This window comes from Chenopodium album, chromosome 2, assembly GCF_948465745.1.
Source record: "Chenopodium album chromosome 2, dcCheAlbu1.1, whole genome shotgun sequence".
Classification (NCBI taxonomy): domain Eukaryota; kingdom Viridiplantae; phylum Streptophyta; class Magnoliopsida; order Caryophyllales; family Amaranthaceae; genus Chenopodium; species Chenopodium album.
In genome coordinates this window covers 74633852-74778030 of record NC_137835.1, presented here as the reverse complement: position 1 = coordinate 74778030, position 144179 = coordinate 74633852, and the positions used below count along the sequence as shown (strand labels likewise).

At 33.7% G+C, this 144179-nt stretch overlaps 5 protein-coding genes and 1 non-coding gene across 10 annotated transcripts; 4 read left to right on the top strand and 2 right to left on the bottom strand.

The window, feature by feature from the left end:
- Positions 1-43648: 43648 nt before the first annotated feature.
- Positions 43649-45077, bottom strand: LOC145575599 (uncharacterized). Its single transcript, XM_081633442.1, has 4 exons — positions 44984-45077; positions 44661-44855; positions 44039-44552; positions 43649-43934 (listed from the first exon to the last, which is right to left on the bottom strand). Exons 1-4 carry the CDS (start codon positions 45075-45077, stop codon positions 43649-43651), a joined length of 1089 nt encoding a protein of 362 aa, XP_081489568.1.
- A 6166-nt stretch (positions 45078-51243) lies between these two features.
- Positions 51244-60389, top strand: LOC145587609 (DNA mismatch repair protein MSH2-like). The gene is made up of 13 exons (XM_081644341.1): positions 51244-51368; positions 51532-51581; positions 51673-51705; positions 52682-53755; positions 54033-54584; positions 54661-54771; positions 54859-54948; positions 55031-55102; positions 55444-55554; positions 56462-56588; positions 57981-58183; positions 58429-58581; positions 59694-60389. Exons 1-13 carry the CDS (start codon positions 51314-51316, stop codon positions 59892-59894), a joined length of 2832 nt encoding a protein of 943 aa, XP_081500467.1. The 5' UTR covers positions 51244-51313; the 3' UTR covers positions 59895-60389.
- A 6597-nt stretch (positions 60390-66986) lies between these two features.
- On the top strand, positions 66987-78590 carry LOC145587591 (uncharacterized). 3 transcript variants are annotated; one of them, XM_081644323.1, is made up of 15 exons: positions 67043-67709; positions 69677-69767; positions 69887-69971; positions 70240-70324; positions 71692-71761; positions 72270-72339; positions 73872-73916; positions 74757-74802; positions 75397-75604; positions 75739-75944; positions 76051-76125; positions 77196-77265; positions 77400-77480; positions 78097-78176; positions 78291-78590. In XM_081644323.1, the coding sequence occupies exons 1-15, from the start codon at positions 67573-67575 to the stop codon at positions 78367-78369; spliced, it is 1428 nt and encodes a 475-aa protein (XP_081500449.1). In that variant the 5' UTR covers positions 67043-67572; the 3' UTR covers positions 78370-78590. The 3 variants fall into 3 exon arrangements, 2 of the variants coding, with proteins under 2 accessions (XP_081500449.1, XP_081500456.1); XR_014101322.1 differs by lacking the exons at positions 78097-78176; positions 78291-78590 and adding an exon at positions 76434-76542 and having other exon boundaries at positions 66987-67709; positions 77400-77481; XM_081644330.1 differs by lacking the exon at positions 73872-73916 and having other exon boundaries at positions 67047-67709.
- A 6356-nt stretch (positions 78591-84946) lies between these two features.
- On the bottom strand, positions 84947-89203 carry LOC145587581 (leucoanthocyanidin reductase-like). Its single transcript, XM_081644314.1, has 5 exons — positions 88753-89203; positions 88078-88218; positions 87502-87739; positions 85485-85688; positions 84947-85388 (listed from the first exon to the last, which is right to left on the bottom strand). The coding sequence occupies exons 1-5, from the start codon at positions 88966-88968 to the stop codon at positions 85111-85113; spliced, it is 1077 nt and encodes a 358-aa protein (XP_081500440.1). The 5' UTR covers positions 88969-89203; the 3' UTR covers positions 84947-85110.
- Positions 89204-93213: 4010 nt separating this feature from the next.
- Positions 93214-103199, top strand: LOC145600720 (uncharacterized). 3 transcript variants are annotated; one of them, XR_014104310.1, is made up of 5 exons: positions 93214-93629; positions 93725-95453; positions 95546-95738; positions 102594-102882; positions 102985-103199. XR_014104310.1 is itself a non-coding variant. In XM_081656600.1 (4 exons), the coding sequence occupies exons 2-4, from the start codon at positions 93838-93840 to the stop codon at positions 102738-102740; spliced, it is 1962 nt and encodes a 653-aa protein (XP_081512726.1). In that variant the 5' UTR covers positions 93214-93629; positions 93725-93837; the 3' UTR covers positions 102741-103199. The 3 variants fall into 3 exon arrangements, 1 of the variants encoding a protein (XP_081512726.1); XR_014104309.1 differs by having other exon boundaries at positions 102588-102882; XM_081656600.1 differs by having other exon boundaries at positions 102588-103199.
- Positions 103200-139479: 36280 nt separating this feature from the next.
- On the top strand, positions 139480-139586 carry LOC145608486 (small nucleolar RNA R71). Its single transcript, XR_014105816.1, has one exon. It is a non-coding gene; the product is annotated as a small nucleolar RNA R71 (small nucleolar RNA).
- Positions 139587-144179: the final 4593 nt, after the last annotated feature.

Here is a 144179-nt window from a genome sequence, read left to right as displayed (position 1 = left end):
ACATAGAAAATATGCACAACAAATAATGCACAATTAGTCAAGTAGGCACAATATGATGCAATGAGTTTGCAACCTAACCATGGCTCTAGTTCTCTAAAGTTCGGGATATGGTTTAGTCAATAGAGGGTCCATGGTTAATTGTCCGGATGCACTGCGCGGAAGCCTAACCGTGAAGGGTTGGCGCGAGTGGATGGGACAGCGCGAGCTTTAGAAAAAACTCGCTTCCATGGTTTGGTGAATTCAACATCTCGGATGTACCCTTTGTTGCACAGAGAGTTCAATCAGGTAGATGGAGCATGAATTCCCAGAGGGTTATGTCCATATGTAGAACACATATGGGTTTCGAAAAAGTGAGAAAAAATTCAATCAGGAAGTAGGATCGAGCAAACAATACGAAAAACCGGTCGAAATTAGAACGCATATTTCTGGCTCGGTATGGGGGGAAGTTGGCGCCAGCAATCAGAGACTGGCACCAGTTTATAACTGTAGCGCTTGGCGCCAATGCTGGCGTCTAGCGCTACGGCTAAAAGTCTGGCGCCAAGCTCTGGCCCCTGGCGCTACTTCCCACATGCCTCAGCAGCTTTCTGTGCTCGATAAAATTTTCCAGTTTCGCGCAGTGTTATTTCGGTCCTAGTTGTGAAAGATATTTCTCAGATTTCCTACGTGTAAAATCCTATGTTTTTAACTCATTACGGATGGTCTTTCCAATGAGATCTTTTTTATGCATATGACAATAATGTTAATCAAAATTACGCACATGAAATACTTAGAACGTTTCGAGTCTCATCCACTCATTCTAAATCATTGCCGAAATAAATTTCAGGAATTCAAATAGAAATCCTCCCCAGTGGAGTCGCCAAAAACTGTAGGGAATAAATTTCAAGCGTTAATCCCCTTGCTTGAACCCCACTGTGATCATACACTAAAGTACGGTGGCGTTCAAAAGGGAAGAAGATAGAGCAAAAGAGTCGCCAACAAGTTTTAGGAACTTGTAAACCATTCACAGGGTGAAGGTTAAACCCCTTAACGATCCAAGAGATCGTCAACTCCATAAGTCTAGAACCAAATAAGGGTTCGGGGATGAAGGTACAAATCCAACCTAAAAGAGATTGAACCTGCCCTAATAATAGGCTTCTACTTTATTCTGATCGTATTCATGTGCGCTTTTTGACTAACATACAATCAATAGGATTAACCCTAAACCTGTTTAATCTATGTTGGTTGAATATTAATGCACAAATAAATCTATTATTGGCGATCACTTGAAATTATAATCAAATTAACCCTAACAAGATTATTAAATATCTTATTAAGCGTGATTACAAGTACTAATTCCCTTTAAACATGAATAAAAGGTGTGATCAAGCAATAACAATAAATATCAAGCAACATAATAATAGTAAATATCATGACAATAAAATTATAATCATCATCAAGATAATAATAATCATAAAAATAATAATCATAATAATAATCGTCATAAATAAAATAATAATAATAATATTCATAATCATCATAAATTATAACAATTATAATCATAATCATGTTCATGTTAATATTAAAGCATAATAATAGCAAGATCCTAGGCATGATACTAACAAGATTAATAACAAATCCTAGCATGTCACTAAGCAATAAAAATCAAATCTTTAGCCCTAACATGATACTAACAACTATAAATATTAGGAAGAACATAGGAGGCATCATAGCAATCATATTTAATATTAAAATTACCCTAGACATGATACTAGGAATATCATATTAACAATCTAAACATGATTTCTACATCATAACATCAATAAAATCAATTAAAGTACTTACTTTGATGCCTCGTACCTCTTTCTAATAACAAAATACACACGTTAGTAACTTCAAGGAAAATAATAAACAAACAATCAAATTAAATAATTGAAAGAGAGATTTGGGACCAAACCCTCAGAAATTAAACCTTTCACGTCTAGGGCGAAGGCAACTTCGAATATGGCTAGGTGTTTCTAAATCTTGCGAATGCGGAATTTTGTATGTAAAAGCAAGTTTAAAGAAAGAAAGAGAAAGAGGAATGAATGAAATAGAAGAGAATGAGAATTAAAAACTGATTGTAGGTGAATATAATTGAAAACTGATTGTTGATGAGAATTGGTGAATGAAAACGGAGTTTTTAATACGTTATTTATAGAGAAAATCAGCCAAAAAGATAAAATTAACAAAACAGAGTCTGGCGCACGCAAAACAGAGCTGGCGCCAGGCGCCAACACTAGCGCTAGGCGCCAATGCCAGCGCCAGGTCCTAGTGCCAGGCGCCAATGCCTGGCGTCAGGCGCTAGTCCTGTTTTTGACGCGTTTTCGAAAATCAGATAAATTTGCCGTACTGGAGGATAAAATCGTATATTTTCCTCGAAAATGCTCTTTGATTTTAATTAAAACTCTAAAAAGTCAACAAAAGTCAATTTATCAATGCTAATTGAATTAGGAATGAAAAGAACCTTCTAGAAGAATCTAGAAGACTAAAATCATTCCTAATTGCATTAGGAATGACAAATCATATTAGGCCTTCCCCTAGATCATTGGGCCGTATATAAGGCTCAAACCGGGCCCAGTTTAGTAAATTGGTCATAACTTCCTCAATATTCATCGGAATTGGGCTTATAATATATCGTTGGAAAGCTCTTGTCAAGCCCCATCCAACTAGACCACTATTGGACCCATATCATGGACCAACCAAACTGGATTGGCTGTTTTCTTAAAATAAGTTTTCAAAAACAGAGAGAAGAGAAACGAAATTAAAACTATCCGCAACACTAAACTTTCCACACTTTCGCTTCATTCAATTATGATTCGACGTGAAAGGTACTAATCACTGGGTTTGGTTTTGGGGAGACACAAATGGGTGTCTACAGCCGTCATCTCTGATTCTGAGTCTGAAGAAATTTCTACGTCGCTAGAATCAGAGGGAGGGTCTCTTCGATTGTTGTCTTCCTCAGAACCCGCCAGAATTTGTCTATAAATTTTCCTTTGCCTATGGAACGAGCGCTCGATCTCAGGATCGAATGGAATGTAACCTGATCTGGAACACCTGGGCATAAACAAGGAACTAAAAGACAAATATGAGAATTGCCTCAAAGAACTAACGTTCTCTGAGACAAGAGGGGATAATCTAGACTATAAAAAATAATCAGGAAATAAAAATAAAACCGTTTCCCCGGCAACGGCGCCAAAATTTTGACAGGCTCAAGTCGTATTCACCTAATAAAAAATAAACCTAAATCCACTAACTATGTAGATAGGGAAGAAGGGTTGAACCACAGGGAAACAAGTCAATTTACTCCTAATTAATTAAATGCAATCTAAATTATCAAGTAACAATTTATTGTAAAAAGGTAATTAAATACTAAAAGTAAGAGTAGGGGAGGAATAAAAAGCGTATAAATCAACGAAGGAAAACCTAGGGCATAGGTTCACTAATAAACAATATTCCAGGGCAAATCATATTAAACAATCATCAAGCATCAATTAATCAGATTATAAAGGGCTTTCGCTACGTATTATAATCACAGAGTTAATTTACCGGTATTAAATCTCATCTGTCGAATCTCGACTTAACCATTTATAAATTAGTCCGCCTATTGAAACTAAGCCTAAACATCAATTCTCATCTGTTGAATCTCGAATTAATATTGCTAAACTCATACAATTAAATCTAGCCAAACCTAATTGCATAGCATTAAATCAATCAATAGGAAATTAATCAAGCATTGATAATCAACAATCACAAATTTACCCCTTCATATTATTTATTAGATCTCCATAAACCCTAGAAATAAAACTACTCAAGCATAATTAAATCTAAACTAATCAAATCAATAAAGCAAGACATAATGAAGGAATTTAATAAAATAACTAAAATTAAAAGAGAAGAAATTGTTACCAAAAGAAATCTGGATTAAGGAATGGAATTAAGAACAAAGTTGAGAGAATTTAATAGAGAGAAAATATTCTAAGTAGAGAGAGAAAATCTAAAAAAGAAGGTAATCCAAAATTACGTACAAAAATCGTACTTAAACATCCCTAAAACAAATCCTTAAACGAAAAATAATCAAGTCTCTAAAAAACACGCGCCCGATCGGGCGAAGGGCCGCCCGATCGGGCCCGCCTTTTTTTCTATGCCCTTGATGGTGCGCCGCGCCCGATCGATCCTAAGCTCACCCGATCGAGCGTGCCTTTCTTCTTGGTGCTGCTTTGTGCGCGCCCGCCCGATCGGGCGTATGCTTGCCCGATCGGGCCCGGCTTCTTCTTCGAGGCTTAAATTTCGATTGGGCTCGATTCTTCGGCCCAATCCGGATTTCCTCTTTGGGTCTTGAATATTCGATCCATATGCCCCGGTATAACATACCGAGCCCTTAGTCACCGGCTCTCACCGGTCCTGGCTTCAAAAACGGTCATGTCCTCCTAAAGCTCGTAGTTGCTTCGTGGAAAACCCGAAAAACGCTCCAAGTGTGCAATTTCCTATAAAACTCAAGAAAAACTACAAAAACACTAGAAAACACAAATTAGTAATAAAAGTGGCTCTAAAGAGCCAAAAACACCACTAATTATGACCATGGGACAAAGGTAAAACACTATATAAATTGGACATATCAGAAGGTGTTCTTAACTCTTTCAATTTAGAATCGTTTGAGAATTGTGAAGGATGTTTATTAGGCAAGATGATTAAACAACTATTCTCCAAGTTGGGAAAAAGGGCGGGAGACTTGTTGGCTCTAATACACACCGATGTATGTGGACCAATGAGCTCCGCCACAAGGAACGGACATCGATATTTTATCACCTTCAAAGATGACTATAGTAGATATGGCTATGTCTACCTCATGTCGCATAAATCTGAATCATTTGAAAAGTTCAAAGAATTTCAGAGTGAAGTTGAAAATCATAATCAAAGCCCTTCCATCGGATCGAGGTGGTGAATACTTGAGCCAAGAATTCGATGACCATCTGAAAGAAAAGGGTATACTTTCAAAATTGACACCTCCAAGAACTCCACAATGGAACGGAGTATCCAAAAGGAGAAATCGAACCTTGTTAGACATGGTACGATCTACAATGGGTCTTAGTGATCTTCCTATATTTTTCTGAGGACACGCACTTCTAACTACGGTACTAACACTGACCCGTGCTCCGTCAAAAGCTGTAGAAAAGACTTTATACAAGTTATGGACGAAGAAACCTCCTAGGTAGTCTTTTCTAAAGATATAGAGATGCAAAGCATATGTCAAGAAATTGATTTCTGACAAACTTCATCCCAAATCTGACAAGGTTTACTTTGTGGGCTACCTAAACGAAACCAAAGGGTATTACTTATGCAATAAATTCGAGAACAAAGTGTTTGTTGCTCGTAATGGTGTCTTTTTGGAGAAGGAGCACCTTTCCAAAATGACAAGTGGGAGGAAAATCAAACTCGACAAAGTTTGAGAGGACGAGAAAAAAAATCAAAATGGCAGTCAAAGTGCTCAAATAGCATCTGTTGACGCAAGTCAAAATGATGAAAATGTGCAAAGTCAAATCGAAAACGCAAATGCTCTTCCATTACCTTACGTAGGTCTCAAAGGCCGAGATCTCAACCTAACAGATATCTTGGTATAGTATTAACCGAGAATCAGGACATCCTGATTATGGATGGAGATAAACCGGCAACCTACAAGCAAGTGATGGCAAGCACCGACTCTGCTAAATGGCAAGAGGCCATGAGATTCGAAATGGATTCCATGTTTGAAAATCAATTCTAGGACTTGGTTGACTAACTCGAAGTTTACACACCTATCAAATGTAAGTGGATTTTCAAGTTGAAAACCGACAAAGATGGAAATGTATTCATTTACAAAGCTAGATTGGTAACAAAAGGTTACACGCAAGTTCATGGTATTGATTACGATGAAACCTTTTCTCCAATCGCAATGCTTAAATTTGTTCGGATCCTCCTAGTGATTGCTGCACATTACAATTATGAAATATGGCAGATGGACGTCAAAACCGTCTTCCTCAATGGTATTTTGGAAGAAATTGTGTATGACATAGCCTGAAGGTTTTGTCAACAAAACAATGCTGGGAAAGTTTGTAAGCTTAAAAAGTCCATTTATGGGTTAAAGCAAGCTAGCAGGAGTTGGAATCTGCGATTCAATAAATCCATCCGTAAGTTTAGTTTTATCAAAAATCCAGATGAATCTTATGTTTACAAGAAGGTCAGTGGGAGTGACATCGTGTAGGGAATATTTTAAGCATTACCCCAAACTTGAACCCCACTGTGATCATACACTAAAGCATGGTGGCGTCCAAAGGGAAAGAAGCTAGAGCAAAAGAGTCGCCAACAAGTTTTAGAAACTTGTAAACCGTTCACAAGGTGAAGGTTACACCCCTTAACTATTCAGGAGATCGTTAACTCCAATAGGTCTGGAACCAAGACTGGAAGTTAGGGGATGAAGGTACAAATCCAACCTAAAAGAGATTGAACCTGCCCTAATAATAGGCCTCTACTTTATTCTGATCGTATCCATGTGCGCTTTCTGACTAACATGCAATCAATAGGTTTACCCTAAACCTGTTTAATCTATGTCGGTTGAATATTAATGCACAAATAAAACTATTATTGGCGATCACTTGAATTATAATCATATTAACCCTAAACAAGATTATTAATTATCTTATTAAGCGTGATTACAAGTACCAATTCCCTTTAAACATGCATAAAAGGCGTGATCAAGCAATAACAATAAATATAATCAAGAAACATAGTAATCATCATAACATTAATAATAAATCATAATAACAATCATAAGCATAATCATGTTAAAGCATAATGTTAATCTCAAGATCCTAGGCATGATACCAACAAGATTAATAACTAACCCTAGCATGTCACTAAGCAACAAAAATTAAAACTTTAGCCATAACATGATACTAACATGATATTAGGAAAGAAAATAGGAAGCATACTTTTAATCATACTTGATATTAGGAATTTTTAGTTGTTACCCTAAACATGATACTAGCTTAGGAAGCAATAAAACATCCTAACATGATACTAGGAATCAAAATAACAATCTAAGCATGATTTCTATATCATAATATCAATAAAGCAATTAAAGCACTTACTTGGATGCCTCGTACCTCTTTCTAATAACAAAATACACACCTTTGTAACTTCAAGGAAAATAATAAAATCAAACAATTAAATTAAATAATTGAAAGAGAGATTTGGGACCAAACCCTCAGAATTATCAAACCTTTCAAGTCTAGGGCGAAGGCAACTTCGAATTTGGCTAGGTGTTTCTAGATCTTGTGAATGCAGAATTTTGTTTGCAAAAGGCTAGTTTAGAAAAGAGAGAGAGAGAGAATAAGCTTTAGCTTAGAGAGAGAAGAGAATTAGAGAATTGTTGATGATAATTCGTGATTGAAAACGGAGGTTTTAGGAGGCTATTTATAGAAAAAAAAAATCAGCCGGATATGACAAAAAACGAATCAGAGTTTCAAAAAGAATAAAACACGATCACAGCGCCAACCACGCGCCTGTCGCCAAACGCTGGAGTGCAGCGCCAAACGCCAGGTCTGTCGCCAGACGCTGGAAATAAATTTCCACGCGTTTTCTTATTTTGATTAAATTTAACCGTACGAGAGGGTAAAATCGTATTTTCCTTAAAAACACTTCTTTTATTCTGATTAAAACTCTTAAAAGTCAATTAAAGTCAATTTATCAATGCTAATTAAATTAGGATTCAAAAGAACCTTCTAGAAAAATCTAGAAGACTATAATCAATTCTAATTGCATTAGGAATGATAAATCAATATAGGCCCTCCTCTAGATCATTGGGCCGCACATAAAGATCAAACCGGGCCCAGTTTAGTAATTTGGCCATAACTTGCTCATTATTCATCGGAATTGGGCTTATAATATATCTTTGGAAAGCTCTTTTCGAACCCAACCCAACGACACCATTATTGGACCCTTTCCATGAACCAAACTAAACTGGATTTTCTGTTTTCTTAAAATAAGTTTCAAAACGAAAGTCAAAGTAGCGATAGGGACGGGGAATGATTCAGAACGTTCTGCGATCCTAAATCATCCTTGTAACGCCGATACCTGCAAACTAGCGTTAGTTAAACAGATAAGAGAGTTAAGAAACGCGTATCTTGCACCGTCGAGCACACGTCTCTGTAGTAACTGATTTGTTGTTGTTGCTTTGCTGTTGTTGACAACCTTCCACAAGCTAGGGAACGCCGTCGATCAATGTTGCTACATCTCGAGCCTTTTTCTTGAATCATAGTGACAACCTCCCAATCATAGCAAAAGTTGTCGAAGACCGCCTCATCACGAACCGCTCTTCTCACATCTCGGTGGCAACCTCCACAATCTTAGCGAATGCTGTCGAAGACCGCCCATCTCGTGCTATCTTCTCAAATCTTGGTCACAACCTCCACAATCTTGGCGAATGCTGTCGAAGACCGCCCATCTCGTGATATCTTCTCAAATCTTTGATGACAACCTCCACAATCTCAGTGAATGTCGTCGAAGACCGCCCATCTCGTGCTATCTTCTCAAACCTTGGGTGACAACCTCCACAATCTTAGCGAATGCTGTCGAAGAACGCCCATTGTAGGTGTCGCTCGAAGTGCGCCTACGTTAAATCATGTGTGAATATGATTGGCACTCATAGGAAGTGGGAATTGACATATACGATTAGGGACAAGGAAAGTAAGGAGCCGCCAACAAGTTTTTAAGGAACTTGTAAACCGTTCACGAATCATAAAAAGGCAACCACGATAAGGGACAACGATAGGCAACAACGATTGACCCGTGAAGGTTACACCCCATTCATAATCCATGAGATTACTAACTCCATATGGTTCGGAACCACAAAAGGAGGATCGGGGATGATGGTACGAAGTGAGTCATAGAGTCACATTTGCCCGTATTGGCCTCTACTCGATTCTTATAGTTAAAAGTGATTCCTGCGATCTCAAAGGCATACAAACAAAATATTCAGTTTGCTCCAAACTATTATTAATTTAAATTGGTTAAATATTAATGCAACACATAATTCTAAAATATTAGTGATCACTTGATTAAACAAAAAGATTAAAAAGGAACCTAAACCGGTTGTCCAAATTATCTTATTAGGCGTGATTTTCAATTACATATTCCCTTTAAACATGCAATATGGTGATCAATAATAACAATAGAATAAACATTAATATTTGAAGCAATTCAACAATAATAACGTTAGTCAAATCAAATAATAAACCTAATCATGATACTATCAACAAGAATAAAAATAAGAGTAATTAGGTGATTAATTACTCACTTTCCGCATTTCCTTGAATTGCTACATCATGAATAAACTGTTAGTAACTTTAATAAAAATATAAATAAAATGAAAATTAAATTAAATAAATGTAGATTTGATTTGGTCCAAACCCTCAGTTAATTATACCTTTCACGCCTTGGTTTAAATATAGAACTTTGGGTATTGTATGAACTCCTTGGAGTGCTTAATTAGGGGAAGTATTTTGAGAGAATAGGGTGGCTAGTATTTAGGCTAAAGAGAGAGAAGAGAATTATTTTGTGATCAATCTTTTTGATGATTGAAAAAGGGGTGATATGACCTCTATTTATAGGGAAAAAAAAGGGGTCGAAGAATTAATATAAGATCCGAATTAAATCGGAATAAAACTCGATAGACTGCAGTTTTTGAAGTTTTTGTTTTTATCATATCTTTTGATCCAGAAATCGGAATAAGATGAATAAGATATAGATGAAAAGATCTTCAAGTATACTTTCTAACCCAATTGTAATCAGATTAAAATATTTTATAGAATAAAAGATATGGCCGAAATAGTGAGACGGTGTCAGTTTTGGATAGAGTTTGATATTTTATTCATATCTTTTCCGTTATAGCTCGGAATTGATATTATAATATATCGTTGGAAAGATAATTTCAAGGGATATCCAAACATATAAAATTTGAATAAAAACTATGAGGCACGAAAAATAATATCTGTCTATCTTTGAATGTCTTTCAATTCGAATAGAAATAGGATTTTCAAAAAGAAAAGTTTTATTCAATTTCAAACTCTTTAATCTTATCTTTTCAAAAAGTATAATTAGGATCTTTTAGAAACTTATAGAAGTTTCTAATTAATCCTAATTGGTTTAGGAATGGGATTAAATAAGTTGGACCCTCCACATGATCATTGGGTCGTAGGTAAGGTGGGCTTAGGTTCGGTTTGGGCTCAATTTAACATTTTGGCCATAACTTATTCGTTATAACTCGGATTTGGGATTATAATATATCGTTGGAAATCTCTTTTAAAGCCCCATACAATTATTAAATCATTGGACCCAAATTATGGACCAAAATAAACTGGATTAAACGTTTTTATAAAAGGACACGAAATGAATGATTTTAAAGGACATGAAATGAATTATTTTGGGTTTAAAGGAACGAAAAGAGGAAAATAAGTTATGGTTTGTGGAAATGGAATAGGAATTGGGTTGGTTTATGAAATGGAAATATGGATTTAAGCACTCCAAGATTAAATACTCAACCCAACCAATAATGGCGGTGAAAGGTTGTTCATCATCGGGTTTGGTTTTGGAGAGACATTTTTAGATGTCTACACCCATCTCATGCTATCTTCTCAAATCTTGGTGACAACCTCCACAATATTAGCGAATGCCATTGAAAATAACTTTACTTGAAGTCATCCTCAGTTGTTGCGATAATATTCCGAAGAAAATTACCGAAGACCAAAGCTTGTCGATCTTTAAAGCTCGCTTGAACTTTGCTTTAGCCGGTGCGTCGGCACTTCTACTGCTTGTAAACCAGTATGTCGGTGCTTTGAATTGTGAAATCATATGTCAGTGCTTCTGAACCAGTATGTCGGTGCTTTGAATTGTGAACCTGTATGTCGGTGCTTTTGCAGTGAGCCAATGCTTAGGCGCTTTAAGCTAAGTGAGACGATCCTTCGTCGGGTTGATCACTTAATGTGATTGTAACCGAGCTGATTACTAAATCATGTCAAATTTCTTATATGGCTAATTGGCGTACCAAGGAATCCGAAATTGTTGCACTATGTCGAAATAACCATTCTGAGTGGCTTAGAGTTCTGTCGCCGCTGCAACGCCTCTGGCGCCGCGATTTTTCTCTGTGGCCAGGCGACAGATGTTGGCGCTAGGCGACAGCCTTGTCGTCTGGCGCTGGAGTCGGGTATTCCCTATTTTTCCCTTGCTGCTGCTGTTCGTCGCTCGGTTTCGCTTCGAACTTTGAACTTGGTCGTTTCCTTTCAACCAAATCCGCTCAAATCTTTTGTAAATTAAAGCTCTTCATCTCTAATTTACTGATCTATGTGATTTTGCTCAAACTCCTCTTATCTTGGAGGAATCTCATGAAATCCGGGAATGTTCTTGCTTGCTGGGATGCACCTGCATTTATATCTTTGACTATAGGACTTTGCTTATCTCTTTAATTATCTTAGGGTTGACCTAAGGCTTAGTGTTGCTTGACTCATTGACTTGTCGTGACTCAAGATATGAACTTGACTCACTGTGATTGACTGACTCGAGGTTGACTCGACTTAAAGTGTTTGACAAATGTGTTAGACTCAAATCAAGGTGATATGACATGACATGACTCAACGTGTACATGACTTGTGTGTGCATTATAATGTGATCGTGCGACTCGAAAATGCAAAAAATCAAAAATTTTCTGTCATTTTTGTGGAGGGTACCGACTTTCTCCCGAAAATAAGAAAGACGCGAAAAATAATCAAAGTGTTTGAGGGTGCATATTGAATGAGCTTAGTTAAAAGTTGTTTGATACTATCTCTCAAGGTGCAAGGATTAATCCATCCTAGGCTATCTCAATTGTTGACTCAATGATGAAAGTATTTGGGTAACTTAGGCACGGAGGCTAACCACTTCATACTTTGTGATGCAAAGATGATTATGATTGATATGACAATGCATGCTTCAACGTTGTGTTAAGATTTCATGACAAAAGGTTCCTAAGGGAAGTATATTTGGTCATGTATCTGTGATGTGTGTGAAAGTGACACTAAAGTTAGGCCGCAAGGGCTAAGTGTGTGGAAAATATTTTGAAAAGAGTCAGATGGTGGTGACTCTTAGGCTAGGTAAGCTAATGATGTAGGGATCTATCCCCCAACTCTAGCTCTAAATGAATATGGATGAGCACAGGGGATCCCTTGATATGATCATAGTGTGAGTGTGTGAATGTGAATATGAATGCATTTTTATTACGGCCGCACCTCGATGTGAGGTTTCCTACGTATCCGTTAGGAATCAGGCCGAACGTAGCTCTAGCCGAACCTCGCACAAGTGTGTGTATACCTCAAAAAGGTCTTTTTAAGGGTTGTAACGTTTTTAGGCTAAAGGTTGAAGAAGAAGGGGATAAAGGCTCAAGACCCTAGATAAGCCCCCAAGGTGTGCAACCTTGATTTTGAATATTTGTATTTTTATGCTTGAGTTTTCTCATGTTTGAGCTCTTTCTTTTTTTTTTTTTTTTGCTATTTCTTTTGTTTTAGCATTTATTTACTTTTATAAGTTTGGGCAATCCTGATCATGCGGACTATCACTCACTTGGCATTCATGTTTCTCAGGCACGATACCGAGCACTCGATAAGAGACGCAATCTGAGACGTGTTCATATCAAAGACATGTTCATGTCAAAGACATTGGAACACTTGCCCTTTTGTACACTTTTATTTATTATTTGCTTATTTTTAATATTTTGAAATCATTCAAGCTTTTTAAAAATTGCATAAGTTGCACACTTTCCCATCCCAAGGTTAGGTAGGTATGGGTTGAAAAAAGAAAGGTATATCGTTAGACGAGGCTCAAAGTGGTGTATCAAGAAAGGATTGTATATATACAAGGGTGAAAGGTATGATATGGCTACAAGAGGTGCCTCAAATCATTGGTATAACTTGTGCTTAATTCGACATGGATTTTTTTTTAAAATGCGATGTAATGAAATGATCATATGCAAGAAATAAATGCTCATTTTATTAAAAGGGAAAAAGAAAACATCTATAAAATTAATCTAAGGAGAATAAAAAGGTGCCTATGCTAGACTTATTGGGGAAAGGGTAAATAAAAGAAATAGAAAAGAGGAGGTCACGAAATCTCGTCGTTGAAGCTCGCCTCTTGTCTTGTTTCATTTGCTTTATCATTGCTCGCTTTTCTTACTAGCTGTAGGTATGGGAACTTGTTATCATCGATCAAATGTTGAATAGTCTCCTTTAGCTTCCAACAGCTCTCAGTAGTATGACCCCTACCTTAATGATATTTGCAATGTGCATATGGATTCCAACTAGGCAATTTCTTTTCAGGTGCGGGATCTTGAATAGGTCCAATGGGAGTAATGAGTCCCTTGGCATGGAGTCGATCGAAGGCAGTATCGTAACTCATCCCAATGGGGGTGAAGTCTTTCCTTAGTTACTTCTTAGGTCCTTGGTTATCCATGGCTAAAACTTCACTAAGATCAAAGGTACTAACATTGTTACTAGAGTGGGCGATTTCGGAAGAAGAAGGATTGTCGTTCTTCTTTCCTTTCCACCCACCGTGGTTACTATTGTTAGTAGCTTTTTGCTTTGCGAGTTCATCTTCTATTTTAATTCCAATATCATAGACGGCCTTGAAAGTATTCAAATTATGTTGATATTTTAAATGCTTTGAATATTTCTCTTGGAGATTCTTGATAAACATCCTTACAAATTCTCTTTCGGTGGGCACCTCAATCATCTTAGTGGAAGTTTCCCTCCACTTATTGAAGAAAGAAATAAAGCCTTCATTCTCTTTTTGTATTAGTATCTTGAGTTGTCTATAATCGGTTTCGACTTGAATATTGCATTTATATCTATCAATGAAAGCGTTTACTATCCATTCCCAGTTAGAGGTTTTCTCTTTGTCAAGGGAGAAGAACCATTGTTGGAAAACGGTTTCAAGAGATAAAGAAAACAAGGAATGAAAGACTTTCCTATCAATCCCCTTAATGTTCATTATAGTTTCAAATGCTCTTAAGTGAAGATGGGATTATCGGTTGCCTTGAACTTAGGGACGTCAGTGGCATTGAACTTCTGCGGAAGAAGCTCCTTGTCCACCGAGACCCCTTGCAAACTGATGCCCTGGAATTTATAGTCACTAGATAGCTTTCTCAAGCTTTCTTGCATATGATCCATTTGTTGTTGCTTCACAGGATCATTGATTTTGAGGGTTAAAGCCTTCAACACCTCAGTTACGTCAGTAAATTAATTCCTAAGTTCGATGACTTCTTCTTGAGTTGCCATTATCTTTTTAGCTTTCCTCTTTTGAAGAATCGGTTTATTAAAAAGTAAGACTTGAACAAAGGTGTTGTCTTTGATTAATCGCCCTTCTCTCCTTGATCAAGTACTATGGAAAGGGAAATTAGGGATATCGACTGTTAATTATTTGAATCAAAATCTATTCAACATGCAATAGATGGAAGGAGGTTAGAGAAATAAATATTGTGATATGGAGAAAGCATGTAGAGAATGAAAAGATGATGTAGATGGAGAGATAAAAAATTAGGAATAGAAAGTACCCCCAACTCAAATGACGAAAAAAAACTGACTCATGCATGAACCTAAGACATGGTCATGGTGACATATACACAGAGTGTATGCTAAGACTAGTGAGTGTAGGTGACATGTTAAGACTCTTGTTTAAGACCATGTGGCTAGACTATGTGACTAGACTCAATTAAGGACTTTAACGAAGGTATTGTTATTAATAAACTAATCGAATTGATCAGCAAACTATTTAATTAGACACATAGTGATAACTCGAGCAAAATACCGAACTTTCGCCAAAGCAACAGGACTGTCGCCGCACTTTTCAGTGTAGCGCCAGATGACAGAGCTGTCGCTAGGCTCTGCACAACACAGTGTGGCGCTGCAGTCCAAATCTTGGCGCCATTGCTGGAACGTTGATCTGGGACTGCTTTCAGTATTATTACTCTACAGGACATGCCTAAAGTCGTACTAAGTCAATTCTGATTAAATTATTAGACTTTAATTATTCTAATTAATTAATTAGGCAAAGTTTTTTTAGTCATTAATCAGTTTATTTAATCTTAAACACAAGTCAAACAAACGGTTAGGAAAAACACGTAGAATATGCACAAGGAAGAGATGCACAAGTAGTCACAATATGATGCAATGAGTTTGCAACCTAACCATGGCTCTAGTTTTCTAAAGTTCAAGAATATGGGTTAGTCAAAGAGGGTCCATGGTTATGAGTCCGGATGCACCGCGCGGAAGCCTTACTGTTGGAAGGGTTGGCGCGAGTGGATGGGACCTCGCGAGTTAAACTCGCTTCCATAGTTTGGTGAATTCAACATTCTCGGATGTACCCTTTGTTGCTCAGAGCGTTCAATCAGGTAGATGGAGCATGAATTCGCAAAGGGTTATGTCCATATGTAGAACACATATGGGTTTCAGAAAAGTGAGAAAAATTCAATCATATTTCTCAAATTTCCTACGTGTAAAAATCCTATGTTTTTTACTCATTACGGATGGTCTTTCCAATGAGATCCTTTTTTATGCATATGACAATAATGTTAATCAAAATTACGCACATGAAATACTTAGAACTTTTCGAGTCTCATCCACTCATTCTAAATCATTGCCGAAATAAATTTCAGGATTTAAAATAGAATCCTCCCCAATGGAGTCGCCAAAAACTGTAGGGAATATTTCAAGCATTACCCCAAACTTGAACCACACTGTGATCATACACTAAAGCATGGTGGCGTCCAAAGGGAAATAAGCTAGAGCAAAAGAGTCGCCAACAAGTTTTAGAAACTTGTAAACCGTTCACAGGGTGAAGGTTACACCCCTTAAAGATCCAGAAGATCGTTAACTCCAATAGGTCTGGAACCAAGACTGGAAGTTCGGGGATGAAGGTACAAATCCAACCTAAAAGAGATTGAACCTGCCCTAATAATAGGCCTCTAATTTATTCTGATCGTATCCATGTGCGCTTTCTGACTAACTTGCAATCAATAGGTTTACCCTAAACCTGTTTAATCTATGTCGGTTAAATATTAATGCACAAATAAAACTATTATTGGCGATCACTTGAATTATAATCATATTAACCCTAAACAAGATTATTAATTATCTTATTAAGCGTGATTACACGTACCAATTCCCTTTAAACATGCATAAAAGGCGTGATCAAGCAATAACAATAAATATAATCAAGCAACATAATAATCATCATAACAATAATAATGAATCATAATAACAATCATAAGCATAATCTTGTTAAAGCATAATGTTAATCTCAAGATCCTAGGCATGATATCAACAAGATTAATAACTAACCCAAGCATGTCACTAAGCAATAAAAATTAAAGCTTTATCCATAACATGATACTAACATGATATTAGGAAAGAAAATAGGAAGCATTCTTATAATCATACTTGATATTAGGAATTTTTAGTTGTTACCCTAAACATGATACTAGGAAGCAATAAAACATCCTAACATGATACTAGGAATCAAAATAACAATCTAAGCATGATTTCTATATCATAATATCAATAAAGCAATTAAAGCACTTACTTGGATGCCTCGTACCTCTTTCTAATAACAAAATACACACCTTTGTAACTTCAAGGAAAATAATAAAATCAAACAATTAAATTAAATAATTGAAAGAGAGATTTGGGACCAAACCCTCAGAAATATCAAACCTTTCAAGTCTAGGGCGAAGGCAACTTCGAATTTGGCTAGGTGTTTCTAGATCTTGTGAATGCAGAATTTTGTTTGCAAAAGGCTAGTTTAGAAAAGAGAGAGAGAGAGAATAAGCTTTAGCTTAGAGAGAGAAGATAATTAGAGAATTGTTGATGATAATACGTGATTGAAAACGGAGGTTTTAAGAGGCTATTTATAGAAAAAAAATCAGCCGGATATGATAAAAAACGAATCAGAGTTTCAAAAAGAATAAAACACGATCGCAGTGCCAACCACGCGCCTGTCGCCAAACGCTGGAGTGCAGCGCCAAACGCCAGGTCTGGCGTCGGACGCTGGTCCTGTCGCCAGACGCTGGAAATAAATTTCCACATGTTTTCTTATTTTGATAAAATTTAACCGTACGAGAGGGTAAAATCGTATTTTCCTTAAAAACACTTCTTTTATTCTGATTAAAACTCTTAAAAGTCAATTAAAGTTAATTTATCAATGCTAATCAAATTAGGATTCAAAAGAACCTTCTAGAAAAATCTAGAAGACTATAATCAATTCTAATTGCATTAGGAATGATAAATCAATATAGGCCCTCCTCTAGATCATTGGGCCGCACATAAAGATCAAACCGGGCCCAGTTTAGTAATTTGGCCATAACTTCCTCATTATTCATCGGAATTGGGCATATAATATATCGTTGGAAAGCTCTCTTTTCGAACCCGACCCAACTACACCATTATTGGACCCTTGCCATGGACCAAACTAAACTGGACTGGTTGTTTTCTTAAAATAGGTTTTCAAAAACAGAGAGAAAGAAAAGAAATAAAAACTATCCGCAACACTAGACTTTCCACACTCTCACTTTATTCGATTATGATTTGACGTGAAAGGTACTCATCACTGGGTTTGGTTTTGGGTAGACACACATGGGTGTCTACAAATCGCCTTCCTACTCTTATATGTCAATGACATATTGCTCATTGGAAACAGCATTCCATTGTTAGAGTATGTAAAGTCCTAGCTCGGAAATTGTTTTTCAATTAAAGACTTGGGAGAGGCTCAGTACATACTAGGCAACAAGATCTATAGGGATAGATCGAAAAGGATGATTGGATTGAGCCAAGGTACTTATATTGATAAGGTACTAGCTCGATTCGGCATGGAGGAGGCCAAGAGTGGTCACCTACCCATGTCACATGGCATAACCCTAAGCAAGAAGCAGTGTCCACAGACACCTGATGAGCGGGAAAGGATGAATCAGATTCCATATGCTTCTCTTATTGGATCGATCATGTATGCCATGATATGTACTAGGCTAGATGTATCGTATGCCTTGAGTGCTACGAGTCGTTACCAATCAGACCCAGGAGAGGCCCATTGGAGTATTGGACTGTGGCTAAGAATATCCTAAAGTATGTACCTGAAGAGGAACAAGGATAAATTCCTGGTGTATGGTGGTTTAGAGGAATTAGTTGTTGAAGGTTATATCGACGCGAGCTTCCACACAGAGAGAGACGATTTCAAATTGCAATATGGATATGTGTTTTGTCTAAATGAAGGAGCGTTTAGTTGGAAGAGTGTCAAGTAGAGCACAACTGCAGATTCTAAAACTGAAGTCGAATACTTGGCAGCTGCTGAAGCGGCTAAGGAGGCTATTTGGATTCGTAAGTTCGTTAGTGAACTTGATGTTGTACCCTCAATCAAGGGTCTAATAGCCCTCTATTGTGACAACTATGGAGCTATTTCTCAGACAAGAAAGCCAAGGGAACATCAGAAGGTCAAACATGTTAAACGGTGATTTCACATGATTCGAGAATGGAAATCAGAAGGTGAAATCAGAATTTGCAAAGTTGGAACGGATGATAATGTAGCTGATCCACTTACTAAACCTTTGCCTCAAGTGAAGCATAACAAGCACGTTGAGGCAATGGAAATCAGGCATGTTGGAGACTGACTTTGATTTCCTTTTTTAGTGTTTTAGTTAATTTTTGAACATTTAATGTAAGATACTAAGAAAAACCATTCAAGTTTTGGAGTAATTTAAATTTCATGCAATATTTTATCACTCCGTTTGCTATTTAATTGTGGTTTAGGATTAAATAACGAGTCAATTCGATTATGAGAATATTCGAAATAGGGTATCAAGACCAGTCTTAATAAGGAAACACCTATTAAGTGAACATTGAATATTATAATCGAGAATTATCCCTAATCAAGGTCATTTAAACGATAGACGATTAATGACCACTCCAGATTAGTGTGTAGTTTGATTTATAGCACCGTTTCTTGTGCTACAAGAACGTGATTGTTATAAATCATTTGTACAGGTATTGGTTTGGAACCATATAGGATCGACCTATGAGAATATCTTAAGAGATTAAAAATCGTCATAAGTATACTTCTCATTATGGCTATCGGAACCTATTTCCTCAACCATGGGAATTGTGAGTTCTCTTGTTTGAGTACTAGTCCGCTTTCATATTGACAAAAATTTGTCGTAAAAGGGGATTATAACGGCAACACTCGGGCGGCTAGGTCCTCTCAGTAAGAAAAGCTACATTACAAGACTGGGAATGTCCCCCTACTAAAAATAGGGAAGATGTCTTTGTTGTTTACAAGGCCTCTCGAAGAGGGAGACTGCAAAATGCATTGTCATGCTCGGATGGATTTTAGAAATCATCTGTTTATTGAAAATCGAACTCGGGATCGAGAAACACTTCAAGACGTAATAAGGATGACGATTAAATCTTACCTTATAGTTCATGAAGAGACAATAAGTGACATAGGAAAAAAGCTATACACTAAATGCACAAGTGTATTATTCCGATAGAGGGTTTGGAATTATTAAAAAGTTAATTATTCAGTGAGGTCAAGTGATCGGAATGCATGGGTGGAGGCCGCTTCCGATTAGTAATATCATGTATAATTAATATTACAGCTTAATCTTGACTGAACCCTTCGGGTCACACCAAAGCAACTAACGAACCGACGCGATGAATTAATTTGATTGGAAGGAATTAATGAGTCACCCAAGTAATTAATATTTAGACTTCAGAAATTCGATCTTGGAGCGTCAAAATCGAGCGTCAGAAGTCGAGTCGAAAATAATAAAAGACGAGATGAAAAAATTACTAATAAATCAACAAAATTACCAAAATACCCCTAGCATCGGAATGCCCCGAGCAAACCGAGTGCTAGGGGCATATGGCCTAGCACGGTGGCTAGAAATGCGTGATAGCACACCTTGGCTAGCAAGGCCAGCTAGCAGCCCGCACCATGTGCGAGGCATGCTAGCAGCTGGCCAAGGTTGGCAGCCCGCACCAAGTGCATGGCATGCCAGTAAGTCGAGGCTAGCAACCCGCACCAAGTGCGAGGCCTGCTAGCAAGCTACAGCTAGCAACCTGCACCAAGTGCGAGGCATGCTAGCAGGCTGCAGCTAGAAGCTCGCACAAGGTGTGTGGCATGCTAGTAGCAGGCCTTGGCCAAGCAGCTCGCACACTTGGTGCGTGGCCTGCTGAGCCAAAGGGCATAGCACCAGCTGGCAGCCCACAATTGGGTGCCTTGGTGCCTAAGTGTGGGGGTGCCACATGGCACGCTTTGATTGGCTTGAGGAAATATGTTGGCCTGCTATGGGAGAGGAGTAAAGAGCAAGTTTGTTCCCCCCCCCTCCTTCTCCAAATGGTCCTCACCAAACCTCTCTTATGAGCATGCCACTTGTTGATTTATTTGTAGCTTGATCATTAATTTTATTTTTGATTTAAAATAAAATGGAAAAATCAAATCTCCCACATTGATGGGAGAGCTTTTCTCACTCTTGCCTTTCCCTATAAATACCTAACTTGAGATATTGGGAAAAGCACTCGAGTAAGTGTTGAAAAAGGCATCACCGTTGTGAAAAACTTTTAACACAATTAATTACTCGAATTTAGGTCGAGCTTAGATAACTCCTGAGCAATAGACCATTTTTGGTGCTCGGGTCGCGGGTGGACTTCGTTGGAGGTCCTCGTGTGAGCGAGGCTTAGAGTTTTCGAATTAAGATCTCTATTAGTGAGCGAAGCACGTGCCAAAGGTATTAATCTCTTTCTTAATCTAGCTTGTTGTTGGTTATAATTATTATGAGTGTGGTCTTGGCTCAGGTTTCCTTCCGCGGCGAGTCGGATTCACAGAAATCCAACAAATGGTCCTAAACCTCAAATGACAAGGCTAACCAGTTACTGAAATGATGTGCCGCAATAATGTTGATTTTTTTTAATAAAAAAAGAGACAAAATCTTATCCCATATTGGCGGTTGGCGTGGCGAGAAAGAAAAAAATAAGAGAATGTGATTCTCGTGGTTGAGAAAGAAAGAAGGAAATAAAAGGCGGTGGTCATGGTAGCTTTACAAGCTAGGGTGGTGGATGGTTTAAGATCATGAGAGAAAAGGATAGAATGAGGTGATTTGATTGTGGTCAAGGGGTGTATGGGAGGCGATTGGAATTGAGGGTGGCTTAGTAGGCTTAGTGGTGACAAAGGGTGAAGGTGGGTAGACATAAGGTACGTACTCTTTTTAGAAAAGGGAAAATTCAGGATACTTTTCAACATTTCACCTTACTCGATAATCAATGACGTGAAAAGTACTCATCACTGCGTTTGGTTTTTGGGGAGACACAATTAGGTGTCTACAATCACCATTTCAGTGTTACAGAAGTTGTGGGTCACCGTTGAGAATTTCCCTTATTTAAAATACCAGTTTGCTTTAATTGACTCTATCATATGGTATTCTATATTTCATTTTCACAAATACGTGAAGTAACAAAAAAACATATTTCACTTCAATTGTCCACATTAAATTTAAACAATTTTTTTATTTTAATAATTAAATATAGATAAAAAATTTATATGGTGCGTGGTACAAAACTTAAACTACTTTTGAACAATGTTGATGATAGAAATACATGGCTAAGTCATGCTCATCAAGAGTATATCCGATTCTATATTCATCTCCCTCATTAGATTGTTACCAAATATATTCAAATTAAATTTTGCTCTAGCATATCCTAAGCAAACTAATTCCATTTTTGTAGATGAAATCCAAAAATGATAAAAGATCAGATAAATCCTTGTAGAGTAGTTAAACTGGAAAGCAATGCAACATTAACAACCTCATCCAAACTAAAAATTCACTTAGTGATAGCAAAGCTCATTATCGTTCCGTCGTTGTCAAGGAAGAAATTTTTTATAAATACACAACCGCGTCTATAAACAATAGAGATAGATTAGTCAAAGATGTGCCGGTGTCAAACACCATATATAGTCGTAGGGAGACTTTATTATGTACCACCAAAAGTCATTTATTTGACACATATATGTTAGTTAGGATACCTCGTAGTTTGTTGATCTCTTATTTTAGGTGAAGATAGGGAGGGTTTGAGAATATGACAAAGTAGCTCTAGAAAAGGTAAGGAAGATGAGGAAGGGGAGAGCGGGCGAAGTCATGGGTTACATTTGAGATTATTGTTATGTGTATATATATAATTTGGAGCAATAAATGTTTGGTATATAGATTACAAAGCTAAGTATACAATATTGCAAACAACATATAGGACCACACACACACACACACACACACACACACAAAACCCTCTTTCTGCATAGTATCATGTATCTTATTATACACACTAAGAGTCCTATATATATTTTTAATCATAAAATGTTAAACAAATTTATATTATATATTAAATTCATATGTCATATATTATATATTATATTACATATAAATATTAAGTGTAAATATATCTGACATATATAAGTATGTGTAATTTAAAGTGGTAGTTTTATTTTTTATTTTTAATTATGCAATGCAACAAGGTTCTACAACCGCGCTTGAAGCCTTCTACTCCGACGAAAATTCAAAGAAAGAGTTGGGGACGTACCTACATCAAGGGGTACTAACTCCATGAATTCTAACCCAAACAAAGACGATGATGAGTTAAAGAAAAAAAAAATTCATTGATCCTTATAAATATGACACCACTCTTGCTACATTGATCAAGATATTCTATATAATAGGAACAAGGAGGCCAATTTAACTCTTATAAAAACCATGACTTGGCACAACATCGAGTAGAAACATCACTTAGTGTTGTTCCAAATGTCACTTCTTTGGCAATAAACATGATTAAAGGATTGGGAAGCAAAGCGATTATAGTATGGGATGGAAGTCACCTAGATCAAATCAAGAGTTACAAGGAAGAGCTTTGGAGCCAAGGAAGGCTACTACTGGTGTCAACTAAGAGTTTAGTTGTGAGCATGTATGGGTGAAAATGTGTTGTTTCTACCTACTCCTACCACCATCTCTAGTGAGTGATGGGAGATTGGGTATACATCAAGATGGATTTTTGGGGGAAAATATGTTGAAATTTATACATATAATTTGGAACCATAAATGGTTGATACTTAGATTACAAAGCTAAGTATACAATATTTCAAAAAACATCTAGGACCACTTCACACGAAAAAAAAAAAAAAAAAAAAAAAGACTTTTGGTGTGGTGTGTATAATATCACGTAACTTATACACACCAGGAGTCTTGTATATTTTTAATCATAGAATAATTTATATTATATATTATATAACATGTAAATATTATGTCTATATATATTTGACACATATAGATGTGTGTAATTCAAACCGATACATTTTTTTGAATCATGCAGCGCAACGAGGTTACATAACCGCGCTTGAAGCCTGCTACTCTCGGAGGAGATCCAATGAAGGAGTTGGAGACATACCTACACCAAAGGGTATGAGCTCTATGAATTCTAACCCAAACAAAGACATTGACGAGTCAGAGAAATAAAACTTCATTAATTCTATATAGGAATTTTTTATTTTTAACACCATAAAAAAACGCAAAAATGATTTTTAACACTACAAAAAAAAAAATTTGTTTTAACACCACCAAAAACCTCCAAATTTTGTTTTTACCACCACTTAACAGATTTTAGGATGAAATCCGTTAAGTGGGGCCACAATGCCACGTGTCTCAATATAGTTGGCTAAAAAAGAAAAGAAAATAGAAAAAATAATAATTAAAAAAAAAAAGGCCCAGCCACCCCATCACCCCCATAGGAAGCCTTTCCCCCACCCAACCAGCGCAGCCCCCACCCCCGACCCTACCTCCGGCGAACCCCCTTCCTAGGCCGACCTCCGATAACCTTCCCCCGACCCTTTCCCACAACCCTAGCCTGACCGACACCCCTATAACCCACCCAAACGGCCGGCCTTCAACTCCCTAAAAGAGGCCACGAAATCAACCACTAATGACCGAAATCGGCCAGTTTAGGGTCGAAAACAACCACTCAACCCCCAAATTGGCTGATTTCGACCGTTAGTGGCCGATTTCATAGCCGGTTTGGGTAGTGCGACCATTTTGGGGATATAATGGGTGTCGGCCTGGTTGTGGGAGGTGGTTCACGGTACGCCGGAGGTAAGGTTGGGGGCGGGGCTGCGCAGATAGCGTGGGGAAGAGGGTGCCTGTGGTTGTGAGTGATGGTGGTGGTGGGGTGTCGGTGGTGGACTTGGTGGTGGTAGGGTGGTTGTATTAGTTTTAGGGTTTGTTTTATTTTTAAAAAAAAATTCTTTTTTTAGCTAACACAATTTTGACAAGTGATTTTTTTGTAGTGTTAAAATAAAAACTTTTTTTTGTAGTGTTAAAAATCATTTTTGTGTTTTTTTTTTTTTTTTTTTTATGGTGTTAAAAATCAAAATTTCCTTTGTATATATGATACCTCTCATGCTACATTGATCAAGATATTCAACATAATAGGAACAAGTAGGTGAGGTTAACTCTCATGAAAACCATGACTTGGAACCACAAGCATTAGCTATAAAATAACAAATATGCAAAGTAATAGAAAAATAATTTTATTTTAGTAAAAATAAAATGAAGAGAACAAGCACTAACTATAGTACTTCCTCTGTTTTTTTAGTTTCATCCCTTTACAAATTATAGACATTTAGGCCGTTTTTGGAAATGAGAGAGATTTTTTTTTTTTTTAATTATAGAGATAAAGAGAGTTTATCAATAACTATATACTAAAAGACACACCAGCAATGACATATGTCAATTTCTAGTGTGTCCTTAATATATTTTTTAATAATTAATTACTATGTTTTTTTAAGTAAGTTATGTAAAAAAAAGTTTTTTTTTATCAACTATATAAACAGTATAAAAATTTTATATTGTACACGCGTACCCTTCTCTTAGCTTGTGTAATATAAAGTGGGAGTAGAAAAATTATTTATACATATCGGTTTATTTTGAAGAACCATTTTCATCCATATTTTCCTTTATCATTTTTGGCAGGTTGAATATCATACAATCTAATCATTCTAAGATTTCTAACATTTGAAGCAGGATTTAAGTAATGGGAAGGAGCATGTGAATCTGACATTCTGCAATATAAAATAAATAATTTATATTGGTTTACATAAATTAGGAATGAGGTTTATCCTAAAACATTATCCTAATTGTAATCACAAAATATAATATCAGGCTTTTAGAAATTTAGAATCATCATTTTTTTAATTATCATCAAACAAACCATAAAACCCGTGGATTAATGTGAGATAAATTTATTTTTAAAATTAGAAGTAAAAAATGATTATTCACCTTTTTGAAGATAATGTCACTCGAAAAATAATCGAATGTTAGTGATTTTGTATTATTTGTTGAGTCTGATTTAGTCAACCAACCAAAAAGTCAATAATTCCTTAAAATTCAACTAATTTACCTTTTTGAAAATAATGTCACTCGAAAAAAAAGCAAATGTTCGTGATTTTGTGTTCTTGGTTGAGTCTGATGTAGTCAACCAATCAATAATTCCTACAAATTCAACTAATACCATCATCATCATAATCGAAATAGTAAAAATAATCAAATTAACCCAATATAAATGTATACTTGAAATAAAAGATGGTTTCTTGAAAGTGACAATTGACTTATATGGTTTATAATTAAACGAAATAATGAATTTTGGGGTTAACCTAAGGTTTTTCTAGAAACGTTAATGAGACCAATATAATTAAGAAGTACATATGATATTATAGATTTTGAGGATTGAAGCTTATGAGATTTGTTTAGAGGAAAAAAAAAAAAATTGGGTAACATGCATATTTTAGCAGTTAGCATATAAGCTTGATGAGATTTTTCCTTTTTTTTAAAAAAAAAAAAAAAGAATTGAAAAGAATAACGGATTGTTTAACGTAAAAGAATATATGATAGAGCAGTTTTTTTTTAATAGAGCAGTATTTTTCTGTTTGATGTGGAATAGAGCAGTTTTTTTTAAAAAAAAAAAAAAAAAAAACCAATGATAGAATAGTTTTTCTTATTTAAAATAAAATTTAATTTTTTATTTATAAATTGAAAAAATGAAAGGTAATTTTGTAAATTGAGAAGGGCAATTTGGGGATAGTGAAATTTATCACCTAAGATGCCATTTGTCTTTATATATATTATTACTATAGATGAGCAATAATATTTACCAATTTATTTAATGTAAATATGAAATTAATTATGGAATAATAAGGAAATATATAATCTTTTTCAAAAATATGTAATTTTGGTGGAATATTTTTTAAGAATTTGTTCTATCTTTATCAAATATTCCATGTTACTTCAATTTTGTTCAAGATATTTAACAATCTTTATAATTTACGCTATAAATAACTTAATTTATCAAATGAAAATATGGGTAATTAAAACAATCGTGCATAGCACGGGATCTAATGATCTAATATTCTAATCTAGTTAACTAAAAAGTAAAGTGATGCAAATAATTTAAAACTTCTGTTATATGAATGTAATATACTCCTTCTGTGTTTTAATAAGTGTTACATTTACTTTTTTTGGCAAAGAGCTATCTTTAAATAATACTTCGTACTTCATATATCCTTCTCCTCTCATGGTCCTCACCCAAACCCACTACTACTTTATTATTATTATTATTATTATTATTATTATTATTATTATTATTATTATTATTATTATTATTATTATTATTATTATTATTATTATTATTATTATTATTATTATTATTATTATTATTATTATTATTATTATTATTATTATTATTATTATTATTATTATTATAGGAAATTTTGATTTTTACCACCTTCAAATAACGACTTTATTGAATATACCACTTCAAAAAAAAAAAAGATTTACTTAATTACCACCTCATAAAAAAAATAAAACATCAGTTTTACCACCTAAGCCTAACTCCGGTGACGGAAACCGCCAGTGGGGCCCACCGTAACAGCTAGTTTTTGAAATTATCCCCAAATTCTCTCGATTTCCCTTTGATTTAAACCTAACTTCTTCATTTCTACATCTATTTTGTGAAGATTAAAGTTTTTTTTTGCCATTTTCTTTTCAAATTCTGATTTTGGGTGATCCTTAACTATCCCACATCCTCAAACTATCAAATTATTGAAGATTGTACTCGGCCCTGAATCAATCGACTATTCGACGACAAATAGCGAAAAGGTAAGCAATTTTCATGAATTCTGTTGTAATTTTTTGCAATTGTTTGCGTGATTATGTTGCAATTGCTAAGTATAATTAAAATTGCATGTTTTCTGTTATTAATTCAACCCCAATTTCATATTGTAAATAATTAGGGTTCATGTAAGTGTAAATTAATTTGGGGGTTTTTGATATTTCAATTAGGCAGTAAAATTAGGGTTAGATTATGGTAATTGTGTTCAAATACAATTAGTTTCAATGAAAAATTGGCAGTAGAAATGACAATACTACCTCTGAATTATGAGTACAAATTTTTTCTAGAAGTCGGATCTATTCTTCGACGCCGTCTGTTTTCTGAAACCTCTGTCATATAACAGTCAGGTTTAGGAAACAGAAATTGAAGCAGCTCAGGTATGAGTAATTGTTGTTGCTCATCCATTCGGTATTTATAAGATCAAGCATGTTTTTGTTTGCAATCCTTAAGCCATTAAGGATACAAATCAGACCAAAAACCAAGCTATAAGCAAATTATAACTTTATAAGATGAACTTTGGCTCATTTACTACCCAAATTAAGGATTTGTGAAGAAAATCGCAAAAAAAAAAAAACTTCAATCTTCAACAATTTTATGTAGAAATGAAGAAGGTTGGTTTAAATAGAAGGGAAATCGAGAGAATTTGGGGATAATTTCAAAGACTAGCTGTTATGGTGGTCCCACTGGCAGTTTCCGCCACCGGAGTTAGGCTTAGGTGGTAAAACTGATGTTTTATTTTTTTATGAGGTGGTAAAGTAAATCTTTTTTTTTTTGGAGGTGGTAAATTCAATGAAGTCGTTATTTGAAGGTGGTAAAAATCAAAATTTCCTTATTATTATTATTATTATTATTATTATTATTATTATTATTATTATTATTATTATTATTATTATTATTATTATTATTATTATTATTATTATTATTATTATTATTATTATTATATATTTCCTCTCATTCATTACTTTTCAGTAAACTATTAACCCCACTATCTTTCTTTTACAATTTTTAATACTCAAACTACTCCACTTACCTAAAACTATGTGCCGATCAAACTATAACACTTATTAAGGGCCTGTTCACTTTTAATTAACTAGTTGTTGGCGCGCGGTCCCCCAACGCTATTTTGCCGTCGTGATTAGTGTGTAATTAGTAGTAGTTTTTGTGTTAATGTAATTTAATTTTATTAATTGATAGGTTAGGTGTATGTTAAATTTTAAAAGGGTAGGAGTTAGTAATATTTTGTCAATGTCTATAAATATTTTTGTTGCTTAATACGAACGTCTTCTATAGTAGATTAATGGTATAATAAAAACTCTCGTAGTTTAGTGTTGTTAATTTGTTATAAGTGTCGTCTATCCTCTAATGTAATTTTCTATATTTTGATTGGTTATTGTGATATGTTTTGATTGATTATTTAAATTTGGTTATGCTATATGAGATGACTTTAGTTTTTTTTATACTAATGTAAATTGGAAGTAATCATTAAAATATCTTGATATTTAATATAATTTTTTATTGTAGGAGTTGAATTTTTATGGTATGACTAATATTTGATCTTTTGTGATAAGGCCAATATATTAGGTCTAAACTATTGGACTTAAACTTAGAAACTAAATTGCAACACATAGTTTGATTGCATGGGAATTCAATATCATAATTTATAGTATTTCTTAAATGGAAACTGATAACATAAAACTAAATTACAAGCATACAACAATACGGCTTAAGCATAAATTTATGTGCAAGTGGATGGAGGTAGTTGTGTTAGTACTAAATTATTTGTATAAAATTTCCACTACTAAATACTAAGTAGGTTGCTTTTGTACTGCAATAAGAATTAAGAATTGTCTACAAGTGTGTTTAGATGATCATTGATTAAGATACCAAATCAAAAAAAGCCTAGGAATATATATTTATTGGCTATTATTTGTTGATTATTGTTGTGCAGGTAATCCCAAATATGAGCATTTGAAACAGCTGGACAAAGCATCAGAGAAGTTGAAGCTTTTTAAGGCAGATTTACTTTATTATGATTCGGTTGCTGCTGAGAAGATCCCTTCAACTTTACTATAGTACTATGTAGTGATAAAATAGACAACATTACTCTTAAGCCGTATTCTTATTCTAGCAACCATTATAACCAACATATTTGTGCATATTGTATATCATTTAAAGAATCAATTAGAGTCTTTGTATGATCCTAGCATTAGAATCAATTTAAGTTCGGTAACTTGCAAAATACGATAATTGAATGTAAAGAATTGTCTTTGTAAAAAGAATTACAAGGTAATATTGTAATTTTACACTATTTAATCTTAAGATACAATTTCTTCTAATGATATGTAAAACTTTTTTCGCTATTAGCCATCCAACGTGCAAAATCCTCCAAAATTAAGTTGGTCGGTAGGAGATGATCTACTTTTATGGAATATTATTCCATTTCTTTGATGTAGACACCAACACCATTGGCTTTACCGGCCAATTTGGTTTTTATTTAGGTGTTTAGTTGTCAATTTTTAAGTTATTTTATTTATTGACAACCCACCTAAATAAATATATATGTGTGTACGTATTATGGAAAATCTCTAAAATTATAGATTTTCTCATATTCGCACACTTCTCCCAAGTTTATTTGTTGGAGTTGGATTCATCTGATGGAAATTAATTCCATTTCTTTCATATAAACACCCACTCCATTTGCTTCAATGCATAACTTGGGATTTATTTATACACTTTAATATTAATATGTTACTTCTGCAGTGAATTTAACCACCGGTAACATAATTATATTAAAGTGCATTTTAAGGGAATACATTACCACCAACTTTGGTGTTGATTCCCTGTTTTACCACGAACTTTGCTGCTGATTGTGTTTTTATGTATAGATGGAATGGTATTTTTATGAATGCTGAAATTGTTTTTTGGTTTATAATAGGAAGGTGAAGTTGATATTTTTTGTTAATTATTGTTTGAGGCATTTTGTAAGTTAGGATGATAAGGAATTTGTGTTTTTCTTTTTGTAGAGAAGTTTTGGTTTCTATTTGTTTTGCAATGTGTCGGAATGAAGTATTTTGCATTTGTTCATTCACATGTTGAGTCCTATTTATAGTAAGAAAATGCTTTTTTTTTTAAAAAAAAAATAAATTTTGTGATGATAATTTTGTTTTGTAGTGCTTTTATTTGTGCTTTTTCAAATGCTCTTTATTAGATTGTATTTATGGTGGTTAAGTAGTTTTGTCTATCTGATTTTGATATGAACTAAAGAAGACTTTTTATTCTAATTATTATTTTAATTTAAGCTATATTAGTTTAATTAGAATTATAATTAGAACTTCCTTTATTACTTGTTGATTTTTTAAACTAAATATTGTAACCTTTTTTATGATTTAGAAGGAAAAATAAATAAAACTATTTGTTAAGCATAATTAATATTTTTTAGACTAAATATTGTCCATATTCAACTTAAAGTTCCATGAGATATATATGTGTTATTAGGATTAGTTAGATTTAAGCTCGCTAATGATTAAGTGTATATTATGTTAAAATAATGTTTTATTATTGTCTTGCTTGGTAAATTAAGGTGCAAAAAATTATTAATCTGGCAGTAATGGCACTTGTTATCTAAATTAGTGATGGCGCTTGTTACTAAATTAGTAATGGCACTTGTTACTCTAACTATTAAAAGGTATTGGTTGTTTGAAATCAAATGCTTGGTATTGTTGCTTTGATTTTTTCTGTTTAAGGTGCACATGGCAACAGCTTTAAATGTATGGTGGAAGATAAATTGCAATGGCTGTCTTCTCTGAATAAGTTCCATGCATGCTTCTTTCTTGCGCTGCAGCATGTGTTTAAAGCAATGAAATGGAATCTTTGTTGTAGCTTTGTTGACAAAATTCTGTAAAGCTGAGCCTTATCAACAAACTAACAATAATAATTCATTCTCTATTGTAGCAGGACATTCATAATCGGATTAGATGATGTTCATTGCAATCATTCACCTAAGTAGGCTGTCCAGCATATGAAAACTAATTAGTGTTACAATAGATGATAATTAGTGCTACAATAGATGATAATTAGATGATGTAGCATTAACCTGTAGCACTAAATTTAGCTTATAATCTATAGTAGGTTAGTAGCTTGACAGACTACTGTTGAATTTATTTACAGTTACTGCTGAATTTGCTTGCTTTATTCTTATGCTGGAACGCTTTATATATTGCTGATGATGCTGCTTTGATATGTCAGCTACTTTTGTAGTGGCTGAATTTATATTGCTTGGCTTTATATAGAGTGGTGAGATCTATGTTATAGTAAAATTGGTTAAGTAACATCAATGTTTTAATTTGAGTATTTATCTTGTATTTATTTTTCAGTTTGTACTTTGACAAATTCCAAAGGACTTATTGTATTTGTGTTTTGATTAATAAGTATATAAGTTTGAAATTGACTGAGAAATTTTCATATATGTTACATGAATAGTCAAGTTTTCTATTATCTATCTTCAATGCATTCAATTTATAGTCAATATGAAAGTCTTATTCTTGATGTAGTTATACCTGTGTTTAATATATAGTTAATAAGCTATTATAAATGTGGTCAATATTTATCAATATTATATTTAATTGGAATTACTGTCAATGAGATGTTTTTCATACACAATTTACTAACTGATGTACTATATATGTTCAGAATTATTTAGTTCTGTATTAGTTTTTTATGCAGTTTCTATTGTAATGTGCAAGTAATTGAAGGAAAGTTTCGTGATAAGGTGTTTGAAAGGCTTGATTATTTTATATTTTTTGTATTTTACTATGTTTTTTTATGCAAATTTTTACAAAGTAATTCATTGAGATTGAAATTGGCTGAAATTTCTTAGATTTTGTTTCTGTAAATGTTAAATAACAACTTCATTCTATTTGATATATATGCTTGCATTCTAATTATGAATTAATTCTTTTGATTACAGGAATTATGAGTCTATACACAAATTTACCTTCTCATTTGATGTTTTTCAAAGATGAATATCGTAAAGAGTTGGTATGAAAAAAACGATTTGTTTAAAATGTTTTTGTTTCCTGTTCTTGGATATTTATCAACGATAATTTTGTTTTTCCTAGGTGTTTTTATTTCTTGGATTTAGATTTCAATAGAATTTTTAAAATTTATTTTGTAGGAGTTACCGGAGAGTTGGACATCTATGTTAACTGGTGTATCTAGTCCAGTGGAAGTCATTCGTGGCAGCAATAGTCGTGTATGGACTGTTCAGTTGTTGAAAGTGACAGAGCATAGTAAGGAATTTATGCTATTAGACTTTGGCTGGGAAGGGTTTGTCAATGATAATTGAATTTGTGAAGGTGAAATCCTTATCGTATATTATGGTGGGAATAGGAGATTTTATGTAAGAATATTTTCATCGTCGATGGTGGAAAGGTTTGGTTCTCTATAACCTTTACATAGGTCTATGTCAAGTGGTGGAATTGGTTCTTCTAATGTTGATTTTCTTGCTGCCCTAAGAATTGGGAATCAACCATGGTTCCCTTGGGTGATTAAACCAACATGCTATGAAGAAGATACTTTGGTTAGTATCTTTTTCTATTTATTTAAGTTATGAATATAAAATTTTAAATAAGTGATCTTATTGTACAGAATGCATTTTATGTGTTACATGTGCAGGAAATTCCAGTAGCCTTTGGTAATCAGGTGTTTGATCATGTCAATATGCGGACTGTAATTCAAATGCAATTTGGAGATAGAAGATGGGATTCTGTCGTCGAAATTTGTTCCCGATTGAATGGAAACATTCATAGTAGGATAATGAGTGGAATTTCGCAAGTGATTGCAGATGGTCAGTTAGAATATGGAAAATCGAAATTGTATTTTTGCAGAGCAATGATCCGATTGTGCTTGAGATTGTGTTTCTTTAGATGTTGATTTAGTGATAGGTTATTGTAACGCTTGAGAAATGGAGCTGTAATAATAAATGAAGATTCGAGATCTTCTACAATGTAATGTTTTTTATGATAATAATCTATGCAAAGGGTTATTTTGAGCTCCCTAATTAACTTAATCTGTGAAATCAGTTTTATTCAAATATCATTATTTATGTTCTACATTTGTTGAAGATTAGTGAATAATAATTTATACTACTGTTAAACAAATTTGTCCTCTTATTGCATTATGTTTGTTATTTCAGCTTTTATCATGCCATTGAAACTTTTACAGCATATCAGCTCTTTTTTTTTTTTTTTTTTTTTTTTAAACAATTTCACATGGCTACAGGTTTATAAGATGTTGACACTTTAATGACATACTGAATTTGGCAGAATTGGTAATTTGTGTAATTGAACCGTGTCGTAAGTTTTCACTTTAAAAATCAATCAATGTAAGAAAATCTGATTCAATTACAGTAGTTGCTAATTAGTAAAGGTAGAAGAAGTGGACTTTTTAATATAGCTTTATAAAATAGCTAATGGCATCTTATTTATTAGTTGAATGTAATTAAAATGTTACTTTTTTATTGTTTGCTTTTATATGTTATATGTATAGTACTCAAGGTACAAAGTTGGATTCTATAAGTAATCACTGGTTTTTACTTTTATTTTTGTGTTGCCTATAAGATGGTTATGTTTAGTTATTTATTTATTATATATAGAGGTGTAATATGCTTGTAAATTTTAGCCTAGTTGTTGTCGTAGAATTCCCGAGCTAGGAATAATGGTATTGGATCTAAAGGTTTCTATATCTTCTAAATTAGGTTTATATTTATTTCTGTTTGTTGTATTTAATTGGAATTTATTTTTGGTTTTAGGATTGCAATTATCCCTTAATGGAGTGGGTTTTAAAAGTGGAAGAAGAACATCTAGTAGTTGCGGTATAATTCTACTTTTTAAGAGATGAATGATAGAAGAATATTTATTTCTTAGACTTGTTTACAGCTGCTGATTGTTTGTTTTTGTATAGGAGATTCCCTCTTTGTTTTATCATATTTTAGCACATCGGTGTGGAGGCTTTCGAATTTATTGGGGCAATAATAGAGTCTCATGGAACATAGTTATTTATAAAACCTGCATTGACAATCAGATTACTGGTATGTATATTGATGCAGGGTGGAAGGAATTTATGTCAGATAATGATATCGTAGTAGGAGATATTTTGGTAATCTATTTTATGAGTGATTTTGTTTTTCACTCTAAAATTTATACTTGTGATGGAGTGGAGAAGACTCATGTAAACATCCCTACTGCTGTTACTATTCCTATTCGAAGAAGGCTTCCCCTTAGTATTGGGCAAATGGATGCACATTTAACTCAAATGCAGGCAGAATGTCCTGAACCATCGTTTAAGTATGTATTTGATCGTCAATCTATTCAGCAAGGCATAATTGTAAGTACTGTGTTGATTTTTAAGTTTGTTGAGAGTATTTTGTGCTTAAAAATTATGACATTCTTATTTATTTGTGCAGCTTGTTCCTGTGCCTTTTTCTAGGGTTCATTTTCATTATATGGATTCGTGTATTGTGGCTTTATTATGCCATAGAAAGAAACAGTGGCATGTTGAGCTTCAGTTAATGAAGGAGAACAATTTGATTACTTATAGTTTATTGAAGAACGGTGTAAATTGGTTCTATGAAGACCAGGCTATTGTTGATGGAGTTGGGGCCATAATTGTTTATCGACATGGGAACCCTATTTTGTTTGAGTTGATGCTTGGACCAGTTTAGGCATTGATGTATCTATTTTATATAGTATTTTACCCCCGTCCCTTGGTCATAATTAGTAGTGTTTTTGGCTCTTTAGAGCCACTTTTATTACTAATTGGTGTTTTCTAGTGTTTTCGTAGATTTGGTTGACTTTTGTAGGGATTTATATTTTTGGAGTACTTTCCCGAGATATTTTGGAGCAATCACGAACATTGGAGAAGCACGACCAGATTTTATAGCCCAGGGCCGGTTAGAGCCATCAAACCGGTGATTAAGGGCTCGGTATAGGTGATACCGGGGCATTTGGACCGATTATTCAAGACCGGAAGTGGAAACCCAGATTGGCCCGAAGAATTGGAGCCCAATCGTAGTCCAAATAGTGGCCCAAGTGAGCCGCCCGGCCAAAGAGGCTGGCGCCCGGAGGCGCGCCCGGCCGGGCGGGAGAAGCTAAGGCTGGCGCCCGGTGACGCGCCCGGCCGGGCGCGAGATTAGTATTAAGGATAAAAGGCGCGCCCTATCGGGCGGTGCCTCGCCCGATCGGGCGCGTGTATTTATTAGTTGACGATTAGCGTCGTTTTAGTTTGTTTTAGTTTAGGATTTGTACGGAGTATAAATACTCCTCCGTAATACGATTTTAGGGGATCTCTTTCCTCTCTCTCTTTTTACTCTTTCTTTTACTCTCTTAATTGTTCTCTTAGATTTCTTTCTCCTAAACCTTTGTTCTTAATTCTACTCTTAACTCCAGCTTTATTTTGGTAACGATTTCTCTTCTCTTAATCTTAGTTGTTTATTTTATTCCTTTAATCATGTTTTACTTTATTTCTTTGATTAGTTTAGTTTTTAATATGTGTGAGTAGTTTTAATTCTAGGGTTTAATGGGATCCATAAATAATATGAAGGGGTAATTTATTGTTGTTGATTGTCAATGCTAGATTAATTTCCTATCGATTGATTTAATGCTTTGTGAGTAGATTAGGCCTATCTTTTATGCATGAGTTTGACAACATTGATTCGAGATTCGAGAGATGAGAGTTGATGTTTAGGTCTAGTTTCAATAGGCAGATTAATTTATAAATGGTTAAGTCGAGATTCGAGAGATGAGATTTAATACCGGTAAATTAATTGTGTGATTGTAATACGTAGCGAAAGCCCTTTACAATCTGGTTAATTGATGCATTGATGATTGACTATTATTGGTTCTTGATATTGCATGATAATTTCTTATTGAATTGTTTTAACGCTTTACAATTACGGCTTGTAAAAGTATAGCAATATTGAATTGATGAATCGAGCAGATGTTAATTTGATATTAAAGGTTATTTTCAATAGGAACTTAGATCTAGTAAATTGCGAGAGCCTGTTAGATCTATGTTGATTAATAAATTGCGAGAGCCTGTTAATCATGTTATTTATGCAATGTCAATGATTGATTACTATGTTTTACCCTGGAGTATTATTTATTGGTGAACCTATGCCCTAGATCCTTTTATATATTGTTTTCTCCCTATTCTCAATCTTAGTAGTTTAGTTTCTTATTCAAATATAAATATTGGTTACTTCATAATCTAGATTATTTTAGTTAATTAGGAATAGAAAGACTTGTTTCCCTGTGGAGATCGACCCTACTTCCTTATCTGCTTTAGTTAGAGGACTTAGGAATTATTTTTGATTAGGGGATACAACTTTACCCTGTCAGGCATTTAGGTTTAATATGTTTATTTAGGATGTAAAATATCTAATAATTTTCTAATGTTAATGGCTTCTGTTTATGTGTGCTTTTAACTCTTGCCTTGTATCCGCTGTTTTGACTTATTATATAAAAAGTTCTTTGATTGAATGTGAAAGTTAAAAGTTTTAATATATTTTGAGATTCCTTTTGTGTTCTTTGTAGCTTTTGTATTTTATATCTTGAGCAGGATAATATCATGAAGCTAAAAAGTATATGAATAGCAATACATTTCTACATTTTCTAATAGATATATTATAAATATTTTCATATATATATATATATATATATATATATATATATATATATATATATATATATATATATATATATATATATATATATATATTTATATATATATATATATATATATATATATATATATATATATATATATATATATATATATATATATATATATATATATATATATATATATATATATATATATATATATATATATATATATATATATATATATATATATATATATATATATATATATATATATATATATATATATATATATATATATATGTACATATTAGCACAGCAGTACATAACAACATAATTTAAGTTGGGTGTTTGCCTGGAACACTTACTATTGTTAGTGTTCCTGGGAAACCCCTCAAAATATATTTGTCTGCAGCATCTAATTCCTATATACATGAGATTCTAGACATAAAGCAGAGATTTAATTTTATGTGATGCTGGAGTTCTACATAAGATATTTGGGCAACTATGTGCTGTACTGATAAATATTTTTATACGCAGTCTCAGCAGAAGCAAAATGTTAATAACTGCCCATATACTTATAGCCTAGCAAAAGGTTTAATATTCAAAAGAGGTGCAGATAGTGCACCTTATGTAGATGATGTTCAATGCTTCAGTAATTTACTACATATTTCTTTAGTCTTTGAACTACTAAGTCTCCTTGGTTGAAGTGTCTGATGGTGTTTTCTTCACCTTCTCTGTCTTCACTATCACAGGTGTGTCTAGCTTTTGTTGAGGCTACGGAATCTGAAGTACATCATCGATACCTTCTTTTCCTAGAGAAATTCCAGGGTTTTGACCTCTAGTGTGCTTTTTCTAGGTCATTCCCCCAAAGCAAAGTTTTTTCTTGGCACCGGTTTGTGATGTCTGCAGTTCCAAATCGGTTTCCTGATCTCCGGATTCCATAGGGCTTTTCCCCAATGACTTTTTGCGCTTAAGAGTTTCAGCACTTTCTTGAGGTGATGTAGCTATTTCAGTGTAAATGCTTCCCTCATTTTGTTCCTCTGAAGATTTCTTCATTTTTGGAGTTGGAATAAATGGCTCAGATGGTCCAGATACAATGGTATTTTCTGAATGCTTCTCCATTGAATCTTTTCCTTGATCAGTATTGGTTACAGTGTCTTGAATGTTCTGTTCTGTGTCAAGACTTTCTTTGAGCTCAATTGTTTTAAGAGTCCACTCTAGCACATTAATTTGACCTAAGTGTTGAGTAGGCCCTACTTTAATATAGAATGGAGTGCTGCTCAACATGTCTTGAATAGCTCTGAAAGCGTCTTGATCATCCTGTATTGATATTTTAGAATGGTTAGTAACAGAATGTACTCAAAATAGTATTCTTTTTCTTCTTTCTATTTTCTGTTCTTGTTTTTTTTCCCTTTTTATTCTGGTTCATCTATAAAGTTTTGATGCACAAATTTGTTTTGTATCAAAATCATTATAATCGATTAATGTATGGTTTAATTGGTTTAAGAATATGTTTATTTTGAATTATAATTAGTGTGAATCTTATGTTCTGGTGCAGTAGTTGTAAGTTATAGTGCATGTGTAAGTTTGACTAAAAGATTCAACTCACCGCTTCTTTTATGGCGTAGATTGTAGCTGCTGTTTTTCTGAACAATCTTTCTGTGTCATCATTGAATGTTGTGAAGGCCATTGTTCCTGTGTCATCTCTAGCTTCAAATTTGAAAGTTATCCTGATATAATTTTAAATAATATCTGTTAGTAGTAGCAGCTAGAAATGAAGCTCAATGTAAATGTTTGCTAATATTATACCTCTCAATACTGATGCATTCCTTATTTGAACATGCAGCACAAGAATAGCATTTCTGCAAAGGAAGGTTGGTGCGTTTCCAGCAGTTTGAACATCCAGTATAAGCATTCACCTTTTCTAGTTCTGCGTTTTCAATGGTTACTTCGATCCAGAGGACTTCTTCTTGTAAGGTGTTGCTAGGCTACATTTACAATATAATTGATGATGGTTTTGGTAGTGTCACAATATAGATTAACTGTGAAGTTATTGAAATAAATTATAGTGCATGACTTTTTACCTTTTTCTGCCTGAGTTCAGCAATGGATAGTATTTTCCTGTTTTCACTTGGATATCTGATTTCTAATACCCTTGCTTGTATATCCACTACCCTTTGATAGAAAAGGTTAGCCCTTACAAAATAGTAGTAGCAAAGAAGAAAAGATTAGGCTTGGTAAAATAGTAGTAGTAAAGAAGATTATTTATGTATAGAGCAGTTTTTTAATAGGTTTAGTTTAAGAAATTACCAGTCAGACAGAACAGTTGCTCGATTTCCCTTGGGTTCATATACTATTCGAGTGGACATACCAGAATTCATTGAAAAGCCTATTTGCAGCATACAGTAGTTAATTATTGATAGCAATGAATCATTTACGTAGCTAAACTATAATAATTATTGTCTTACCACGGCGAGTATTTGGCTTCAGAGCCCTGAAACCAATAACCTTAAATGTTTCTGCCCAATTTGATAGCTTATCAAAATATTTTGGAGCTGTAAGGTCATTCCACATTGAGATGGTAAGTGGTTGATCACAGCTGTTACAAAAACATGTATTTGATAAGGACTCTAATATACAGCTTTTATAAAGAAATGTATATGGTGTTTACTCCTGAACAATTAGTTTAATGAGAATGAACCTTTCATCAATGATTACTATTTCGCGGACCAAGCTCTCTCGCTTTCCCTCCCTGGGTTCAATTTTTCTTGGTTCTTCTTCTACAAATAATACGACACCCACTACATCTGCCATTTACAAAAAATTCTATTAGTGGTTCTATTTTTTATTTCTAAAAGCACATTGTTAATTTAGTATATTATACCGTATTTTTCATCAGGATCTATTGCACGAGGTATACTTGCTAGTGGCTTATAGTCAGGTAGAACTGGTCCAAGTTCTGGATGAATAGGCTGAATAACAGTTCTACTACCAAAAGTCATTTGGTAAGGAAACTGATCGATCTCAGTTCTCCATTTTTCATCTATGAACTTAATTGGTGCAGCAGAAATGTCGTATTCTCCTAGATATTGTAATGCATCTTCAAAAGCTTCAATTTGATCACCAAATAAAGTACCACGCATCCTATTACCCTACAATATGCATAACATTAAACAATTTCAATGTGCACATTTATGATAATACAGTGGTAGGTCGAAGGTGGTAAGTATATATACCCTAATTTTAAGTAAGGAGAATAAAATCTGTTATTTTTTCCGTCTAAGGTAGTGTTAATTTTGCGAGGCAATGTCTGTACTTGTAAACAATAAAGTGATAAAAAGATTGTTTGTAAAGATTCTAACACTATTAAGTCATATATATCATCATTGTAAGAAGAAGTCTTTAACAAGATGCTTATAATTAATTTCTGTTTTTTTTCTTGTATCATCAGTACCTATTTATTTTCTATTTAAAAAAACCTTGCTTGAAGATGTTTGAAATAAAGCATGAAATATATTATGGGCTGTAAAATTCTAATTATGCATGCAGATGTATTTTTGTTTTAATTATAATATTTCAACTATTTAAATGACTTAAACAGAATTAAGTTCCTTTACAGTATTTCTAAGTAATTTACTATACAGTTCATAATTTTGTTTGATATAGGTTAGATTACAGGTAGTCATGCTTTAAAATATAAATAATGTAACAATATGAATCTTTTTTACAGTATATTCTTTCAATTTCAATATGAAAATTGCAGATCTAGGATGCAATGATATCTAAAGCAATAAATATATACTTTTCATCTTTAAGAAGTAAAGTTTGGAATCAAACTGTTTTTTTGGAAGATAGTATGTCCCTTCCCTTCTCAGCAGCAACCACTCTTACTATATAAGCTTTGCTTGCTGCATTTAATTGATTCAAGTACACATATTCTGGCTTTTGTCTGACTGCTTTGTATTTGTCTGTTGAAATAAATGTTTCCAGAGAAATTTGTTTAGAACTATCAGGTAATGTAAGTGTATAATTTTATAACAAACAATAGTTAGTCTAAATAGGAAATCGTATTTCAAAGAATTTCAGTTAGAAAAAAAGGCAACAAGCTAATAAAAATATACAGCAGACAACAATTTGACAGAAAGAACTATACCTTCCATGGCTAATGTGCTTGCTGTAAGTTTGATCTTTTGAGTGAAAAAAACGAATGTTAGGATTGCATTTAGTTTGACATTACTTAGGACAGAATATAAGAATAAAAAATGCAAAACAGTGATGCAAATAATCAACAGACTAAGGAAAAGCTTTTTTTTCAACTTTACTGTTTACACTGTGCAACCCATACTTGTGAAAAAGAAGTGCAACCCATACCTGTAAGGTACTCTATGTACCTGAAATAATTTTTAAAACCTTGTAGAAAGTAATTTTTCATTTAAATAATACAGTAATGGTAGTTTTTTTTTATGCAGTACATATGAATTTATCACAGCCACAATCAGGCAAAAGAATGGGGAACAATATTGCTATTTTTAAGGAATTGGATTTTATACATTGGCAAAAGCTAAAATCGAATTACAGATATTGCATAGGTTTTAACAATTTCTTATCTTTTTTATATTTTAAAAAGAAAAAAAGTCATACAAGTCATTTTAATATTCTGATTTTTAAGTATAATACATATAACTTACAAAAATTTGAAAAAGCATACTGGTTTTTTTTTTTTTTTTTTTTTTTTTTTTTGTTTTAACATAAACCTAAACAATTTGTTGCTTTGGCCACATCTAATATTTGCCAAATACATGTTTTTGTCTTCATTAAATGCTACCTAAAATATTAATGAAATGAATTGTCAGCATAAAGACAATTTCAAATTCTACTTAGTGCATATAAGATATGTAATTTACCTTAATAAAGTCATGTCTTTGTATGTGCTTTTTATAGGTGGCTTCCTAATAAGGCAGAAACGTAACTTCATCTCCAAAAGTTGTTTTCTGCATCATAAAAACAATAAACTACTAATTAAATTATCAACTGACTACGAATAAGTAATGTAATGAAAACTGATATATAATAAGAGTTGAACTTACTTATTCTTGCTACTGCGTAGTAATCTAAAGTACTCCTGCCAATTTTAGCACGGTATAGAAGACAATGTTTTTAACATAGTTCTTTGGACATTGGCCAGTAGAAGCAACTGATATAACTTTCACTTTGCTGGCTGACCGTGCTCGTGATAGAGCAACATACAATTGACCATGTGAGAAACATGATCGAGGGAGATAAATTAACACTTGATCTAAGGTCTGCCCTTGTGACTTGTTAATGGTCATTGCAAAGCTTAGTTTGATTGGAAATTGGCTTCTTTAAAACTGAAAAGGATACTTCTGGGAACTTGATGGCCTGAGTTTAATTCTTGGTATAAAAACATGCTCTCCTTGATGTTGGCCAATGGAAATGACACACTCAATTAAATTAGGAAAAAAACGCTTGCATATAAGGCGTGTTCCATTGCATAGACCAGAAGAAGGCAAAAGGTTTCTGAGCAATATTACTGGGCAGTTTTCTTTTAACACAAGGTTGTGAGGACTGAGTCCTCTTGGGCACAATTTATTTAGAAATTCTGTAGGATATACACTGCCAGTATCATCCAAAATACTGTCATAGCTTGTATGAGTTACAGCTTGTCCCGGGAATCTTTCAATCATGAAAGAATTGATGTTATCAACATCTTCATTTATCGGTGTCAAAACAGCCCTTCTAGAAAAGATTTGATGATCTAAAGCACTTGAATCAAGCTCTGGAAAAGAATTCTCAAGCACCAGAAGCATTGGATTATCATCAGGCTCAAAAGTATACACTATCTGCGCTGGTAACTCAACAAAGTCACTTTCTTTACTTTGCAATTCACCATTTCCTAATGCAAGTAAAAACTGAGAAAATGAAGGATCTTCTCTAGCTCTTAAGTTTTCTGTTAACCTGAATCTTCTCAAGTGGTGCCATATATAGAACTGACAACGCTTGCTTCAACTGCTTCTTTCTAAGTCTTATTAGGAACAACGGGCAACACTTGTCGGAAGTCTCCACCAAAAACAATTACTTTCCCACCAAACAAAACATCATTATCACATATATCCCGTAAGAGAAGGTCTAGCGACTCTATATTCTGTTTGTTAGCCATTGATGCTTCATCCCATATTATAAGAGTTGTTTCTTGTATCAATGAAGCCAGGCTACTTTGCTTAGAAACACTACATGCCAATGAATCATCACTATCTACCGGAATTTTAAATCTCGAATGTGCTGTTCTGCCAGATGGAATATTTGCAGCCGCTATTCCAGATGTAGTTGTTGGCAAAACAATTTTATTCATAAGACGGATCTCAGCATACAACGCATTATATAGGAATGTTTTACCCGTTCCACCAGGACCATCTACAAAGAAAGCCCCTTGTTTTCCTTCGACAATATGTTGCATTATAGAAGTAAATATTTCCCTTTGTGCTGAATTTAATAAGCTGCAGCAGTCTATGCATGCCTGAGGAATTGGAGCATCCAATGCATCCTGAATATCTTTTGTTCTATCTATTTCTGTATCGTTGTTGTTTATTAAAAAAGCTAGACCACACTCACCTAACGATTTCCCCATGGCTTGCTCCACTGACCTGACTGTTAGTTTCTTAATTTTCTTTCAGCACCAGAATACTTTCTTGCAAAATCTTCTGACAATGCAGAATAGTACTTGTACCATAATTGTTCATCATTGCTCGGTTGACAGAATATGAGAACAGTTGCAAATAAACGACGCAGGGCCACCGGTAGCTGAATTTCAGTAGCTTCAGCTAAACAAATACTTGCAGCATCATCTTCTTCTAGAATACCCGCTGCAAGACAAGCTTCTTTGAAACTTGCATACACATAACCTTTAACTGTACGAAGATCTGTAAAAGACTTTAGACTGTTCACATGTAACAGGAGCAATCGAAGGTAAAAGCGCTCACCTTCAGAAGGGGCCACAAAGCTAATCGGCCAATCATTGGCTTTTTAGACTGACGCTTATACCATGCTTTTTTATAGGCATCCCACTTGTAGTGCTCTGGAAATTCCCCGTATAAGTATCCTAACCCATTCTCAGTAGCTGCATTCATACGAAAGAACTCTGTTAAAGGAGTCTTAGCATACGCACCACTTGCAATGCCAACATCTAAACGTTCATAGGGGCGTACACATACTGTGTTCACGTCTGGAATATGAACAGAAAGAGGCAAGACCGGTGGATACATCTCAAATAAATCAAACCCAAAAATTCTCCAGGCTGCTTCACAAGGTGAGACCCATCTTCCTGACTGAAATTGAGCAATTTCATCACCACAATTTGCATCCTCAGCTGACACGTTAAAGGCCACCCGATCATGTCCCTTGTAAACATATTTATAAAGATACTTTACTGCTTTTATAGTTGAACATACTTCGACATTTAGATGACAGTCAAAGAGAGCTGTGAGATAAGGATTATATGGCACAACCCATCGGTTATCTAATTGAGCATTTCTGACCTTCACTTTTTCTCCAGTATCTGTTCTTTGATAACAGGAATAACCATCCTTATTTGTCGTAGTCTATGCAGTGTATTGCTTCGAATACCCATTTTTACAAGAAATGACATTGTCTCTCTTTCGCATACAAGGGCACTCTGGATTTAGCTCGCCACATGGTCCATGCATCATATGCCTTAAAACAATTGCACGTAATTCAGGCAGAGTCACAGGAGGTATCTCTGCACAAACATACTTGTCATAATCAGCAGGACACTTCATCTTATATTGCTGCTGCAAAATCAACAGGAAATGAGCATGTGGCAATCCTCTCTTCTGAAACTCTACAACATATATCATTGCTGCCACTTCACCAAAGACCTTGTCTTTCTTGATTTTTTTTTTTTTAGAGCAATCAACTTTGCTCGAAAAATTCAAGCAACTAAATCTGGTCGATCTTGTGCAGTCTTACCAGGCTCTAATTCCGCTTTTATTTCTGCCCAATTAGCGTTACATGTCATGGTGACAAAGAGATCAGGCTTCCCATACTTCTGCACAAGGGCCATTGCATTTAAGTATCTCCTTTTCATATCACGAGGCCCCCAATAAAAGATGGTGGCAAAATGAACTTATGTCCAACATTGGCTGCACTTGTCTCTCCACTTTGTACAGTGTCAAGAATACCTTTGTAGAGATCATCTCTTATTGTATCCTGATTTTGTCGGAAAAAATCTAATCTTGTGTTTTCAACTTTGATGTACATATCTGTGATATATTGCAAAAATGCACGACCTGCTCTTAAAAGCATGTTTCCTACTCTAATCTGCAGCTTATAAGCATAATATTCTATAGCAGAGATATATCTATCAGCTTTTGTTTTTCTTCTACGAGCTCCTACAAACATTAACAGAGATAAATAACTAAGAGGCACCATATATATAAAAAAACAACGGATATAAAATAAATTGCACGATACATCAGAAAGTTGTAAGTATTTACGAGTTTCTTCTGCATCAAGAAAATCTTCCGTGCTGTGCACCGCGCATGATTGAATAGGATCAAGTTCCATTGCCATTTGTTTGTCTCCACCATGAGAGATTTTCTTTAAACCCTGATGCCATCCACATTCGCCTTTAGGAAAGAGCAAAGGGTATTGTAAAGGGTCATAGCACCCAAAATAATGGGCAATGCGATGCAACTTTGCAGATTTTGCCGTCACAAGAATGTGTGGCCATGAACTCTGACTTGATGAAACACTATCAGGCCAAATGACAGCAACTTCATCTGATGTAGGAGCGTTGTATACTCTCTGATCTGGAACAGTGTTTGAATTAATTATGATATTAGTACTTTCATTGACATTTACTTCTTTCAAAGATCGAAAAAATCTGGCATATGGATTATTCTCAGTTACTCGCATCAATATGTCAATAACATCTTGTCTTAACTCAGAGAAACAGTCTGTTCTATGTTTAAGTTCATTTTGACCATCATAAAAATAAAGTTGCAAATATTTCGGGCCATTTTCATCAGGTAATAAATCTGGCACAAAGTGATATATTTGGCCATGTAATTTAAAAACATATATGCCTTTGTAAGTTTCTCTATCAGTTTTACCACCAATTGAACTAAGTGCAAATAAGTTATTGTACAATCTAGCATATTTTCTAAAATGCACTGCATCTTCATCTTTTGCAGTAAAAAGTCTTACTAATTCAGGAGGATATTCATTAGCAACAATGCTAATATCACCATTATCGCAGCAAAAATGTAAAGATTCGAAGGAGAATTTCTTAGCCCCACATTCATTACAATAAGTAGGTGGAGATAATAGCAGGGGTTGTGTAGGCAGTGGCTTTCCTATAGTGGCTGCTGGTATTTCTGTCATATATTACAAAAGCATATCTAAGGAATTTCTAATTTGTAAAATCACATACATGTATATGACTTTTATGAACTGAAATTACACTGCGATTTACCTTTTGCTGCATTTCTAAGCTGTTTAGAAGTTTGTGCAGCTGCTGATGGAACTCTAGCAGTCTCTGTAACAGAGCATCCCAAAAATGAAGGCAGACTATAAATCACCTAAAAGCACATCTACAGATTGAATATAAACTTAAATCGAGAGAAAATATTTACTTGGAATCACAGTATATTTTGAAGGTCTTGATCTAGGCTTTTTAGATTTGGATTGTTCTCCTTTGCTGCGGGGAAAAATAAACAATTTACAGGCTTCTTTGACAAGGATAAAAAAGCACCATATAAAATTACTCATTCTACCTAATGCAATCACCCATAGATAATACACTTCTTGTTCTCTTTGATTTCCGTCCCTGAGTTGATGGTCTTTTAAAATTATCAGGAGGATCAGCTATAAAAAAACATATAGAACAATGGATCAGTAACTTGATTTTCATATAATATAATACATCATTATAGCAATTAGTATAAATACCAAAATCCATCTCTAATAACATATCATTTATATAGCTCACCCATATAATGTTGTTGCAGTCAAAGCTAGTTCAACAACCTGCAACACGTATCAACTATATCTCTTTGTACCTGATTAAAAAGAACTATGCATTACTAACAATACATGTAGTTTAATATGTAATAGAGTTATTAAAGCACTCATACTGTCGTACTACTATCTCCCGTGATTCTAATCGTATTCTGTAACACTCTGTTACCTTTTTTTGATTCATCACACTAATATATATTATAAATAACTGTATTTAGGTGCCCTAATTCTATTACCTAATCCCATAGTCACACCACATTTAAAAATTTTCACATTCCAGAATTCTTTTTAATTAAAGATTTCTCTTCCACACTACTAAGAAAGCAATACCCCAAGAAGAATCCAAGAACAGTAGGCTACTATAAGTATCTATCATTTCTCTAATTACAACACTAATACAAGCACCCCCAAAAATCTAAAAACATTGTTTAAATGAAAAAATTAACAATTAATGACCAAGTTATAAGATTTTCCTGAATAATTATATTCAAAATAGAATTACATTACATTATATTGAAAATACACATTACAATGTATTTCAGCTCAACATACAAGGATAGTTTGTTGCTGAAATACTTCAACAAGCACTACAAACAGACCTAACTTAAAAACCAAAATAAGAAATAACATCCTAGATAATAACAGGCATTTGTCCATAGTAAACCTAGATCGGGCAATTCAATAAAGGTCATGCCGTCCAAAATATTAGATGAAGACTACAAACAAGCTAAACAAACTTTGCACGCTTCCAAACAGTCTCTAATTCAGGTATCCCAGAAACCAAAGGCTCAGTGCGAGAAGAAAATGCAGCACTTAATGGTGTTGTTGAGCGTCTTCTAATTGGAGCAGCTGGAGGCAAACTAATCTTGGGTATCTGATTTCTTTCAGAATTAGGAGTCAAACATTCATCATCAGCAAACTTTTCTTCCCTCGCAGCTAAGCACCTCTTTAATTGATAAAATCTTTCTTTTAAAGCACTACAAGCAGCGCTCTTCTCCAAAGAAACACCGTAATTAGCATCAACAATTTCTAGGTTGTATCTAGTCACCAAGTAATGTATAGCTCTCTTAGCAGCCTTCTGCATAACACTATTTATTTCAGGACAAGCATCACTATATATGCACTCCAATCACCTCCACTATGGAGACAAGTCATTGTTAACCAAGCTACAAAGCCCAAGCCTTCCACCCAAATAGTCTCTAATGGACTTACATCTGCACCTGTTCGTGTAACAACAACACCTAAGAAACCTACAAAGTCAATCGTTACATGAACAACTTCATCAGAAGATTTCTTGCCTAAATTGCTTTGTGAAATAGGCACTTCTAATCCTTTCTCAAAACATAACTCAACAACCTTATGTTTATAAAGCTTGCTGCATAGCTGATACATTCTTGCTCTATCAGAGGTAAAATCACTCACTCGCACCCCAAAATGGCTCATCAATTTCTGCACAGCTCTTTAAGCTGCCCTTTCTTGTGACTCATGAACTGTATTGGCTTCCTCACCAAAGAACACAAATTCAGATTTGCCATTCTCAGTCTTAACACGAACACATGCATTGTTCCTAGCCTTGTCTATGAAATCATAAACAGGTTCAGAAAAATTTAAACAATCAACCATTTGACCTAAAAGAGGTCGAAATGGAATGGCAATTCTGTTGGACTGAATAGCCATAACCTGTAACCGACAAAAATAAAATTAAACAAACAAACATATCCTCTAAACTAAAACAACTATTAAACTATAACAGCTAGCATAGCATATTTAAAAAAACTCAAGCATTATATTAAATTCTAATCCAAATTTTACTAAATATACTTACCAATAATAGAAGTAAGTAATTGTAACAGCACATATAGCTCCAGTTGCAAAAACCTACAATTTTTGTATTATAATACATTTTTTTCCCCCACAACCCCAAAAAAACAAAAAAAAAAACAAAAAAACAAAACAAAACACAAACCCCCACCCAAAAAAAAAAAAAAAAAAAAAAAAAAAAAAAAAAAAAACACAGAAAATGAAGATGTTAGCTAGCTGACTAAATCCAAAATAGCACAAAGATATTAAGGTAAGGAAAAATAGAGCCATCAGTCCATCAATGAAAAACTGTAAACTATTTAAGTAATGTAGAACTGCAAGTTTAGTAATCTCAGATCTACTATAGTTCCGGTAAGTTTAAGCAATATTGTATTTCATAAATCATTAAGCCAATATTCATTTCTGTCTGTACAATTCCACCATTATTAAAAAAAATACATATTCATAGAACCAACCTTTATAGTCACAGGATAATAAGGAGAGGAAGAAACTAAAAATAAACCACACTAAAGGCAAGATACAATATATATATACATACATTATTTAATTATATATTATTATTATCAAAAAAGAAAAAAATAAATTAAAGGACATATCCAACATATCTTAACCATCTAAAAAATCTACACCACATAAAAGGACACATTCTACATATTTTATTTAGAGAAAAACATATACCATATAAATTATTCCAATTTGAAGATTGAATTTTAAAACTGACCAAATGAAAGGACAAAGAGTACACATTTCATCAATTTTAAAATTCATCCCACATTGTGCTTCAACAGTGTAAATTACTAACCCACTTTTGCATATTAACAATGAATTAATTGCCTAATTAATTTGTTAAATCAGACAATTCACACTGTTACTCATCAAACACAACAATAACTAAAATAATTTTCAATAACAAGCAAAGTAATAATTAGACAAACCTCACACTGCGAAACAACCAAATCCAAAGCTGCGACCAAAGAAACTCCATCAAACCACTCCATGAAAGTAACAGCCGCAAAAACCAAAGAAGCTATAAGGACAACAACAACAACAAAAAAAAGCAAAAAAAAAAAAGCCTAAAGCAAAGACAGTACCTAACAAAGAACGAAAGGAAGAAGATTAAAATGAAATGAAGAAGATGAAAGGCAAAGATGCTAATAGCAGGGGAGACAAGGACACGCGTCAGCCGACATATGACAGATAGCATGCTAATACACAAAGACTAAAATAGCCCTGGAAATTTAGGCAATCCAGTTCAGGGGCTAAGGGCAAGGGCGTCAATCCGCTGTTCCTAAGGAATAGTAAAACTCACTACAGTCCTGGTGCTTGGGACTTTTTAAGGGGTAAAGATTTCATTTCAGTTCAGCTCCAATCAGTTCAGTTCAACTCTTAATTTCCCCCTCTCATAAAATATTCATTTCAGCTCAGTTCAGTTCAGTTCAGCTCCAATCAGTTCAGTTCAGTTCAACTCAGTTCAGTAAATGTGAACAGAACCTAAAACACGGAGGGAGTAACTAAAAAATGTGATTTATAAAAAAAGAATCCATAAAGATAGAATCCATGAGGTGGTAGTGAGTACACTAGCCTCTCTTTACTCTCTTCTCAATCTAAAACCCTAGTCTTCATTGTTGAATTTTGGAGGGGCTTCCATCGATTTTTATTGGTGGAAAGCCCCAATTGTTTGTTTTTGTGTGCTTTTTCTATTGTTTTAGGTTTATAATAATTCTTCCTCTTCTAGGAGGAATATTTCTCCCTCGAAAGACAGGGTTTTTCTTTTTCTTTAGGAAGATTTAGGTTTATAATAATTCTTCCTTTTCAATTGTTTTAGGTTAATAATAATTCTTCCTTTTCTATGTTTTAGGAAGATTTGGCTCCTTTGAAAGACCGGGTTTTTCTTCTCTCTTTTGAGGGAGGATTTGCTTTTTTATTTTATGGATTGCTATAGAGTTGTTTCATGGATAAAATTTTGTGCGAGATCGAAAAAGAGGTAAATATTTCAATTACAATCTAGCGAATCAGACGGAAATTTTCTGCACGGCTACAACAGATCGATAGACCCTCTCGCCAATGAAAGGTGTAAATCATAGCGATATGAAAGAGGGTATGAAGAATGTACGATTTGCAACAACGATCGTAGCTTTGCTTACGGAATGTTTTTATTTGATTCGATTATTATTTATTAATTAGATCTGAATCTCTTTGTAGATGTCGTATGAATTTATTTATGAATCAATTTTATTTCAAAAAAAAAAAAAATCCATTTGGTAGTGTACTAGTGTGGTACGCTCCCGCCCGCGAAAACACACCGTTTCTTTTCCCGCCAATACGAAAAAAGACCCATTTCTCCATAAAAACTTTTGCTTCTTCCACTTAAATCAATTTCCAAAATTCAAACCTCCATTTTCAGACTTTTTTCGCCATTTTCTCCCTTCTGCTAAATTAACCTACTGAGAACCATCAATGGACGACGATCTGCATTTTCTCGATCATAATAAACTCCCTGAACTTAAGCTCGGTAAAACCCTAATTCTGTTTTTGTTCTTCCCCTTTTTTTAAAATTGTTTTACATTCTTAATTTTCTGGGTTTTGTACTGTGTAATATATGCTATTTTGATTTTTAATTGAATGATTTCTGAATGAATTATTTCACTTGATGTAATTTTTTATATCAATTTTAGATGCAAAGCAGGCTCAAGGGTTTCTATCATTTTTCAAAACCCTACCTCAGGTGAGCCTTATTTTGTCTAATTATTTCGATTTCTTCTAAATTATGTATTTTTTTTAGTGTTTTTATGAAGGTTAATCTGTTTTGCTTCCAGGATTCTCGAGCTGTTCGGTTTTTCGATCGTCGGGTTAGTTCTATGTTTTTACTATCTCCAGAATTGTTAGGGTTTTACACTGATTGTCACTAGTTTGTGCTATTTTAGGTTTTCCATAAAGAATATAGGTGTTATTATTATTCATTTGATTATTTTTACTCCTTGTATATTATTTTTTTTTTAGTAAGATGATCCTTATGACTTTTGAACACAATCAAACTCATTATAACCCAATTGCAAAAATTCCCAATTTCACTTAAATGGCCGTTATAGAAATGCCGATTAAGTATTGTTTTTTCGTTGATTGTTGGTGACTTAGTTATCTAACAACAGATTTGAGTGCAAACTAACGACATTCTCAATTATCATCTTTTGTATAATTGGTCCTTCACTTAATGGTTTCGATTTTAGTTATAATAAGTGGGGTTTCTAATTATCAGTTAGTCATTGAATCTATTCTTTATAAATTATCAAGGGATACTGTCTAATTTTTTTTTTTATTTTTTTTTTTAATGTAAAAATGAAGGAGGAAGAGATACAAGTTCAAAATTTAGTCGAAGTGCTTTGTGTTCTACAAAATTTAGACGGATACTTATTTCAAGTGCTGATTTTTCCAAAACTTCTATCTAAAGCTGTGAAGGAAAAATATTCAAGCTGTATTTCCTGTATACTCTTGCAAAGTCTGGGATCATAATTAGAGCCAAATCCATCCTTACACACCATTATGCTTTTAACAGTGCTTGCATTTTGGATGTAGGAACTTGTAGATGCATTTACCTTTACCTTGCTTGGTCATGCATGTAAAGTAAATAGTATTAAATGATAAGCATGTTAAATTTGTAATCCGTGAACATTAAAAGCATGACCCTCTCATCTTTGCTTCATACACCAATACTCCTGAAGTTGATTTTCATTCTTAAAGTCTTTTTTTTTTCTTGGTACATTGTAAATGACTGTTAGGATTGGTCTATTATCAACCTTGGACTAAGAAATTCTGCACTTGAAACAGGATTATTTTACTGCCCATGGAGAAAATGCAGCTTTTGTCGCAAAAACTTATTACCACACTACCACTGCCCTTAGACAATTAGGTAATGGTTCTGATAGCTTATCCAGCGTAACTGTAAGTAAAAGCATGTTCGAAACAATTGCTCGTGATTTACTCTTAGAAAGGACAGACCGCACAATTGAGCTTTATGAGGGTAGTGGCTCTAACTGTAGGCTTGTGAAGAGTGGGAGTCCAGGAAACTTAGGAAGTTTTGAAGACATTCTATTTGCAAATAATGAAATGCAAGATTCTCCTGCAACTGTTGCATTGTTACCGAACTTCAGGGAAAATGGTTGTACTATTGGATTGGGTTACATTGACCTTACCAAGAGAGTGGTTGGTTTGGCTGAATTTCTTGATGATAGCCAATTCACAAATGTGGAATCAGCTCTGGTAGGGCTTGGTTGCAGAGAATGCCTTCTCCCAGTGGATGTTGCGAAGTCTACTGAAGGAAGGGGGTTGCTTGATGCATTATCAAGATGTGGTGTGATGGTAACTGAAAGGAAAAAAAATGAGTTCAAGGCAAGGGATTTGGTGCCAGATCTTGGAAGGCTTGTAAAAGGTTCGATTGAGCCTGTTCGTGATCTAGTTTCAGGACTTGAAATTGCTCCTGCTGCTTTGGGAGCCTTATTATCTTATGCAGAAATGCTTTCAGATGAAACCAATTATGGAAATTTTACTATTAAGCCGTATAATCTTGACAGTTGCATGAGGTTAGACTCTGCTGCTATGAGAGCATTAAATGTTATGGAGAGCAAAAATGATGCTAACAAAAATTTTAGCTTATTTGGTCTGATGAATAGAACCTGTACTGCCGGAATGGGAAAACGATTGCTTCACATGTGGCTGAAACAGCCTTTATTGGATGTTAATGAAATAAATGATCGGCTGAACTTGGTACAAGCTTTTGTGGAGGATATAGAACTTTGTCAGGAGCTTAGACAACATCTAAAAAGAATATCTGATATAGATAGATTAACACGCAATCTTCAGAAGAAAAAAGCTGGTTTACATCATGTTGTAAAACTTTATCAGGTTGGCAAATTCTTATTTTATTTTCATTGTCTTGCAATATTTGTTGGCACAGTTCATTGCTTTTATTTGAACATTTTAACTTTTGCTTGTTTTGTATTTAAATTATTAAAATTTAACATCATTGTATTGAAAGAGCCTAAAATTTGTTTAGATTAGATTACTGCTATTTGTAATTTATGAGGGCCTTTTTCATTTAAATTTATACTTGCAATTCCTATAATTGCTTTCTTGCATATAGATCTTTGTATTTATATGTCTTTTTGTTTGTGCTTTCCAGTCAAGCATAAGACTTCCATACATAAAAAGTGCTCTTGAGAAATATGAAGGGCAATTCTCCCCACTGATCAAGGAAAGGTTTTTCGAGCCCCTTGGAATATGTAGTGATGATGATCACCTAAACAAGTTTGTGGCCCTTGTTGAGACTTCTGTTGACCTTGATCAACTTGAGAATGGTGAATATATGATCTCATCTGGTTATGATTCAAGGCTTCTTGAACTGAAAGAGGAACAAGAGTCACTTGAGAGCAATATAGATAGTCTTCATAAAAAAACTGCTGATGATCTTGATCTCACTGATAAAGTTCTAAAGCTAGAAAAGGGTACACAATTTGGACATGTATTTAGGATAACAAAGAAGGAGGAACCAAAAATTAGAAAAAAGCTTACTACACAGTTTATTGTACTAGAAACACGAAAGGATGGTGTCAAATTTACAAATTCAAAACTCAAAAAATTAGGGGATCAGTATCAAAGGATACTTGAAGAGTACAAAAATTGCCAAAAGGAACTAGTACAGCGAGTGGTTCAGACTGCCGCTACATTTTCTGAGGTATGGCATGATCTATTTATCTGTTTTCCTCTTTCTTAGGATAGATCTATGCATTAAAGATGTTTTGAATATGCAGGTATTTGAGTCTTTAGCCGCATTGCTAGCTGAACTCGATGTTTTGCTTGGTTTTGCTGACTTGGCTACAAGCTGTCCTACTCCCTATACTAGACCAGACATAACTCCATCAGTAAGCGTGCATTCATTTTTTTTTTTTTGTGAAGTTTAGAAAGTGTAGGAGCAATTCATTATGCTTTTTTCATGTTGGCTACCACAGGATGTTGGAGATATTATATTAGAAGGAAGTAGACACCCCTGTGTTGAGGCACAAGATTGGGTGAATTTCATACCAAATGACTGTAAACTTGTGAGTGTTGTTCTTGCCAGTCTGCTAGTTTAAGTTATGAAGCATATGTTTAGCTAATGTATTAAATTTCCTTATGTAACAGGTCAGAGGACAAAGCTGGTTCCAAATCATCACTGGGCCGAATATGGGTGGAAAGTCCACTTTCATTAGACAGGTGATCATAATTTTGCAGGCTGATTGATTCTTACAACTTTATTACTTCCTATATAGTGTCCACCTGTACAATACAGCTTTGAAAAAGTAAATTGATACTCTTGTTTTTTAAGGCAAGTAAATTGGTACTTCTACAAAAGTTTAGATCCTGTCAATTCCCAAGTTTTCATGAATTTCATTTTTTTTTTCTTTTTTTTTTTCCTTTTTTTTTTCCCTTTCCTGTATTGCCTAATGAATGTCACTTGGTTTCTCTTGGAATTTGAAACTTTTTCAGTTGATTGTGATATTATGTCTCTGAGCTCAGGTGTTGATCTTTTATTTTATTATATATATTTGCTTCAGGTTGGTGTAAATATTTTAATGGCACAAGTGGGATCATTTGTTCCTTGTGACAGAGCCACCATTTCTGTTCGTGATTGCATATTTGCTCGTGTTGGTGCTGGCGATTGTCAAGTGAGTTTTATATGAGTTTAAATTATATGCATTTTATCATCCAGAATGTTGGGAGTACTTAAATTATATAGTTTATAGTTTATTGTACTTGAAACACGAAAGGATGAGTTTAAATTATATGAAACAAAGGATAGCACTTAAAGTTTACTTGCTCACATTAGTCCCATGACTGAATGTCTTTGTGTTCTGAAATGTCAAAGTTAATACTTTCTCCCTTCACTCCATGTTATTTACCACTAAACTAATTTCTTTTATATCTCAGCTTTTAGTTATTTTATATATCAGTGGAGTATGAATTGTCTGTTCCAAATACAAACTTTCTAACTAACAGCACCTTAATCTGACTAACTGGCGTATAGACTAATGTTGTATAATAGGTTCATCCCTTTCCCCACCTACCCTCGCTGCCTTCTCTTCCAAACCACCATTTGGAACATGTGAATTGGTAACATGGTGTATTATACACTGGTAAACTAGTGGACTTGTCTAACAAAGCTAGATTGTGAACAATGTCCTAAACATGTTCCATGTACTAGAACATAGCGCACTATTGGTAATTCTGGCATAACCTTTTAAGACACTTAATTTTGAATGAACAATCATAAATATTAAAATTTCCTTTTTGTCATAATTGTTTCAGTTTGACAAGAATAAATGAAATACTTTGTCAGAAAGAACAAAAATACAAAATCAATCAATATTGTGGAAGAAATAAATCTCGATGTAAAGACATCTTGTGGGAATGAGTCTAAGTGAAACTGGAACATTCATGTGTTTGGAAAGAGGAAAAACAATGCAATGCACGCCAATATGTAGTGTTGGACCATTAATTTAGGGCAAATAGCAGAAGATAAAGTGTTTTAATGCCATGCCGAACATCGTAATCTTATTCTCTTCTTTCTTTTAGTTGCGAGGAGTGTCCACTTTTATGCAAGAAATGCTTGAGACAGCATCAATTTTGAAGGGAGCCACTGACAAGTCCCTGATAATTATTGATGAGCTGGGCCGAGGGACATCTACTTATGATGGATTTGGTTAGTCTTATCTATTTGTGATTCATTTTATCATGATAAAGTTTATATTGCATATTGTTGATAGATTTGCTTGATCTTATTTTGTGCATTTTGATCTCACCAACCATATCACTAAGCCAATGTTTTGTAACTTGATAGGTTTGTATCTGTGGAATGCTTCTTTCACAGCTTGCACACCTGTAAACTAGTAATTGTTAATTTTGTCATAAAAACTGGTGTAGTTAATTTTCACAGTACTTGCTTGCAGAAAAAAATTGGCTGTAAATTGCTGCGGTTCTAGATCTGCTGAATTTCAGCATGATGTTGCTGTGAAATTATGTGAGGGGGAGGGGCATGTTAAGTAGACTAATATACTTTAGTTAGTAGTGTCTTGAAGAGGAAGATAAGTGAGTTTGATAGAGTGTTACTATAAAAAAGAGAAGGATTGACATGTTGACTATAGTGATGAGTGATTAATTGTGATGAGTTATTAGTTTGTAGCTTTGGGAGAGTGCCATTCCTCTCGAAAGATTGGCAAGGCTGCATCTAGCTTATTCACAGTCATCTTTTTTCCCTCGATGCATCACTTTTATTCAAAAGTCCTCTGTTTTGATGCTTAAGTCAATGAATTCATTACAAGACTACAGATGTTAGTGAATAGGTTGCGGATTGGGAGTTCCCTATGAGGCCATGATGTTGCATGGATGACTTTGAATGATAGAGATACATGATTGCTGTAGTATGATTTTCTCTTTTTAACCAGTTCACTTTTTGCCTTTGTAATATGATAGAATGTTGTTTGCAATCTTTTTTGTTTTTTTTGTTTTTTTTTTTTTTTTTTTTGAGGCCTGGGGGGTTACACTTTTGTGTAATGTTCCCTCCTGCCAGTTGTAATTCTAGACTCTAGACCAGGCTCTTGGCAGTTTGCATAATTGATTCTTCATCCTGGCAGGAAAATTGGAGAAGAGTAAAGAAAATTGAATTCTTAATTTATGATTCTTTGTTTATGAGCTTGGTAGGCCATAATTTGTACTCCCTTCGTCCCTTAATACAATGCTTCTTTCTCTTTATTATGTGAGGAATAAATGCTCAAAAGAGGCATTGTATTAAGGGACGGAGGGAGTAGTTATGAAGTATTCCTGAGTTATTTTGTTTTTCCTCTGTATCTTCTAAAATATTATACGAATTATGTGTGTTGTAAATACAATTATAATTGATTGTTAAACAGCAATCAGATATTCTAGCTTTTAAACCAATGCTCGTGGTTGTTTTCTTATCTTTTGGATCTTTACCCAGTCACAGTCACATATCATTCTCAATCGCTGAACTCTACACTTATCTTGCTCTATGAGCCAAGTCATCTTGAGCAGATATATGCTGTGTCATTTGAACATAATTATTTTGCTTGTGCAGGCCTAGCTTGGGCAATTTGTGAGCACATTGTTGATGTCATCAAGGCACCTACTTTGTTTGCTACCCACTTCCATGAACTCACAGCATTAGCACATGATAACAGAGAGGGTGAACCTTCAAATAAAAAGATTATTGGTGTAGCAAATTACCATGTTAGTGCACACATAGATTCTTCAAGTCGTAAGCTGACCATGCTCTACAAGGTATTGCTCTATTGTTTTGCCTTTGTTCATTGTTCTATTTTGATTTCCCGTGTGTTGTTATTTTCACTAACACTGTAAATATATTGACTCAAATTGTGTTTGAATTGGTATTAATAAAATTAAAATGCCTATTTTTTTGTAGTTCATTTCAAATTTTCAACTATAAGTTTGTCATTAGTCTATTACTTATTTATTTTAAATGACATGAACTCAGAGCCATATATTTCATCTTTTGCTATCATCAGGTTGAACCAGGGGCTTGTGATCAAAGTTTTGGCATTCATGTTGCTGAATTTGCCAATTTTCCTGAATCGGTTGTATCCCTAGCAAGAGAAAAGGCTGCTGAGCTGGAAGACTTCTCCCCTGCCACAATAAATGCTGTTGATCTTTCGAAACAGGTTGAGTACAAAAATTTCTCAGTTTTCTTCACAATTAAAATTATTGTCTTAATCAACAAATGAGTCAATCTCCTTCGTTATTCCTTACATGAAAATCATTTGTTTCTTTATGACGATATACAGAACATTTAGTTAATCTTCCTATTCTTTTGACTAGTAACGACCATGCACGAATTCAGTCATCTTTGAAAACACTAAATTATGAAGAATGTGTATTGTTCACATGGAAAATAAAAGTTGTTCATTCTCCAACAATGAAGTATTTGAACATGAGAATATTCAAGTAATTCTATGATATAGAGAGATATAGATCATAAAGACAATGTACAAATTGAAAATTTGGAGATACAAGGGAGAAGACGTGGAAAATCAAAAGTTTGAGATGCCGAAGACATAAAGAGTGTTTGACATTCTGGGTTTGTGGATTGAAATAATTTGTAGTTAGAGGAAGGTTTACGAGGTTCTATATTATATTAATTGGGTAGAATATGTAGAAGTGAGAATTTGGAAATAATAGGCAGAAATTGCGAAATATCTAAAGTTTGAGATGCCAAAGAGAAATAAAGTGTTAAAGATTCTGGATTAAAATAATTTACTAGTTAGAGGAAGATTCATGAGGTTTTCTCTATTAAAGTAATTGTGCAAGATATGTCGAAGTTGAGTAGATTGAGTAGATAACTTTGGTCTGATGAGATTTTGGAATGTGTGGGAGATTTATGAATTTGAGGTGTATGCATCAACCAAACACGACCAAGGCACCAAGATATGGTGAAGAAGTGGAGGGAGGAGGTTTGTTAGGATTATATGTGCAGTTTGCAAGTAAAGATTTTGTAATGTTTTTTTGATTTGTAATGTTGAGTTGGTGGAGCATACAACTAAATAAGTAAATATTAGAAATAGGCAATATTTGAGCATGTACCTTTAATATATATATTTCAATTATCATTGGATTATTTCTGTGGCGTAGTCTTATGATTTATGTACCACGTGTCTTGAAGTTTACTCGGACATACCAGATAGTGGTCACTTCAAGTATTTCTGTGATGATGTTTGACATTACCCAGTATCTGTTAAAAAAGTATGTTATTCAACTTGTTTGATGCACATTTCAGGCGGGACAAAAACGGAAAAGGGAATTTGATCCCGATGCTGTCTCTCAGGGTGCAGCAAGGGCTCACCAGTTTTTGAAAGAGTTTGCTGAGCTTCCATTAGAACAGATGGATATGAAGCAAGCATTGGATCATGTCAACAAAATGAAGAGTGACTTAGAGAAGGATTCAGAGAACTGTCATTGGTTGAAGCAGTTTCTTTAGTTTTCTCAACTCAGACAGTCACAGCATCTCCAGAATTTTGTTCATATCTGGAAGCTGCATATTAGGATTAGTTGGTGATCTTGGATTAGGAAGCCTAGGTGAACCTATCACACTTTTCCCATCTTTGGAGCATTAAATTCAGCCCAGTCAAGCTAGAAAATGCTTGTTCTTCGAGATGCTCCTATTTTCCTGTTAATAGAGGTGGGTGGGAATATGAGGTGTAATGAGGATAATGAAATGGATATATGTTTCATGATCTTTTGCCTTTGTAGATGATAAGGGTGGCGTAATGAATCTTTAAGTTCCGAAGATGTAAATGATGCAATTACTGTTATGTTGTAAGAAAGGAGTTCATTGATCTACAAGAGTTCCTTGTTTTGTATGTGCATGAAATGAGTACTTATATTATTTTGGTTGAAGTTGTTGAAATGTGGATCCTCAGATAGCGGAACTGGAAGAACTGCTGATTAGTGCTTCCATAGTCTTTACTTTGAAACTCTGTAAATACTTAGGTTGCAACAATTAAAAGTAGGGTTTCTAACTCACATAATCTTAACAAAAAGTAATATCAGATTGATATTTTCTGCAATCAACCTTCTAACTGAGGAATTCTTGGACTCTAATTGTTAGAGTCATGGTTGACTCTAAGGGCATAATCGTCCTTTTATTGTGTACCCACTTGTAAAAAAAAAAAAAACAAAACACTAAGGTTGGGAAAAGGACAACTCATGGTATTAAAGAAATCAAAAAGGGGGAAATGACAGCAGTAAAAAAAAATTTAATAACTCATTTTTCTCTCTAAAATTATACCCTCCTCTCTAAGTTTTTGCAAGCTCTATCTCTAAATTGGTTAATTATATCCAACTACTTTCCTATTAAAGACAATCGTTTTCCGGCCAAAATTAAAGCTCAATTCCATACATTACAGCCTACAGGTAACAACTCGTCAAGCTTTGATATCTTTGCAAATTCGGTCCAAATTTCGAACAACCATAGAAGGAAATGGCGAAATGGACTTGGTAATTTAAAAATACAACAAAATACCAACTTCATCATCATTTCATCAAATACTATTGAATTTAACTGTTAATGGCGGCGTTGTTGGATTTGAACATCGCGATTCCGGACTGCAATGATGGTGAAATCTCAATTCTACACTTGATGGTATTTTTTATGGTGTTCTTTCAAATACCAACAGTCCTTGATGGTATTTGGTGTTGTTCTTGTTCTATCTTTTGCTGTTGATGGTACTTTTTACGATACCAACAACTTCTTGATGATATTTTTTTATTTACCAACAATCCTTGTTGGTATTCTCCAACAATTTTTGATGGCATTCTTTTAGATACTAACAACCCTTGATGGTATTCCTTTTTTCAATTTGCCATTGATGGTATTCTTTAGATATTAAGTATAATAACCTTTGATTTTGATTTGTTGGATATATAAATTAGGGAACCTCTGTTTATTCGTCAATACTCAATAGCAATGTTGTAATTAATGTGGTAATTTGCTATGTTCTTCAATTACCCATAAAATTCTTACACTTGCATGGAGAAGAAAGACTTGTCCTTTTCAACTCATTTCCCCGGCCTTACTTTACGTCCTATTCTACTTTACTGTCTTTTTCCTTTTCATTTTTTTTTTCTAAGTGGATACACAGTAGAAGGATGATTATGCCCTTATTAGAGTCCAAGAGTTCCTCCTTCTGACTATTAAACTTTGGTTGCAATCTCTGAGATTACTATCTTTTACATGATAACATTGGATTTAATAACACTAATTGAGTTTGTACTATAAGTTGGATATGCTTTGCGTCATTGTTAATTTTACTGAATTTCGGTTCATAGAGCAACATAGGATTGTGGACTTGTGGTGGTGCAGCCATGCAGGTGGTCTGTTGGCTGAGTTTAGGCCCCTATTTTCTAAGAAGAAAAAATTGAAGCAAGCTAATAACGACTAAGAACTAAGAAATGAAAAGGGTTGCTTTCAGCCAATATTAGTCCACTTTACAAAAGTCATATCAATTGGTTTTGATTTAGTTAAAAAAAAAAAAAAAAAAAAAAAAGGCTTCAATCCGTAAAATTAAATTGGCAAAAGTTAGTATCTCCATATTGTAAAAAGTACAATTGAATTACTAAAAATCACTCTAGATCATGTAAAAGTATGTCAATTTGTAAAAATAGATCAATTATGATTGTACAACCAAGCCAAATTTTTAATGTTACTTGTTTTTTTGGAAGAGGTTTAGGGCATGTTCTCATTGACTGAACTGGATTGAAAGTGAAATGAACTGAATTGAACTGAACTGAACTTAACTTATTAGATCTGAATTGAACTGAACTTATTAGATCTGAACTGAACGGAATTGAATATCTTATGAGAGAAGGAAATTAGGAGATGAATTGAACATAAATGAAAATAACCTGATGAGAACAAGGCCTTAAGCACGGCAAATGAGTAAAGAAAACGAGTGAGGTTATATCATGTACATTGTACAACATAGAACTAATTATATAATGAATATCATAAAGTTAGCAAAATTCGTTTTTATAATTTTTTTTATTTGACAAATTCTTTAATATTTTTAAGACGTTTATTGAATAGGTTGGTGAAATATTTAGGTTTGGGTGCTGATAAAATGTACTTTAAATCTTGCATTTATATGTTTTTCTATTTTGAGCTTTACAATTGTTAGGCCTACCGTCTATCCGAAATAAAAATTGTAAAACAATAACATTATATTACAAGATTTGATTCCTTGGACAAGATTTGCATAAAAGTATAATACCAAAAACAAAACAAAAAATCAAATAATTCATCCTACCCACTACTCAAAATTGTTAGGCCAAATTCACAAACGAAAAGATTAAAAAATATATATATGAAGTATGTCAACTTCCATGTATTAACAACATACATATAGGAGTAATAGGACTAAACCAACATTATACTTTTTCATTGAGATTCGTTAATCAAGTTAAAGTGTTACGCATCTATCAAATAATATTTAATAAGATTCCTATACAGTTGAAATTCTCTGGCGGGTTTTGATAATTAGTCGAGTTATGTTTTTAAATCATATTTTTTCATAATAAAAAATAAAGAAATTTTTAGTTTAGAATCAATTTTTACTTATTGAAATTATCTTTTACTATATTCAAGTAATAATTTTAGGTTTCCTTCTGTTTTTTTCTATTAGTGGTGTGTGCGGTCTTTGGGTCTTTTTTTTCTTTGTTTGTGTGTGTGGTTTATTCGGGTTTGTTATTTTTTCTTTTTGTGTGGTGCGTTTGTGCGCTATGGGGAGTGCAGATCGGTGTGCCGATCTTCTGGTGCAGGATTTGAGCCGGGTTTTTTTGGCTTTGGGGCTTTGGTTTGATCTTCTTTTGGTTTGGGCTGAAGGGTTATGCTTCCAAGCCGATATCCGTGTTTGATCAGAAATAGTTTTGTCAATGATAAATTGTACAACACCAAATTTGAATTCAGGTCGAGGAGTACAGGCTTCTGAGTCAATTAAAGTTCACGTCAGAAACTACAACTTATTGCCAGACCCCCTTGCAAGAGGCTGCATAGGACATCGTTATATGAGACAAGGGTATTTCAGGAAGTCGATTTGCGCGTGCAATTGTAGTTTATTTTATTTCGAACTTGTAATTGGTTCAATTGTCTTAGTAATGTTCGATTACGATTTCTTATGTAAGTGCCGTATGGCTTATTATTAATGAATTTTAATCTTCCTCCTCAAAAAAAAAAAAAAATATTCAAGTAATAATTTTGTATTTTAATGATTTCCTAGTGCCCTTAGTAGTTGTTTTATAAGGTTACTTTCGTTGATTAAAACTTATTTTCATTACATAAAATAATTTCACTATATTATACTTCCTTCGTTTCTTTTTAGTTGACATGCTTCTTTAGTCACTATTGTCAATGCGCAATTTTTAGGCATGTTCTGATTTACCAAACTGAGTTGAACTGAATTGTTTATGAGAAAAGGAAATTAGGAACTGAAGTAGTCTAAACTAAACTGATTGGAACTAAACTGAACTGAAATTAAGCTGAAGAGAACATGCCCTTAACCATTATATCTGTAATTACCCATAAGCAAAAATTATTAAAATTTGATATATTAAAAATATATATCGTGACGAATCTAATAAGATCTCACATAGTCACATGAATATATTTTTCACTGCGTATAAAGTATAAAACACAGTTAAAGGAGATGTATAAATAGTGCTAAAATCAAAACGTGTCAATAGGGATGTCAGTGGGGCGGGTCAAGTAGGAGACCCGCCACATCCCCGCCCCAGTAGGGCGGGGATGGTCGGATGGGTCTTGGTTTGGTGGATGGTGGGACGGGGATGGGGATAAAAATCATACCCACCGTGGGTGATGGGGCGAGGGTGGATTTTACATTGTACCCAAAAATCATACCCACCATGGGTGATGGGCGGGGGTGGATTTTACATTGTACCCGTCCCATCCCCGCCCCGCTCCACCCGCCCCACTTCGTACCCGCCTTATCCCCACCTCACACCCACTTCTATATATTTTATAAAACAAAATTATATACTTTTATACTATTTTATATATAAAAAAAATATGTAAAGTAAAATAGTAGATATAATAATTTGTAATACACTAATTTTATAACTAAAAAAAGTGCGTAATAATAATAATAATAATTTTATTTGTTGTAATTTATACGTAGTATTAAATATGTTGGATTGTGTATTGGGAGGTGGAGATTAGGCGGGTCTTAGGTCGGTAGGGATTAAGTGGGGATGGATATCCAAGTGGGGGTGGGGTGAGGATGGTTTTGGAATTGTACTCGCCGGAGCGGGGATGGGGATGAATTTTGGACCCACCGTGGGGGTGGGAACAAGGATGGGGATGAAAATTTTAGATGGGGATGGGAAGGCCAACATCCGCCCCGACCCGCCCCATTGACATCTCTACGTGTCAACTAAAAAATAAAAAACGGAGGTAGTAACCTTTTTTTTCGAGAAAAGGTAGTAACTTCCTTTCAATGAAAAATGTGAATATTATTTTTGTAAGGTGAATATGGCCTAATAAGTATTCTCCTTAATTTTTTTTATTTTTTTTTATTTTTTTTTGAGAATTTGCCTTTTTCTTATTGCAAAGAAACTTATTATTGCTAAAAAAATCAAATATGTTAACTTAATTCTGCTTAAATCTTATTCTCTACACCTTCAAACAATATTCAAGAAAAATTATTTAAGCTTAGAAAATATAACTATATTTTAGAGAAAATATGTTAAGTTTAACAAAAATAAGCTAAATTTAGTAAATAAAGTTATCATCTTATAAAAATCAATAGATTCAAAGAAAAACATATGATACTATGTAGTGAATAAAAAAAAAAAACAAAAATAAGTTATATTCAGCGAATTTAGTTTTAGCAAAAATCTAAATAAAGTATATATAAAACACATTTAAAGGGGAGTAAGATATATGGATTTTTAACGAATGAAATTATTTCTTGCAATGGTCAATTATTTTATCTTCTCTTTCTCATATATTTAAGTTGAATAAAAATATTTGATTATTCATTAAAATTAAAGGAAGGTAGAAGCTTTAAAATTATGGTATATAATATGAAATGTATATTTAAATTCTAACTAAGAAGTGGTGGAACATGAATAATGGATTTTCTGGCCGTTTTTAATACGCGTCGCTTTTGCCGGGGAGTATAAAATCGTAACTAGTCTTGAGACCATCTAATATTAATTGATTTTTAGGCCGAACCAAAATAATACTCCACTAAAAAGGAAATTTTAGATTGCCTAAAATGAAAAAATAGAATCGGACCAGGACGAATCGACCTTGGATTTTGGGCTCAAAATTTTTGCCTTGCCCCAAACAATTTTCAGATTGGGTTAGCTAGCAGGTCAGTTTTGATAAACTCTTTGTTAACTTACATATCATATCTAAATTTATTTACAATTTGGAAAAAGGCGCATGATGAATTTTAATGTAAATGATTATTGCGTAAGTTATTCATTTTTATTTTTCCCTTTCTCTTATGTAAGCTCAAGAAATAATTGTCATTTGTCAATGAGAAGGGTAAGAACTCTGTAATTAGGTTATGTAAAATAGTTAAATATCAACTAAAGAAATTGTTGAAAAATGAATGGATGTTATGGAGCTGCCGTAAATTTTCACCTTTTTAGACAAAAAATAATTCAAATAAAAGGAGATAATTTTGTTTGGTTAGTATATTGAAAATAAAGTAATAAGTTATACGTAGTGTATAAATTCTCAATTTACGTGCTAAGTGACATGCCAAATTAAAGTATTTAAGCTACGGCTTGTTGATAGCTCTGAAATTAAAGTATGAATAAAACTAAAAATCCATACGTTTTATTAATTGCAATGGTCATTTTTTAATCTTTCTTTCTCACGTAAAAGAGGGTAAATGCAATAATAACCTTGCCATGCCACATTAACTTTTAAGCTGATTGTCATTTTAGCTAGTTTAAACTTCAATGGCTAGCTAATTAACTCAGAGTTGATAAAAACTAGCATGGCCCGTTGGCCCGACCTGATTTTGGGCAGGTTTGAGAAGCATTTCTCTGTCCAAAATCAGGTCGGGCCCAGCTCGGCCCGATTTTAAATTTTTTTAGACGGCCTTTGGAATACATTTTTACGCTATTTTAGTTCCTTTTTTGGTCCATCCAGAAAAGCCCACACGACCCGGCCATTTTGGGCAGGTTTTGGCATGGAAAATTTGGCCCAAAGCTAGGCCTGACTCAAGAAATGGACAAATTTTTTATGCCATGGTACGGCCTGCCCATTGATTAGGTTGAAAAAGTGAGAAGATTATTTTGAAACAAAAGGAGTTTATTTATCTGCTCAGTTTTTTGTTTGTTCTAGTTGCTTTTTGCACATTTACCAACAATGCAATATGTATTATAAAATATGAAAACTACTCATCTAAAAGTCATTGAAAAATCTAAAAAGAACCTATATGATCAATTTTTAAACAGAAAAACATTTAAAACCGAGGAGCTAATAATGATATTTTATATAAATTTAACATTGTCCATGTCCAAATATTATCTTGATAAGCAAGTAGGCCAAGATTCAATTGATGACCCTATTTTATAAACATTAAAAAAATATCATTTGATGATGTTACATTTACTGTACTCATTCAATATAGAATTGGATGTCATAATCATAAAATATCAACTAGTACTAATTATTATATTTTCACAAGAGATTTCCATCAATTGGTACTCAATTTTCCTTTTCTTTTTTACCAGATTTTTATTTTTTTCTAAATTAAAAAATATTGTTTTTTTCCCATGAAATTATTGGGTCACTTTTTAATGAAAGAAGCAACAAACTTTTCAAGATACTTTCAAAATTAAAAATAAAATAAATAAATAAATTTTTACAAGAAGGCACAAAATTCGTCTGGTTTAATTTATGGCAATCAATTTTCTCAAACATCTGCTCACTCATCAATGGCGCCTACTGTAACTCCCCTCATTCTCTCTCTAAAAACTCTCGATTTCTCTCTCTAAAACCCACAAATTCCCTTTCTCCCCTAAAAAAATCCATGCAAAATTCTCAAAAATAAAAACCCCAACTTTTTTTAAGTGAATTTCCTGAATTTTCAGTGAAATTTCTGAAATTAAAATAGTGAAAAATGAGAGGAAGAAGGCATGCGATGAGCTGGAGAAAAGTGGCGCAGTCTTCACAAGGGTTGGCTGCGCATGGCTTGCTTTTCACTTTCACCCTTTTGCTTGTTCTCAAGCTTGATCACCCTTCCTCTTTTTCTTGGTGGTTCGTTTTTTTTTTTTTTTTTTTTTTTTTTTTTGTTTGTTTAATTTTATGTTTTTACCACTTTTATGATATGATAATTGGGAAAGTTTGTATTTTTTTTGGTTTAATTGTTTGCAATAGTATTTTTTTTAGACTATAAGATGTCAATTTGCAATCATGCTTTGATTTTTGTGGGGTTTTCTTGTTCAATATGTAATTGAACCAATCATTTTTGTTTGAATTTTGCTGTTTTTTCCCTGAATTGGGTATTTTCTGTTGTTTAGAATGCTTTATAGTATGATGAATCCAAATGGGATTTTTGAATTTCCATTTAAAGGGTTTGAATTTTTGGTATAAGTTTTATTCAGGTAGCTTTATTTATGATGTCATACTTGTCAAGTTGTCAAAGAATTTTGTGGGTCTGCAGAAAGTTGGCAACTTGAAACAAAATAATGTTTGAATTTTGCCAAATTTAGAGAATCCTTCATTATGAGACAAGGAATTGATTTCTATTGTTGTGGAGTGTGGACAGAAGTCTTAGAGTTGACCACAGTTTCTACATTTGTTTTCCTTCGCTTATAATTGCACTAGGTTGGGAGGGTGAAAAGGGGTTGGTGCTGGTGGCGGCCAAGTTTTTCTTTAGTTGATGTTAAAAATTTCTTGGCATCACTTATTTTGTGTGGTCGATTGGTCGAACATTGAAGACGGGTACATACTCGATAGTAATATGAAAAAATTGTTTGAGGAATGAGTATTAATTGTTTTTTGACTGAATTCCTTGCATGTATGAATGTATTGCTTATACTTTTTTAAGTTGACTTGAAGGAAAGATGGGAACTTGTCCAAGTGATTTTTCTAGTAATTGAAATAGGGGAATCAAATGGTTGTGAATTTCTAGATAGGCTACAAACAAGTAGCTCAATGTCCTCAGATATAACATTTTTTCATCATTGAAGTATTCTACTGGTTTGCACTTTTGAATCGTGTGTTTGGGTTCAAAAGCAGGATAGAGATATCATGGATTCATGAGGTACATACCAGAAAAATCTAAAGTTGAAGCCTTGAAGGTTTGGTCTTCATTGTTATAACTAAATTAGGAGAACAGCCAAAAGAAATCAGATCTCTTTTCAGAGGATAGGTAGATTACAGAAACCTCTTTAGGTGGTGCTATATAAGTTTTGAGACCGTCATGCTCCTCTTTAAAGAAATTAGATCTCAGTTGCATTAACACATTGCAACTGCATTGTAAAGGTTTAGAGTGTACTGTAATTGTGATTATATTAGGCCGCGACAGCTGCAAATCATCTGTAATTTCAAAAGCAGTTCCGCAACATCTGAACTATATAACCTTGTAGTAAAGATTTTGCATTATCAGAGTATGGTAAGCAATCAATGATAAAGACAAAAAAATAGAAGAGAAATGGGCTTTTGGCCTACCTCCCTAGTATAAGGAAATAACTGAAGTTATACTCATTGCTCAAAATTGCAATGCATGCTGCATGTAAGAGTGCTACTTTGCTTTTGTTGATTTTAAGAATGATGAGATTCTAGTTCTCATGATCTTAGGTCTTATAGAGGCCAAATTACTTTGTTTGGATATGAAAGGCATTGTAATAGTGTAGATAGTAAAGGCAGAAGACATCAGTGGTAGTGGAGTCACATAAGGTAGGCTAACAACATGTCATATCATTTGAGCTGAAAATTATTTATACATGATTTTCTTCTATTTATGATGAGGTATTAGGATTTTGTAAGAATGTCATATGGTTTGTATCAAGGGCACCCTTTCTCCTATGACTCTTGTGGGGTAGGGTTTTATTCCTCGCAAATTTCCTGTGAACTTGCCCTTTTGTGAGTACAATGATTTAGGATTTACTAGGAGAGGAAAGTGATGTCAATTTTATCTTTGTTCTTTAAGTTGTTTCATTCATAGGCTTAGCTGCATTTACGTATTTTTGAATTCTAAATATGTGAGCACTATGTTGCAGGACTGTCTTTTTGCCCATATGGCTGTTCCATGCTGTTGTTGCCCGTGGAAGGTTCTCTTTACCTGCCCCTTCAGTTCCACATGATCGTCATGTATATAATAACTCCCAATTCTCAAGATTCAAATACTTTGAAAAGCTGCTGGTGCTTTCATTTTCTATGAAATTGATGCTTATGTTAACATATAGCTAATGTATGCCTTTCAATAACAGTGGGCACCTTGTCATGCTGTTGTGGCCGCACCATTGATCATTGCATTTGAATTGCTCCTATGCGTATATCTTGAGAGCCTTTCTGGTATGTTTGTTAGCATCAATTTTGCTGTGTCTTTGCATTATTTTGATTATTTTCTTTCAAAGGAAGGAGGTTTATAGCACGACATGTCATACGTAGGTGTTATTGTGTAGGCAGTTAGTTTGATCTATTTTTTTTTTTATTTTTGTTTTTATTTTTTCTATTAGATTGCAGTTATCACCAATGGTTGGTAATGTAGTATTTACACTATTTAGTACCTCAACTAATTTAGGGATTTTGCTTGTAACTCTTTATATTGACTCCGTGACAGTTAATGGTGCTGCTGCTGTGAGCCTGAAGATTGTTTTCTTTCCTTTGTTGGCTTTTGAAACAATTATTCTAATTGACAATTTCAGGTATTTACTCTAATAATCCCTACCTTTTAAATGTATGAGAAAACACTTATGAATAGTTTGAGGACAATTATATCCTTAATATGTTTGTTTATCTATGTGCCCCTATTATGTTAATTGTATCTAAGTTTTTCCTTGTGTGATTAACTCTTATAAATAGTGTTTAGACAATTATACCCTCTAAAATGTTTATGTACTTATTTGCTCTCATTAAATGTTTCTTACCTTTTTTTGGAACTCATAAGAACAGTATGCGAACATTTATACCCCTAAAAATATTTGTTTACATATTTTTTTCCCTCATTAATGTTGTCAACGAAAGGGCTCTCTAAGCATGGCTAGCTATGACGAAAGCATCGCGTGCGTTAGCCACCCTAGTATTAGAAGTTTTACATGTCACCACTTCTGGCATCTAAAAACTTTAAGGTCTAAATCACTTATTATTCTAGGTCATGTGTTTTTCAACAATATTAAGCCCATCTAAGCAAAATCTATGCTGGCAAAAACAGTTATCATGTTTGAAAATAATTTGCTTATTGCTGATGAGGGGGTATGACTATGTAAGGATCTGTTTTGAGGGACTTGTCAACTGTAAGGAGCAGCTTTTATGGAAGAGTTGAGAAGAATTCTTTATAGCAGTTTAATATATCTTCTACATAGATCTCGATGTGAAAATGGTATTTGAATTGTTTATGTATAGGTGTCTATGATACATCTTTGGAGAAAGGAGTATTGGATAAAGATTCTGAATTCTGAAATGTCTGCTCCTTATTTCAACTGATGTATGTTGATGGCTGAGATACCACTCAACATTGTAGTAAATCTGTCTGTTGTCTTTAACAATATTATGTGCCAGTTGTCTTCAACCTGAACACTGATTACCTTGAGTTGATTCATGGTGCCTCATACCTAGTTTTGATATTGTATTTACTTTGAACATAGTACATATTAATATTGCTCCTGTCACATAATAAGAGACAAGGAGGGCTTTACTACCATTCATGGAAAAAGATGAAAAATAACTTAATGATTATGATGTCATAATGATTCAGTTGTTTCTGGAGCTGAATTTTTCTTACCTTGGTCTCTAAGAAGTCGTTCTAACTTCCCTAAGATGCACCTAGTTGATTTATTTCTGTACTTGTGATAAAAAAGCAAAATAATTACTTGCCTTTATTGGATTGTAGTGTATTTTCTTTTCTTTTTATTGATCTTTTACATCTTGAATAAGAATCACTTAATACCACTTAAATATTTGGCTAATGTGTATAGACAGTCTGATTGCTCCTTATGCTTATGTACTTTTGTTGTTGACTATTCCACATTTCCACCTGATGCATTATATCTGAGGTGTGAAAGGGTTTTTACAGAATGTGCAGGGCTTTAATGCCAGTAGATGACGAAAGCTTAAATGACGACGCAATATGGGAGACACTTCCAGTAAGTTTTGTTCTCTCTGTACCAAATTTTCAACATCTCCTTGGGCAATGGACATATAATCTTTTAATGTAGCTATTTTGGTTATATTCGACAAGCTTTCTGACTTGCCCTTTATGCCAAGGAAACTAATTATGGGACATCCTGAACAAAGTATTTGAACAATATCTAGGAATGGCAAAAGCATAATTGTTACTAGAACATTAGTAAGCAGGATTTTGGGAAATCTTTCGACGAAAATCCTAACTTATTTAGAACAAAGGTAGTAATAAACATCAGTTTTAAATTTTAAAACAATTTGTTATCACCTGTATAGCCCAACATTAGTTGATCTAAGTTGAATTGGTGGTCTTACAGTTGATTCAATTTCTCCTAACCATGAGATAGGATTTGCTGTATATAGATTTAGTTCTAATGATTTTTCAAGTGATATTGATTATCGAAAAATATTAGATCCTTTTTCTTTGCTTCTTAGTTGCTTAACGGTTCGACCTTAATATTTTGTGTGCAGCATTTCTGGGTTGCTATCTCCATGGTTTTCTTTCTTGCTGCAACATTTTTCACCGCCTTAAAAATATCTGGTACAATCTTTCTCCCTGCCCTTTTCTAATATTCTCTAACTGATATTCATATGAACTAAAAACATTGTAGTTACTACTTTGCCTAGGCTATATTTTAGTTTGTGCATCTAAGCTTTTCTGAAAATTTCAGTAGCCTTCAAAAGCAATAAGTTATGAGATGAACTCTCCTAGTTTGGGGAATGCAGTTATATATATGACAATAGGTCTATATGTGAGAACTCAACGTATATGAGAACTGATCTAAAATTTTAAACATATGAGTAAAAATTTAGAACATTTGAGTAAATATTTAGAACATATGATTTTAAATTTAGTACGTGTGAGTAAAAATTTTAAAAACCTGATTAAATTTAGAACGTATGAATAAAACTTAGAATATCTGATTTAGGACTCAAAACAATAGAGTAAAAATTAAGAACACTTGATTTAAAGTTTAGAACATAGATTGTTCTCACATATGAAAGAGTTCTCACATAAAGAAGGGGTTCTCATGAGAGCCTTCCCCTATTTATATATATTTTTTTGAAGGAAATCATTCAATGGGTGATAAACTAATAGCCAATAGGGTCTTCATTGATGAGGTGGTGCTTGATAGACAATAAAGTAATGGGGGTAAATCAATTACCCTAGGGTAGGGGTTGGTAATTATTGCCCTCATTTGTCGGTAATATATACTACCTTGCCTCTCTCCTAATTTTTCTTTCACGAAATACTTGCAACCATCACCTTCTACACCCTTCCACAATGTAATACTCAATTCTTATTACCCCATTGATTGATTTCCTCCATTCCAATCATACGGTTTATGAAGAAGGGAAGAATCAAGTTGGTGTACTTGATTCTGTCTTTGACTTGATAGTTGCTGTTCAATTGATATCAAAGTCAATTTTATTTTTGACTCTGATGATATTCAATTTTTATCAATTTAGTGCACTTGGTTTTTGGTTCTAATACAAGCTCAAAGCCAAAGCCAAAGCCAAGTCTTTTCAAAAACATTTGACGTAGCATGCAATTTAAGCACCTTCTTTGTTACTTTTATCTTTTCTAGTGTATAAGTTGGCTTGAATATGCCTAGTAGGTAGTTAACGAGCTGAACCAAGACTGAACCTAGAAAATTGAGCACTATTCGAGGTTTATGAGGCTGACCTTGCCTCGAAGCTGGGTTTGAAGCTCATATACTCGATTTGGTGCTCGAAGCCTAACTGCTATTGGTTATAAAATTTGCTGGTTTATTGTAGCACTCAAGGCCTAACTGTATATAGTTAATTTTATGGTAATTTTTTAAAAAAAAAAATAAAAAAATGAGTTTGCTCACAAGGTTTGAAGCCGAGTATAGATCAAGCTTGTCTCATTAAGATCCCGAGTCGAGCCAGCTCAAACTGAAATTTTACCAAAGCCAAACCTCGTGTAGTTCACGAACAGGCTGGACTCCTTGATATCTTATAGAACTGTGTTACCTTGTACTACTTTACCATTGTTTTTGGACAAGCCATTCAGCCTATTTTGTTATTAACAGTATGTCTGGTTGACAGGATTTGATGAGAAAGGAAATCAAGTAAAAGATAAAAAGAGCCCAGGTTTGCTTTTAATCTATGTATAGAATTTGAATATAAAGGAGATAAGGCAAATCAACAATTCTTGAACAGAAAGAAGCTAATCAGTATATTTCCCTTTCATTTCTTTAATATTAGCTTAAAGACAAATAATGTCTCTCAATTCTACATTTCTGTTCAATGGACTAAATGACGATATTGCTAGTTTCCTCCTTTATACTAGTACATTTTTTTTACTTCACCTCTCATCCCATTCGTATTTTCTGCCTTCCTCTCCAATTACCTAAGACAATTAATATCTTGTATTTATCCATGTCAATTGTATATAAAGAATGACAAAAAATTATCTTGGACTGAACAATAATATGCTAGGTTGTGTTGCTTGGCAGACTTGCCGTGACTATTAGGTAATTTTTACAGGGTTGGAAAAGAATATAATCATTTGGACAAAACGCATTTGAAATTTTCTTTGGTAAACCGTAATTAACCGCAAGGTGTTATTTTTTATCTAGTTTGTGGTGGAGTTTAATTATCTTTGTTGTCTAGATAGTAACTGTCTGACAGATTGCAGATTTTTATGGCATGCCTTTCTCACTCTTTCTAGTTCTCATAACGGTATTTTCTTCCATGTTACAAATGTTTTTGCTTGCTCACCACTTGCCTAGGTTATTGATTTGCATGGGGACATTTATGTGCAATTACTGTATGAATTCAAATGTTGTCCTGCTTGAAAATATGTACTCAATTTGCTTTTAGTTTCCATCATGTTTTGAATCTTTTGATTTCCGTCTGCAGTATGAATTACTTAGTTCTTCATATTTATGTCTTAATATCTCTTAATTCTTTCAAATTAAATTCTTGCAGGTGACATTGGTTCACTGGGATGGTGGGACTTATTTATCAATTTTGGGTAAAGTTTTTCTGCTCTCACGGTCGATCTTTTTGAATGAGCCAAACCCTTCCCCCCCCTTTTCACCGAAAGCTCTAACAAGAGGTTATTGAAGTTGGCCCTGTCCACTTTTGGGTCAGGTTCTTGCCAAGGGTTTCCTGTCTGACCTGATGCTGTTATTATTGAGCATTCTAACCCAGTGTATAAGAAAGTGTGCCTAGGTGCTGAGGTGCAAGCGCAAGGCGACCTGGGCCATTGGCTAGGTGGGGCGCTTTGATGAGGTTCACTGAGGTGCAGCTGGAAGCAAATTTTTTTTTTTTTTTTTTTTTTTTTTTTTTTTTTTTTTGTGATTTTTTTTCAAGTGCGCCTCAGTGAGATGTACTGAAAATCCTTATCACCTTGGCGCGCCTTGAGCCTTATACATTGTTCTAGCCTTTGAAACCATGGGGGGCTGATCTTGGCCCATCCTGATGCATCAGGTCGTTTATTAGATTGGTGGCCCAGCCTGTATTTAACATTTTAATTACTTCTATTTTTCTTTCTACAAAAATTTTCCTATGATGATTAATTTTGGTTTCTCATTTTGTTATTTATGTTGCTACTTTTTTTGCGCAGTATTGCCGAGTGTTTTGCCTTTCTTGTTTGTACAAAATGGTCCAATCCTATGATACATACGAATTCATGCCCCATGGAGAATACTGCATCTGTATGTCCAGATCAGGATCAAAATCAGGAGAGCCTGTGTGGTTTGCCCGATATTGGTGGCCATTTTATGAAAATACCAATTATTGCTTTCCAAGTCCTCCTTTGCATGCGCTTAGAGGTAAACTTCTTTATGATTTGTTGTCTTTCTTGCTTGTGTAATTAAATAAACAACCTACTAATTTTTGGCACCTTGGCTTACGTATTAAACAATGTAATTTAGTTATTTTAAATTTTTAATTTTTAATTTTGCAGGGAACTCCTAGTGGTGCTAAAAATATCCCTTTTCCAGTTCTTTTTTCTCCGTTGTTCCTTTTACAAGGTGTTGGGGTTTTATTTGCTATGTCAAGACTGGTAGAGAAAATCTATCTCTTGCTGCGTAGTGATGCTGGGCAAGGGCCATATCTTAATTTGTCTGCAAAACTTGGTGATTGTCTTGCATTTATGCATCATGGCTCAAGGTGATGATAATTCTAATATAGTGCTCATTGTATCTGGTTACTGAACAATCATGCATATCTGGAAAATGAATTTTAATCTCTTTCTGCCATTTTGGTTGTAAAATAGGCTAATTGGCTGGTGGTCCATTGATGAGGGAAGTCATGAAGAACGGGCAAAACTTTTGCTTGAAGGGGCCTCTGGGTTAGTACCTTTCCTCCAATATATTGATGCAATGTGCTATTATTTTCCACTTGTTTGTTTTGTACACTTCATTTATCCTAACATATTAGACAGTTACACAGTCCTACTACTTCAGGATGTCTGGGAAAAAAAAATATCATTTTTTTAGAAGGCAATGCATAATGTATCATGCTTGTAATTTCAATAGTACCCCAATTAGTAGATCTTGATTTACCTTATTCGAAGCTTCAAATTGGCTTGACTGAGTGTACTGGATGTGGCGCATAAGACCTAAAACAGATTTTTTGCATTAATGTGTTGATTGGAAGGTGGCAATGTGGCATTCTGCTAGTAGAATCCAGGCTTTGGGCTAATTGTGGGATGCTTGAGCCACCTGGAAGATCTCAAAGCAGGAAGTTGAAGGCCTAGGTCCAAGCGGTGTGCGTTCTAGGCTTTTTTATGTGATAATGAAGGGAAATGGATAGTTCTACGGGTATTGTTTAATTTAATTGGATGGTACGATGTAACTATTGTTTCCATATGGTGTTCAATGAACAGATTGCCATATGAGATCATGTCATTTTATTTGAACATAAACTCGAAAGGAGCATCTGGGACTTGATTGTAGCTACTTCCAAAAATTTATGTTGATGCTTTACCTTGATTGGAGTACCCAAGTCTCACATTGCTCCTGTATCTAAATAACTTTCGCATCCAATCTTTAGGCTAAAATTTTGAAGTGTCTTACGTTCCATTTAAGTTGATTTTTAGTCGCTTCTCTTTTTGTGAAGAATATTTCCAAGGCTGCTGCCGCCGCTGTCCACAGGCATCAGAGGTTTGCTAGTTGCTACATTAATACATATAAATTCTGTATCAAATCCTCCATTCCATAGTGGATGTATTGGTGTATTGCCTTTTATTTGGGAGAGGGGTGGGGGTGCAAACAGTACCCATAGACTTGCGGATAGAGTCAAAAGGCCATTATCAATAAACTATAGCAGAAAATATAAAGATCAATTATTATGAGAATTTATTTTTTAAATAGTTTATTAGCTCTTCAATCAATCTTCTGTTTGTGTTGTTGTATTCAGGTACAATACCTTCTGCCAATTTCCACCTGAGATTGTGAAAAAAATGCCAAAGAAGGACTTGGCTGAGGAGGTGAGTTTTCTTTTAGGAAATGGACTGGCCATTTGACTTCAAAACTTTTGAGGAAACTGATGTGGATATATGACTTGATTTTATTTCTTCTGTTGAACTCGGTTATAATCTGGAATTCTGTTGTCTGTATTCAGGTTTGGAAATTGCAGGCAGCTCTGGTTCAGCAGACTGAAATAACCAAAAATAGCCAACAAGAGTATGAAAGATTACAAAATGTATGATTCTCAAGCTTATATGAGCTGTCTTTGTACATGCATGATACGTTTGTGTTTTTATGTTTGTTTCGTAGAAAATCAAATAATGGGTCGTGTTTGTTCCTATTATTGATGCTTGTTTGCTTACATATTAAGTGCTTTGGTTTGAATGCTTGAAATAGATGCCTTTGGTACTTGTAGCTGTCATTTGACATTATTTGGTTGATGATTATATCCTGGCCTGTGGACCAGGATGCGTGTGATATAATTAATGAGTCATGGCTTAATTGACTTGTATCCCATTTGAATAACCTGACCCATACTCGGAATTTAAAATGACCCAAATTTGACCCGACCCTGCTTGAAAAATAACGCTACTGAATATATGGTTAAATTGATATACTAAGCTAATTGACTGAAAGCCTGAATTTTACCCAACTTTAATGATCCCAAAATAAATCCAATCCAAGCAACCCATATGCCACCTTTCTAAGAGATTGTCTACTCTATCATGTTTACTGATGTTCAAATTAGGTTAAACAATGTTGATTTTGCATTTTGTTCAACCATTATATACTTATCTTGTGAATCTAATTTCTTTCTCAGCATTGATAGCATTGTTTTCTGTTTGAATCAGGACAAAGTTCTCTGCCGAATATGCTTTGAGGGAGATATTAGTATTGTTCTGCTCCCCTGTAGGCATCGGATCCTCTGCAGGTGTATATTCTTTGCTTATGCCATGTTCTTGCTCTCTATTTTTTTGCTCAAATCTTTCATTCATTTAATTGATTTCTTTTCCTTCCCTTCTCCCCCCTCTTTTTCCTGGTGCAGTGTCTGCAGCGACAAGTGCAAAAGATGTCCAGTTTGCCGAGTCATTGTTGATGACCGATTAGTTGTATATGATGTATAGTTGCAGCTTGCTATCGATGCTTTATCTATGACAAATTTGACATGTTTTAGGCAAAGAACAAGATAGTCTTTTTCTATTCTATTTTCATTTTTCAATCTTTCATACTAGTGACTGTAAAAATATGTCACTGATTAAGTTAAATTAGAGCAGCCTGTTGTAAGTGTTTTATACTCGGTGTTTTGCTTTCATTGATGTAAATATAACGGTAGCGAGGATCACAAGTTATTCACTGATCTTAAAGCTCTTTAAGGTGTTAATGTTAATACAACTAGGAGGATGTAATTCATCAAATGCTATTTGTTGTACGATGATTGATGATTCAAAAGAGGCGCAGTCAAAAATTATGGAGTACATAAGTAAGCACCTCATTAGGTACTTCAATCTTTATTAAAAAAAAAGGTACTGGGCTCACTGATCAAAAATCAGAACTAAATCTGAAACCCATAATTAAAAACCAAATCTGAAACCCATAACTAAAAACTAAATCTGAAACCCATAACTAAATTCCACCATTGAAACAAAATCCAAGATAAGGATTTTCACCTGAAGATAATGAGTCCGTTTGATGATATTTGACAAAAGAACTAATATGTATTTATGGAGGCGTGGATCCTGCAGGCAGATGCACTATCGAAACGACGCTTTAAAAAAAAAGGCGGAATGTACATCATGTTGTATCCTATAATCATAATGTACATTACTATAGAAAAGAACACAGTGTTTACTTCTAAAGTACGCGAGTTTTTTGTGCATCAGTTTTGTTAAAAAAGGAATACATAAGTAGTAATTATTCTTTTACCATTCATTAATTACAACACATTAAAAGTTCAGTTTCTCTCTATAAAAATTTCAAAGCCATTTAAGTTCCTCAAATCCTAAGCAAAACTTCAAAATTTTTGAAATGTTGAGTTTAAATTTGTTCAAGATGACGGACAAAAAATGAAAGGTAAGATAAGATTCGACATTCATACTTGTTTATTGTGAGTTGAAGTGTTTGTTTTTTTTTATAAATTTGGTTGAAAATTGTAATATTTGGTTATATATGTAACACCCCGACCCCAAACAAATTAAGGAGGGGCTTATTGCCATGAAATGCACATTAAGGGCCAACAACTGTCCTCACAAACCATCCCAAGACTACTCCCAGCCAAGCACGCTTAACTGTGGAGTATCTTAGCAAATGAGCTCCTTAAAAGGAAGATGCATCTTGTTGATATGAGTAGTATATCAAATCCTTTTAAAGCAATCATGAGGGGTATTACAAATATATATATATATATATATATATATATATATACATATATATATATATATACATATATATATATATACATATATATATATATACATATATATATATATACATATATATATATATACATATATATATATATACATATATATATATATACATATATATATATATACATATATATATATATATACATATATATATATATATATATATATATAATTTTTAAGAATTAATTTGTGATTTATGTGGTTTTGGTGTTGCAATGAGAAACAATATAAAGTTTTTGAAGAAGACTGACCTATTATTACATTTTGTAGAAAGCAAGCAAATAAACAAATTCAGAAAAAGTTGTAGATCAAAATAATACAATGTACATTAAAACATTATTTTTCATATTCTACAAAGCGGAATGAACATATTATAGAAATGTAATGAACATATATATAGTTACAATGAAAAGAACATCCTATTATAATGTAATGAACAAATATCTAGAGTGAAAAGAACATACTATTAAAATATAATAAACATATACCTAGAGTAAAAAGAACATGCTTATAAATAATGTTCTTTATCTCCATGTTGTTTGATTGTCAAAATGTCGTATTTATAATATTTACTCCGTAATACATTATATTATCATGTTCTTTATTAATATTACGGATGTTATTTAGATACATATATAAAGAACATAAACTGGATGGTTTTTTTTTGTTTTGTTTAGTGTTTTTTTTTTTAAAAAAAAATAGCTATATGTTCTTTACAAAACAACTACATGTGATGTTCTTTATAAAATAGCTATATGTACTTTACAAAACAACTATATGTTCATTACATTATAACTATATGTTCATTCCGCCTTTTTTAAAGAAAAATTCGGATGCACGGAGCATCATGCATCCGCCTTCAGGGCTAATAATGGAAAATAAAGATTTTTTTTAGGAACGGAAAATAAAGATTTGTGGGACCTGTATTTTAATAAATGTTGTTGACTTATTTACGAAAATGTCTTACTGGGATGTTTTGTTGATTTGTTTACGAAAATGCCACTAGATAAACGATTTTTATTTATCACGAAGATAAACTTGTATTTTCTCAAATAATCCCTGAAGATCAATAATTTGAAATCTAAAAGAATCACACAAACAAACACTAAAATTTATGGCTAAATGCAGAAAGATTTAATAACAAAATTGAAGCACAGAACAAACTAAGAATGAAACATGAGCATAAAAATGTATTGAAGGCCCAAATTCCATAGCCCAAATTATTACATCTCACGGTTTCTAGAAAACTCTATATTTAGAAATTCATGGAGAATTATGGAAGAATCTACAAATGGTAATAAATGGTGAAGATTCTAGATTTACGTGGAGAATTTAAAGAGCACTTGTGTTAAATTTTCCACACACTTTTTCCACCTCCATACATCACTTATAAATAGTGGTGTTGTGCATTATTTGAGAGCATTTATCTACCTACATATCCTCCAATACTCCGATACGTTACACTTTATGAGTATCACTCCATACATTATGCTTAGAGAGAATTTATCTACAAGTGTCCGCTCTCATACATATTATGATCGGAGTTTCCACCTACACACAATCTCCCTAATCCATCACTATCCTTATATTATTAAATTTCTGACGTTTGTTAGCTTTTTTTTTTTTTTTTTTTTTTTTTTATAATTTTTCCCACATTTAATTTTAAGTGTCCATTTTTTACAACTTATTTGAAGAATTTAAACGGATGCTAATGGTAAGAATTGCAAATTAAGAGTTAAATGCAACAAATCATAATCTAATTAAACAACGCGTCGAGAATCTCAACGAGGTGTAGATTATGCAAAACACCTGTCCAAACACAATATTTTACAAACAAAATGTTCAGTTGATGAAAAATCCCAATAACAAAATTAATCATTCCCAAGCTTTCTTAAACAATTGAACAATATAAATCGCACCAAAACTTAGAACACTTGCATCAATTTACGCATTGAAGAAGTGAGCCCAGTTCTCCCTAATTTAAACCCCCAAAGACTCGCCTCAATCACATTAAAGACTTGGTGGTACACTCGGAAAAAGTTAGAAAATCTGTTATGATTGCCGAGCTCCATGGTTGAACAAGAATCAACGAGAACTTTGGTGGACCGGTAACACTTAGTGTAAACCTCCATTGACAAGCAATTCCTTAATTACCCATTTGTTTGAAATATCACTAACTTTCTTTTTATAATAAAAGAGTTTGACCTTTATTATTATTATTGCCAAGTTGGATTAGTTCGTCATTGACATTAATCTTTATGTTTTTAAATAAAGGTGATAATTTTAATTTTATCTTCTTGGTACATGAAACAATAAAACAAATTTGGATCGTGCAAATAAACGAATAAATCCAGTTATTTAGGTTATTGACCCACTTATTACTAAACACAAAACAATATGATACAAAAATCGAATAGTTTTATGGATCGAACCAAGGATTTGTGATGGAAAAAAGTTGTCTTCTTTAATTCAATTTTCCCGGCATAATCCATCATTATACCTATTGGCTAACTTTAATTATAGGTCAACAATCACGGATTTATCTTCATTTTTATCAATCTAAGAATTCATATATATACTTGTTGTGAAATCGAATTGAAACCCTTATTGCAAAAAAATTTCGAAAAACCAAAGAACCATTAGATCTATGGTGAGCAGCAATTAATACTACCTCAGTTTTTTATTAGTTGGCACGTTTTGACTTTAGCACTATTCACATACCTCCTTTTGACCATGTTTTGTGATTTATATGTAAGGAAGGGGAATCTTGTTAGATTCGTCACAATGTATATTTTTAAAATATCAAATTTTTATAATGTTTGCTTATCGATAATTAAAGATATTAATGATTTAATTTGTGTATTGGAAAACGTGACTAAAGAAACGTGTCAACTAAAAAGAAACGGAGGAAGTATAATAGAAGAAATACCTTGTAAATGTACTAAACGAGTTAATGTGTATTATTGATTATTGATCGGTTGAACAATAATGAAGAACTAACTTGATGGACAAGTTTTTAATTTTGATTTTGGTTTAATGTTTATTTTGATTATTAATTAATACAAAGTAGTATTTAAATTAGAAAAAAAAAACCGAAATTATTAAGAAAATACATTCTGGAAATTACAAATATTTCAAAAATAATGAAAAATTTTCCTAAAAAAAAAATGAAAAATATATTTTTAATTAAAATTACTAATCTATTAACTATTACTAAAATAGAAAATTGTTGACATCATCCTATCTCCCAAACTGTATATATGTCGCTTTCTCATAAAAACTTTTCCCGCCAAATGCAATTAATGATGTCATATATATTTATTTTTTTCTTGAGGAATTTGTTATTTTTTATTTTTAATAATTTTCATTTCAATTTTTTAACCGTGTCAATAAATAAATAAATAAATATTTTCTTTTGGTTGGAATAAATAAATTGATATCGAGCTTAAACCTTTTAGGAAACTACGAAGTTTTTTTTAAAAGATTTTATTATAATAATAATAATAATAATAATAATAATAATAATAATAATAATAATAATAATAATAATTGGCTATGGTTTTCTTCCTTTCTCCTTTTCTTCGTTGGGGGAATTAGAGAAGGATGTTATTGCGTTGCTGAAGCGGGTTCAGGCGTTCGCTAAGACTCAGGATATTGGTGCTCGTGCAGATGCTCACATCTTCAGCAGGATCGGGTTCGCTATAGCTAGAAGGGTGGGGGCCCAGATTGTATCTCGGCTCCCTACCAATTTCTTGTAAATTGATTGACTCTGTACGTTTTGTTTTTTATAATAATAATAATAATAATAATAATAATAATAATAATAATAATATTATTATTATTATTATTATTATTATTATTATTATTATTATTATTATTATTATTATTATTATTATTATTATTATTATTATTATTATTATTATTATTATTATTATTATTATTATTTTAAGAATGCTATAAAGTAAATGTTAACAATGTTTTGTTTTTTCAAGGTGCTTCTATTTATTTAAATTAGGATCTTTAAATTAAAAGTATTTTTATTTTGTATTTTGAACTCTTAGGTATGGAGTATATAAATTGGTATGCATATAGTTTGATTAGATCATATTGACTTTCATTTTTATATTTTGTTACTCTTGTAATTTATTCTGATAGCTATGATCTAATTTATAAGTATATACGGGAAAATAAATGATAGAAATAAGCTATTTCATTTCAATAATTTTTTTAATTCGTGCATTGCACGAGTCTAATCTACTTAAAAAATAAATGAAAAACAAATAATCTCAGCCGTCCATTTTTTTGTGGTAGTTAAAAATTAAAAGTCATATGACTACATTACAATCCCCCACCAACTGCACCTAGCTAATAAGGACGATTGTGTTTGTTATAGTAACGACACCCATACAGCCTAAGGATGTCAGTGGGGCGGGTCAAGTAGGAGACCCGCCCCATCCCCGCCCCAGTTGGATGGGCATGGGTCTTGGTTTGGCGGGTGGTGGGGCGGGGATGGGGATAAAAATCATAACCGCCATGGGTGATGGGGCGGGAGTGGATTTTACATTGTACCCGCCCCATCCCCGGCTCCCCGCCTTGCCCTACCCGCCCCACTTCGTACTCGTCTCACCCCCATCTTACACGCACATTTATATATTTTTAAAAACAAAATTATTTATTTTTGTACTATTTTATATATAATAAAATGTAACTAATATTATGACTAAAAGAGTGTAATACTTCTTCAAAAAGAAAAAAATGTGTAATATTAACGATAATTTTTTTTCTTGTAATCTATACTCTATTAATTATGTTGGATTGTGTATTAGGAGGTGGGGATTAGGCGAGTCTTAGGTGGGGATAAAGTGGGGATGGATACCAAGTGGGGGGGTGGGGCAGGGATGGTTTTGAAATTGTAACTGCAAGACGGGGACAAAGATGAATTTTGGACTTGCTGCGGGGTTGGGGATGGGGATGAAAATTTTTAGTGGGGATGGGATGGAAAGGCCAATATCCTCCCTGCCCCGTCCCGCTCCATTGACATCCCTAATACAACAATATCAGGCCAAAATCATCAAACGCCCTAACAATCAGCATAATTCAGCATCAATAATGAACCGAGATTTACCATCAATTGGATGAGCCTTGAATATTGCTTCCATGGTTTAGTTCAGAAAACAACGAAATCTTACAGTTTAGTTTTATCATAATTACTACAACCAAATGTTCAATAAAATGTTTTCAAACTTCCAACAGAATCATACAATCTCTTGAACTTTAGTAGGCAATAATAACATCCCTCATTCTAACTTCCCTTTATTCTAATCCATTGTTCTGAAGAATCAAAACTTCACTAATAATAGACTTACTCAACTTAAATCAACTCCTGATTATCTTATCGTGTTACACATACAATCATGCTTAGCTAGCTTAACTACGCGATTATGCAACAGACAAGGTGATAGCATACGCCTCAGACACAGGCAGTTTTATGCCTTCAGAACTTCCACTTGCTGGTTTTTCAGCCGCCATTACATGCCCATCAATAACAGCTGATACAAAATCATCGAAACACTCATCAATGGACCGAAAGGGTGTATCAGGATACAGCGAAGTTGCTTCCAAATCTGTAGCTTTATCCAATGCAAAATTTATCTGACAGCCTTGGATGAAAATGTCATGAGTAAATGCTGCCACAATACTCTCAGGGATCCTCATTTCTAGCATTACAAACAATAAATCGCGGTATGAAATTAGTCACGGTCATATATGTTGTCCATGCCAAGTACTTAAGATAATAAGTCGCGTTATCTTACCATTAGCAGCATTGAGTAGATCGTCTTCTGTAATGGTGACTCGAGGAAGGTTACGATTAATCTTCTTCTCCCATAAGGAAGCAAGCTCGTTAATGCTTAAGAGATTGTTAGGAGGTCGAAAATGAACAGCTTTGTTGATAGTCCGGTTATCGTTGATCACTTTCATTGTTAGTCTTCCTATATCAGTACCAGCCACAAAGTATGCTGAACACAACAACCAAAACAAAGATTATGTATGTTAACATAGATTTTGTAAACTACAAAATATATGAACCTAGAAAAAAATAATATATTTCATCATTAAGTAAAGATTAAATCAATGTAGGAAGTGTTATGATAAAGTTGGATTATATTGGTGTTTCAAAAAAAAAAAAAGTTGGATTATATTGGTCAGACCTTATTCTCTTCACCTGAAAATAGGGATGTCCATTATTCGGATAAAAATCAAAATTTAATCCAATCCAAACCGAATTATTAATTTGGATCGGATTGAAATTTTTTGAAAATTCGGATTTTCGTATCAGATTGGATTGACCTTGTTTGTATATAAAAAAAACCGAATTAACCGAAATATGAAACCATGTTTTTACCAATAAGGATTGTTTATATTAATCATATAAAATTATGTTGATAATTATATTAATATAAATTATGTAAAACAATGTTTTCAATACTTGTATTAATCATGTACAACTATGTTTTCAAGACTAAAGTTTTTATAATTGCATTTTTATTTTTATATAACTTTAGGCCCTAAAAATTTGTAGTGTATTTTAATTCGGATTTTTGAATTGGATCCAAATAACCGAATTTTAATTCGGATTGGATTGATGAGAAATTCGAATCGAATTGGATTTGAAAATTAAAAATCGAATTTTATTTCGGATCGAATTAGATTTGGCTTAAATCCAAACCGAAAACCGAATATATGCCCTACCTGAAAAGCTAGATGAATTACTTGTGCAGATTTTCAATTGAATTTTGATTATTTTTACAAACTTATTTATGTAACTTTTTTTTAAATTAAAGAGACTATTATTTTAATTAAAAAAAAGTAGAAAAGTATTCACTAATTAGGAGGTAGTTGTAGTAATTTTTTTTGTCACATGTTGGCTACCTACCAGCTACCTATACCTCCAACAAAATCATCCTAGGGAACATTTTAATATTATATGATTAAATTCCTAGAAAACATTGGTTCTTAGCGTAGGAACCAAAGTAAGACTACTTACCAACAAAATTATAAATGCAGCTTAATTTTGACGCTTTGCAAAAATAGAATAAAAATAATACAAGAAGTTAAACCAGAGAATGCAAAATAATGTTATCCTTATTGCATTTATAGAAGGAAATTTTGTGAAAAACTATCTATTATAATCCAGAATTTGCGAGAAACTACCTATTAAAAAGAATGTTGTAATTAACTACCTAATATTTTTAAAATGTTGTAATTTACTACCTTTACGCCGGATTATGAAGAAGTTTGACCAAAATTCTCCGGCATTGACTTGGTCACGTGACACTTGGTGAAAGAAAAGGGTCATTAAGTGTCACGTGATGGTCACGTGACCAAGTCAACACCGGAGAGCTTTGGTCAAACTCCTTCATAATCCGGCGTAAGGTAGTAAATTACAACATTTTTCGAAAATTAGGTAGTCAATTACAACATTTTTTTTAATAGGTAGTTTCTCGCAAATTCTAGACTATAATAGGTAGTTTTTTCATAAAATTTCCTTTATAGAAACATAGTCTATAATTATTGGCCAAAATTTCTTTTATCTAGCTTCATTATATTTTGTGTAACTATAAGACTATTTACATGTCTTCCATATATATATATAAAAAAAAAAGAGACTATTTACATGTCTTTAATTACTTGAATTGAAATCCCGAAAACCAATAATGTATATTATGTACTCATTCTATTTTTAAAAGTTCTTATTTTGACTTTTTTTTGTGAGGCAATTACCAAAAGTAGGCAATTACTAATTTATCTCATATGAATGATCGAGATTACCTTTGACATTGCCGTCGCCATAAATATGGAAGCGATCCAAAGGAGGAAGAACATCAGCAGGGTGAGTATTGTCATGATAAGGCCAAGCAGCAATGGAGTTGCAACAAATGTAGGTGTAGGAAATCCCAGCCTCTTCAATTGCTCTTCTTACTTGTCTTTTTTCATTGTACATTTGTAGTCCTGGTTCTACTGGATATGCTCTTTCTATGTCATGCCCAAATTCTGATGGCAAGAACCTCTACAACATAATTTTTTTACACTTTTAATTACCTTTTGTTTTATACATATACAATAATAAATAACAATATAATAAAGATTCGTGATAAGAATAATATACGAACTAGTTTTTTTTTTTTTTTTTTTTGTTGACAATATATAGTATGTTATGATGGTATAAAAAAGACCTACATATATACCTACCAAAGAAACTAATCGTTGAAAAAATATTATTATCTTTATTAAACTTGATATGGAGTATTGTAATTAATTTTTAACCAAATTAGTAAACTAACCAAAATCATTCCTTTATTAAAAAAAAGTAAGATTGGCACAAAAAAAAGTATAGTAAATTATAACCTTGACAGTGCCAACAGCTTTGATGGCAGTAATAAGTTGGAGTTGGTCTAAAATGCTTTCTCCACCAACGGCTGAAATCACAACTTCAATCTTATATTCCTCCAATATCTTTTCCATCAACTTCTTGTCCGTTATAGTCCCCTGCATTTTTTATTTACTATTACAAATAATAATAATAATAATAATAATAATAATAATAATAATAATAATAATAATAATAATCTACTTTTTTTTTTTTTTTTTTTTTTTTTTTTTTTTTTTTTTGTTAAAAAAAAGACACCATAAAAGACAGTGATGTAGACGAGATTTAATTTGAAGTTTTGACCCTCAAAACTTTAATCAATTAAACTAGTTAGAAATCCTATACTAATAATTGTTGTTTTGATTTACATAAATAACATACGGAGTAGTTTTTAAATTTTTTATCAATTAAGGGGTATTTTTTTGGGGGTCAAAATTGCAAAATTCATTTAATTGTTCAATAGATTATTCTTGTATCAAATTTATAATTTTTAATCATACTCTTAATTGTATTAAGATCAGGCATGTTTAATTTGTTTATAATAAATATACTACAAGTACGTGTTAATTAGCAAACTAGTACGTATTTATATATATAACTATATAGATAAATGTAATTAAATAAGTTGAGCTTGCATTAGAGTGAGAACATACGATAATAATGGTGGCACCCTTATTTTGAAGGGAATGAATGGTTTGAGCCTTGCTTGTGAAGGCCGATGAACCGGACCGAACAAGTAAATAAGTAGGGCGACCAGAGTCTAGACAAGCTTCGGCTATGAACCTACCGATGAACCCGGTTGAACCAACTATGAGGGTTCGACCCCCCATTTTACCGTTAGCCAAAACCGGACCGGTAGAAGCCGTCATCTAGCTAGGTTTTCCTACGTCGCTTTCAAAGAGGAGAGAGTAGAGAAAGAGATAGATGTTGGAAGTTAGTATGAAATATTGTTGGAGGGGAGAATGATAATATATATATAGAGAATGGAATATACTCCGTATTCGTTTGTGCATGTAGGATTTTAGGGCAAGGGGACGTAAAGGAAAAGGATTATGACTGTTGATACCAATTAATAGTAGTAATTAATTATTACGGTGTCAAACAAAAAAAAAACAAAAAAAAAAAAAAAAAAAAAAATTATGTACACTATAATATTTTTAGAATATGATACAATAATACTTGAGGAATTGAAACAAAGACATGATAATTGATTAACATCAAATAGGTAAAAGGTAATAGTTTTACTTATATTTTGATGATCATTTTGATAAATGGTTATTATAAATTACGAGAATTTGTAAGGAAAATTTTATCTTATAACAATGGTAATTCGATGAGCTCACCTAATTAAGTGTAATTTTGACGATTAAGGTTGATATAGTTTTGTATCCTTGATGGTTAGATTAGAAGAGTTAGATTGCTTAGTAAATAAAGAGGGGTAGGTTGAGCTATAGAATTATAAGCATGCATGGAAGGGTAGATATGGGGCTAAGCTTTATTGGTCATTCGCAATACTAGTACGTCCGTCAATATGGGAATCTATATGGGTCCACTTTAGATTCATTTTTTTTTTTGTTTGTTTATTTAATTAGTGTCCAATTATATATACATCAATTAATCAAATTGCGTACTAGGCAAGTTAAGAGCCAAATTAATAACTAATCTATGTCATTACTCATTAACTTTGTCCAACTATGAGGAAATGAGGTTTCATAAATGGTATTTCCCTCTAACAAAGGTTTCATATGTTATTTATGCGTCTTTACCAGGTCCACTTCAATGTAAGAGAAGGTGAATATGGTAAAGTTCAATAATAGGCCATGTCTTAAAAAGTTTAAGATTATATATTTATATAAAATATAATAATAAAAAAAAAACGTTTATTGTAGACTTTCAACAATATGACGAAGATAAAACAGTGGCAAGGAAAATGGAAATGTCACGACACATGCCAACAAACTAAGAAATTATAGAGAGAGAAGGAGACCTCTCCTTAGGACCTGTTCTAATTGACTGAATTGAACTTATTAGAGCTGAACTGAACTGAACTGAACTAAAAATAATCGTATCAGAACATGCCTTTAGTCTACCTTGCTTACACTCTTACTTCACATGTTAAGGGAAGGAAATACATATTCAGGTAGCTTAGCTCGAATTCAATAAGTAAAGGTGCTTCATAGAGTAGACTACTTTACGATAACAAATGATCGTCGGTAGGAGTACAAGATTTAAAGACCCATTCTTAGGGGGACTGGGTGCCATGCATTCTACTGCTATATGGGTTCATTTATACAGGGGATTTAAGACAAAATTGAGCTCAAAAGCAACTTACCAATCCAAAAACTTTGCTTTTAACGACTAGCTATGCCCTTAAGCTTTAATTATTGTTGTAAAGCAATCCTTATACTAGAATAAAAAATAAAGACTCTAAAGAGAACTCACTAAGTCTAGCTTATTGCAATTTATCAATGTAATTTAGGATCAAATAAATTATAATTTCTCAACAAGAGATCGAATTTAAATTTTTTAGTTAGGGTTCAAGATTTTGGGTGATCTAGTTTGCATGTGAATTTGGGTGAACTGCTTATCTCAAAGCCACATGCACCCTATCCACTTGAAAACTCCTAAAGATTGGTCGATCTGCTCCAAAAAATTGGGCTTTTAGAAAATCCTCAAAATTAGTCTCACCATCTTAAATGGCCACTCTTATCCACCTAGAAACCCAAAATCTTAAAAATTTGAAAACAAATGTGAGTATAATGAAAATATACATTTTCATATCATCAAATATGACTTTAGGTGGTTAAATTTAATCATTAAGATTCTAAATAAACTTGAATTTTTAGGGCGTGTTCGACACTAGTTTTTGAGTAGCTTTTATGTAGCTTTTAGTGGTTTGACCAAATCAAATCACTACTTAATAAAAAAATGTGAGTGTTTGGCAAAGTAATGGTTTAAGTAGCTTTTAGCGGTGGATGTAGCTTTTATGAAAAGTTAGGATTATTAGCTTTTAAAGTTAGAGGTAGCTTTTGAGGTGGCTGTTGAAAATTTAATGTATAGTTTTAAAAATAAAATATTGAATCTTATATGTAACAGCTAGTCAACCACTACTTTACCGAATACTCATACCTAAATTATCTATTTTCACAGCTAACAGCTACGCACACAACTAACCTCTACATTCACAGCTAACAGCTACCTACACAGCTATATTTTACCGAAACGACTTTTTTTGGTGATGGAAAAAATAATGGTAATAGATGGGAAAAATTTGACTTTTTTTGGTGATGGAAAAATAATGGTAATAGCTGGAAGAGAGAAAGTGTGGTTGCAAGACATCAAGCAGAAGGTGATAAAGGCAACATAAAGAGGGCAACAACAAACCACAAAAGTGAATATAAGGTGAATATGATGAAGTGAGGTTGAATAATCGAAACACACTTTATGTCAAAGATTACTATGAATAACTTTCTTTTTCCCTCCCCTTTTTTTTTTTCAAGATTTCATGAAAAATTCTAAGGATCTCTCACGAGCACTACTTGGGATACAAACATCTTTTACATTTTTTTTTGGCTTGGAAGACGACATTAGCCGGACGTTATCTCTCTTTTCAAAAATGGTGCTTGAATTTTTCAATTGAGGTCGAGCAAATCAATATAGAGGCAGGCCGACAAACACCTATCATTTGGGGGTTAACCATGTCCTTGTTTTATAGTTCCTCTGTTTTTTTTTTTTTTTTTTTTTTTTTTTTTTTTTTTTTTTTTTCTTTTCTTTTTAGTTGCAACACTTCTCTTTTCACGCTTGCCGATGCATGTTTTCAATCGTTAATTAATATATTTAATTACCAATATGTAAAACTTATAAAGATTATTGCATAAATCAAGACGAATCTAACAGGATGTCACATTACTATATTTTTAATTATAAGTACTAGTATAAACCGTCAAATATAGTCAAACAAAGTGAAACGCATGAATAGTGTAAAAGTTAAACTGTTGCAACTATAAAAAATGGAGGAAGTATTTTTTTTATATACTAAAAACGCAACGATGGTGTTGGGGTTGGGGTTTGTTGTGGTGTTGGTGGTGTTAGGCATGTTGTTTGTTGTGGCTGTTTGTGTTCGTTTGTCATTGATGATGAGAAAGGAAGAAGGGAGGTTAAAGAAGATGGAAGGAAACAGAAATTTATAATGAATTATCAGCTTGTAAAAACATTAAAAATTGAAAAATTGGTTAAAAAGGTCCTTTAATGTAGACCTTTTTGTTTGAAAGATCAATTTAAATTATTAAAAAGGTGGCACAAAAGGTCCTTTTATCACGTTTGGGTTGTGAGTTTGTGGCAAGGATCCTTTGACCATTTTCTAGCATTAGCTTTTTTCCCGGTCATATACAGCCACATGCAATTCACGTGACCAGTTAATTTCCTTTTTCCCCCCTTATTAAACCTTAATTTCTCAATACAATTAAACCCAAAACTTCAATTGCAATCCCTGAAATTAAATTGAAGGCAATTCAAGGCTAATCGAAGAAGTTAAGGTGAAAACCCTTTGTTAATTTGCATTTGAATATTGCAACTTGAATTTTCTCCCTTTTATCATAGATTTTAGCAATGCAAAATGATAAATAGGTATAATTGCAGACTTTCCAGTTGCCCAGAGAACCTTTGTGGACCCATGAAAACCTAGGAAGGATATTTTGGTCACCTTATAAACTAGAGAAATTAGGGTTTAATAGGAGGAAAAGGAAGGAAAAAAAAAAAAAAAGAGGAACTTGAGTGGTCATGTGCGTTGCCACTAATTTAGAGCTTAAGATTTCATTCCCTCTATCATGTACAAATTAAAATACCACTAATTTAGAGCTTATATATAGACTTGGGTCAAATTCTACTCGATCAAAACGATTGGCGAATCAGGTCAATCTTTGTTCTGATACAAGTAGTTTTTAAAAATGAAAAGTCAGATTTTATCATCTTGCTATTAATCAAATGACAAACTTTTAAATAATTGGAGTTATTGGACTAAATTTCCGCCAATAGCGATTACTGTTGTAAGCGGTTTAACCTTTTTGTTCCCCCTCAAATATGTCGATTTTATCCTTGTTTAACTCTTAACCGGGACCTTTTTATTATAATATCCGTTAAAAATCGTTATAAATTTCATTTGATTGGCTAATTATTTAATTTTTTTTTTTTTAGAAAGATTGGCTTAAGAAACAAAATCACATCGTATACCACTAGCCTTTGCTCTACTCACTTCCGGCACCGGCATCTGCAACAACAAAACCATTATTCTGATCGACTGTTTCGGCAATTCGAAACCCTAACCTCCATTTTTCTTCTCACTGATTCAAAAGTTCGATATTGTAATTTAGGGTTTTCTATTGATCCCATTGTTAGATCTGAAAAAAGCAAATTGATTTCTTCACATCAAAGTGAATTTGCTGGGATGTTGTTTAATTGAATTCAGAGAAAACGACTGGAAAATTTGGATTTTTGCTGGGTATTCTAAGGATTGGAGTTGAGTGAAGTTAAGGTAAGCTCTGTTTTTTATATTAAGTCGAATTATTGAGAAATTTTTCTATATGAACTAGATAAAGTGTTGATTTGCTGTATGTTTTGTTGCTGTAGATCAATTTTGAGATTCATTGAACTGTTGAGTGTGATCAAGTAGTTTTGTTTTTGGTGAAATGTTGCCATTATGATGTTTTGTTGGATGATAATTTGTCTAAAGTTTGTGGGAAATGAGCCGTTCCCCATCGTTTTCATTAAAGTCGGAACCGAGTCCGAAAGTCGATAATGAGTCGTTACACCGATGGATTGTGGCGTTTTATGTGATTAGGTTTGATCTTGAGCAAGGTCAAGTAGTAGAGGAATGTTATCCGGCAGGTTGTTTATCTGAGGATGAGGAGCTTGGGACGGCTTTTAGTTCGTTCCCGGATTCTGTGTCCCAAAACCAAAATCGTTCGAGTATCCATGATTGCATATTCTTCTTTAGGATAAGAAGGCGGGGAAATGTTGATGCAGCAAATGTACTTACTTCTGAGATAGTTGAGATAGAGAGAGATACTCCTCAGAAGTCTGCCACAAATGGGAAGGTGTTGCAGGTATTGAGTAACCATAAGAGTGGTGATGATTCTCGGTTCTTGTATGGCTTTGTCTTTAATAGGCAAAGGCATGATGAGAGGCTTAAGCGAGGTGGGGAACAGAAGTCGGTGGTGATCTTGTCTCATAGTCCATTTTCTAGTGTGTTCAGGCCTTTGTTGCAAATTATGGGTCCATTGTTCTTTGACATAGGAAAGAAAGCTCTTGAGCATATTGCCGCTTATGTGTCATTGTGGCCTCCTCCAGTTCCGGGGAAGTTGATGGAACTTCCCATTGGTAATGCTACCTTGAAAGTGAACCTGCCTCCCGTCCAAAGTTTGCCTTTAGATGAGAAAAAGATGCTTGAAGAGTCTGCCTCTCTTATGGTTCCATTGCTTGCTACTAATCAGTCGATCCCCCTTGGCCTTTTCCATGAAGCAAACCTTTTTGGTATATTTCGTGGAATTCTCTTGCAGCTTTGGGTTCTGTGGGAGTTAGTACTTGTTGGTGAGCCTGTTCTTATCATTGCCCCAACTCCTCCTCAGTGTTGCGAGGCTGTTGCAGGTCTTGTGAGTTTGGTTGCTCCACTGCTTTGTAGTATTGACTTCAGGCCTTACTTCACCATTCATGATCCTGAATTTGCCCATTTGAACTCACTACAAGATGGTGGCACCTTTCCTCCTATGATACTCGGTGTAACAAACCTCTTTTTCCTGAAAGCATTACGCAATTTTCCACACATTGTGTCCGTTGGAAGTCCTGTTGCTAATTCAAGCCGTGCTAACGTTGTTTCCGGGTCCTCTTCTGGTAGACCAACTGGTCGCTTAGAAGGATTGGGTGTTCAACAGCTCTCTTTGAGAAAATTTTCTCCATCGAGCTTGTTAAATGCAGTCAAGTTGAGGAGGGATGGTCCTCTTGGTCTGATGACAGAACACAAAGAAGCTGTTTGGACCACTTACGGTGCAACTACCAAGCCAGATACATCTATCTTGAACAGGCTTGTTGATGCGGGAACGTTAGCAAGGGTTGAGGAATCTATGTCTGTTGTGAACAATGAGATTCTACGTCGGCATTTTCTGGAGCTTACCACCAATTTTTTGTCTCCTTTTGGCCCTTATTTCAAGATCAATACTCCTCCTGAAGGGTCTTCACCATTTGTTGATCCACCACCTCTTCCTCCGTTTAAGGCAGAGGAATTCCTTCATACTTTAGCTGCAAGAGGTCCAGGAAAATTTCTATCAAAGAGGATGAGATCAAACTGGCTTGATTTATACAGGTGAGGAGTGCAAGTGTATATTAGAGATAATATTTTACTTGACTGTTTAGTTACAACTAAGGCTGACACTAACTTTGTGGTTCTATTGATAGGCGTTTTCTTAAAGGGAAAAATTTTATGCCATGGTTTTCTAGAAGGCGTGCAGTGGCTGAGCAAGAGCAGCACAGATTATGGAAACAAGCAAGATTGAAAACCGATATCCATCAATTCTTATCAAAAATGTCTGAATTAGAAGTTGTGGACTCCTTCAATGCTATTGAAAGGCACCTTCTTGGGGAGTTGCAGGTGACCTTCAGAAATTCTTTATTTAGATCTAATTCTTGAAGCAAGAACTAGTTTGGCGTTGAATGATTTGGTTCAGTCATTTCAGTGATCTTATTTAAGCTATACTATTTTACTTATACAATAGTGATTCACTAAACCTTTTGTTAGAATTGCCCATATGCAAATATGAGAGCTAATGTTTAAAGTTAAAATTACTATATGTTCTTAGTACCTCTTAGGAGAATTAAGATAATGAAAAAGAATTATTATTATTTTTTAATATATCGACATACTACCTTAGATTGAAAGTTCATAACGCTTCCCATATTCATCCATTCGAATAGTTCCTTTACACTCACTTTTTGGCAAACCCCTTTTAGTACCTTATCCCTCTTTCCTAACTATGTTTATACCTTTCCACTCTCTTACTTACTCTTATCCTTACACTCACTCACCTTTTTACATTCTTTCTTACTTTATACCCTTTATTCTCGCACTCATAGCATTTAACACTCTCTCCTATTTCCTTAATTGGTGAGTAAATACTTTCTCCTTATTTTTTTTTGTAAAAAACTACATCACTTTTGAATTCATGAACTCCTAGGCAATTTTGAGAGTTGAGAGAGATAGAATAAATAAAGAGGGCCCATGTGATATGTGTGTGTGTGTGTGGAAATAGTAAATTTTAAGAACTTGTGGAAATGGAGTAAGTATTTTAATAAATTCTAATGGAATAGTGGAATTTAATATAATATCCCATTAACCGTGTCCATTCTTAAAAATTCCAAATGGAAAGTTTGATGTATGTTTAGCCATGGGTATGAACTATGTTATCACAACCTGTTCATTTTTAGGTAAAAGTTAATATTCTCGATAATTTGATATGTCAAAAGGTTTTGTGTGAGACCGGACTCACGTGAGTCCAGTTTATAACCTTCAAACACACTAACTCCATTTTCTCTTTCCTCCATTTTTACAATCTTTCATTCGTCACCATTTTTTTTCACATTTTCTCTCTCCTCCTTATTCTGATCCTTACCTCATCGTACACAATACTTCTTCGACGATGGCTGCCACCGCCGCCCCTGATGAAGAGGAGGAGACGAACACCGCTCTCAATCTAAAGAGTTACCAGTGAGAAGGTTGGAGTTGTTGGAATTAGGGATGGCAATGGATCTGGATCCGGTCCGGATCCGTGGATCCAGATCCGTTTTCCACAGATATGGGTCTTCAAATTTTGGACCCGACGGATCCGGGGCGGATCCGGGTCCCTTGGAAAAAAACGGATCTGGGTCCATTAGACCCGGACCCAGATCCGTTTACCCGTTTATAATTCCTTTGAAAGAAAATTCCTAAATTTACTAATTAAATGGCCCAACAGCTGAGCCCAGTAGAAAATTAAAACACTCAAGTTATAATACTCTCTCTCCATATTCCCTAGTACAGCAGTACCCAAAGTCTCAAACCCTAAATTTCTCTCTCTCCATAATACCCATACCCTCCATTGAAGTCGGCGACTCAAGCAAATCTCCGTTCAGTAAGCACTAAGCATCGAGGAGCTTCTCTGACGAATGCATCCCTTCAATTTCTCTAAATCTAATTTGGGTTTTTGATAATTAAAATTGAAATGATGAATTCGATGTCATTTTTGTTGTTGTTGTTCGATGTCGCTTGTGTTTGACAGCAGAAAGAGACTATGCTAAATTGCTAATCCTCTTGGAGTCTTGGGTATAGGAATATGGTAAAAGGGGAATGAATGGCGGCAATGAAAAGAAAATGGGTGATGGTGAATTGGTTATGTTGTTGGTAGCAATGAGAAATTTGTTGCTAAAGTTTCTACTGACATTTTGTTATTTCAATTTAATTTGTTTTTATTCAATTTAATTATATGTTCTAGAAGTAGTCCAGAACCTTATATAAAATCAAACTTCTAATTTTTTACTAATAATTGCCTATTGTTATTATTTTTGTTTTTTTTTTCCTATTATTATATAAGATCTGTTTTGGACCCGTTTTAGACCCGGATCCGGTGGACCCGTCGGATCTGGATATGGGTCTCCATTTTCTAGACCCGACGGATCTGGGGCGGATCTGGAACTACAGTAGAGAAACGGATCTGGATCCGGGTCCTAAAGGACCCGGTCCAGATCCGACCCGTTGCCATCTCTAGTTGGAACCAGCGTGGTGGCATATGAGCTTCTACATGGAGTGTAATGTAGAGGATTACAAAGAGGAGAGAGAATATTGAGAGGAGTTTTGAGGAAGATGACGACATTTTTGGGGTTTCTATTTGGTGGGTTTGTAGGAGAGAGAGTAAGAGTGAAAGTGAGGTTGGGAGGGAGAGTCACATGAGAAGAGACGAATAATGAATGCCCAGTTGTGGACCCTCTCTTGCGTGACGATTAGTATGTAATAACTGACCAATATTATATAATGCCTGACCAATTTCTTATCTGACCAATTTTGTCTAATACCTTACCAATATTATCTAATTTCTGATACTATTATCTAATACCTTGTCAATATTATCTAATTTCTGACATTTATTATCTAAGATACTTATTATCTAATATCTGACCAACTTTATCTGAATTCTGATACTTATTATTTAATATCTGACCAATATTATCTAATTTCTGACCCTTATTATCTAATTTCTGATACTTATTTCTTAAATATCTGACCATTATTATAAAATTTCTAACAATTAAATTTTTTTTTTTGTATGATTGAACTCACGTGAGTCCGTTCTACACAATACTTTTCCTTGATATGTAGCATTAACGGCTCCTAAGATTCCTGTTTGAAAATAACAGTATTGATTATTATAAAAATTAAAAAGGACACAAAATGTAGATATCTATAGCATAAGATGATTAGTTGATCACCAAGACAGATTGAAACACTAATGATGGATATAATTAATAAAAGTATATTCTAGCTTTTATAAAATTTCGTCATTTTTATTTTGGTGATTACAACTCAGTATTACCAATTCAGCAACTCATTTCTTGAAGCAGATCTCTTAGCACGAGTTTCCATTCGTCTGAAGTCTTGTTGTCTCCTTCATTTTCATCAAATTACAGCCATAACTCTTTGAAGCTTCACTTTTCTCTTCTTTCTGATAAGCTTCTTTTGACTTTGCCTGCGTCTAGTATAACACAGTACTGACCTAACTTCTGAGCAGGAGATTCTGAATCTGTTTCAATCCTAAACTTCATCATCAACATCAACATAGGCATTGCAGTTTTAATGTCTGTAGATAGGCTGGTTACCCTGAGTGCAAAATGTTACCCATTAGACTTGCGCGAGGAACAAAGGTTGTTTGTGATGGATCAATCAAAATAAACTCACCAAGAAAATCTATTAGCTATGAGCTTAGTGAGGCACTTATTAATGGTGTTACAACATGAAATGAGTCTGTCATTACTTGGCTTTGTGGCATTAGGCAGCTTGGGAACTTTAGCAATAACGGTATATAAAACCTCCCTAAGCAAACTGCCAGAGTTTAAGCAGGAAAGGATAGCATTAAATACAGCTTCTCCTACTGCTGCTCTATTCTTTAAGAAAATCAATAGAGCATTAAAGGCATCAAGCCCAGGAGCTTTCCCCTCGTTGGGAGAGAATAACCCCTCTTTTCTTTCTTCCCTAAACACCTGTCTCCCCAAAATTACCTTTTGGTCTTGTCTTCAGAGATAGACTTGAAGACAATGTTGTTTAGAACCTGAATTCCCGGATAACTAGAATGGGCATGAGAGCCACGAAGACCCTCAGGAGATCTTATTAATGGCAAGGAGGCAATAATACAGGAGATTACAACTATCTATTTGAGAACTCTTTCTATGAGATTTGTGATTAATTTTTCTTGAGAGAATAGAGTTTGTGATTTTTGATGGAGTTGATTAGGCCATATCTCTATTCAGCATTGAGAGTGTTTGAACCTTGAAGTGACCTTTTGAGGAGAGTTCTTATTAAAGGGTTCACTATGTTTTTCTTGTAGGATTTATGCGAGCTCATTAGAGAAGATTTTGGACTCTCATCTTTTTCCTTTTTTTTTTCCTCCCCCTTTTCCTTTTTGAGCTTTTATAGAATTTGAATAAGTGGGAGGAGCATGAATTCTTTGTTCCCTGTGTCCCAATAATACATCATTGTGCTGATGTTGGAGATATTTGCTCCTTAACCTGATAACCTACCCCACCAACAATTGAATGTTTTGGTTTTTAGTAAAGGGTTTATCAGAATAAAGAAGCTGAATTACAGGTTTTTGTTTTCTTCTGTTTGTTAATTGCTTCTCTTTCTGTTCTTGTTGACAGCTCTTCTAAAGAGTGGTTTTTAGCCTAAGGTTTTGATGCTAGGAATCATGTTTCTTCATTTTTGTAAGCTCTGGAGAGCATTGTTGTCTCAAGTAGGATTCTTGGGCTAAACTTACTCATTGGGTCTGATATCTAAATTGCTGTATTAGTTATCTTATGCTTTCCTAACATGATCTCTGTTAATTCCAATGGCCCTAAAATACAGTCTCCCCCTCATCCTCCTTTCTAGTTAGTATGAGTAGGCTTGAGAATTACTTGGTTTCCGTTACTCCAAAATTAAAGAAGAATGGACTTGTTTGTGTCTAAAATTTCACTCTGGTCTTCTTTACTAATAAAATTTAGAAGACAAAGAGCTTCTCCCTTCCATCAAAAAAAAAAAGAGCTTCTCCTCTGGCATTATACAAAGGCCATAGAGGATGCTCTTAAGAAAAGAAATTTTTTTCCCCATGAGCTGTTGTAGTTTGTCATGGGGAGAAAGATTTGCTAACCGTTTGCACTCTTGTTTTTCAGTTCTCTTTGACATTTATCATTAGCCTTGTGATGCAAAGTAGTGCCAATGATGTCCGTGTAGATTGGGAAACTAGAAAGAAGAATGGTTTACCTTGATGTATCGTTCATTGGGGCTGTCAAATGTCTTTTCTTTCAAATGTATTCTGACAGAATAACCATCACTGTTAATAACTCGTAGTTTCAGCATTTGTTGGTTGTTTAGAACACAAGTTTAGCTTGGTTTGTAGGTTCTGTACTGAATCACACAGAAAACTGTCAGTTTCAGAATATTACTTTTTTCAATTATTTTATCTAACCTGTACACATGAATTGTGGTAGTCATCAATTGTCAACTTGATGCAACCCTTCTCATATATCCATGAACTCCATCTCCCTGGAGTTCACTGGGAACTGATCATTGATTAAGAAATTCTAAATAGGCTTTACTATATTTTGCCTACTCTGCCTCAGCCCTTAGATCAGTAACTGTGCTTATCACAAATATAATGTAAAGCACAGAGAATGGAAGCTTGCTGTCTTAGCATCAGTCCTTTAGTGTAATAATCCTGTCAGCCTTATAGTCAGCTCCTTGGTAAGACTAAAATGTAGAGATGTCCTGCAGAGATGTTTAGACTAGGAGGAAATGGAGCAAATTGATCAAGGGACATCATTTTATTAACTTCCTGTGTTCCTATTTACTTTTCCCATAGATGTTTATACAGTTTTATGCAAGCGAAATAGTGGAGTAAAAATTGGGTGGCTGAGTGAGAGAGGAGTAGGTAGTTTACTAGGATGATGGAGCAAGTACATTGGGACCCTTGAAAAGGAAAACAGGGCAAGTAAAATGCGGCAGTCTCTCTCTCTCTCTTTATTTATTTATTTATTTATTTATTTATTTTTTTAATAAGGTAGACGCCGAATTTTTTTTGTTAACTTGGGCAGTTTATGTGATGTTGATACCAAAGGGTTGGCTTTTGTGATGTGATTGAGGGAAATCGTAGTCAAGAATACCTGACTCTTCCATTTAGGCTACTAGTGTTTGGTGTGAAGAGCTTGTTAAACTTACTGCCTAATGTTTTTTTTTTTGAAAGATTAGGCAGTAAGTTTAACAAGCTCCTATGTGTTGGACAAGGTTTTGTACAAGGGGACCTTAAGTGGAGGCCGCAGTTGAAGTTGAATCAATTTTATGTCATTTTATTTTATTAATGGCTACTTCATTAACACTGTGTTTGGATAAAAAAGGAGGAAGGAAAAGAAGGGGAGGGAGGAGAAGAGGAGGGGAGGGGAGGGAAAGGGAGGGGAGGGAAGAATGTTGAATTTTCCTTCCAAATCTCTCCATTGTTGGAGGGATCAATTTCCAACAATTTAATCCCTTCATTTCTCTCCCCTCCAATTCCCTTCCTTCCTCATTTGTTATCCAAATAAAAGATATTCCATCTCTCCATTTCCCTTCCCACCCTAAATACAGTTGATAGGTAAAAGATTATATAATTATGATCCAATTAACATAATTTTTTGTGATTAAGTTAAACATAATTAAAGCCATATCTGCTTATCTAAAAAATACGAGTTTTTGGACGGCATTTTGCTTCAAATGTTAAGTTATTTTTGAAGAGGTGTATGTAGTGAAAAAGAAATGATTCTATCGACTACCATTTTTTTGTGCAAGGAAGAGGATTGTAGTTAACCAAGAAGAGAGGACATTGTTTCTAACTGTCTACTGTGTAGTGGATCAATGTTATTTAGTGGATCCCAAAATGTGGAAACATGACCTGGCTTCCTCTGGGCTTAATTGTGTAGGTGTTTAAAAAAAACATGGGTTATCCTCTTACCATGCCCCAGTAACAAGTGATTAGGATTTAATTACTTTTCACTAATTGTCTGTACAATTGTTGTGGTGATGTCTGATATTGTACCTGGTACATGTGCAATTTGTCTTGTTCTTTACAAGTCTCCATAACATTGAAACTGTCAAGTTCCATTGCTTTACATTCAACAGAAGTTCAAGCATTTAAAAATTCTATAGCTCTGTGTTGTGTGAATTCTATAACTGAGACTTTTGAATCAGCTGCAGAAGTCTGGAACAAGTGGACAAGACTCTATGAAAAGTTGCCAGAAGCTGCAGGAAGATCTACAGGCAGTGTTTAGTGTTCTGCCGAAGGACATGCAGCAGTTGCTCCTTCTGAATCCTGAGCGAGCAGCTCTTGTACAGGAAACTTAGGGTGGCTTTTTTCCTTTCAATTTGGGTAGATTTTTACTTGAGCTAAAACTGGAGGTGCTCTCGTCGGCTCTTCTATAGATACATGTTTATTAATTTTATCCTACTTTCACTGAAGTGGCTAGCTTATGGCTGAATCTTTAAGGTGGGGCTTAATTATCTTTTGGGCTTTTAAGTAATAATTTCATTAGATTCTTAGAAAACAAGTTACTCCTGTACTGACTAATTTTTATCTCCATTCCTCCAGCTTGCATGTATCTTAATTGAGAAGATCGATGTTTGAATACAATTAAGGATTCTGGGATGAATATACTGGCATTACCGCACCTCTAAAAGGGTGCAGGAAGGTTACATGACTTCAGGTTAATGGAAAATTTATTGGCCATTTTTCGTCGCATATTTTAAGGAGCGACTGGTCGTGTTTATAGTCAATGTGTTATAATACATCTTGTTTTTGTTTCATTACCCTTTCTATCCAACATAATCATTAAACATGGAGGGCCTAATTCAGAAAAATTAAACGTCTGTGGTTGTATGCCCTTAAAGCCGGCATCAAAAGAAATTAAAATTGTTGGAGTATTGTGAAAAATGGTTACTCATTTATGTTCATTTTGGAATTTATGAGAAGATATACTCCATCAGTCAAATGACAACATCAGTTATGTACCAAGTTCTTATTAAAAACCACTTAACTAAGTTAATATCATCCCGAGTTAAAATTAGCATTTGAGTACAAGTCCAACACATAATAGAGGAAGAAATGTGAGCGTCTTAAAGTCGAGAAGAACCACAAAACTACCTAAATATATTCCCATAGAATGTATCCGATCAGCTTCTTAACCTTCATTCTTTGCACATACTTGTATGCTAGTTCTTCTGTTATGGTCACCACAGCTTAGAGAACATGATTATACATGACATTGACTAGAAACTAAGAAAAATTGGAAGCAAGATTGTACTGTGAATCAATTAGAGAATTACGACATCTCATTTCTGCATCATATGATTCATATCCGGACTAACCTTGGGTTTGTTTCTACACTTTACTAATGCTATTGGAATGCTGCAGAGATGCTGAGATTCAAAGATTTTAACTTTGAGTTTTAGAATTTTTACATTTAGGTTACCAAAAAACAAACAAGGCAGAATTTATTGGTTGGGTAACATCAAATAAATGTAGGACAACATTGAAATTTTGGGTACTACTACAGTACTACCTTCGTTTTCCTAATATTGCAACAATTACCATTTTAGTTAATTTCACAATTATTGAAACATTAACATATATATACACATGATTTCTCTCTATCTCACATGAGTCTATTCTTTATTTCTCTCATTCTTCTGCAATTACTAGAGTAATCTAGGAGTATTATTACCAAAGGGTCAAAACGCTGACGTTTAAATTGTATATACAATACTCTAGGAGTACTCTAGGAGTTATATATATTAAATGTTGTCATTTTATAATGATAAATTAGTTGGCTGAATTGGTTCTTAATTGATATTAATTAATACCCCGTTTTATACTTTCGAAATAAAGTTGTAATTATGTTAATACTCTCATTATATATCAATAAAAATAAAGTTGTAATTTTTCCCCAAAATATTCCAAAATAAATTATATTTAAATTATTCTTAAATTAACAAATTACATAAAATTACATCTATATTGAAATAAATTGACATTTAAAATTATGTGTAGTAATAAATTAATTATATTTTTTTATATTACCTTTCTCATAATGAAAATATAATAAAAGTTGTGTTTGAGAAATATATTTTTTTTCTTTGAGAAACGCAAAAATTTTGAATCTACTTGATGATGACATCTCATATTGCAAGCAGCTCAGCCACGTCAGACAAGAAAAATAACAGAATGTAAAGTTTGTTATTATATTTTGTTAGAGTTGGCAGCTCATTTGTAACAAACTCATTTATGTCTGATTATTGTAATTAAGCTATATATATAGTGTTAGCTGTTGTAATTCATTACAATTCACAATAATAAAATTCCTCAATTTCCATCTCTACTTTCTCTCTCTAGAATTCTTCCTCTTCTCATAATTCTAATATGGTATCAGAGCTACGAAACTCATTCATGGAGTTTTTCGATCGTTTCTGATTGTTGTTTCGTCTTGATTTTGTAAGTTTGTTCTTCGATTTTCTTTAGCAAAGTTGATTCAAATACTTCTTGATTTGATCTGTGAATTCTGGAGTTACAAAATTGATTCCACTAGTTCTTGATTTGGTTTGAGTATTCTGGAGATTGTTGCTTGATTTTTCTTGATATTAAAGCTTATTTGGAGATTATTGATTGTTCTTTGCTGAAAAATCTGTTACAATCAATCGATTATCTTGATTTGAAGGGATTTGATTCTTGAAGTAGTTTGTTGATTTTTGTTAATAATTGATTTGAGAAATGGTTGGAGAAACTAATAAATCGCAAGATCCTACTCAAAATCCCGTTTCACCTTATTATATTCATCCAAATGATAGTCTCAAAATGACATCTGTTACTGTTAAATTTGATGAAACTAGTTATGGTGATTGGAAGTGTGCAATGATGATAGGATTAACTGCTAAAAACAAATTAGCTTTTGTTGATGGTTCGATTACAGTACCTATTCCAGAAGATGTTTGTTATAATGCTTGGAGAAGGTGTAATGATTTAGTGATCAGTTGGATTCTAAGTTCTTTAGATCCTGTTCTAGCTAGAAGTGTCCTCTATTTTACTACTGCTAGAGAGATATGGAAGAACTTAGAGGAGAGATATGCTCAATCTTCTGGATCTCAGTTGTTTGCTATACAACAACAGTTATCTGATTTACCACAAGCAAATCAGTCAATAGCAGAATATTTCACAAAAATGAAGATGTTATGGGATGAATTGGATGGTATGAGTCCACTGCCAGTTTGTAGTTGTGCAGGGTGGACTTGCAATATCACTCAAAAGTTGGTAAAACAAAGGGAAGATCAGAGGTTAATTCAATTCTTGATGAAGTTAAATGAACAGTTCACAATGGCCAGAGGAAATATTTTGATGATGCAGCCCTTGGTTCCTGTTAATCATGCTTCCAGGCTTCTCATACAAGAAGAAAGACATAAATCAATTGTTCACTCTTTGCAACCTGGAGTAGAAACACATGCTCTCATGGCTGATACAACAAGTTCAATTGAATCCTGTGCTTTTACAGCATATAGAAGAAATTTTGATAACAGAAACTACAAGAATCTGAACTATGGAAAGATGGATTTTCAGTTCCAAGATAAGAATAAGGGAAAGTTTGATAACGTGAGACAATCACAGTTTTTCTGTGAACGTTGCAAAATTCCTGGACATGCAATTGACAGATGCTTCAAGATACATGGTTATCCAAGAGATTTCAAGCAGAATACTAAGAGATTTGCTAATTTTGCTCAAGGAGGTGACAACAATACTGATGCTGAAGATGTTGTAACAGCTTCCTTTACTCTGGATCAATACAGTAAATTCAAAGAATTCATGGAAGGACAGACTGTATGTGGTATTTAGAATTCCAATGAGAACCCTAAAGAGGACAGTGCAGCTTTCTTGGCAGGTAAACTCTGCTTATTTTCTTCATTTAGTTCTGATTGGATTCTGGATAGTGGTGCAACAGATCATATGTGTTATGATCTTAAATATTTTGCAACTTTTGATGTTGTGACTGCTGGTAATCATAGTATTACTATTCTAGATGGAAGTGAAGTTAAAGTAGCTCACATAGGAACAGTATTGTTAAAAGCATTAACTCTTCAAAATGTCCTATATGTTCCTAGTTTTAAGTTCAATCTAGAATCTATTCCAAAGTTGTGTTTAAATTTGGATTGTGAAGTGATTTTTACAGCTAATAAGTGTTTTGTTCAGGATTATTCAATGAGAATGCATCTTGGTAGCTTGAAGAAAGGTCTTTATTGCACTCCAGCCTCAGCAGCTCAAATATCTTCAATCCCTTTCTCTTTAGATGATCAGCCAGACAGTTCTCTGCAGATTGCAACAGTTGCTTCTGCTAATACTCAGGGAGACACAGATAATCAGGCCAAGCTTCTTCATCTCAGACTAGGCCATTTACCTTTTACTCAGCTTAGATTAGTTGATCCTATGACCAGTTCTAAGTCTTCTGTAGACACTATATGTCATATTTGTCCTGCTGCTAGACAATATAGGCTTTCTTTTCCTAATAGCTTAATAAAGTCTACAAGACCTTTTCATCTTTTACATATTGACCTATGGGGTCCTCATAGAGTTGTAACTCATAACAATTGTTCAATATTTCTGACTATTGTTGATGATTTCTCAAGATGTACTTGGATTCATTTGATGAAATATAAGTCTGAGACTGTTTCAATTCTTAAATCTTTCATTTCTTTCATTGAAAGTCAGTATAAGTTGAATGTTGAGTGCATTAGATCTGATAATGCTTTGGAGTTATATGAAGGGGAAGCCAGGATTTTTTATCCTAGTAAAGGGATAGTTCATCAAACTAGTTGTGTTGATACACCCCAACAAAATGGAGTTGTAGAAAGGAAACATAAGCATTTATTGGAGATAGCCAGGGCACTGTTCTTTCAATCGATATAATGTGCCAGCCAAGTTTTGGGGAGAATGTGTCTTGTGTGCAGCTTATATAATCAACAGAACTCCTTTGAAGTGTTTGGGGTTTTGTTTCACCATATGAGAAAATTTACAATAACCCCCCCCCCCCCCCCCCCATATTTCACAGTTGAGAGTGTTTGGTTGTTTGTGTTAGGTTTCAACCCTCAAACAAGGGAGAAGTAAGTTTGATCTTAGGGCAGAACCTCACATTTTCTTGGGTTATTCATCTACTCAAAAGGGTTATAAAGTAATGAATTTGAGTACTAAGTATATACATGTGTCTAGAGATGTCATTTTTCATGAAAGCAAGGCACTTTCTTTTTCATCTTTAACCTTCTGATTCTTCTTCCAGATCTTCACTTTTTCCCATCTTCCTTCCTTCTAACACCCTTCCTGATATAGTCATACACAATAATGTTCCTGATATATTCAACTTCTCTTCATACAGCTCCACATAATTCTTCTACTACTACTATTTCTACTCAACCTAATTCTGTTCCCATTTCCATTCCTATTTCTGTTCCAAGCAACCAGACTGAAACCACTATCAGAAAATCCTCTAGACTAGTTAAAAATCCATCTTGGATTGACAAATACATTTGTAATTTGTCCACTACTCACATCACTTCTCACTAGTGTAATCTTGTGTATTATAAAGATCTTTCTTCTGCTCATAAAGGTTTAATTGCTCAGCATACTGAGATAGTTGAACCTACCACTTATAAAAAAGATGCAAAATCACCTAAGTGGGTTGAAGCCATGGTAAAAGAGTTAAAAGCTCTCAAGGATAATAATACATGGGAGATTGTTACATTACCTCATGGTAAGAAAGCAATAGGCAGTAAATGGGTATTCAGGTTAAAAAGGAATGTAGATGGGAGTATTGAAAGGTATAAAGCAAGGCTTGTGGCTAAAGGTTTCACTCAAAAGTATGGCATATACTATTTGGAAACCATTTCCCCTGTTATGAAGATGTCAACTATAAGGTGTTTGCTTTCAATTGTTGCTTCAAAGAACCGGAAAGTCTACCAGTTAGATTTAAATAATGCATTTCTGCATGAAGATCTTCATGAGGAGGTGTATATGAAGATTCCTGAAGGTTTTCAAGCTGCTCCTACTCAGGTTTGCAAGTTAAAGAAGTATTTATATGGACTGAAACAAGCATCCAGACAATGGTTTGCTAAACTGGTTCATGAGCTGTTGTTTCTTAGCTTCAAACAGTCTAAAAATGATTACTCTATGTTCATCAAGCACAACAAAGATGAGATGATTGTTGTCACAGTCTATGTCAATGATATTCTGGTAACAGGAAGTAACTCAGACAACATTACAGAGTTAAAAAGACATTTGCATTATAGTTTCAGTATAAAAGATTTCGGTGAAGTATACTATTTTCTTGGCATAGAAGTCTCCAGAACTGATGTTAGGTTTGTTATGACTCAAAAGAAGTTTACAAAAGAGTTGCTGAAGGATTCTGGTATGGATTTGTCTAAACACATTGTTACACCCTTGCCTATAAATTTGAAGTTGTCTGCTTATAGATGTTTGGTGGGAAAGCTAAACTTCTTAACAAGTACTAGACCTGATTTATCTTACACAGTTCAGGCTTTGAGTCAGTTTATGAGTGAGCCTAGGACTTCTCATCTAGCTGCTTTACAACATACCTTGAGGTATGCTGCTGGTACTGAAGGACAAGGGATATTGCTAAAGGCTTCTGATCAACTCAAACTTGAAGCTTTTTCAGACTCTAATTGGGGGGCATGTGTGGACACTAGAAGATCAATTACAGGATATTTGTTACTGCTTGGAAATTCTCCAATTTCTTGGAAATCTAAGAAATAGTCTACAATCTCTAAGAGCTCCTCAGAAGCAGAATACAGGGCTATGTCTAATGCAGCCTCTGAGATCACTTGGTTAGTTAGACTGCTTGAAGAATTGGGTGTGCAAAATCTGAAGCCAGTGACTTTGAACTGTGACAATCAGTATGCATCTACATTGCTAAAAATCCTGTCTTTCATGACAGGACCAAGCATATAGAAATAGATTGCCACTTTACAAGGGATAAAGTGATGGAAGGTCTAATTTCTTTGAGCTATTTGCCAAGTCAAGTTCAGCTTGCTGATATTTTTACTGCCATCAGTAAAGTTTAATGAGCTGTTATTCAAGCTTGGAATGCTCCTTACTTTCAGCTTGCGGGGGGGGGGGGGGGGGGTGTGAAGCTACTTGATTATGACAGGTCAGATTGCAAGTAGCTCAGCCACGTTACACAAGAAAAATAACAAAATGTGAAGTTTGTTATTATAGTTTGTTAGAGTTGTCAGCTCATTTGTAACAAACTCTTTTATTTCTAATTAATGTAATTAAGCTATATATATATAGTCTTAGCTGCCGTAATTCATTACAATTCATAATAATAAAATTCTCTCAATTTCCCTCTCTAAAATTCTTCCTCTTCTCATAATTCTGATAAGAATGAAATGGTTGATTTTATGTTGAAGGCAAATGAGCTAGTGAGTGGGTTTGCGAAGGCTCATAAAAGCGTGGCGTTATGGGAAACTCTAATCAAAGTATCCAAAGATGGTCTCCTCCTATACATGGTTTCTACAAAGTTAATGCTGATGTACACTGATTTTGGTTTTTCCTATTTATAAATTTTGCAGCGTTTGTCAAAAAAAAAAAAAAAAAGTGTAGTAATAAATTAATTATATTTTTTACATTATCTTTCTCATAATGAAAATATAATAAAATTATATCAATATAATTACATCTTTATTTTATTGAAATACTCTTACATGGACCTGGTCCACAATAATTTTATTGTGCACCCGAGGTTTATGCACCCGCAACTGACATTATATAGAATATAGTGACCCTTATTTTTAACATAGTAACCTTATTTTTAACATAGTAACCTTTATCAAAACTTGTATAACGTTTAATATTATTGTGAACTTGAATATGACGTTATGACTCTAATTTTAACATAGTGACCTTTATTATTTATGTTGACCAATATATAAAATATTTCATTAAAAAAATTAATCTCTTATATCCTATATATTTCCAAAATGACTTTTATTTTAACATAGTGGCCTTATTTTTAATATAGTGACCTTTTTTTTTTTATTATTATTAATAAAACAACTATAGTTTCTCTTATATTAGTGGTCCACAATAAATTAGTGTGAACCAGGTTCATTTAAGAATTTATGATAAAAATAAAGTTGTAATTATGTGAATCAATAAATTAATTAACTTTATATTATATGCATTGTAATTATACTTTCACTATATATAGCAATAAAAATGGTGTATAATTTATGCTGATAAGTTTCTAAGTTTCTAACTGATAAAAAAAACTAAAGTTTCTTGAAGGTATGCACTGTCGAAAAATTCTGCTTCTTATAAAATTATTAATTTCATTACATGATCTGAGTATGGACATATTTTTGATATATTCAATCAAATCATTTACTGAGCCATAAAAAAAAAAAAAAAAATTCAATTTTAAGAATTTATTTTAAAAAAAATAAACGGGTTAAGTCTATGCCTTGAATTTAGATCCACTTCTTTCTAATCCATTCACGTTGATTCTAACAGATCTCCTATTACTTCTAAATAATCTGTTTGAAGTAAATTTCATTAGATTCAATCAAACGACCATATTTCCTTACATCTATTACGACCGATATTTTACAATTTTCTTTTTTGTCAAAATCTCAAAGTTATATGTTCCCGATTATCTATTCACTTCAGAATAGGGATTACCCGTATTCCAACTCCGTAAAAATCTCCAACCTCTTTAACCCATTTTTACACTATGGGCTCGTTTGGTTGAATGTAGGAATTGCAAATTCTTTGGAAAATTGATTTCCCATGAAATTGAACTTCCTAGGAAATTCTAAAAAGTGTTTGGTTAACTAAGGGAAGTGGAAATTCCCATGGGAAGTTCCACTTACCTAGGTCCCCCTAGGTAATTAACTTCCCCCATTTTGTGGGAAGTGGAGATTCATGGGAATTTCCACTTCCCATGAATTTGTCAACCAAACAACTTCAAAGAATTAAAATTCCTAGGATTTCCAACTTATTTGTCAACCAAACAACCCCTATATTTGTTTTTTGTCCTCACTTTTAAAAAAAATAATACTCCCTCCGTCCCTTTATTACATGTCTATTTCTCATTTTGCACGGGAATTAAGAAAGTTAAAAATATTTAACACTAATAATTGGGAGTATAAATATGCATGTAGGGTTAGAGAGAGATAGAGAGAAAGAAAAAGTGGTTGGGAATTAGGAGAGACAAAGTATTGGGAATTGATGTTAAAGTACAAAAAAGAAAAAGAAAATGATGACAAATCATCAAAAAGAGAATAATATTGTAGAAAAATACAACCTATAAATAGAAACAGACACTTAATTTTAGTCACCCAAAAAGATCACATCTCTTTGGACATTGTTGTTAATGACTTGCAAAGCATAAACCATAGTATTATAATTATTCGTCTTCTGACCGTAATTTAAAATCTATACATATTTAAAAGGCGTTACTAAGAATGTTCATATACAAAAATGATGATAAGGGGATTCGAACACCCAATCTTTTGTAAGAAAGATGGTTCCTTATCCATCTAAGCCACTCATAAACTTTGTTATAACCATTAAAATAAATGTATATAATTGATAATCACAAGGACTAAATTAGCAACCGGTGTAACGCCGGACTACACACTAGTATTTAATTTAAACATTAGAGTTTTAGGAAAGAAGAATTTAATGAAAAATTAGTTTAGATAGCTATAAAATCCCATTCTATAGTTAGTATAAAAAGAATATTACGGATGCTTATAATTATTCGAATGATTAACCTTACTTTAAAATTATATAATAGACATATGTTTGATTACAAAAACTTAGGTACCTTTTTAAAAAAAAATAAAATTATCTTTTTAAATTATATTTTGATTTTTTTCATTTAAACCCATGAACATAACCCGTTGGTAGATTCTTAACGACTAACAATTTTTTTCAAGTATTTCAATAGAAAAATTAGAAAATTGAGAAGTCAACTTATTTTTATGGTGTTGTCATTAGATTAACATATTAATGCATATTATCAATAACCCTATAAAAGCTTATTACCAATAACACTTCTTCAAAATTTCCTACTATCTTAGGTCAACATTTGAATTATAAATAAGTTCTCACTTCTGCTCATATGCTTCGCCCTTATTAGCCCAATATGAACACAAGTGAAAATTGAAACTAGTTAACACAACTTTTAAAATGAATTATTGAGAATATGAAGATTATTCTAGATGAATTATGAAGTATAGAGCACTCACCTCTATCTTTGTTTATATAATAAATATTCATACAAATATACATTTCTTAAACATCAGACCACGCTACCGCTTGGAGAGATTAATTTCACAAGATTGGGGGAGCATGCGCACATCATGCTCCCATGCGTAGTAAGATTATCTATATAATAAACATGATTATTAATAATTTTAACAAAAACTCTCTGGTTTAAGTGTTGTTGATGGTGCTTGTAGTGGGTGTGCTTGGCTTATGTGTGGAGACTTCAATCATGTGCTTTGAGAGATGCAAACAACAAATTCTTTTTTTGATTCCGTTAAGCAATGAAGACATATTAACCGAACTACATCTTTGTACAATGATGCCGGTATTTTGCTTTCTGACCCTGTTAGCATTTCAGATGAAATGTAGAAAATGACCGAATTATAAGTCATTTCGGTCATATTTGGGCCATTTTAAGTAAAATGGGTTTTAAAACTCAATAAAATGCACTTTTAATGTGATTTCAATCTTTAGACACCTAAAACTAGGTAACATAGAAACGTTATGAGAAAGAAATAGGTCATTTGATAAGAAATGTTGAAAATGACCGAATTAGAAGTCATTTAGGCCATATTTGGGTCATTTTGAGTAAAATGGGTCTTAAAACTCAATAAAATGCACTTTTAATGTGATTTCAAGCCATAAACACCTAAAACTAGATAACATAGAAATGTTATGAGAAAGAAATAGGTCATTTGATAAGAAATGTATAAAATGACCGAATTAGAAGTCATTTAGGCCATTTTGAGTAAAAATGGGTCTTAAAACTAAATAAAATACACTTTTAATGTGATTTCAAGCCTTAAACACCTAAAAATAGGTAGCATAAAAATGTTATGAGAAAGAAATAGGCCATTTGATAAGAAATGTAGAAAATGGGCTAAGTAGAAGTCATTTAGGCCATATTTGGGCCATTTTGAGTAAAATAGATCTTAAAACTCAATAAAATACAATTTTAATGTGATTTAAATCCTTAGACACCTAAAATTAGGTAACATATAAATATTATGAGAAAAAAAATATAGGCCATTTGATAAGAAATGTAGAAAATGGGCAAAGTAGAAGTCATATAGGCCACATTTGGGCCATTTTGAGTAAAATGCGTCTTAAAACTTTGTCAAATGATCTTTTAATGTGATTTCAAGCCTTAAACACCTATAACTAGGTAACATTGACATGTTATGAGAAATAAATAGGTCAGTTGATAAGGAATGTAGAAAATGGGCAAAGTAGAAGTTATATGAGCCTTATTTAGGCCATTTAGGATGAAAATGCTATTTTGATGTAATTTCAATCCTTAGCCACCTTAAACTAAGTATAATTGACATGTTATGAGAAAAAACTAGTTAATTAGTTAAGAAATGTAGAAAATGGACAAAGTAGTAGTCAAATAGGCCTTCTTTTAGGCTATTTTGACCTGAGTGAACTTGTAAATGCATGACTATATGACTTGCTTGTTTATATATACTTACATGTTTAACATAAGTAATTATTTCAAACATATTTATATGTATATTAAAATTTTTTCAAGGTACAAAAGGAAGGTCTGTTAACAAAAAAGGAACTTACTGAAGTTTGAGACATGTTGGCGTCTTTCATCACCTTTAATTTGTAAATGTCACTTCTATTTGAACTTATATTTTGTTAACATTTTAACTACATTATTATCTAATTAGTACTGTTTGTATATATGTGTAGGCGTCGCTCGAAGTGCGCCTACGTTAAAAGCATGTGTGAATATGCTTGACACTCTTAGGAAGTAGGAATTGACATATACGGTTAGGGACAAGGAAAGTAGGGAGCCGCCAACAAGTTTTTAAGGAACTTGTAAACCGTTCACGGATCATTTAAGGCAACCACGAATAAAGGGACAACGATAGGCAACAACGATTGACCCGTGAAGGTTACACCCCATTCATAATCCATGAGATTACTAACTCCATATGGTTCGGAACCACGAAAGGAGGATCGGGGATGATGGTACGAAGTGAGTCATGGAGTCACATTCGCCCGTATTGGCCTCTACTCGATTCTTATAGTGAAAAGTGATTCCTGCGATCTCAAAGGCATACAAACAAAATATTCAATTTGCTCAAAACTATTATTATGCTAAATTGGTTTAATATTAATGCAACACATTATTCTAAAATATTAGTGATCACTTGATTAAATAACAAGATTAAAAAGGAACCTAAACCGGTTGTCCAAATTATCTTATTAGGTGTGATTTTCAATTACATATTCCCTTTAACATGCAATATGGTGATCATAAAAATAATAGAATAAACATTAATATTGAAAGCAATTTAACAATGATAACGTTAGTCAAATCAAATATAAAATAATCTAATCATGATACTGGCAACAAGAATAAAAATAAGAGTAATTAAGTGAATAATTACTCACTTTCTGCATTTCCTTGAATTGCTACATCATGAATAAACTGTTAGTAACTTCAATAAAAATATAAATCAAATGAAAATTAAATTAAATAAATGTAGATTTGATTTGGTCCAAACCCTCAGTTATGTGTACCTTTCACGCCTTGGTTTAAGGACGGAACCTCGGGTTAAGTATAGACTCCTTGGAAAGCTTAGGGAAAGAATGATGTAATTAGGAATATAGGTTTAAGGCTTAGAATATGGGAGAGAGAGAGAGAGAATGATTTTTGGTGTAAAAGAGAGAAAGAGAGAAGGATTTGATCATGAATCTCGTTCATTGGAAAAGGGGTGATATGATCTCTATTTATAGAGAAAAAAGAAGGGTGGAAAAATTAAGATAAGATCCGAATTAAATCGGAATAAAACTCGATAGACTGCAGTTTTTGCGATTTTTGTTTTTATCATATCTTTTGATCCAGAAATCGGAATAAGATGAATAAGATATCGTTAGAAATATCTTGAAGTCTACTTTCTAACCCAATTAGAATCAGATTAAAATATTTTATAGAATGAAATATATGGCCGAAATAGTGAGACGGTGTCAGTTTTGGATAGAGTTTGACATTTTATTCATATCTTTTCCGTTATAGCTCGGAATTTATATTATAATATATCATTGGAAAGATAATTTCAAGGGCTATCCAACCATATAAAATTTGGATAAAAACTATGAGGCACAAAAATAATATTTGTCTATCTTTGAACGTCTTTCAATTCAGATAGAAATAGGATTTTCAAAAAGAAAAGTTTTATTCAATTTCAAACTCTTTAATCTTATCTTTTCAAAACGGATAATTAAGATCTTTTACAAACTTTTAGAAGCTTCTAATTATCCTAATTGGTTTAGGAATGGGATTAAATAATTTGGACCCTCCACATGATCATTGGGTCGTAGGTAAGGTGGGCTTAGGTTCGGTTTGGGCTCAGTTTAATATTTTGGTCATAACTTATTCGTTATAACTCGGATTTGGGCTTATAATATATCGTTGGAAAGATCTTTTCAAGCCCCATACAAATATTCAATCATTGGACCCAGATTATGGACCAAAATAAACTGGATGAAACGTTTTTATAAAAAGGACACGAAATGAATGATTTTAAAGGGCACGAAATGAATTATTTTGGGTTTAAAGGCACGAAAAGAGGAAAATAAGTTATGGTTTGGGGAAATGGGCTAGGAATTGGGTTGGTTTATGAAATGGAAATATGGATTTAAGCACTCCAAGATTAAATAATCAACCCGACCAATAATGGCGGTGAAAGGTTGTTCATCATCGGGTTTGGTTCTGGGGAGACATTTTTAGGTGTCTACAATATGTATATGACATTTTTTATGTATTGTATTGCATCTGGGATTATTATTATTATTATTATTATTATTATTATTATTATTATTATTATTATTATTATTATTATTATTATTATTATTATTATTATTATTATTATTATTATTATTATTATTATATATTGCCACCAGTTTTGAGCCGGTGGCTTTTGAAGATGGTATTGCCACCCCCCAAATGACCAGCGGTTCAAAACCGGTGGCACAAGGGGGGTTTGAATCGGCGGCTTTTTGTATTTTTCTACTTGTGTTGTTATGAGAATTTTCAGACGAAGTTTGACGTAGAAATTAATTTACTGAAAATTAATTAAGCTCTTTTTTTTTTTTTTTTTTTTTGAAAGGGATATTTACATATAGTTGTGTAAAAAATAACATATGTTTGAAAAAATAACAAAAAGTTGAAGCCAAATAACACAAAGTTCAAGGAAGATAATAACACAATAATCTTTTAGCAAAGTAACAAATGATTTCAACAAAATAATACAAGGTTTGCGTGAAATAACACAAATTTATACTCCCTCCGTCTCTTTATTACAGTCCCCTTTGTAACATTTATTAATCACATAATAAAGAGAAAGGATACTCTAATAAAGAGACGGAGGGAGTACTAGAGTAACACATGTTGAAGTCAAAATAAGGGTCTGTTCTCTTCAGCTTATTTTCTGTTCAATTCAGTTCAGTTCTTAATTTCTTTCTCTCATAAAATATTCAGTTCAGCTCAGCTCAGATCAGTTCCAATAAGTTTAGTTCAGTTCAGCTTAGTTCAGTAAATCAGAATAGGCTAGACACTAACATGTATCAAAATAACACATGGTTTACGTGAAGTAACACAATGTTTTAGCAAAATAACATAAGGCTATTTTATCAAACAACAACACAAGATTTGCGTAAAATAACATAATGTTTTAGAAGAACTACATAGTATTTTAATTAGTAAAATAACATAAAGTTCTCATAAAATAACACAACGTTTTGGCAAATACAAAAATAACATAGGTTCGATTGAATCAAATCAAATTAACATATTTAGTTCAAATTAGCATTACATTTTCAATTAAAATAAAAACAAATTAAATCTACTTACTTTGTTTTGCTCATTCTTCATGATTGTCGTTTCTTTTATATAATTCATGAATGTTAACCATTTTTTATGTAGTGAAATTGATTTTCAACTTCGACTGAGTAATTTTGTGCTTGTTTAAGTGGTTAAAATAATAATCAAAAGAATTTTTGTGGTTTTTGTTGAGAAGAATGAAGGATTTGATGATGCTAAAATAATGGTGGAAGAGAGAAAAGGTGGGGAGAGAGAAATGAAATTGAAATTTTGATTATTTTAGGTTTATTTCATTTTTATACTCTCAATTTTTTGATTATTTTAGGTTTATTTCATTTATATACTCTCATAGCTTTTTATGTTATTTTGTTCTAAAAATATGTTATTTCACTTAATATGTAGGAGTACCATGAGCATGGTACACTAGTAGTACCTCATACAAATTGCTATCTTTCAGTTCATCTTAATTTTTGTGTCTCCGCCCCTTGTTACAATATTAAAGAACGAAAGAAGTGTAATTTTTCCTATTTTATGATTTTTGTAATTTTTTAATGATTTTTATTTTTATTTTATTATTAGTATTAATTTTCGAAATACAATCTATTCTCTAACAATAACAAATTTAATTTTTCTTCCTTAGGTACTCTTTTCATCATTCAATTTTTCTATGAGCTCTCTATTTTTTGTTTCAAAAAAAAAAAAGAGCTCCCTACTTTTCTTTTAATACTAGTATCACTATTTGTTCAAGAAACTTTTTGTTTTTAATTTTGATATGAAAAAATAAACAAATTTAGATTATTTTACTTGTTTAAAACGTGTATCTCACGAGTCTAATCTAGTGAACTAATAACAGAAGCCAAAGAAAGTAACAAAGAAACAGGAAATAAGAAGGGTAGGAAAATATTTAATTTGCAGGTTTTCTTGCTTAGCATCCCAGTGAGGCTTAAAAACTAAAATAGATGACTAATCTCATTCCTCCCTTAGAAATAGCGACTTGTTCATGATTGACTATCTAAATTGCAGATATGGTTATTAATATAAAATTTGAAACCTCCTTTACAATATTAACCATCTTATTAAATCCCGAATCGATCCTATGATTTTACGATCTAAAACTACACGCTCCTAAAGTTTATAAGATCGTACGATCCTATATAGAGAAAAAAAAAGGAGAGGTAAATATGATACTATGACCTTAAAAAAAAGGAAAATTTGTCAGAAACAACCTTTAAAAGTGTCCACTTTATTTAAAATAACTTTTTAAATTTTTTTTTGCAATTTCAGACCACATTACAAATTTTTTTTATCAAAGACAACCAAATGCTACTTTCCGGTGTTGACTCTATTTTTCCCGATGTTGACCACTAGTGTGCAACGCACATGAACTCGTATATTGCTTAATACACCAATTTTCCCTCCAATTCACCCGTACTAAAATAGGGATGAAAGAGAAGCAGATGTTTTAATAGGAGTTAATTGGAGGGAAAAGGGGTGTATTAAGCAATATAGGAGGTCATGTGACTCGCACACTCGTGGTCAACATCGGGAAAAATAGAGTCAACGCCGGAAAGTAACATTTGGTTGTCTTTAATAAAAAAAAATTATAATGTGGTCTGAAATTGCAAAAAAAAAAAAAAAAAAAAAAAAAAAAAAAATTAAAAGGTTGTTTTAAATAAAGTGGACACAAAAAAGGTTGTTTTCTGACAAATTTTCCTAAAAAAAAATTTTAAAAAAATGATCCTATAATCCGATCCTATATATTAAGATAAATTTAAGAAGTTGATTTATTCTTTACACATGTTTTTTTAACTACTACATAATTATATGCACATTTGCTTAAATATTTAATCATTATTACTAGATAAACATAATTCAAAGAAATTCACATAATTTTATTAATCAATTACTTAACATTAACCATAGTGACAACCTTATTTTTGACAGACTTGAACATAATGTATCATTCAATATAATTATTGGATATAAATAAACGTCGAACTTAATGGAACAAAGTAATTGTTTTTCAATATTAAAATGAGTTGCTATGCATGATTGCATTGGTGAATAAATGTCAATTGTTTTTCCATCCACCGTATTTGGTCATAACTAAAAAAAATATATCAATTGAATGTAAGTTGAAATACCCTTCTCTTCTTTTCTTTATTGATGATGAAATGTAAAAAAAAAAAAAAAAAAAAAAAAAAAAAAAAAAAAAAGTAAATTACAATAGATTTGTAATTCAACAAAGGAGGACTTACTTAATACAAATTTTGGGCGAAAATTAAATTTTGTGTAATAAATTCAAGAATTGATGTAGGGGTGGGCAGTCTTATATAATGGCCCGCCCCATGTCTACATATATATAGTTGGTTTCTTACCGGTATTCATTAATACCATTCTTTATATTTTTGAAATAAAGTTGTAATTATGCTATTACTTTCATTATATAGCAATAAAAATAAAGTTGTAATTTTTATCAAAATATTCCGAAATAAATTATATTTAAATTATCTATAAATTAACAAATTACATAAAACTACATCTATTTAAAACAAATTGATTATGTCTAGTAATAAATTAATTATAACTTTTACATTAAGTTTTTCATAAAAAAATATCAATATAATTGAGACTTTATTTTATTGAAATACTTTCATTATATAGCAATAAAATAAAGTTATAATTATGTGAATTAATAATTTAATTATAATTTTATAGTATATACATTGTAATTGATATACTTTCATTATATAGCAATAAAAATGGTGTATAAGTTATGTTGATAAGTTTTAAATTTATAATTGGTAAAAAAAGGCTAAAGCCTCTGGAACATATTCACTGCGGAAGAATTATGCTGGTTTTGGATTATTGATTTCCTTACACATGTATTGATATATTTTTGATGTATTTAATTAAACCTATTTTTGATGTATTTAATTAAACCATTTAATGAACCACAAAAAAATGAATTCAATATTAAAAAAAAATTTAAAAAAAAAATAAATAGGTTAAGTGTATCACAAATTTATATATGCGGTTTGTGGTACTATGCTGTAATACCCGTATTTTTTTTACATATTTTATTTAAAATAAGTATTTTGTGGGGTATTTAAATAATTTGAAATAAATTATTTATGATATATTATTATTTATTTTAATCAAGTTTAGAAATATTTTATAAAAGAAAGTTTTATTTAAATTAATTATTTTATTAAGTTGGAATTTAATTTAGGAAAATTTTATTTTAGTAAAGTTTTATTAGGAAAGGGATTAAGAGATTAAAAAAGGGAAGCAGGTAAGAAGTGTTTCTAGATAAAGGGGTATAAATATTCAACACTTAGGAAAATTAAACTTTAATACAAATTAGGTTGGTTTGGGAGGTGTGATGCGGAACGAGATTGAGGATGTGGTTGTGGCTATGTGTATACAACTTGCTGGTAGATTAGAAGTGGAGGTCGATGAGGTTATGGCTATGAGACACGCCATGAAGATTGCTTTGGAATCGGGTTTCCTGACAATTTGTTTAGAGGCGGACAACCTCAAGCTCCACCATTGTATAAAGAAGGGCAGAGCTGATCTGAATGAGTTCTGTTTCATCATTAGAGACATCCTCCTGCTTGCTAGTTCCTGTCTTTTTGTTTCTTTTGCATTTGTGAAAAGAAATGACAATTGTGTAGCGCATAGCCTTGAAAATCTTAGTTGCAACTATGATGGTCTTAGAGTGTGGTTGGAAGAGTATCCCGTTGAGATACATGAGGTTGTAATGGCTGATTTAAGCCCTTCTTCTTCTTAATAATATTTGCTCGTATTCCGTAAAAAAAAACAACTTTGCCTATTGTGGAGAAAACTCAAGGTAAAATTTCTCTCCCTTCTCCTTTATTTTATTTTCTTTTTCTTTCTTTTCCCCCCTTCCCCTTTTATTTTGACCGGTCGTCTCCACCACCACACACCATCGACCACCACCACAACCACAACAACCGGCGCAAGTAGGGGTGTAAATGAGCCGAGCTGAGTAGTACCTTGTTCATGTTCAAGTTCATTTAACTTAGGCGAGTTCGAGCACAATCCCGAGCTTTCAAACGAGCACAAAAATTTGTTTAAGCTCGACTCATTTATTAAACTGTATGTTCGCGAACGGTTCATGAATGACTCGTTTATCAAACGAGTTGATAAACGAGCGCTTCATGAACAAGCTTTGTAATAAACGAGTTTCTCTAATAATTGTGCTTTGTAGTTCTGACATTTGAAAAATCTTAAAATTATCATAATAATTAAATCCTAATTATAAATCTAAGGATTAAATCTAAATCATTAAAAAAACTTAAGAATAAAATTAACAATTATGAATAAATAAGTTATTCATGAATATAAATAAACGAGTAGTACACATGCATAAATAAATGAGTTGTTCATGAACTTATCTAAACGAGCATACCTATGTTTGTGTTCAAGTTCATTTATTAAACGAGCTTATAAATTTGTTCAAGCTCGGCTCATTTATTAAATAAACGAATATGAACGAGCTTCAACCGAGTTCAAACCCGAGTAATTTATTGATCGGCTTGGTTCATTTACACCCCTAGGCGCAAGCGCCAGCAGCCGCAACGACACTAGCGAGGCGCGACATCAGCCCAGCCGTGCCGTGGTGGCTGCTTCCTTGCGGACCGCCGAACCAAAAAAAAAATCTTTGTGTTTTACATCTTGTTTAAACCTTAGATCTAATTATAAATTAAGGGCTTTGTGTTAATATTATGATGATTGATATTATGTATGGCGTAAATAAATTTTTCAGATTTTAATTCCAATTAAAAAGCCCCAATTTTGAAACCCTAGATTCATAAATAATTAAGTATTGAAGGGTTATAAATTAGGGTGGTTTAAACCTTTGATTTAAGTGTTTTAAAGCCTAATTACAGCAAATTTTTATTAATATATATTGCTGGAATTTTATGTAGTATACCAAAAATCAAGTTTCTTTAAGGAATTTTAATTACCCATTCATTGGGATTAAAGTATAGGTTTTAAATAAAATTTGAGCTTGTTTTAATTAAATTATGAGTGATTTAATAAGAGTATATATTGTTGGAAATTTGTGTAGAGTGGAATTTAATGCTCTATTATTATTTTAATTTGTAGGAGACTTTGAAGTGAGTGAAATCTATTAGTCGTGGCGATATTAAGATCGTATTCAAGGTACGTTCGCATACTTAGCATATTTTTTTTTTTGATGATATAGTGGCATGCTAGATGTGATTAATTAATTCCAAATAGTATCATGCTAGATTATGGTAGGAAATTGTGTATAGGTGATTGAATTATGAAGCATGATTTATTTGTGATGGATTAATAATGGTTGGAGAATAACAGTTTGGGATGTTGAATATGAACCACACTTTTATTTGTGGCATGATAGAAAGCATGTTTAATTAAACTAAATGTTTAATTAGGTTTGGAATATTAAAATGAAATTTTATTATGGTTCATATAATTTTTATTGATGCAATAAGCATGGGAAATGAGCTATGTAAGTGTCTACGTACACGAGGAATATTAAATTGTATGTTGGTGCCTTAGTGCACTTAAGTGTTTTTTACATCGAGGGATATGATTTTTGACGCATTAATCGTTTAAGGTGTCTTTGACACCGAGGTAGATTTAAATAGGATTCAACATTAAATATTATGTGGTCACTAATTATTCAAAAATTAAGTTGGAGTGTTTAATTGTTAGCATAATTATTATGGTTGTATGATTATGATTTGAGAGTCATCACCAAGTTTAATAATATGTAAATAACGTAAAGTGAAAGAGATTACTCACCAAAACTCTTGGAACATATATACCTGAATATGAACATATGGGGGGAGTTATGGGGTTTTATATTTAACCATAACTTCTACTGAGGGTACAGGACGTTGTACTTTCCATTTTATTATACACAGGAATTCCACCACTTACGAGTGATTCTTGTATACTGACACGATTAGCTCTCGTGTTAGTACCCCTTTATTGGGGCAGGTTAGGGGGAAACCTGTTCGATGCCACTACAAGAAAATAACCTTTTCGTAGCAATTATTTTAACCTTTAGTATCGATTGTAATTGCAACAAAAAGCTTTCCCAACGAATGGTATTCGATACAATATCTCTCGTTGCATTAGCCTTTAGTAATGGTTTTCAATATCGCTGGGGTTGGCCTCAATAATCGATCCGAAAACTACATCCAATCATGGTGATTATTGTAGTGATTACAATCGCTATAAATGTTTAACTCATTTTCTACACACAAAAAAAAAAAAAAAAAAAAAAAAAAAAAAAAAAAAAAAAAAAAAAAAACGTGTGTATGATCTTTACAAGACTCGAACGTGCAACCTCAAACTCTTATATTAAATGTTTCACCAATAAGCTATGACATATTTAATGTATTCTTTTTCAAACAATATTTATATATCTAGTGTTGAAAAGGCTTTTTGTATCGATTTTAGGATTTAGTGGCGATTGTAAATGATACGATTTCTCAAAATTATATAAATGTGTAAAAATAGTGTGGATATGTATTATTATGTTTTCCATATCGATTTTATATGGGAAAACCATGGCGATTGTAAAATGATACGACTTCCTTAATTATTTCACAAACATACTTGCATATTGTAGCGAATGTACAATCGCTACCAAATAATCGATAGGAAAAGACATTTTTCTTGTAGTGTGCGTAACCAAAACTAAATAAATTATTTAGTTACTTAGTTGAGAAGTTTTGTTGTATGTTGTGTGCTTGATAACAGGTGCAACAAGGTAAGTTGTGTGTTGATAGGTAAAAGCATGTTAGTGTGTTTAGTTACGCTTATGTACTCAACTTTGTTGATTGTGTGTTTGTTGGCCTTGTCTTTACCTTGGCCCTATGATGACCCATTTAATGGGGAGTAGTGGAAATAAGTAGAGAGAAGCTTTTCAGGTGATGAAGCATATTCATGATGGGCATGAGTGAAGAGCGAATCATGCTAGTTTCCATAAGTTTATGATGTGCTATTTCTTTAATTATACTATAATATTATTGTTGCGAGACTAACGTAAAGGTTTTGAGATTTGATTTGGTTTTGTTAAGGGCATACAATGGTTCCAAGTTGTATGTTTGACTTTGTTTTACTTTGGTTTGCCTTTACCTCCATGAATTGACTTTTTATGTTGTGTCGTTTTATATATTCAAAAGGAGAGTCTTCCGCTGTGTGTCTTTGATAGTTGCCTTAGCCGTTTTCACAGTGGCGGTGATTGATACCAAGATTTTTCTATTTAAAGTTTTAAACAGGGCAAAACATGTATTTTATAAGAAAGGAATTTCTAGGGTGTTACATGTGTGGCAGGGGTTATTACTTGAGTTTCTCGATCATTGGTTACTTAAGTTTCTCAGTCAGGGGTTATTCGAGTTTCCGGGATTACTGAGTTTCTCGGTCAGGGGTTACTCGAGTTTTTCGGTTAGGGGTTACTGGACTTTCTAGGTCAGGGGTTACTCGAGTCACAATTTTTTGAATGTTGCCTAACCGAGAAACTCGAGTAACCCCTGACTGAGAAACTCGAGCAACCCCTGTCCAAAACCCTCAAATAACCCATGACTGAAAAACTCAAGTAACCACTAACCCTCACCAAGTAACTCAAGTAACCTCTGACTGAAAAACTCAAGTAACCCCTGACCGAGTAACTCAAGTAACTCCTGACCGAGTAACTCAAGTAACCTCTGACTGAAAAACTCAAGTAACCCCTCACTGAAAAATGCAAGTAACCCCTAACAAAATTCGGTAACCCCTGCCGCATGGTGTGGCCTGTTGCACCAAAAAATTGTTGTAAGTCTACACCTTGAACTTAGATTCACTTCTTTCTCATCCATTCACGTTGATTCTAACAGAACTCTTATTACTTCTAAATAATATGTTTGAAATAAATTTCATTAGATTCAATCAAGCGGACATATTTCCTTAGATCTATTATGGTCAATATTTTATACTACCTCCGTTACATATTATTTGCAACGATTTGACATAAAGTAGAGAGGAAAAATGTATAATCGTTGCAAATAATATATAACGGAGTTAGTAATTTTCTTGTTCGTCAAACTCTCAAAATTATATGTTCGCAATCATCTATTCACTTCAGAATAGAGATTCACATGTATTCCAACACCATAAAACTCGTCTAACGAAAACACCAAATCGAAAATGTAAATTCATTTTCCAACCGGATGTTTCTACTATGGTCACTTTTATTATGACCATTACTATTCTTAAATCTTATTGGTTGATTTTTCCTTTTTTTTTTTTAAATGCTTGGTCAAACTTCTTTTTTATTTTATTATTTTTTAAAATCATTTTCTTTTTCTAGAAAATAATTTTTGATTTTTCAAAAAAAAAAAAACATTCTAGTAATTATTTTATTAAAATCAGTTTTATTATAAAATCTGAAAATAAGATTAAATTAAAATAATCAAACATCAAATTTTTTTTCTTCATTGTTCTTCGTTATTTTTCAACATTCTTCAAAGTTCTTCATCAATGGATGAAATTAATCACCAATTCATGATCTTTGTCTCGCAAACACAATCGCACATCGACAAAGATTAAAAATATGACCCGATCTACACAACATATGCAAAATTTTAAATTTTCCGAAATCGAGGTCCTAGCGGAGCGAATTTATGTTTGTTTTTAATCCTAGAATAATAGATTTTTATTGGACAATCTCAATTAAAGGATGCAAAAGTTGAGATCTTATGTAATCGAAATTAAAAATTTTAAGTTTTTCGTTAATGTGGGTTCGTCAGGAAAATTCAAGAAGAAACCGTAACATATTTTCTTCAAAATCCTGTTTGATCGAAAAAATGAAGATGAAATTTAAAAACTTGTTTTTGTATTAGGTTTTCACCCATATGCTAATAGGACATTACCTATAACAAACAGTTTTACTGTTTATTCGTTTACTACCATAAAGAGTATTATAATCATATTAAATGCTATGATTATGACATTTAATTTATGATTATATTTATGTTATCATCAAAGAAACTCATTAGATTATCAATGCAAATTTAATTTAACTATTAATAATTGATTTGAATTACATGGAAGACTTTAACATATTAATTATCAACAAAAGGTTATGACCGTGCACATTATAGGTCATTACATTATGAAACGATATAAGCCAAGCTTATGTCACGAAGAACTATTTATTTAGAAATGTAATTCAACTAGTTAAATATCAACTAGCGTTGTGATTTTTGCGAATTCAAAAAATAATACTATAATATTGTTTTCTAAAAAAAAAAACAAAGCTATTCAACAATTATATATATGGTTAACTTAACTATTGAAATCTAAATGTCTTTCAAAATTTGATTAAAGTTTTTCTAGACAAAACTTATGTTACAAATCTTACAATATGTCAATTTTAAATATCATGCCTTCAATAAATTGAGTTATTATAGTTAATTATTTATTATCATTAATTGTATTCCATATATTGATACTATCCTTATATATTGATATTTAACTAGTTGGATCACATTTATAAATAAAAACTTCGTGACATAAGTTTGGCATATATCGTTTCATAATATAATGACCTATAATGTGTACAGTCATACCTTTTTATTGATAATAAAAAATGTTAAAGTCTTAAATAATGTAATTCAAAACAATTATTAATAGTTTAATTTAATTTTTATTGATAATCTAAAGAAATTTATTTGATGATAACATAAATATAATCACAAATTAAAACTCATAATCATAGCATTCAATATTATTATAACACTCTTTATGGTCGTGTGGACGAATAAACAGTAAACCCACTTGTTATAGTGACAGGGTAAGTCGTATCCCCTAATAAAAAATAATTACCTAGATCACTAACTAAAGTAGATAGGGAAGTAGGGTCGAACTCCACAGGGAAACAGGTCTTTTTAATTCTAATTAATTAATATAATCTAAATTATCTAAGTAACCAATATTTTAAGTGTGAATTCTATACTACGAAGAATGAGTTTAGGGAGAAAAGAATCAATAATAAGGAAACCTAGGGTCACAGGTTCACCAATAATTAATAATTCGGGATAGAACGAAGTAATTAATAATTAACAATGCACAAATAACATGATTAACAGGCTCTCGCAATTTATTAACCAACATAGATCTAACAGGCTCTCGCAATTTATTAGACCTAAGTTCCTATTAAAAATAGCCTTTAATATTAAATCAACATCTGCTCGATTCATCAATTCAATATTTCTAAACATTCACAATCAAATTACATCTGCTCGATTCATAATCTAATTGCAAAGAATTAAAACAATTCAATAGGAAATTATCATGCAATATCAACAATCAATAATAACAAACTATCCATTCATATTAATTATGGATCCCCATAAACCCTAGAATTAAACTACTCACTAATCATCATAACTAAACCAATCAAATAAATAAATAAGAACATAATCAAGAAAACAATTAAAATAGCTGAAATTAAAAAGGGAAGAAATTGTACCAAAATAAATCTGGAATTAATGGAGGAATTTAGAACAAGAGTTTAGAGAGAATTTAAGAGAGAGAAAAATACTAAGTAAAGAGAGAAAGTCTAAGAGAGAGAGAGTCAGTAAATAATCCGTACAAAACGTATATATACTTCCCCAAAAACACGAATTAAACTAAGCTTAATCAGACTCTAGAAAAACACGCGCCCGATCGGGCGAAGGGGCGCCCGATCGGGCCCGCCTTTTTTACAACGCTCCTTCTAATGTGCTGCGCCCGATCGAGCCTACGCTCACCCGATCGGGCGCGCCTTTCCTTGATGGCACTCATGCGCGCAGCCGCCCGATCGGGCGTATGCTTGCCCGATCGGGCCCGGTCTTCATCTTCAAGGCTTGGACTTCGATTGGGCTAGATTTCTCGGCCCAATCCATATTTCCTCTCGGGTCTCGAATACATGGTCCAAATGCCTCGTGATCCAAATAACCGAGCCATTAGTCACCGGCTCTCACCGATCTTGGGCTCCGAAAGTGGTCGTGTCCTTCTAGCTTCCGTAGTCGATCCAATAAGGCCCGGGAAAATGCTCCAAGAGTGCAATTTCCTGTAAAATACAACTAAAACTACGAAAACACTAGAACACACAAATTAGTAATAAAAGTGGCCCGAAAGAGCCAAAAACACTACTAATAATGACCACGGGACGGGGGTAAAACACTATATAAAACAGACATATCAAACTCCCCCAAGCCAAACCTTTGCTTGTCCCTAAGCAAAGAGCTCATCAATGAACATATAAAACATACTTCACCCCAATAAACAAATCAAAAGCCCACGATTCAAGGTAAAATTAAATGAACATGCTTCAACATCAATCAATCTTATTCATCTAATCACTCTTCCTCCCCAACAATTGTCAAGTAGAGCAAACCACAAGAGCATATAGAATTCAAGACTAGTGCTCACACACTCGACTCTCATTTATGTGGCGAGTAAAGAATGTACCCGATCGCTCTCCATCCCAACCCCTTTAATGTGAACAATGCCCTCCCAACTCACACTCTCGTGTGTATAAAAACATTGAACGCTCATCCTACTAGTCGACTCGAAATATGCCAAGTCATAACTTGCATTGAAAAACAACACTTTCACATTTAAATAACTTCTATGCACAAGGTCGGAAGGTCTTTTAAGCTTGTAATGTAAGGCTAGGGTAAAGGTAGGATAAATTTGGGATTATGTGAGAGAAAAGCTATGCATTAAGGGAGCCAAATCCTAATAAACCCAAAAATAATGATCATATACATCTCCAACATAACCAACTCCAACAACAAACCACCAAATATATACTCCAAACAATAAAAACAATCCCAACGCTCACAATTTCACTCATAAAAATATGATAATGTAGAACTTGAGTGAAAAACAAACCCTTGAACTCATAACTTGAAATATTTACATTGAAACTCAACTTTTTTTTCTTTTCTTTTGACTAACCTTCACTTAGAACATTTGAACATCAAACATTTTTCTTTTTTTTTTTCTTAGAAGTTCACTTTTTTTTTTTTTCAAATTTCTCACTTTTATTTCTTTGAACTTCTTTTTTTTCATCACACTTTTTTTTTTCTCAAATATATACAACTTTCAAACTCATAAAAACAAAAATATGATCAAGAACAAATTACTTCTCAAAACCCACCCAAATTGTGCAAATAAAGTGCACACTACAAACTCCCTCACCTCACTCACTAATAGCTCCCCCAAGCCAAGCTTGGGACTAGTAACCAATGGGGCAATTAAGGCTTGTAATGTGGCTATAAACAATAAAAGGGCACAAGCAACAACATGGGTGACAAGAAGGGAACAAATGTATCTAAATACTCTGAAGGCTACCTAAAAGAATGAACGCCCCTTCATCCTCCTCGTGTGCATAATAAAAAGTCATGAAACACTACTCATAGTTGCAAATCAATACTCAAATTTATTGACATACCAGGAATTATGGAACTATCACACATTTCCTAACCAAATCAACTAGTCAAGCACTATATTCACAAGTAGTTGGGCAAAATTGACGCAAGTTTAGGTGTAGACACCCATTTGTGTCTCCCCAAAACCAAACCCGGTGATGAGTACCTTTCACGTCGAATCATAATCGAATGAAACGAAAGTGTGGAAAGGTCTAGTGTTGCGGAAAGTTTTATTTCTTTTCTTTTCTTTTCTCTTCTCTCTGTTTTTGAAAACTTTATTTTAAGAAAACAGCCAATCCAGTTTGGTTGGTCCATGATATGGGTCCAATAGTGGTGTAGTTGGATAGGGTTTGTAAAGACCTTTCCAACGATATATTATAAGCCCAATTCCGATGAATATTGAGGAATTTATGGCCAATTTACTAAACTGGGCCCGGTTTGAGTTTTAAGTATGGCCCAATGATCTAGGGGAGGGCCTAATATGATTTATCATTCCTAATGTAATTAGGAATGGTTTTGGTCTTCTAGAACATTCTAGAAGGTTCTTATCATTCTTAATTCAATTAGGATTCTTTAGAGTTTTAATCAAGATCAAATAGCATTTTCGACTGAAATTATATTATTTTATCTTCCAGTACGGTAAAATTATCAGTTTTTCGAAAACGTGTTAAAAGTCGGTTTGGCGTCCAACCTCAGGCCTTGGCGCCAGACGCCAGCCATGGGCGCCTGGCGCTAGCCACTGGTCCTGGCGCTAATGAGCCAGGGTTGGCGCCAAGTTGTTTTTGCGATCTTCAGACTCTGTTTTGATAAATTATCTTTTTTGGCCGATTTTCTCTATAAATATCGTATCAAAAACTCCGTTTTGAGGGACGGATTATCATATATCATTCACCAATTCTTTTATTCTTAAGTTTTAATAAATTCCGTTTTCATTCATTCATCTACAATCTTCAATCGTCAACAAATTAGTTTATGAATCATTAATCTTTCTTTCATTCTTTCTTTTCTAATACTTTTCTTGTTTTACACAAAATTCCGCATTCACAAGATCTTGATACACCTAGCCATATTCGAAGTTGTCTTCGCCCTAGACGTGAAAGGTTTTAATTTCTGAGGGTTTGGTCCCAAATCTCTCTTTCAATTATTTAATTTAATTGCTTTGTTTATTATTTTTCTTGAAGTTACTAACGTGTGTATTTTGTTATTAGAAAGAGGTACGAGACATCCAAGTAAGTACTTTATTGATTAATTGATTTTTATGATGTAGACATCATGTTTATATTATTATTATGATATTCCTAGTATCATGTCTAGGGTGTTTTTAATATTAAGCATGATGAAGAATATGATGCTTCCTATGTTCTTTCTAACATTTATGATTATGATTGATGATGATTATTCATTATGTTGCTTGATATGCATATTATTGTATATTGTTATTGCTTGATCACACCTTTTATTGCAGGTTAAAGGGAATTGGTATTTGCAATCACGCTTAATAAGATAATTAATAATCTTGTTAGGTTAATTGTGATTAAAATTCAAGTGATCGCCAATAATAGATTTGTTTGTGCATTAAATTCAACCAACATAGATTAAACAGGTTTAGGGTTAATCCTATTGATTGTATGTTAATCAGAAAGCGCACATGAATACAAGCAGAATAAAGTAGAGGCCTATTATTAGGGCAGGTTCAATCTCTTTTAGGTTGGATTTGTACCTTCATCCCCGGACCCTTATTTGGTTCATGACCTTATGGAGTTGACGATCTCTTGGATCGTTAAGGGGTGTAACCTTCACCTCGTGAACGGTTTACAAGTTCCTTAAAAACTTGTTGGCGACTCTTTTGCTCTATCTTCTTCCCTTTTGGACGCCACCATACTTTAGTGTATGATCACAGTGGGGTTCAAGCTAGTGGGATTTTTAAAGGCTTGAAATTATTCCCTACATTAGGAATCCAAACAATTAGACTTTAAATCATGACCAACAAATCCACAATATTCATCATCAAATACCAAGAATCAAAACAAATTTTCTCAAGTATGGGGCACAGGGAAGTATGAATTACAATTCATTGGAACGTATTTTTGAATTTTTTTTATTTTTGAATTTTTTTTTTATTTTTCATATATAAGAAAGCAATAAAAAACTACACTAGGAAAGCAAATAAAAACTATACTAGAAAGCAAATAAAGAGAGAAAAGGAAGAGAATTTCCAAGTGAAAGAACACCCCCCAAGCCAAATCAAGCAATGCCCTAATTGACTTGGGAGAGTAGCCTACTCCTCATCCTCATCCATCCTAGAATAACCCCCGCCGTGGCTAGAACCGGCTCCTCCATGGCTAGAGCCACCACCACCATACCCTGAACCACCGGCATAGTAGATAGGGTCTACATTCCCACCCATACCCCCATATCCGTGGACCGAAGAGTAGTCCACGTAAGTACCATATGCACCGGGGTGAGAATACCCTCCTTGGGGGTATTGGAACCAATCAGGAGTAAGTGAATCGGGAGGAATAGCCCCTCGACGGGCATAATCATCATACATGGGGTAAAGGCCCCTCCCTAGGTTCCTCTCAATAAGACCAACCTGCCCATATAGGGTGCTTAACCTAGAGTCTAGGTTTTGCATCATGCCCTCAACCCTCCCTTGCCCCGTCTCAATGCGGTCTAATTGGCTCCTAAAAGCCGAAAAGTCATATGGGGCATTGGGGTCGACATTGTAATCGACCGAGGAAGTGGGCATGCCGTAGGTGAAAGGTGGGGGTGGTTGGTAGTGGGGTGAGTGGTGAATGGGGGATTGGTGAATGGGGGATTGGTGGGGTTGTGGTGAGGGGTGAGGTGGTTGAACCTCACCTTGACCATCTAACTCGAAAGTATAAGAGGGCTTCCCCCTCTCAAATTTGGTCAAGGCGGGGTTGGGTAAGGTAAAGGCTTGGTCCCTCCTACCCGATTGTCGGTGGACAATCCACCAAGTATCACTCCCCACCGGTTGTACCCAGTTCAAACTCCCTAAATAGGGTAGGTCCATTAGGTTCGATCCCACAACTTTCCTTTGGCCATCGGGGTTCCAACCTAAGTGTTTCCTAGCAATATGGGTCACTAACCCCCCAAAGTAAATAGGTGCTCTAGACCTACTAGCCTCGGCCGCATTGGCCGCCCTTTGGAAATGATTGGCTATCCTATGGGGTATGTTCAATTTTTCAGCATTAGGAATTATATAGGATGCCAATAGTTCCAATTCATCCCTCCGAACATTTGCCGGTTCATGCCTCCCAAAAATGGTGAGGCCGACAAATCTTTGCCAAAGTTTTGGGACGGGATGTTGAATCCACGTCCCTTTGGCATGTTGGAGGTTCACTAAATCCTCCCCGGTTAACCTCTTATAGACCACGGCGGTGTGGTCTTGAGAGGGTTCAATAGGCTTATCCGATTTTAAGTCAAACAACTTTCCAAATTCTTTTAAAGTTAGTCTCACATCGTTGTTTAACAATCGAAATTGCACATGAGTGATAAGTGCATTCATTTTAATAACATTAAAACTTGAGATAAATTCCAATGTTAAATAATCATAAGTATCATGGCACATTTGAAAAAAACCACTCATGCCTATGCCCTTGAACAATTTTTCTACATATTTATCAAGACTTAGCCTAACTAATGTAGGATGATGAATGAAACGGGTAGAAATTACCTGACGATCGATGAGGTTGACCATCCGAACCCGTTGCTCCTCCGAGGTGATTACAACCTCCTCCCATCCCAGAATTTGAAGGTCCAGGTTGATTGTTGGTTGTGGTGCACTTGAGCTCTCACCCCTTTGATTCCTTGAACGCTTGGAGGCCATTTTCTTGAAAAATAGTGGAAAATTTGAGGTATCTCTCTCTTAGGGTTTGAGAAAAGTTGAGAGAAAATTGGGGAAAATTAGTATAGATTGTAGAGGAGGATGAGGGGAGATGGAATATGTACGAATTTTTTATTTTGGATGGAAGAATTGGAGAAGATCTTGGATTGAAGTGTAAGTTCAAGGTTTGAAAATGGAGGTTTTAGAGAGAGAAAGTGAATGAAGAAGATGAAATAAGGAGAAAATGAGGAAAGAAAGAAGAGAAAAGAAAATAAAGGGGGGACGGCCTGAAGGCGCGCCCGATCGGGCGAAAGTGCGGAATTCCAAAACTCAAGTTGCGCGCCCGATCGGGCGAGCTCTGCCCGACCGGGCGCGAACGCGAACGAAATTTTTGCCCTTTGCTCGCCCGACATATCTTTTTCTTTTACTCGATTATCCAAAAAAAGCGCCCGATCGGGCGAAAATTGCCCCTGAATCCATTTTTGCTTGCGCGCCCGATCAGGCGAAATTGGTCCCGATTTTTAGCTCGCTTTCGCGCCCGATCGGGCGAGCCTCGCCCGATCGGGCCCGAGAGAGCCTTATTCCCCGATTTCATTTCTTCTTCAAAATTTTTCTAAGTCTTTATACCTCTCAAATTCATACCTGTACAACAACACTTAAAACTGGTGAAATATCACTCTCCTCGCCTCTCTAAAAAAACAAAAAAAAAAAAAAAATAAGAAAAAATAAGGAAAAGGAAAACTAGCCTAGAAAGCATGAAATACGGGTTGCCTCCCGCAAAGCGCTGGTTGATCTAGGTCCCGCACGACCTTCTCACCACCTTGAAACTCATGTTGGAAGTGGAGTTAAGAGAGTCTCCTTCACATCTCTAATGGTAGCACCTTCATGATACAATTTCAACCTTTGGCCATTCACCTTGAATTCTTCACCTTTTCCATTCACCAACTCTACCAAACCAAATTTTTTCACCTTGGTGACAGTGAAGGGACCGGACCATCTAGACTTCAACTTTTCTGGGAAAATCTTCAATCTAGAATTAAAGAGAAGAACCTTATCGCCCGGTGCAAACTCTCTTGGTAAGATCCTCTTGTCATGCCACTTCTTGGTCTTCTCCTTGTAGATCCACGCACTATCATATGCCGACAATCTAAACTCATCCAACTCATTGAGTTGAAGGAGTCTCTTCTTACCCGCGGCTTTAGAATCCATATTAAGCTCTTTGATCGCCCAAAAAGCTTTGTACTCCAATTCTACGGGAAGATGACATGCCTTACCATAAACCAATCTATAAGGTGAAGTACCAATCGGTGTCTTAAATGCTGTTCGGTATGCCCAAAGTGTGTCATCAAGCTTCATGCTCCAATCTTTCCTTGACTTGGCTACTACCTTTTCTAGGATCGCCTTGATTTCCCTATTAGAGACCTCAACTTGACCACTAGTTTGAGGGTGGTAATTAAGCCCTGTTCTGTGATATACGCCATACTTCTTGAGGAGGTTATCCAATTGTCTTTCATGGAAGTGGGTACCCCTATCGCTAATAATAGCTCGTGGAACACCAAACCTGGGAAATATGATCTTCTTGAAGAGCTTAATGACTACCTTGGAATCATTTGTTGGTGAAGCTATGGCTTCTACCCACTTGGACACATAATCTACGGCTACAAGTATGTAACAATTCCCATTGGAAGATGGGAACGGTCCCATATAATCGATACCCCAAACATCAAATATTTCGACTTCGAGAATCCCAGTTTGGGGCATCTCATGCCTCCGCGAAATGTTGCCAGTCCTCTGGCAAGAGTCACAAGCCTGCACAAAAGTGTTAGCATCTTTAAACATAGTAGGCCAAAAGAAGCCTGACTCATTAATCTTAACCACCGTTTTAGTGGGGCCATGATGTCCACCATAGGGTGAAGTATGACAACTGGTAAGGACGCCGTGAACCTCCCACTCGGGAACACACCTGCGAAATAATCCATCTGCACACTCACGGAACAAAAAAGGGTCATCCCAAAAATAATGTTTAACATCATAAAGGAATTTCTTTTTCTGTTGGTAGGACAGGTCAAGAGGTAGAGTACCACCCACTATATAATTAGCAAAATCGGCAAACCAAGGGTGATGCTCTACAACTGCATACAGGTTGTCATCAGGGAAAGAATCATCTATAGGTAAAGAATCCTTACCCTCATCATACCTGATACGTGACAAGTGGTCTGCCACTACGTTCTCTGCTCCCTTTTTATCTTTTATTTCAATATTGAAATCTTGGAGCAAGAGAACCCACCAAAGTAGCCTTGGCTTTGATTCCGCCTTGGCTATCAAGTATTTCAATGCTGCATGATCAGTAAAAAAATAACTTTAGAACCAACTAGATATGATCTAAATTTTTCTAAAGCATAAATTACAGCAAGAAACTCCTTTTCGGTGGTGGCATAGTTGACTTGGGCTTCATCTAAGGTTTTTCTAGCATAATAAATAGCATGCAAAACCTTGTCCTTCCTCTGTCCGAGCACGGCTCCTAGTGCAAAGTCACTTGCATCACACATGATCTCGAAAGGGAGGTTCCAATCGGGAGCACATATGATGGGTGCCGATATCAAAGCCTGCTTAATCCTGTTAAAAGCCTCAAGACACTCGTCAGTAAAAATAAATGGGGCATCCTTGAGTAAAAGCTGTGTCAGTGGTTTTAGCAATTTTAGAAAAATCTTTGATAAAGCGGCGATAAAACCCCGCATGACCCAAGAAGCTTCTAACTCCCTTAACACTGACTGGGGGAGGTAATTGCTCAATCACTGATATTTTAGCTTTGTCTACTTGTATGCCCTTATCAGATATAATATGGCCAAGGACTACTCCCTCTGTCACCATAAAGTGACATTTCTCCCAATTAAGTACTAAGTTGCACTCTTCACATCTTTTCAAAATTTTAGCGAGATTAATTAAGCATGAATCAAATGAAGAACCATATACGCTAAAATCATCCATAAAGACCTCCATAATAGACTCTATGAAATCAGAAAAAATGCTCATCATGCAACGTTGAAAGGTAGCAGGTGCATTACATAAACCAAAGGGCATTCTACGATATGCAAAAGTGTCATAAGGGCATGTAAAGGTAGTCTTTTCCTGATCTTCAGGGTGAATCGGAATTTGGAAAAATCCCGAATACCCGTCCAAATAGCAAAAGAATTTGTGATTAGCTAACCTCTCAAGCATTTGATCAATAAAGGGGAGAGGGAAGTGATCCTTTTTAGTGGCGATATTTAGTCTACGATAGTCTATGCACATACGCCACCCTGTTACAGTTCTAGTAGGAATTAATTCATTTTTGTCATTAGTTATCACATTCATCCCACCCTTCTTTGGTACTACCTGCACAGGACTTACCCACTTGGAGTCAGAAATAGGATAGATGATACCTGCATCAAGTAATTTCATTACCTCTTTCTTGACTACTTCCTGCATGTTTGGATTTAATCTTCGTTGGGGTTGAATGCAAGGCTTGTAATTTTCCTCTAGATGAATCCTGTGCATGCAAAAATCAGGGCTAATACCCTTGAGATCATCAATACTGTACCCTATAACCTTCTTATGGGTTTTGAGGACCCCTAGAAGTTGGGAAGATTGTAGGTCAGTGAGTGCAGTACTGATGATCACGAGGTGTAGTTCCTGCTCATCTAGAAAAACATATTTTAAATGAGAAGGGAGAGGTTTTAGCTCAGGTTTCTTGACCTCTGCAGGTTTTGATTCCTGGACTAAATTTACTACCTTCATTGTCTCCTTGGGGCTTAACTCTTCTAAGGAAAGAGCCTTTTCAATATCATGTACCTCATTACCCCAAACGCTTGCATTGTCGCTAGATAAATTCCCGCAGAGAACTTCCTCCAAGGGATCCTTCGCAAGAACCTGTGGCAAGCTATCAACACAAATATCGTCCATTATATCAATTGTATCAATATAACAACAATTTTCCTCTAACATAGGCCCTTTCAAAACCTTCCCTAAATTAAAGGTAACATTATCGTCACCTACAGAAAGGGTTAGTTTACCATTTTTCACATCAATAATAGCTCCTACCTAATATAATGGGTATTTGTGTGTCCTCTGCCATATCTAAAACAAAAAAATCAACCGGAATAAAAAATTTACCAACTCTGACAGGTACGTCCTCTAAAATACCTAAGGGATACTTTACCGAACGATCTGCCATTTGCAAAGTTATATTAGTAATTTTTAATTCTCCCATATTTAATTTAGCGCAGATAGATGATGGCATGACACTGACACTAGCACCCAAATCACATAAAGCTTTATCAATAAAAACATTCCCAATGTGACAAGGGATAGAAAAACTACCGGGATCCTTTAATTTAGGAGGGGATTTATTTTGCAAATAAGCGCTACACTCCTCTGTGAAAGCTACAGTTTCTACTTCATTAAAGGCCCTTTTCCTAGTCAGAATGTCTTTCATGAATTTAGCATAAGCAGGTACTTGAGTGATTAAATCAGTGAAAGGAACTGTTACCTGCAGGTTTTTAACAACCTCTAAAAACTTACCGAATTGTTTATCGAGCTTACTCTTCAGTTGTTTATTAGGGAATGGAAGCTTGATAACTGGGCTCTGCACATCTCCTCCCTTATCCTGCAATTTACCCTGCACAGAAACATTAGTAGGGTTAGTATCTTTTTGTAGCCCTGCAGGGCTAGCAGGATTACCGTTTGGTGTAGAGGAATCTAGATCAGGAACTGGTCCATCTTCCTTTGGCATAGGAGGTCCATCATAATGTGAACCACTCCTTAGAGTGATTGCATTAGCATGATCTGTAGGATGGATAGGTTGTGACGGTAGAGCTCCCTGCTGACGGGATTGTAGGGTAGATGAAACTTGTGCAATTTGATTGTCCATGATTTTATTATGGGCTAGAATAGAATCAATTTGCGCATCCCTACTCTCCATATGCTTTTGCATATTGGCTAGCATCACTCTAATTTCTGTCATGGCAGGGTCGGAAGATGATGAGGGTGATGCTTGGCTTTTCTGGCCGGCATTAGGATGATAATATTTTTGATGTGGTGGGGGTTGCTGTTGTGGTTGTTGTGGAGGTGGAGGGTTTTGTACATTGGTACTCCGGTATGAAAGATAAGGATGGTTTTTATAACCGGCATTGTAGGAATTGGAATAAGGGTTATTTTGCCTATAGGTTTGGAAGGCATTAACTTGTTCCATAGAGCTCCTACAATCTTGCTCCCAATGACCTACAATTCCACAATTTTCACAAAAAGTTTCATGGTTAGCAACAGCAGAAACATTAGCTACAGAGTTAGGAGCAGCAGTAAGATTATCTAATTTTTGACAAATAGATGTTAATTGAGCTTGCAAAAAGGATACGGAATCGACATTATGTTTTCCCTTATTTGCAAACCCCCTCGGATTCCCATATTGGGAATTGTGTATTGCCATGTCTTCGATAACCTGTCCTGCATCATCCACATTTAAATTCATAAACCTCCCACTAGCTGCCGAATCTAGTACTGATCTAGAAGAATTTTCAAGTCCATTATAAAATGCTTGGATCAATTGCCATTGTGCTAGATTGTGGTGGGGGCACTCTCTCTGTAGATCCTTGAACCTCTCCCAAGCCTCATATAACGTTTCGTCGGCCTCTTGAGCGAAGTTCTGAATAGCACTTCTTAGTACCGCTGTTCTCTCTGCAGGATAATATTTATTATAGAAATTCAAAGCAAGAGTTTCCCAGTCAGTAATACCAAGTGCAATTCTATTCAAACCATTAAACCATAATTTTGCTTTGCCACATAATGAAAAGGGAAAAAGAATCTCCCTGATTTGGTGTTACAATATTGGCAGAAATCTGCGATGTGAAGATTAGGATCTTCACCCTTAGCTCCGCTGAACTGCTTCCTCTCTATCATAGTGATAAATTGGGGCTTGATCTCAAATTGAACTCCATCTAGAGCCGGAGTAGGAGTAAGGTGCGGGAAATCTGTGAGCTTCGATTGCGAATAATCACTGAGTTTCTTCTGGGCCGTCATCTCTGATTCTGAATCTGAAGGAATATCTGTATCACTAGAATCAGGGGGAGGATCTCTTCGATCGTTGTCCTCCTCAGAACCAGCCAGAATTTGTCTATAGAGTCTCCTCTGCCTATGAAAAGAACGCTCGATCTCAGGATCAAAAGGGATGTCACCTGATCTAGAACACCTGGGCATAAACAAAGAACTAGAGACAAATATGAGATTTGCCTCAAAGAACTAATGTTCTCTGAGGCAAAAGGGGGGATAATCTAGACTACAAAAAATATAATCAGAAAATAAAAATAAAACTGTTTTCCCCGGCAACGGCGCCAAATTTTGACAGGGTAAAGTCGTATCCCCTAATCAAAAATAATTACCTAGATCACTAACTAAGGTAGATAGGGAAGTAGGGTCGAACTCCACAGGGAAACATGTCTTTTTAATTCTAATTAATTAATATAATCTAAATTATCTAAGTTACCAATATTTTAAGTGTGAATTCTATACTACGAAGAATGAGTTTAGGGAGAAAAGAATCAATAATAAGGAAACCTAGGGTCACAGGTTCACCAATAATTAATAATTCGGGATAGAACGAAGTAATTAATAATTAACAATGCACAAATAACATGATTAACAGGCTCTTGCAATTTATTAACCAACATAGATCTAACAGGCTCTCGCAATTTATTAGACCTAAGTTCCTATTAAAAATAGCCTTTAATATTAAATCAACATCTGCTCGATTCATCAATTCAATATTGCTAAACATTCACAATCAAATTACATCTGCTCGATTCATAATCTAATTGCAAAGAATTAAAACAATTCAATAGGAAATTATCATGCAATATCAACAATCAATAATAACAAACTATCCATTCATATTAATTATGGATCCCCATAAACCCTAGAATTAAACTACTCACTAATCATCATAACTAAACCAATCAAATAAATAAATAAGAACATAATCAAGAAAACAATTAAAATAGCTGAAATTAAAAAGGGAAGAAATTGTACCAAAATAAATCTGGAATTAATGGAGGAATTTCGAACAAGAGTTTAGAGAGAATTTAAGAGAGAGAAAAATACTAAGTAAAGAGAGAAAGTCTAAGAGAGAGAGAGAGAGAGTCAGTAAATAATCCGTACAAAACGTATATATACTTCCCCAAAAACACGAATTAAACTAAGCTTAATCAGACTCTAGAAAAACACGCGCCCGATCGGGCGAAGGGGCGCCCGATCGGGCCCGCCTTTTTTACAACGCTCCTTCTAATGTGCTGCGCCCGATCGAGCCTACGCTCACCCGATCGGGCGCGCCTTTCCTTGATGGCACTCATGCGCGCAGCCGCCCGATCGGGCGTATGCTTGCCCGATCAGGCCCGGTCTTCATCTTCAAGGCTTGGACTTCGATTGGGCTAGATTTCTCGGCCCAATCCATATTTCCTCTCGGGTCTCGAATACATGGTCCAAATGCCTCGTGATCCAAATAACCGAGCCCTTAGTCACCGGCTCTCACCGATCTTGGGCTCCGAAAGTGGTCGTGTCCTTCTAGCTTCCGTAGTCGATCCAATAAGGCCCGGGAAAATGCTCCAAGAGTGCAATTTCCTGTAAAATACAACTAAAACTACGAAAACACTAGAACACACAAATTAGTAATAAAAGTGGCCCGAAAGAGCCAAAAACACTACTAATAATGACCACGGGACGGGGGTAAAACACTATATAAAACAGACATATCATATATGTAATGTCCTATTAGCATATTGGTGAAAACCTAATACAAAAACAAAATTTAAAATTTCATCTTCGTTTTTTAGGATCAAACAAGGTTTCGAAGAAGATATTTTACGATTTCTTCCATGATTTGTTTCACAAACCTAGATTATCGAAGAAGTGAATATTTAAGATTTTCAACTACATGTAATCGCCAATTTCGCATCCCTTGATTGAAATTATTCAATTTAAATGTATTATTCTAGGATTAAGAAACAACCTACATTGATTCGAATGCGTACGAACTCCAATTTTCAAAAAAATAAAAAATCGCACATGGTGTGTAGATCAGGGCATGTATTCATTTTCCGCCTGAAGCGTGAGTTAATTTAAGAAACATAGATCATGAATTTGTTGTTAATTTCATCCATTGATGAAGAAACTTGAAGAACTTTGAAGAACTATGAAGAACAATTTTTTATTTTGATTTATATAATTTAATCATATTTTTGGATTTAATTAATAACTGATTTTAAGTAAATAGTTTCAAAAATTAAAAAAGGAATTTTGGAAATCAATAATTATTTTTTGGAAAAATGAAAAAGAATTAAAAATGAAAAATTCTAAAAATAAGGTTTGACCAAGATTTTAAGAAAAAGCAAAAATTAGCCAATCATAATTAACTATAGTCATGGTCATAGTGAGAGTGACCATGCTAGAATTTTTATTTTGGAACCTCTTTAAGACATTTACATTATATTTGTTTTTTTATTCTCACATCTCTTTGGACATTGTTGTTAATGACTTGCAAAGCGTAAACCATAGTATTGTTGGTCTTCTGACAATTTAAAATATTTAATTTAAACGTAAGAGTTTTAGGAAAGAAGAATTTAATGAAAAGTTAGTTTAGATAGCTATAAAATCCCATTCTATAGTTAGTATAAAAAGAATATTACGGATGCTTTTAATTAGTAGAATGATTAACCTTACTTTAAAATTATATAATAGACATATGTTTGATTAAAAATACTTAGGTACCTTTTTTTTTCAAAAAATTATCTTTTTTTAATTATATTTTGATTTTTTTCATTTAAACCCATGAACATAACCCGTCTTTGGTAGATTCTTAACGACTACCAAATTTTTTCAAGTATTTCAATAGAAAAATTAGAAAATTGAGAAGTCAGCTTATTTTTAAGGTGTTGTCATTAGATTAACATATTAATGCCGCGGAAAATTTGTCACAAACAACCTTTTAAAGTGTCCACTTTATTTAAAACAACTTTTTAATTTTTTTTTTTTGCAATTTCAGGCCACATTATAAATTTTTTTTATCAAAGACAACCAAATATTACTTTCCGGTGTTGACTCTATTTTTCCCGATGTTGACCACGAGTGTGCGAGTCACGTGACCTCCTATATTGCTTAATACACCCCTTTTCCTTCCAATTAACTCCTATTAAAACCCCTGCTTCTCTTTCATCCCTCTTTTAGTACGAGTGAATTGGAGGGAAAATTGGTGTATTAAGCAATATACGAGTCCATGTGCGTTGCACACTAGTGGTCAACATCGGGAAAAATAGAGTCAACACCGGAAAGTAGCATTTGGTTGTCTTTGATAAAAAAAATTTATAATGTGGTCTGAAATTGCAAAAAAAAAAATTAAAAAGGTTGTTTTAAATAAAGTGGACACTTTAAAAGGTTATTTGTGACAAATTTTCCTAATGCATATTATCAATCCCCCTATAAAAGCTTATTACCAATAATACTTTTCCAAAATTTCCTACTATCTTAGGTCAACATTTGAATTATAAATAAGTTCTCACTTCTGCAGTTCTGCTCATATGCTTCGCACCTATTAGCCCAATATGAACACAAGTGAAAATTGAAACTAGTTATGAAAATTTTTAGCTACAACCCCCTGTAGGTAAAGCTCCCTACTCCCCCAATGTACTACATCGTTTTTCTTTTTTTTTTTCCTTCTTCGTCTTATTATTAAGTTCTTTTCTTATCCTTCAAGCCATGTATATATATGATTTATACTCTAATTTTCTGTTGTTTTTTTTTCGCTTTTTTTTTTGGCATTTTCTCTCTCTTGTTCTACATTGTTTCTCTCTCATTCAAGGATGAATCATTGATTAGAGTTGTTGATCGTGATTGATTATGAAGTTCTACATTCTTCAATTGTCGATTATGAACGTGATAGTGAAATTATTTTCCTTGTGTTGTCTGATTGCGTGATTCGTTTGTCGATCAATGTGAGTTGTTTTGATCGATTTTGTCTCTATTTTAGTTCGATTTGTGTTTGCTGTTATAATTCAAGTTAATTTAAGTGCAATTTTGATTAAATTTGTCTCTGATTTCAATCTATGTGAGTTAGTTAGCTGTGTTTTGTTTATTGATTGCTGATTTTCTTTTGTATTTTACGTTAATTTGTATTACAATTTCTGTATTTATTCGATCTCATATATTGATTGTTATTGTACTAATCTATAATTATTTTGTATTTTTTATTTCTTAATTGTTAATATGTAGGTGT

Excerpts from the sequence above, each read along its gene's own strand:
- LOC145587591 (XM_081644323.1), top strand. The coding sequence starts at position 67,573 with ATGAGAGGAAGAAGGCATGCGATGAGCTGGAGAAAAGTGGCGCAGTCT. Across the intron at positions 69,972-70,239 it reads ATATCTTGAGAGCCTTTCTG|TTAATGGTGCTGCTGCTGTG; the intron begins GTATGTTTGTTA and ends ACTCCGTGACAG. Across the intron at positions 75,605-75,738 it reads TCCTTTGCATGCGCTTAGAG|GGAACTCCTAGTGGTGCTAA; the intron begins GTAAACTTCTTT and ends TTAATTTTGCAG.
- LOC145600720 (XM_081656600.1), top strand. The coding sequence starts at position 93,838 with ATGAGCCGTTCCCCATCGTTTTCATTAAAGTCGGAACCGAGTCCGAAA. Across the intron at positions 95,454-95,545 it reads AACTGGCTTGATTTATACAG|GCGTTTTCTTAAAGGGAAAA; the intron begins GTGAGGAGTGCA and ends TTCTATTGATAG. Across the intron at positions 95,739-102,587 it reads ACCTTCTTGGGGAGTTGCAG|CTGCAGAAGTCTGGAACAAG; the intron begins GTGACCTTCAGA and ends CTTTTGAATCAG.
- LOC145575599 (XM_081633442.1), bottom strand. The coding sequence starts at position 45,077 with ATGGCCCTTGTGCAGAAGTATGGGAAGCCTGATCTCTTTGTCACCATG. Across the intron at positions 44,856-44,983 it reads AAAAGCGGAATTAGAGCCTG|AGTTTCAGAAGAGAGGATTG; the intron begins GTAAGACTGCAC and ends TATATGTTGTAG. Across the intron at positions 44,553-44,660 it reads GCTAAATCCAGAGTGCCCTT|ATACTGGAGAAAAAGTGAAG; the intron begins GTATGCGAAAGA and ends ATCAAAGAACAG.
- LOC145587609 (XM_081644341.1), top strand. The coding sequence starts at position 51,314 with ATGGACGACGATCTGCATTTTCTCGATCATAATAAACTCCCTGAACTT. Across the intron at positions 51,582-51,672 it reads TTTTCAAAACCCTACCTCAG|GATTCTCGAGCTGTTCGGTT; the intron begins GTGAGCCTTATT and ends TTTTGCTTCCAG. Across the intron at positions 54,772-54,858 it reads GACCAGACATAACTCCATCA|GATGTTGGAGATATTATATT; the intron begins GTAAGCGTGCAT and ends TGGCTACCACAG.
- LOC145587581 (XM_081644314.1), bottom strand. The coding sequence starts at position 88,968 with ATGACGGCTTCTACCGGTCCGGTTTTGGCTAACGGTAAAATGGGGGGT. Across the intron at positions 87,740-88,077 it reads AAGCTGTTGGCACTGTCAAG|AGGTTCTTGCCATCAGAATT; the intron begins GTTATAATTTAC and ends ATTATGTTGTAG. Across the intron at positions 85,689-87,501 it reads TGGCGACGGCAATGTCAAAG|CATACTTTGTGGCTGGTACT; the intron begins GTAATCTCGATC and ends TGTTGTGTTCAG.